Source organism: Protopterus annectens, chromosome 1.part1 (assembly GCF_019279795.1).
Source record: "Protopterus annectens isolate FY-2018-M chromosome 1.part1, PAN1.0, whole genome shotgun sequence".
Taxonomy (NCBI): domain Eukaryota; kingdom Metazoa; phylum Chordata; order Ceratodontiformes; family Protopteridae; genus Protopterus; species Protopterus annectens.
The window spans coordinates 192,367,732-192,511,910 of record NC_056726.1 but is presented as its reverse complement, the minus strand read 5'-3'; positions in this window follow the sequence as shown (position 1 = coordinate 192,511,910).

Sequence of the window (144,179 nt, the reverse complement as noted above, 5' to 3'; positions counted from 1 at the left end):
GTCTATTTATTTTATTTAGTTAATATTTTATTTATTTTATTTAACATGTGTTAACTGGGAAAGTCCAACTTGGAACAAAGCCAATTTTCATCGGCGGCCCATGGAGAAATGCTCCAATTGTATATCTTTGTAATGTGGGAGGAAAAAGGAGCACCCAGAGGAATCCCACACAAATGCAGGAAGGACATGCAGACTCCACACAGAAGGCACATCAGCCGAGAATCAAACCGGGAACCTCTTGCTGTGAGGCAACAACGCTACCACTGCACAACTGTGCCATCCATACTGTTTATCCACTTTTGTTTTAAGAATTGGTCCAATGCATACAATAACCCAATAAAACTTATATAGCTTAGAGTAATGTGAAAAAAACTGTGGTTTTAATCAAAGATTGCCCCAATACTGTTTAAATATTTTGCAGCTGGTTTAGCAACCAAGAAAAAGATGTGACAAAAGGGGCGGAGCCTAGATGGCCAACTGAGAGCAGTGAATTTTGAGAGCTCCATAAACTAATATAATAATATACCACGGTGGTGGTGCTGCAGTAGCGTTGTCGCCTCACAGTAAGACACTGTCCAGTTCGATTCTCAGATAGAGTGTCTTCTGCGTGGAGACATGCATGAATAGGCGTACCTTCGTTGAAGGTTGTGCATCAGGGCTGGCAACTCAGCACGTAAAAATCAAGTGCCGATCATTAGTGGACCAGAGTTCCGCTGTGGTGACCCCTAACCGGGAAAAGCCAAAAGGCACAACAATAAGAACAACAACAGGAAAATTTTAGGTAGTTACGTATTAACGCAACCACAGTCTAAATGACTCACTATGCAGTTCGGCATGGTACAGATAGGCAAACATTATCACAACCACATTCCACCTGAGTGACTGTTGCTATCTTTTCTGGCAGGCCTTCATGCTTTTGTTTTCTCTGGGTAACAAAATCCAACTTTCTTAGGATGTACTCTTTACAAGAGTAATTACATTAGGAGGTGTAACAGAAGATGACAGAAGTAATCAGTTGATTGTTTCTTCTTCTGTGCTGTAAATGTTACTGTGATGGCTGTCAAAAATATTGAACAGTGTTTTCTCTTGCAGCTTGAATGTAATCGAGCAGAATACTTTTTGCATGAACCTGCAAAGGAAAACATATGTTTTAAATGTATTTTCACAGCAATCGCGGTAACACTTCCATGACAGAAGAAGCAGTCAACCATTTTCCAAGCCCTGAGTGCATGCCAGGTTTCTTACCGCAGGCAGCAGGTGAATAACCTCAGCAGCCATGCCACTGCATTGTTACGAGTGGATGGATAGCATAGAAACTGAAATGGTACCAAATATTTAAGTGTTAAGCACTATAGAAGATCCAAGAAAAGTAATTGAAAATCACCGGCACACTACAGTAATGAGGCAAAAGGACGTGTTTTCAACGTGTATGCTACTGTCAAGGATTTTGTGACCTGTACGACCTGAGAAGGGTGAAACCAAAATGCTCTCGGCCTTACATGTTTAAATGTGGTACTTCCACTACTTTCTGCAAACCACACAGCCTGCTGCATAACATCAGCATAACACTGTAGCACTTTTAGTTTCTGTCATGCTGTTTGCCTATCTGTACCATGCCGAATTGCATAGTGAGTCATTTAGACTGTTGTTGCAATAATACATAAGTACCAAATTTTATTATTTTCAAGTTTAAAACATCAGAAATCTATAGATAAACTACTAAACTACATAAATATCAACTTTGTTGGAGATATACAAAAATGTTCCTGTCAAGTAACTTTGAGATATATTGAGTCATATTGAGTCACTGAATATGAACAACTCAAGGAATTCTCATCCAGATGCTGCTTTGAAAAAAGAACTGCAATTGATGACATCTACCTTACAGGAACTATCTTTGAAGATGGATGGCTTTAAAAATGACGTAGAAAACCTCAAATTAAATTCTCAAAAACAGGCTGATACTCTTAAGGAACTATTACAGCAACACCATACAAAAATAACAAATATAGACACTTCTCTAAATAACACTGAAGGGAGACTCAAAGAGGAAGAATTCCAAAAAGAATTTCTGCTCAAACAGAACACTTGGCTGCTTAACAAAATAGATGACTTAGAAAACAGGGAAAGGAGAAACAACATAGGGATCTTTGGTCTGTCTGAAAACACTGAAGGAGAAGACATTATTTCATTCTTAACCTGGATTCCTGAATTTTTAGACTTGAAAGAGGGACTTTCATTTGGAATTGAAAAGGTGCATAGAGCACTGACGAAACTTGCTTCTAACTCAACAAATACTCCACCTAGATCCATAGTTATAACATTTCTTTCATTTCTGGAAAAGGAACTAATATTAAAATCTGCTTGGAGAAAATCACCCTTAAAATACAATCAAAGCCTGATAAGGTTTGACAATGATTATTCTTCCAGAATACTAGAACAAAGGAAAAAGTCTGGTCAATAATAAGAGTGTTCAAACAAAACAACATTAAAGCACAGCTGGTCTTTCCAGCCAAGATAAAAATATTTTTTGCCAATGAGATGAGAACCTTTAATGACTTAGAAGAAGCTACTATATTCAACAGAAACAGCAACATAGTGTCTACCCCAGAAGAAATGGAATGGATGGCCCCTACTCCTAAAAGAATAAAAGAAACAAATCCTTGGACTGATGCTAGAAAGAAGAAACAAAAAACTGATTCCAACTCCAAGATAGCTGTCCCAAAAAAATAAATCTTACAACTACATCTCTCAAAGTATCAACTGATATGGTACATCACTTGTCATCTGTTTTTATTTAAAAAAGGAGGGTTTCTTAAACAACTGAGAAACAGTACTGATTTATTCAGAATGTTCAAAGAGTACAGTAATTCTTCACAAACAAAGGTAGGTGAAGATGGTTTACTATTTACATTATATATAAGCCAAACAAAGCAACATATAATATAAACATAGAAGTTTCTATTCCCCTACTTGAACTCACTGAATAACTTATCTTGTTCATTTTTCATTGTTGTTACTTATAATAATTTAAGTAATTAACTAATTCAACAAGATACCATTCGTCAGAGTTCAGACTCAAATGTAACAAATTAACATCATATATAATAGCAGTAGCAATAGAGTCTTTTGAAAAAAAAAATGCTGTTATGGAGACTAATACCATCTTCAGTTAAAGTATGATTTAGAAATGTCATGTATATCCTGGTTAAATAATAGTAGCAAGCTCTTAGTACAAATGTTATCATTATTCTGTCTAAATATAGTTAATATCAATTATGGCAGGTATCACAGCTATGAGTGCTGTTTGATCAATCCTGATATGGTGTGCGTGGATGCAGCCGTCTCTGGCAGCTAGTACAATTGTCATTATTATTCTGTCTAAATATAGTTAATATCAATTATGGCAGGTATCATAGCTTCAAGTGATTAAGCCTGACATGGTATGTGTGGATGCAGCTGTGTCTGGCAGCTGTTGTATGTTGCCGTTTTCATCTCCTTGAAGCTGTGGGTTGCAGCTTGTAATCGAAGTTTACTGATGCTTGTGTATTAGGAAGAGACATTTGGTGTTTTAGCTTGGATCCAGGGGAAGGGGGTGGATGGAGCTGTGATTTGGGATATTTTGGCAGAGAATAGTTTGTTTATACATCTGCTGAGTGAGAGGTGGGAAAGCTGGAGGAATGTGTTGTCTCTTGTAGTGGTGGCTTGTTGGGAGTTTTTTTTTTTTTTTTATCTGTTTGCTTTCCATTCCTTTCCTGGCTGCTGCCTTGCTGAAAGGGAGGAATTTAAGCTTTAAGTTGCAGTGCAGTAATGCTTTGCTTCAGGTGGATCGCAAGCCTCTGGTATGCAGTACACAGACACACTAACAAAAACAGATGCTCCCAGGTTGCTATGGTAATGGAGACAGAGTGATGATAATGCTTAATGGCTCTGAGGAGCCTCCGAGATGATTCTCGGCAATGTTTTTGGTTTAAAAATATATATATATATATATATATATATATATATATATATATATATATATATATATATATATATATATATAATAAAAGGGCTGTTTTAAACACATATTGATGGTCTCCCAACACTTTGTTTAGCTTATTAAGTTGATTCTTGATAAAAAAAAAAATAAGTGCAATTTTATATTTAAAATGTATTTTGGTACAAACCCATTAAGGACTTACATAAGAGTGGAAGTCTGAGTTATTGTGAAAGACTAAGCATTTGGTCTTGTGCAGAACACTTTCCAGAGGTCTGGGAGGTGAGCTTGCTCGGACGTGTTGGGTATATGGGGATAGCTAAATCTAGGGTTGTTTGGGGTTGCTGGGAAGTGCTAGAGATTCATCAGATTTCCTTCGTGGAAATATCTGTGGGAATGGAAGGTGTGTTGAGTGGTTCACTGGCAGAGTGGCCACTGCATGGAACAGGCTGTTAAAATGGAACAGGACAAATACTGGTTTGGATATTTTAAGAACAGCCTGGAAACATAGCACATGAACTAGTGAATGCTATTCTGGCAAAACTGGATGGGTATTGTTGCCCGTGCTTGAAGTACTGATATGTGTGTATGTAAGGATGGAAATATACTTATAACAAATAAGAAACTAGAAGGGTCTCATAATTTAAAGTCTATGGACTGTATAAACATGTTTGGAAGGAGCTAATAATAAGAATAAGCATTACAGCTTGTGGTCTCTCAAATAACTAAGCAACAGCAAAAAAAAAAAAAACAAAAAAAACAAACAATAGTTATGTAATGCATGATTTTAGTAAATCTAGACATAAAACATATAATCATCATATAAGATGAAGCAGTCTGCTGAATTTAGATATTAAATGAAGGATTTAATAACATGGGTTTGTGTATGACAATACTATTGTCTTAACTTGTCATAAATGACATATACTACATTTAACATCAGGGGGAAGCATGATGATTTTCTTATATAAGTAAATATGCAAAAAAAGTCATGTAATTCCTTTAACTTGAATTGTAGTTTTTGTAACCCATCTTGACCATATATAATACTTAAATGATTACCAAGGTAACTAATGTTTATACATGACATCATACTGACAAAGGTGTTCAACAGAAACAATAGAAACCTGAACTTGAAATGTCACAGAATGTAACAATCATATTCTGAACAAATAGTATTAAATTGACAATAGACAGTTTAATAACATGGGCTTGTGTATAATAACACTACAGTTTTAACTTGTCATAAATGACATACACTATACTGAACATCAAGGAGAAGCATGATGATTTTTTCATATAAGTAAATGTGCATAACAAGTCATATAATTGCTTTAACTTGAATTGTGGTTCTGTAACCCATCTTGACCATACATAATACTTAAGCTGTTACCAAGGTAACTAATGTTTTATACATGACATCAAACTGATAAAGTTGTTCAAGGGAAACAACAGAAGCCTGAACTTGAAATGTCAGAGAATGTAACAATCATATTCTAAACAAATAGTATTAAATTGACAATAGATACTCAGTTTAATAACATGGGCTTGTGTATAATAACACTACTGTTTTAACTTGTCCTAAATGACATACATTATATTGAATATCAAGGAGAAGCATGATGATTTTCTCATATAAGTAAATGTGTATAACAAGTCATATAATTGCTTTTAACTTGAATTGTGGTTTTGTAACCCATCTTGACCATGCATAATACCAAGGTAACTAATGTTTTATACATGACATCAAACTGACAAAGTTGTTCAAGGGAAACTATAGAAGCCTGAACTAAGAATGTCAGAGAATGTAACAATCACATTCTGATCAATTAGTATTAAATTTACAATAATCACTTAGTTTAACCTTTGCTGATTATGCAAAGTAGAATGTTGCCATTTAAATCTATAAATGTTCAGTATATGCCATAAAATGGCAATTTATGAATATGGAAATGGAACTTGTAATCATTAATCACAATAAGTGAATTTGTTGTTTTTAACCTACAATTTCACTCATTTTATAATAAGAAATGACAGATATGAAAATCCTTATGTGTACGAAATGGGGAGAAGAGGGATGCACTGATAATTAAAATGCACTAACTTTCAATGTTCACATAAACTTGATGCTTTAAGTAAGTTAGCAACAAAGTGATTACTTAAATGCTGGCAAACAATGAAATATAACTTCAGCTATATCCAGTAAAATACATTGTATTATAAATATGTATAAATAGTATTACCATATATTTATATTAAGTAATACGTTTTGAAAGACTTCATCAATAAGGGTGAATATATTAAATAACTGTGTGCTATAATCTTTTACTGAGGTTTTATATATGATACATCCTACTTTACTATGATTGAATTGCTTATCATATATCTTTCATGTAAATATTAATTGCTTATACAATAAGTAGATATTTATATTATATTAGAATTCTGTCTAATCTACAATAGTATTATATCTGTTCAAAATAATATAAATATTGCTTATTCCTGTTGCAAATATTCTCCATATGATAATTCAATTTATGGAGCCTAGATGTTCTGGATTGTCAAGGTATGAGTGATAATCTGATGGACTTAGGTTTATCCATCAGATTAGGAATGATTTTCATTCCATGGCTAGTGCAGATCTTAGTTTTGTTAACATTTATTCATTTAAATTGGTTATTTCACAAAAACATTTTTAGGATGCCTGACCAAAACATTACTTTATTACTGGTAAACACTCAAAGTACAAAACTGATAATTTCCTTTAAAAACTCAAACATATACTTCATAGTTATCAGAGGAAAATGTTTAATAGTCACAGTAAAACAAAAAATACATAGTCTAAATAACCTAAGATGGATTTAACTTTTTTATCTTTAAATACCAATGGCTTAAACAATCATAGCAAGAGATCAAATCTACTGAAATATTTAAAATTGAACAAAGCAAAAATTGTCTTCCTACAAGAAACTCATTTAAAAACAAATGACAATTACAAATGGAATCCTAAGGACTATATGATTTTGGCGCTATCCACTTATAAGACAAAGACAAAAGGGATATCAATTTTATGGAAAACAAATGTGATTAACCCAGAAATAATTTATAGGTATGAAGATAAAGAAGGCCTTATGGCATTAGTAATAGTTAAATATAATAACAGATTATGGACCCTAGCCAACCTATACTGGTTCCCAGGCACTGGAAAAGGAACTGTTAAAAAACACTTGGATTTCATTTCCAATAATTATAAAGGCAAATTAATATTAGGAGGAGATTTTAACTGTATATTTGATATTTCTGAAACTACAAATAAAAGACTGCTGCATACATCTGCTGTATCAAAAGCTTTAAATAAGTGGGTAGAATTATTTCATCTTGTAGATACTTTCAAATTTAAAGAAGATAATTCTTTGTTGTTTTCCCATCAAGATCACAGATTTGGTACCCAAACTAGAATAGATAAAATATTTGCTGCCCATGACTTATACTGTAAAATCATTAATTTCTCACTCACTCTATGCCCGTTTAAAGACCACAATTCATTGATACTAAAACTTCAAAATGGGTACAAACTATTATTCTTTAACTCCAGAATTCCAGCATATATAACTAAAATTAAAGAGTTCAAACCCTAGTTATTAGCTGAATTACAGTTTTTCTTAGATATTAATTACACCACAGAGATAAATAAAATAATCATATGTGACTCATTAAAAGCTTACATATATGGTAAAATCCTAACTTGGTTTAAAAAAAAAATCAGAGAATGGGATTCTGAATTATTAGATCTACAATCCAAACTTTTGTCAGTAAAGGCTGAAAAAATTAAAATCGTTTGGAGATGAAAAATAAAGTAGAAGTATTAAACAATAAATACAATGAAATTCTAACACATAAAAGTAGTTTAGCTTTAGAAAAACTAAAAATTAATACCTTGGCCACTTCTCCCAAATATCTACATAATCTATCCACAAGAATCAAAATATAATCAAAAGCTAATAACATTAAAAGTATCTTCCGTGAAAAGAAAGGGAAAAAATATCTCAGATATAGGTGACATTCTTGATGCCTATAGATATCACTATATGGAACATTTCCAAAAAGTAAATATACATATCAATCAATTAAATCTAGATGAAAAATGTTCTAATAAAGAAAAATACCAGAAAAATTAAAACTAGACCTGCAAACACCCATATCCTACAAAGAAATTACAGATACAATAAAAGAGGGTAAAATAATAAATCTCCAGGTATAGATGGCATAATTATGGAAATATATAAACTTTTTCCTTCAAAGATACTATCCCTCTTCCATAAAACTATATTAGAAATTCAGTCACAAGCTTTAATACCACCCTCTTGGAGATATTCCTTAATCACACCAACCCTAAAGGAAAACAAATCCCCAAACCTCTGTACCTCATATAGACCCATATCATAATTAAATAATAACTATAAGATATATATGACAATATTAACTAACAGAATGAAAACACCACTATCCAAAACAATAAATAATGATCAAACTGGATTTATATATCATAGACACACACATGACAATATTAATAGGATAATTTCTCTTATATATTATGTTAATAAAGAAATAAAGAAACACTCATAATTGGCTTAGATATATAGAAAGCATTTGATTCCCTAAATTGGGACTATTTATTCAAAATCCTAATACTATCTGAATTTCCTGCATCCTTTGTTCATCTTCTAAAGACTATATATATATACAAATAATTTACAGTATGTCAAGTTAGGTCATTTTACCTCTGAATCTATACATATAACAAAAGGCACTAAACAAGGATGTCCCATGTCATCAATTCTATTTGCTCTGGCTATTGAAATATTGGCAGATTCAATTCATAACAATATAAAAATCAAAGGAATAGATGTTTATGAACAATACAATTCTAAAGTAATGCTATTTGCTGATGACATATTACTAATATTATCTAATACAAAAGCAACATTAGAAGAATTAGACATATTAAATGACAAATTTCATATGACTTCAGGACTCCATTTCAATAAATCAAAATCAAAATTTTTATTTTTAAATAAAAAAAACTGCAGACTAAGGGGGAATCACATCATAGGGAAACAAGAATCTACCTTAAATATATAATAATTGAGTTATGCAAAGATAAAAAAAACTACAATAATATCATCAATACATTTAAAATCTCTGAAAAAATGTAACAAAATAATATTAACATTTGAAGATAGACTACAGTTAATAAAAATGGTTTTACTGCCCAATATCCTATATATATAGCCTTGGCAATACAACTGTTACTAGAAAGGAATATACTTAAAGAAATAAATTCATGCCTAATAAAAATTTTCATGGTTTCCCAAAAGAAGCAGAATAGCTTTAATACATCATATCAAACCATGGAAACAGGAAGGAATAAACTTTCCTGATAGAGAAACTTATATAAAAGCATCAGTATCTAAAACAATCTCAGATTGGATAAGTCCAAATTACTCTGCAAATTGGAAAGAATTACTAACTGTAATATCAATAAAAGAATTTGATTTACAAAAAAAATTTCAAATAGATAAAAACAATTTTCCATGGCACATATTATGTATCCGTTCGATTCTCGGCTGGAGTGCGGGGAGTGCCTTCTATGTGGAGTCTGCATGTCCTCCCCGCGGTTGGGTGGGCATTCGAAAGACATGCGTAAATGGGCGTGCCTTCGTTGAAGGTTGAACGTCGAGCTGGCACCTCAGCGTTCATGAAAATCTACTGCCAATCATTAGCGGACCGGAGTTCAGCTGTGGCGACCCCTAACCGGGAAAAGCCGAAAGACAACAACAACAACAACATATTATGTATTAGTATGCAATATAACATAACTAAACCCACTAAAACTTGTATGGTTAATTATTATATTGACTCATTTAGGAAAATTATTAATGCAAATATAGATTTAAAAATCTGGTTTGAACTTTTAATACCATTTATAGTCACAAAGAACTTTCCATATAAAATATATAGAGAAATTATTCATTCTTGGGAACAGAAAGGATTTGTTTGTTGGCTCCAGTGTATCAAAGAGCTAAAAGTTTTAGATATGCAAGTAATAAAAACAACATACAAAATTCCACAACAAGAATGGCTAACTTTGCAGAGTCTTCTGTCATATTTGCAAGATTTAAGTAGAATAATTAACAATTCTTAATTTAAATAAATACCTAAATTTATGATATACTTATATGAAATTGTATATGATGACTTTGACATGAGAAACAGTATTTCAAAATTTTACAAAATATTGATAAACTATAAAACAACACCCAAAACCTCATATTGGAAATATATAACCAAAGGACACAATACAGTTAACTGAAGATAGTAAAACAAATATCTTATTATCGTTAAAATATACATCCTTTACACAATAGTGGAAAGTTTTTAATTGGAAATGCTTGCACAGAGCATTCTTAACCCCAGACAGAATCAGTAAAATAAGTTCTTCCATAAAAATAATATGTTAGAGATGTGAGCAAGTACACAATGCAGATTGAAATCATATTTTCTTTGATTGTGTTAAAATTAAGCCATTTTGAAATGGTATTAATACCTTTCTACAAGCTTTATTTAATGAATCATTTTATTTATGTATTATTAAATGTGAACAAAGGTCCTCATTTGAATAGGTTAAACGTATGTAGTATGTACTATACTTGCATTTTCAAGGAAGTGGATAACAAGAAGATGGAATACAAACACAATACCAACTTTGGAAGACATCTACAGTCTACTGAAGATCACAGCATTATTGGAAATTAAAATCAAAGAACTAAGAATTTATCCAAAGCCATTTATCAACAACCCTTGGGGAAAAGTGTTATCGTTGATTAACACTATACAATAATTGATCAGACACTCTGATAAGGGATTAGACATACTTATAAAGTAACGGCATACATTAAGATCTGTTATAGTGTCAGGCTAATGTAAATAGTGTACATAGTTATTTAAGATGTTATGTATAAATACTATGGAATTCATTCAAATGTATTTGAAAAATAAAAAAAAAACTTTGAGAAAAAAAAATATGTGACAAAGTTTGATTGCATGCTCTATTCTAGCATGTGCTGCAAATGCAAATACTTCAAAAAACAGCAGAGACTGTTTTCAGTGTGGATTTTGTCCATCAGTACTTGTTTTTTCCATATGGCATCTAGCTTATGTAACGTCTTCCATGCAAAATGTAAAATAACGACCCATGAATTCTCAAAAGGTTCCCCTGTCAGAAATGTTTGTATACAATGTGATGCAAAAGCTAATGAAATGAGAAAAAAAGTATTTGGTGTTTACCAAGGAGTTTGCTGTTTGCACTGCTTCTCCAGCAAATAAAATATCCAGCACTCATATATGGTGCATGGTCTGTATTCCTACAAATTTCCTTTCATCAGATGCATTGTTGTCTTGGGGCTGTACTCTGAACTAAAATGATTCAGTATAGCTTACAACATGATACAGATTTCCATTCAGAATGAGCTAAAGTTTGCTATTTTCTTAGGATATACATGAAGGAGGATGATCTATAAATTTTAGTGTTTGTGGCTTGCAGGACAATCCTGTTCAGACAGCCTGGGAATTCATGCCAGCTAGTAAATACTTCAGTGGATGCCTATGGCTATTAAAATAATTCTTCCAGTGCAAATCCTGGCCAGATGAACGATGGGACACAGGCCAAACATATGCCAAAAACTATACATTTCATACAAGTGCATAACTGTTGCTCTGAAAGTTTTATTTTAATAATAAATATTACATATAACACTACATGAATGATGTTTCAAGCAGTAAAATAACAGGGCCTGGCAAAAACAGCTTGCATGTGGAAAAACTGTTTGTCACTTTCCCTTATAAAATATAAGTTGAAATATGAAATCTATTCCTTTAATTCAATTGTTCCATTCTTGTTAGCAGGTGAAACAGAATAAAGCAATCTGCCTTCCCAGCAGTGACAGATCCAGGTTCCTTACTTCTCCAGGACACATTATAGACTCAGTAGCTAGCTGGTTGGGCACTTTCATGAAAAACAAAAAAAAAGAAAGAAAGAAAGAAAAAGAAAAACAATAGTTGCAGAAGATAGGTATATACTGTCCACTTCTGTACTAAGTTAAGTGCAGTGGTGCCTTTCTTCATAGAAATACAGCCCTGCAATACAATTAAATATTACAGTAACTTTGTCAGAATAATATATCATGACCTTCAGCTACTACAAAATGTGCTTAACCAGTGATCTTTCTGTTTATTTTATTTTAGTCTGTTAACTGGGTAAACCCACTGGACAAAGTATCCCTTTTCAAGGGTGACCTGGGAGGACTATTTGGTTAAATAACTTGCAAGAAGTCACGCAGTAGGCAAATAGAAGCAGAAAAAGTTAAACCATGCAATCTTAACTACAGGAAGCACTCTCTAACAGCTCAGAGCCTTAAATATTAGTTGTAGCTACTAGAGGGATTCCAGGTATAATGAGTCAAACATTTGAACGTACTAGAATGTCTAGCAAGCCCTTTATTATGTTACACTTTACTTCTTTTCATCTAGATCTGTGCATACAGATAACCTTCATCCTTATTTTCTAAAACTCTATTACCCCTTCATAACTGGACTACTGATGCCTATAATAAATTCTTCCGGGTTTCATTCATAACATGTCCTGAATGGAAAGCTCTATGTGGAATGTATGAGACAAAATGAAGTAGGCCAAAGAAGACCTGTCACTGTGAAGCCATGAGAAAGCAAACTGATGCATAGAACTGCATACTGGCACGTAAAAGAAGCAACAGGAACTGACAAAAGGTATTTTAGATAGACACTAACAAAAACATTATTTTAGACTATGTGAAAGATACAGCAAGACTATGATTCACTAGACAGAAAATTATCATAGAAAAATACACTGAATGTAAGTGATGAAATTTGCTCAAATAAACAGAGAGGCAACACACACACACACACACACACACACACACACACGAAAAGAAAACATGCAATGATATCTTACTTTATGAAAATTGAGGAATACTCCTTGATGTTTGAACAACTTAAGCTGAAATCATGCAAAACTTAATACTGAAAGTGTAAACAAAGATGCTATCATAGTTGTGGGTGCAACAGGAGCTATTGATTGCACATTCAACCCCTTAACTGCTGAACATTTTCAGAGTTTCCTGAGTACTGTTTGTTTTGGGTCTTTTTACTATTCGATTTAAATGCATTTGTCACCAAAATGCTTCAGTATTTATTCATGAAATTCACATGAAATGTTATTGGCTTAATTGTCAATGGACTGGGTTCCTGTCCTCAGAGAATACAAAGGAACAGCTGCACCTTGAATTGTAATTAAAAACAATTTAATGTCATTTTATGCCTCAACATATACAAAAATGAAAAGACCACAGGACAATAACTTTCTTGGGTGGCGTAAGCTATGGAACCTTGCTGGCTAGGCTTACGTAGGCCCTTAGGCTGATAGCCTAGTACCTACCTATGAACCACTTTTATACAGAAATATTCCAGGTCTGAAATCACTCCAACATAAAAGATGTATGTTTTTGGTAAGTGTTGTTTATTGTATTCTGAAGAGAACTGAAAGCTACTCATTTGTTTTCAGCTGAATGTTTTGTAAAAGTCTCACTTTTGTCAATTTTCAAAGGCCATTCTGGCATGAATTCTGACATAATTTTAAATGAAGAACCAAAGAAACACAAATCTTGGTTTTGGCATAATTTTAAATGAGAATGTCTCTGTAATACTTCAATATATTCTTACCAAATTTTCTGGATAATACCTCACCCAAACAAATGTCTGGTGCCAGAAACATGGCCTCAAACTGAATGCCAAAAAAATGCATCATCATCTCTTTTGGGGAGAATGATGTTCCTACAAATTATCACATTGATAATAAGGCACTAAGCATGCAATCAGTCGTAAGGGACTTGAGAATCCAGGTTGATAGCAAACTGACTTTTGACCACCATATTGCCTCCATTGTACAGAAAGCTTTCTACATGGCCCACCTCATTAGTAAGGGTATCTCATCCAGGGACAAAGTGGTCATAACATCTTTGTATTCTTCCCTTATAAGACCGATTATTGAATACAATGTCCCTTTCGGCATGTACTTCACAAAGCACATGCAGCAGCTGGAGAGACCACAGAGATTCCTCACCCAGAGAATCTAGGGCATCAAACATCTACCCTACACAGATAGGCTAAAAGCCCTGTCCCTCTACTCAGTCTCGTACAGACTCCTCGGAGGTGACCTCTGTCTGACATACAAAGCAATCTCAGAGCCCACCCTGATGGGACTGCTGCATATCCGCAAGTCAAGCTCCACTCAAGTAACCCACATGTGAGACCTCAACCTGGCTTGTGATATCAATAGGACTTGTTGGCGGGACAGATTTGTGTCCCCCTTTTGTGGAATAGACTCCCTTTCCACATAAAGAAAAGTACCTCATTAACCTTGTTAAACACAACCTGGATAACTGGATGGGGAACAGAAAATACACTCCTGGGATTCCACCTATGTCCCTGCTGGACAGTGGCATAGGGTGCTGACTTGTTGGGACATGGGCTAAATTCTTGCTAGGCTTGTAAGGGCCTCAGGGCCAATAGCCTAGTAACTTCCTATGATCCTATTAATAATCACAGTTTCATTTTTTTTTGCACAGTATAACCTAAGCAAAAAGCAGGTGAGAAAATTTCAAATATGGGCATGCCTATAAAATAAGTGCATTCTGCTGTAACATACAGAAATGACAGAAAATATTACTTTTCCATGGAAAGAAGTATTATTTTTAGTTTGTTTAATAAGAAAATACCAATAATTCTGATAAACACAGAGTGTGTCAGCTTGAAAACATGCAAACTATACTTTTTTGTGTTTGAAACAAATTGTGAATTCAGAATATCCAAATAGCTTCATAAGACTATTGGTGGTAACTGGTAATAAAGGACAATTTCTCTAAAACTGTACAAGTCAAAGTATTATACCAAATTTATCAGAATAATACATCATGGCCCTCGGAAACAAAATGTTTTTCCACATGTAAAAACACATTCACAGTTTTATCTTCTTGTAATGCAGTTTTCTGCAGTTAATATAAAGGGGGGTCATATGTCCAGTTATAGAATAACTTCCATTTTCAACAGAAATGAAAAGTATTTTTATTTTTGACATAATGACAGCTTAGTAAAGAAGTACGGTAGGTCATTACTGTAATCAGCATACTGAGCATACAGTTTACTACAGAGTCCATATTAAAAAAAACGAAAGAAAAGAAAAAAGAAACTATCACACAGAATGTCAAATAGGCAGTAAAGGTATATGAACTGAAGCCACAGGGCCCTGTCTTTGAAAAGCTATGTATCTGTTAAACTCAAATATTTCATTGCAAAACATTCAGTTAAAAACAGCAGGGTTTACAGCTACAAAGTACACCTAAGACTGCAATTCATACCGTATAGTTTCATGTGCAGCAAACCTCTGAATTTATCTTCATAGCTTTAGTTGTTTGAAAGCGTTGCACTACACCCATGGTATTTTTTGTATTATTTTTTTCTGGTGAATTATATATAGGATTTTTACTTCTGAAATAATGAGGACTTAGCATATATATTCTGGAGATTACTCTTTCCAGGCCTTTGTTGAAGAGGTCATAGTCCCCCAGGTGGAAACCAAGCATAGTGACAGACTGTAAAAACAAAGGCTCCCTGAAAAGCTGGATTTTCTAGCTGACTATATGTAAAATAGGCCATATGTCAGTTTCCAAATGTCAGTTCACAATGTAAAAAACACAGAGACTTCTAATTGGATACTTAGGTACAAATCACATACGTAGTGACCCAGTAAAATGTACCCCTTCAGAGATGGTACACTAGCTTTGACTGTGAAGTAGCCACATAAATATAATGGCCATGTTATTCTCCGTGTTACAGCCATTCTTATTCATACATCACCTGCCACCAAAAAGCATGTCCACATTCTCTGTACACCTCAAGTCTCATTGAGAAAATGAAAAACATAATAATAATAATAATAATACATTTCCACTTGCTGATATATGACACAACATATTGCATCCACTGCCATAAAGATTAAATAAAAAAAATACAAGTGTATTGCATTGTGGGTAGTCTGTATTGCTGCCACAACCAACTGACCTATCTGGTTTTCTGCCAGAAAAAGTGAATGAGCATCAATTTACAGCAATGACCTTCACCTAGGAGCTTTCAGGCACTAAGCTCTAGCCCATCCTCCCACCCCAAAGCCACAGCAATGATCACTTTAATGTGGCCAGCCCCAAGCTGCAGTTTGTTGTCTTCCACTGACTGCCTCTGACACCTTTCACCCTTCAATCCCCAAAATGTGGAACAGTACCTCTCATAGATGGAGCAAACTGACAAAATATGGAACGGAGGAACACTTACTAACAACCTTTGCTAGGGAAATTCACAGTAGTTAATAGTTTTTTCTTCTTCTTGTTTTAATGGGGTACTATCGTTCAGTATTATTTACCACAGCTAATGGGGTACTATCGTTCAGTATTATTTACCACAGCTATTTGTTAAAAAAAAAATCGCAATAAAGAAAATATGACACATCACTGCAATGTGAAATGGTTAAGCATTCTAAATGAGAAACATTCCTTGTAATAAGGTACAGTTGAGTTATGCTTCCTCTCCTCCTAAAAGAGAGTTATTTCTGACGATCGGCTGTGGTGTTCAAAAGTGGCTAAAGAATAGCCTAGAAGTGTATGTTACTGCAAAGTGCTACTACAGGGAACCATGTCACACAGCTGTCTCTGATTTTGCAGAACATTCCTGATTTTACCAAATATTTTTAATCTGCCCCTAATTTTCTGGTAAATACTAGAGAATCAAAGACAAGTCAATAATGTCAGAAATTAGTGTTTCATACTTCTTATAGTTCAAAAAATGCATATTAACATAAAATATGCTGTTCTATTAACTTTTAAGCGAATTGCAGTATTATTTAACAATTATCCCTGATTTTGGATCTCTGAACCCCCATTATTTTTGGTTACATCTAGAATTCATGAGCAAATAAGTTGAGAGTTATGTAGGGAGCCATATATCTAAATTGTCCCTGATTTTGCAATAGAATGGAAAAACGTGGAACAGGTTAACAGCTTCAAGTATCTGAGAGGGGTGGCTGAGGTGAAGGGAAATATGATTGAGATGGTCAAAGCTAGAATCAGAGGGACTGCAGCCAAATGGCACAGAGTGTCAGGAGCAGTATATGACAGAACAATGCAAAAAAAAAGTAAGGTATACAAAACAGTGGGTGTAACCAGTACTACTGTATGGTATAGAAATATGGGCAGATTAGTCAAGGAAGCTAGAGGTGATAGAAATGAAGTCAATGAGATGGGTTGTAGGATACACACTACGGGACAAGTGATGAAATGAGGACTTAAGAACAGAAGTCAAAGTAGCTCCAATTGCAGAAAAGGTCAAAAAGAACAGATTATGGTGGTTTGGGCACATGTGCAGAAAAACAGAAGACAATCTGATGAAGAAGATTTGAGACAGATAGGAAGAAGAGGATCAAGGGGAATCCAGCAAAGAACTGGAGGGATTGTGTGAGAGAAGACCTGAGACAGTCAAGCATGAGTTTCGAAGAAGGTAGGAAAATGGCTCTGAATATTAAGAGATGAAGTAAAACGACACCCCAACTCCATGTAGAAAATGGGAAAAAGGGATTGATGAACAGAGCCTCATACTTCTCACTGCTCAAAAAATCCATCTTAAAGCAAAATATGATTTTCTATTAGCCTTTACAGTAAATTAAAGTAATATTTAAAACTGTTCTTGATTTTGGGCCTCTCCTTCTCCATTATTTTTGGTTTTATCCATAATTCTTAAGCAAAAAGTTGAGAGGTATGCAGGGAACCATGCCTCTCCGTTGTCCCTGAGTTTACTGAACATTTCTGACTTTGTCTCATCTTTCTTGCCCTGTGGCAAATTAAAGAGGATTGCAGACAAGTCAGTGATGCCTGACTAATCAGAATGCCATACTTCGTATTGTTAAAAAAATGCATACTGGTGCAAAACTTGTTCCTCTATTATCTTTTTAAGCGGACTGCAGTAATGTTTGAAAATCGCCCTCTATTTTGTAGTGTCTACTGTTACAACTGCCCACTGTTTTTGTTGGCTTCCTTCCACAATGTAAAATAAAATGCATGCCTGCAAAGGGGAAAACATCCCTGAAGATCCACAGCTCTACAATTCCCAGCAGTCTCTAACCATATATTATTTGACTAGAAATTGTCGAGAAAGCACTGCAGGTAATTGCTAAGCGCAACCAATCAAAGGCAGTTACACTGCAGAGTTTCTGGTAGTCTCTAGTCTTATTAATACATGACAGAGACTGCCAATTCAGAGAGCATTGCAACTGGTTGCTAAGGGCGACCAACTGCAAGCTCTTACACCATGTTCTTTTACTGTGATCAGAAAAAAATAAATCTTTGTATTTTTATTGGGGCATTGAACAGTGTGGAGCTGCCTCTGCTTCCCAAAATCCTCCTGGCATACATATTTCAAGGATTGTACAGAGCCATAACACTATAACTAGTTTTTATAACAAACACGGAACTGCCCTGCCTTGACTGATGAAAGGATATGGACCACGGTTGTATACCAAATGGCTTAGTGTAACTATATGACATCTCTCTCAATATTATTTGGAACTTATAGAGACAAATCCCCAGCTATTTCTAGTGTATAAATCATGAGACAATCTTATTGTTTAAACTTATTTATTAACATTTGCTTATCGGGAAAGAAAGATTGGGTAGGGGTCCATTTAGGTGTAGGCCTGGGTAGAAAAGGTCAAAAGTATTATAAAAACATTTTAAGAGCAATAATTTTGCACTCTTCAAAAATAATGCAAAGACATCTACAGTTAAAATAATTATACCAAATTAGACATAATTTAGCAACATTGGTTAAAAATAGATACATTGTATATAACAATTTAATATTTAGAGAAATTGTAGCCAGTTTAGAGAAATTAAAGGTAAGTTGGTATAAGACAAACAGGAATTGTAATATGAAGTGAGAGAAAAAAGGGTTATGGCACATTCAGACAGATAGTCAGGGCTGAGAAATTATTTGAAGTTAGAATGTGAGTGAAGAAGGAGGAGTAAGAGGTATGAGGTATGCACCTGTTCATTTATTTAGGGATTTAGTTTATGCTGTGGCTGAGCAAAAACAGAGCCAGAATTTGCTTGGGATATCTTTCAGAATGGTTTTAAAGGACTGGATGGATGGTACTGACCTGATGGATACAGCTAAAGAGTTCCAGGCCTCAGCAATGTGGTATGAGTACAGACCATGCCCAGTAGGTTTGGTAGGCTTTTGGAAAGAGAAACAAGTTTTTGGTCATTTGATCATAATGACAGATTATGAACATAGTTGTGCAGAATGTCATTTACTGTTGGACAAGCAGGTAGATGCTGGTTAATTTTATATGTGGCAAGAAGCTGTGCAGAAGTTAGTTGATGGGGTATTTCTAACTAATTTAGGCTTTTTAGTGTCATACTGTAAATTGAGCCAGTTTATTATAACATTGTTAAAGTTTTGCTTTTTATGATGCTTGGAGGTTAATAAGGATAGAAGCACTATAGGTAATAAGGGGAGGAGGTAAGTAATGGCAAGCGTAATTGTAGTTCCATTGGTTAGAAAGTTTTTGGCTCTATAAAGCATCCCTAGTTTTTGGTGATTTTTTATTTTTTTTATGCAGGTCTTAAGATTATCATCCACCATCATCGCTATGAATTTGCTATGAAAAGTGACTTAGATGGCTGTATTACTAATAGGGAGTATTTTCATATTTTTATTTTTATTTTTATTTATTTATTTATTTATTTATTTATTTATTTATGTATTTTATGCGAGAGGGATTTGGGGAAAGGAACGATTTTTTTAGCATTAGTTGTGAGTTACAAAGCCATGTTTTGGTGGCTGTTAAAGCTTCCTGAGTTATTTTTTGGAGCCATGCCAGGTTGTCTGATGTGCATATGAGTATTTAGTCATCTGCGTATTATATTAGGAAAGCCTGTTGTGTGAATGAATGGAGGATGTTGGTGAGAATGTTAAAGAGGAGGGTCAATGACAGAGCCTTGTGGTACACCACTGGTGACTGGAAGATATGGAGAAAGGCTGAAGTGCTTTTGTCTCTCATTTTTATCTTTTTTTTTTTGTTTGTTTCTCCTATCAGTTCTCTCTGATTTTTTTATATATATATATATATATATATATATATATATATATATATATTTTCTTTATACATCAACCACCACTATGATATATTCCTGTAATATGGTTTTATCGCTGGATGTTCCTTCCACAGTTCTCTCACTTCCTATGTTTAATATTCCATGTTTAACTTATGAACTGATAACTTTTTATCCATTTTCTCCTGTAACTGCCCATTTTGCTCCATGATCAGAAAAACCTGCTTTTCTTCCTCCTTTAAATTCTCTCATATCTTCTGAACATTTTACACAATCTATTTCTGTCTTTAGATTCCATCCATTGTATATAAATTATTTTTTCTTTTCCTAACCTTAATCTGTCATTTCCATTACTTCTGTCATTATTTTAATATCCTGCGTTACTTTGTCTTTCTGTTCTTTACTTTACAATTAGAGTTGCCTAATATAATAACAGATAAGTTCATGTTTACATAGTTTTTATCTCTTCAAACATCTTTTTTCTTTCACCCACATATGTATATGCATATCATACAATTAATCTCACTGGCGTCATGTATTTCTTAAGTCATCTACTAACACCATGCAAGCTAATATTACTATCACATCCATTATTTTCACAGCTTCATTTCCAACAAGAAGTACAATCCCAGAACATACATCCTTCTCTATTGTCCACACAGCTCTTTTTTCCAACATCAGTTTAAAAACACTTCTCTTTTACTTTTCGCTGCACACCTTATGTCTTGTAAACAGATTATACCCACAAAGAGTTGTAACTAGCTATTCTTACTTCCGGTGCCAGTCCCTAATCTGGTCCTCCTTCAACTCCAAGTAAAGGAGCAAAAAGAAAAAGGTCAACTGCTCCTCTGGAATTGAGCAGAGAAAAAAAACTCTTTTCCTTTTAAATTGTAGCAAAATACATTTGCAGCAAGCAGATGCTAGAGTTTATACCAAACATGGAGTGCTAAGTGCTACAGTTCTGACCACAAATGCACTATCAGCATTCATGTCTGAATGTCAATGCAATGCACCACATTGAAGACTGCATTTGCCATTCACACCTAATAGCACTTTACACCCAGGGCAGCTGCCCCCTTCACTGCATTCTTGCTCTGCTATTGTATCTGCATTAGCTTGCTTACATCATTCAAACACTGCCATTCTTTACACTGTTTACATTTATCAACACCATATTAATGCTGTTTCCTTTATTTGCACCTTTTTGTCCCATCCTTTATTTTTATTTTTATTCTCCTTAACCTGTCCCCAATAGACTTCATCACCTGAATTTCTGACTCACCAATAATTAGGTTCATAGGTTCATAGGTTCATACTAGGCTATCTGCCCTAGGGCATTTATAAGCCTAGCCAGAGTGTGTTTGGCTTTCGCCCCCCATTTTAAATTAATTTTGCTATGCCCTTTTTCGAGGTTAGTATACTGTGCCTCTGTCTAACAGTGACACAGAAGTGATACCCGGGGTAAACCTACGATCTCCCATCCACTCATCAAGATTCCTCTTGAAGAGAGTCAATGAGGGACTCTGCCTAACCTGGACTGGGATTTTATTCCAGAGTGAAGGAAGCCTCTGGGTTATGAATCTGTCCCTCCAGCATGTCCTATTTATTTCAGAGCTGAGGTTCAAGTCTCTCGAGCGCGTAGCTCAATCGGATTTGGATTTTCTGAGGTGCAGCATTTCCATTAATTCCGGGTTGGACATGGGTTTATACGTCAGGCACAGATGGCCTCTGAGCAGGTGGTATGCCACTGAGTAGAGCTGGAGTTTCTTTAACCGGGCAGCATATGGCATTTGTTTGAGCCCTTTGATCCTCTTGGTGAGGTAATTTTGGGGTCTTTCCAGTTGCTGCAGGTGTCTGGTAAGGTACATCCCAATAGGGGCATTGTACTCAATTATGGGCCTGATGAGGGATGAGTAAAGAGGCACGATGACCTCCCCTGATCTACATATGAATCCCTTCATGATTAGGTGGGTTATATAAAATGTTTTTCTAACCACATTGGCCACGTGGTTGTCAAATGAGAGATTGCTATCAACTTGGGTCCCCAGGTCCCTAATTACTTCTTCTGTACTTAATGGATTACCACCTATGTGGTAATTTGTGGGCACTTTGTTTTTGCCAAAGGGGATGATTATACACTTTTTGGCATTTAGCTTGAGGCCATGGCTCTGGCACCAGTTGTCTGTTTCTATGAGGCCCTTTTGGAGGATGCTTGTGCCGGCTGGAGAGTCGATTATGGCGCCCAGTTTGCAGTCATCTGTGAACTTGGTCAGCCACAGTCCTTCCGTGTTGGCCTGTACCTCCGAGAAATATATACCGAACAAGAGATGTCCCAGGACTGAGCCTTGTGGGACGCCACTTGTAACTGGTTTGGAGTCTGACATGGCTCAAGCAATTCTAACCATGTGGGTTCTGTCCTTCAGCCAGTTTGCAACCCATCTAGTGACATAGGGGTTTATATTTAAGCTGGTGAGCTTATCTATAATGCCCAAGTGGGGTATTGTATCGAAGGCTTTTGCGAGGTCCAGGTAGGCTGTGTGGACCACCTTCCCCTCGTCAATGGCCTTGGTGACTGTTTCAAAGAAATTGACCAGGTTTAAGAGGCAGGATCTGCCCTTAACAAAGCCGAACTGGGTAGGATCTAGTGTCTGTAGGTCCCCAATATCTTTATTTATGAGGTCCATGATGATCCTTTCCATAGCTTTGCAGACCAAGCTAGTCAGGCTTATCGGGCGATAGTTTCCAGGATCCGTTGAGGCACCACCTTTGTGGAGAGGGACCGCTGTTGCTGTACGCCACTCTTTGGGTACATATCCTTTAGTAAGGCTAAGATTGAACAGTAGTTTTATGTTTGGGTTTAGCTCTTCTTGGAGTTCATGTAGGATGCAGCCCGGGACACCATCTGGTCCCATTGATGCTGTGTTTTTTGCTTTGGAGTGGGCAGCGATTACCTGAGCATCTCAGATGTCAGGGGGGCAGCACTCTGATGGGAAAGATATTTGCCCTTTTGGTGGGAGAGTTTGCGCTGAACCTGTCAGCTAGGATGTTGGCAATGTCTGTGGGTTCGTGTATTTTTGTCATTTTGGACTAATTCTGAGCATATCTGGGAATTACCACCCAGGTTCCTAACATAACTAAAGAAAGCCTTATGATTATCCTTAGTGTCCTGTGCAATTTTTCTCTCGAAGCTGGCCTTAGATGATTTTATGAGTGCCTGTAGTTTTTTGCTAATACTGATCAGAGATGCCTTCCCTTTTTGGGATTTTGCTCTATCATGTAGTAGCTTCCTCCTTCCTCCTTGAGGCACCACCTTTGTGGAGAGGGACCGCTGTTGCTGTACGCCACTCTTTGGGTACATATCCTTTAGTAAGGCTAAGATTGAACAGTAGTTTTATGTTTGGGTTTAGCTCTTCTTGGAGTTCATGTAGGATGCAGCCCGGGACACCATCTGGTCCCATTGATGCTGTGTTTTTTGCTTTGGAGTGGGCAGCTATTACCTGAGCATCTCAGATGTCAGGGGGGCAGCACTCTGATGGGAAAGATATTTGCCCTTTTGGTGGGGGGGGGGGAGAGGTTTGCGCTGAACCTGTCAGCTAGGATGTTGGCAATGTCTGTGGGTTCGGTGTATTTTTTGTCATTTTGGACTAATTCTGAGCATATCTGGGAATTACCACCCAGGTTCCTAACATAACTAAAGAAAGCCTTATGATTATCCTTAGTGTCCTGTGCAATTTTTCTCTCGAAGCTGGCCTTAGATGATTTTATGAGTGCCTGTAGTTTTTTGCTAATACTGATCAGAGATGCCTTCCCTTTTTGGGATTTTGCTCTATCATGTAGTAGCTTCCTCCTTCTATTGTTTAGTTTGTTTATGGCTGGGGTCCACCAGACAGGATGTCTGCCTTTGGAGGATTGGGTCTTGGTTTTATTTGGGATTGCATGATCCATGCATTCCTGAAGGTGTTCATAGAATGCGTTTATAAAGGATTCTGCGGTCTGGGCTATATTTTCCACAGGCCCGGGGGCTTTGAAGGATTCCACCTTGGTTTTGAGGAGTGTGAAGTTTGCTTTAGAGAAGTTTTTCACTGTGGTTTTCTGGGAAGGGGGTGGGGTCGGGATGTGAATATCCAGTGAGATTAGTTTATGGTCTGATCTTACCAGTGAGGGATACACTTCTGGTCTGAAGCATAGAGTCCCCATGTTGGTGATGATCAGGTCCAGTATGTTTTCCCTCTTGTGGGAGTGGTAACAAGTTGTTCCATAGCATTTAAGTTTATAAATTCTAGGAACCTTTGGGCTAGGATGTTGGAGCTAGAGTAATGCTCCCAGTCTATGTTTGGGTAGTTGAAGTCACCCAATATAATGGTGTTTGGAGAGACCTTTATATTTTCCAGTGTTCTCAGGAAGGCTGAGTGGGGTTCCTGGGTTTGGGAGGGTGGTCTGTAGCAGGCTATAAACTGGAAGGCAGTTTTACCCACTGTTAGTTGCACATGGATAGTCTCTGATGCTTCGTGCTGTGCCACCAACCTGGAGGTGTGGGTATCTTTGACGAATATTGATACTCCCCCTCCATTTGTGGTTCAGTCCAAGTTTTGGGGCCAAAAAGCATGGTATGAGGTATAACCTGGTAGTGCTGGGGTGCTCTCGGGAGCCTTGAACCAGGTTTCTGTTACTTCACAGATATCGTTGTTCTCCATGCTAAGGAGAGTTTTGAGTGCGTGCATCTTGAGGTTTAGACTTCTGGCGTTGAGTAGCATTACTCTTAGTTTCTTATCCCTTGTGATATCTATGGAGGTGGGTTTATCTTTTGAGCCTTGCCTAAAAAAGGCACTATGGGGGTAGCAAGAGCCTTTGCCAATATCCAAAAGCCAAGGGGTGACAGGTGCAAGCCGTCCCTAGTGAAGCATCGTGGCTTGTCGAGCATGTCATCCCAGGCTGACAGGCAATGGATCCCCTTTGAATGACACCAATACTTAAGCCAATTGTTGAAATTGATCATCTTGTCTTCATATTGTGGCATCATTCTTGGTGAGGGTAAGATGCTATTCAAGGTCAGGGTCATACCGGCCTGGGCTACATGCTCAGAGAGCTCCTCTATGTCTCTTTTCATGTAGTCCAGGGAGGTATGTCTCAGGTCATTCACACCAGCATGGACAATGACTGAGTCATATTTGTACTTGCCTTGGAGTGACCTGAGTGCTTGTGTTATGTGGCGGATCCTAGCGCCCAACAGGCAGCTCACCGTGACCTTCTCCTTGTTCAGCCTGGTGAGCGGGACGTCAGTGTGCCTGATGATAGAGTCACCTATTACAAGTGTATCAGGTGTGTTGTTTAGCCTTAAGGGCTGTGACTGTTTGGCACACTGGCTTTGTGAGCTATGTGTTGCACGTGTTTTGTTTTGGGGTAGCGGTTGCTTGGGTGTCTGCTTTGGAGGTCTCTGCTGCTTAGGCAGATTTTTATTTAGAGCCTCCGAGTATGTTTTTCTGTGTTTATGTGTTTGGTTTGCTATCGTGGTAGGTCTATGTAAGACTGGAATTGTAGTGAGTGTGGTTTCCTTCTCCTCCTGACTGGTTACGCTAGTACTGAGCTGAGAGAGCTTAGCCTCCAGTTTGGCAATATGGTTGCATCCCTCACATGTGTTGGAATTTGTTGGGAGGAGGAAAGGGTTGTAACATTGCCTCAAGATTCCCAGATTCACCAGCTGGACCGGAGAGGAGATTGACAACTGACCTTTGGACATGCTAGAATAGTATTGGGAATTCCTTTATAACTGAAAAAAGGGTTAATGGGGAACAAGGTACTCAAGGGGAGTTTGTGAGGGTGTAGTGCTTTTAATTTTTTAGTGCTGACTTATATAATTGCTTTAGTGAGCAAGTGCCAGGTAACTTAAATGCAATGTGTTACAGGTAACTTAAATGCAAAAATGACAAACAGTAACTTTCTTTCAAGTGAAACAAGGAAATAAGTACAGTAAGCAATGCAGATATCACTAGGGATCCACAGAAGCGCTCAAAAGCAGCGCTTTAGGTGGAATTAGCTTTTCAGGGAAATAACAAGCAAACAACAAGCATACAAACAAAGCTAGATTCAGCAGGCCTGGATCTAGTCTATGCTACAGCAAACAAGGTGTACCAATTTCAGTAAGAAGCAGTTCAAATATGCAGGCACTATAAGCCTTTAACCAGAAATTCCCAGCTCAGAAGGTCAGAGTCCAGCCTCTCCTCCCACAAGAGTGCAGACCACGAACCCTTTTAATGTAAAATAACTGGCCTGAAGCCCAAGTGCTTAAACCAGAATTAATACACTTTTAGAATAACAGACACTGAGCCCTCAATCAGCAGTTCCCAACTTAGAAGGATGTAAGCTACCTGTCCTGCCACCACAGTGCAGACCACAGACCTTCCTAATGTAAAACAACTGGTCTGAAGCCCAAGTGCTTAAACTAAAAGGCTTAGAATGAGTTACACCAAGCAGTAATAAAAACAATTGAGTACTTTTAAGATGACGCAAAAGCAAAATAAAGTAGGAAGAAACACAAATACAGTAAAAGCAAATAAAATGTTTTTTCCCCTCTTTCCTTTTTTTTTAAATTCCCTTCTTTTCACAGTGTCAAGTGCATCATATTTATTTTCTGTAAAAACCCAGTTTTCTTTTTGTTCCTTATGTTTTCTTCTACATTAAAATTTCCTTCTTATTACAGCCCTGTTTTGCATTATTTTCCCAATCCCATTTCCACTATATTAATTATTTCTTGCACTTTATCAGACAGTTCTTCACCTTGCTCTCTTATTTTGTATGCTCCCTTTTACTTTGTTTTCTATTCCCCTTTTCATCTATTATTTGAGGACTATCAAACCAAAAATGGTTATCACCCCCCACATTTTTTATAATTGGATTTATAATTTTACTCAAATAACCATATTCTTTACATTTCCCATACCATCTTATCTTACAATGATGTATAAGATATGACATATAATTGCAAAAAAAATGCTTTAGGTTGTCCCAAGTATTTTACATTCCCCTTCTTGCCTTTCACCATTATCATATTTGATATAGTCTACATTTTACTCTCTTCTACATTCTAAGCTGTCCATACCTTCTAAGCACCCTTCCACAATTTTTTGGGTCTGCATCACTTTGTCAAAGCCCATATTAGTGATACCTCTTCATCAAATACCTTTTTATTGAAGCTCCTAATCAGCAAATAGACTTTTCAGTGAAAATTTTTCCTAGGGCAAAACAATAGTTGGCCACCATCTGGAATCACGCTTTTCCCCACTATACTGTGATCTCAAAGTTGGTATATTTAGTTAGGGGGGATATGGAGGGTAGGTGTTAAGTTTTATGATTTTGTTTTTGATCGCTAGGGTGGCTTACTGTTGGTTTGCCCTAGAAAAAATTTCGGTGAAAGGTCTGTTCGTCTGTTAGGAACTTTGATTGATAGGTGTTGAACGAAGAGGTATTCACTGATGTGGGATTCAACAAAATGATATAGACCCCCATTTTTTTTCATCCAACACTTTTTTTTTTTTGCCTCGTGCACTTTCTGACATACATTTTTATTTATGTCTGTGCTTCTAAACTGCATCAAATTTATTTCTTTTAAATTGCATATCTAAGCTCTGGTAAATAAAATCATTCCAAGAACTTATAAAACATTTTTCACATACATTTACAAATTGCTCTTCTACCACAAATTTTCAAAAGTCACTCCATACAATGATTCAAATCTTAAATGTATTACGGCTATAATGCCTGTTACTTTAAATCCCAGAGGTAAAATAATATTATCAAAAATAAAGTACCAGTCAATCTATATGTCTTCATTGTTTACTTTAATTCTTACAACTACATCCATATCTAAGCAGTATATTACTCTCACTCTCAACAATACATCACAGAACACATCTATAGCAATGCAGCATCGGCTATGTGTAATATAGAGGGTACTGTTTGCTCAAGCTGTTCTAAGCTGCAGAGAGACTGGCCTACTGTGATACTGGAAAAAGATAAATGTTTATTTTCAATTGTCTTCTGCACTTCTGATTTAATACATATCTCTATAATCTGTATAACTGTTTTTATTCTTTTTGTTGTGTGATATAGCTGAATATCTGTTACTGTTGTGACCCTCAGTTTGCAGTGAAATATTTTGTCTACAGGCCCAGCTGTTTTCTTTGTGGCAGAAAGTAAATCAGACTGGCTTAATCTAGCTTGGGGTATTCCTGCAAGACTGTTATTGTTGATTGGATAATTGGGCTGGTTTCTGTTTCTCTGCCTTTCATATCCAGTGTTTTAAATCAGATATACCTGTTTGCTCAAGCTGTTATAAGTTGCAGAGAGACTGGCCTACTGCCTGCTGTGATATTGGAAAAAAATAAGTGTTTATTTTCAATTGTCTTCTGCACTTCTGATTTAATACATATCTCTGTAATCTGTACAACTGTTTTTTCTCACCCACCCACCCGCACAGTTCTTGTGGTGGTCTTAAGTCTTAGTGGCTTGGAGTTGCCCGCCTCTGATATAAAGTTGAAACTGGACACTCCCCCCAGTCACATTACATCAGCTCATTCTACTGTTTATAGTGAGAACTTAGCAAAGGTCCACCCCTTTAGCTTCTGAACCTTGAATTATCTCATTATCATCTCTCTCTTCACTTTCTACAAAAAAAAACCTGCTTCCTGCCTTTCCTGTAACTAGTCTAGTCCAGATACAGATTTGCTGTATACAGGACTGTTTGTAAGCTTCTGAGCAGTGCCAACAAGTCTGCTCTTCAATTTTTCCCTTAGATCTGCTAGTTCTCTCATCTCCTGCACTTTTAATATCTTATTAGTCTAACAATTTACCAGACTGCTAGTAGCAATTATTGTAGCACACAAAAGTGCTACCAGCACTAAAATGTTCTACAAGGAAACAGCTCCAGTACTTATTATTGATGCCCACCCCTCCAGGCATGTCTAAAGGTCAGTTCCCTGTGCTTTTTGCTATTAACCTGGTGATCCTGGCCATCCTGAGGCAATGTAGCATCTGCCTCATGTACACTGACAACCCTCTGTTCTTACCTCCCAACACTCGGACTTGTGAGAGATGTACTTATATATCCAAATTGGAAGCCACACACGCTCCAGCCAAGACTGGAATACCTGGTCAAGAGGAGAAGGTCAGCACTAGCACCACAGCACATGGAACACATAGCCCTCCAAAACACATACCAGCACTGCCTTCACATAAAAACATAAACCACACACCCACCTTTGCAGCAGCTCTCAATAAAATTATACCCAAGCAGCAGAGACCTCTAAGACAGAAACACACTTGACCGCCACAAAACAACACTAATCATGAGGCACATAACTCTCCTAAACAGTGTGCCACTCAAACAAAGCCCCTAAGGCTAAACAGCATGCCCAACACACTAGTCATAGGTGACTCGATAGTGAGGCACACTGATGTCCCACTGACTAGGCTGAATAAGGAGAAAGTAACAGTCAGCTGCCTGACAGGTGCCAGGATCTGCAATATAATGCACACACTCAGGTCCCTCAACAACAGGTACAAATATGACTCTGTCATTGTACATGTGGGTATGAATGACCTGAGACGTACCTCCCTGGACTACACGAAAAGGGACATGGAGGAGCTCTTGGATTATGTAGCCCAGGTGGGTATGATGCTAGCCCTGAGCAGACTCCTACTATCATGCAGAATGATACCACAGTACAAGCAGAAAATGATTGATTTCAACAATTAGCTAAGTTTCTGGTGTCATTCATAGGGGATCCAGTATCTGTCTGCCTGGGATGACATGATTGACAGACCTCGAAGCTTTGCCAGAGATGGCCTGCATCTGTCACCCCTGGGCTTCCAGATACTGGCCAAGGCTCTTGCCACCCCTACAGTGCCTTTTTTAGGCGGTGTTCCAAAGACCAAATTAACACCGTAATAGCTACAAACAAATACAATCTGAGGGTCATGCTGCTCAATGCTAGAAGTCTAAATCTTAAAATGCACTCGCTCAAAGCACTCCTTACAATGGAGAACATCGACATTTGTGCTGTAACAGAGACCTGGTTCAAGGCAGCAGAAAGCACCCCTGCACTACCAGGCTTTAACTCATTCCACACCTTTCGGCCCCAGAACTTGGGCCAAAGCTCCAAAGGCGGTGGTGTTTCCATATTCATACACATTCACGCACCTCCAGACTGGTAGACCAACATAATGCATCAGATGTAGCTAACATTGAGTAAGACAGTGATTCAGTTCATAGCCTGCTATAGGTCCCCAACCATGTCCCAAGACTCACACTCCACGTTCCTAAGCACCCTGGAGAATATTACCTAATATTCTCTTACTGGGCAACATCAACTACCCCTCCATTAACTGGGAAAACTACTCATGTACCAATACACTTTACCAACGTTTCCTGGAATTCATTAATTCCAATGCCCTGGACCAGCTCGTTCTTACCTCCTCTAGAGGTAGCAACATCCCTGACCTGGTCATTACTACCATGGGCGACCATTGCACTACACCAATAGATCCAACCACAAACTTATCATCTTGGAAATCCACATCCCTCCCACCCCACCCAGCAGAGGTATCCATCATGAAAAACAACTCCAAAGCTAACTTTGGGCTCCTAAAAACAGAGATGGGTAACTTCATGACACCCATGCAAATGGAAAACAGTTGCATGACTGCCGAATCATACACTAATGCCCTGTATGAATACATAAACAAATGCATGGATCTCGCCATACCCAATAGAACCAAGACCCTCTCCTCCAAAAAAAAGAAGCCAATCTAGTGTTCCCCTGCCATAAATAAACTCTACAACAGAAGGAGGAAACCAATGCGGAGTAAGGTGAAGTCCCAAGACTGGAAAAACTCCCTTATCAGCCTCAACAAAAAGTTGAGATCCTTCATCAAATACTCTAAAGCTAGCTATGAAAACAGAATTGCAACAAATAATAAAGGCAACCACATGGCCTTCTATAGTTGTGTAAAGAATCTCCACGGCAATACCTAGATTTGCTCAGAGCTACTACACAATGGTACCTCCTATGCCAAGTCAACAGATATTGCCAATAAACTGGCCGACAGATTCAGTGCCAACTTTACCCCTCTCTTCCCCACCAAAGGACCAATCACAATACCAGTAGATTGCCAGGCACCCAGTATTACTGCTGCACAGGTTAAAACAGCACTGTCCAAGGCCAAGAATACAGCTTCTTTGGGACCTGAAAATATCCCTGGCTGTGTTCTTCATGAACTACAGAGTGAACTGGCACCTCATCTATGTGACCTGTTCAATCACAGCCATGCCTCAGGCTTTGTCCCTACCGAATGGTGCACTGCTGCAGTCATCCCTCACCACAAAGGAGGAGAGACTACAGACCCTGGGAACTATCACTCCATTAGCCTGTCGAGTCTGATATGCAAATTTATGGAACGCATCATCATGGACCTAATAAACAAGGATACAGGGAATCTCCAAACTCAGGATCCCACACAGTTTGGTTTTGTGTAGGGTAGATCATGCCTGCTCAACCTGGTCGATTTTTTTGAGTCAGTCACCAGAGCTGTGGATGAAGGCAAGGTGGTTCATACAGCCTACCTTGATCTGGCCAAGACCTTTGATACCATTCCCTGCTCAGGAATCATAGAAAAACTCACTAAGCTAGGTATCAACTCCTATATCACTAGGTGGGTTGCAAACTGGCTCACAGATAGAACCCACAGTGTGAAAGTAGCTGACTTCAAGTCAGACTGCCGACCAGTTACGAATGGAGTCCCATAGTGTTCGTTCCTGGGTCTTCTCCTGCTTGGTATCTACTTCTCTGAAGTCCAGGCCAACATGAATGACTCTGACTGACAAAGTTCGCAGATGATTGCAAGTTGGGAGCTATTATTATCTCCCCAACTGATGCTGACATCCTACAGAAAGGCTTCAATGAGACCAATGACTGGTGTCAGAACCATGGCCTTAAGCTCAATGCTAAAAAGTGTGTTGTCATCCCCTTTGGGAAAAAACCTGGTTCCCATGAACTATCACATGAATGGTAGCCCACTGAACACAGAAGGCATTATAAGAGATGTTGGAACACAGGGTGACAGAAACCTCTCTTTTGACCACCACATTGTCACTGTGGTCAGAAAGTCCTTCTATGTGGCACATCTCATTACTAAGGGTTTTGCATCCAGGAAGAAGGAGGTTGTTGTCTCCCTCTTCTCTCCCCTCATTAGACCAATCATTGAGTATAGTGCCCCATTTGGCATGTACCTCACTAGACACCTGCAACAACTGGAGAGGCCGCAAAATTACCTCACAAAGAGGATCCTAGGCCTTAAACACTTGCCCTATTTGGACAGACTCAAAAAACTCCAACTATTCTCTGTCTCATATCGCCTACTTAGAGGCAATCACTGCTTGACTTACAAAGCCATGTCTAACCCAGCTCTGTTACAAATGTTACATCTAAAGAAATCCCAATCTCTCTGCACCACATGCTCCAGAGACCTCAACCTCATTACCACAATCAACAGAACAAGCTGGAGGGAGAGATTCATAACCCAGAGACTGCCCATGCTATGGAATAGACTTCCCATACATGTCAAACAGAGCACCTCATTGGCCCTCTTCAAGAGAAATCTTGATGAGTGGATGAGAAATAGAAAATTCACCCCAGGGAGTAATCCAGTGGCTCTACTCAACAGAGGCACTGGGAATTAAGGTCGGGTGGCACAATGCCAGGGTAATCCTATGGGCTAGGCTTGCAAAGGCTCCAGGGCCATTAGCCTAGTACACACCTATGAACCTATGAACCTATAAGGGATATCTGTAAGCCTCTGAAAAATAGTAAGGTTAGATTTTATTCCTTACACATGTATAAGTTGAATCATATCCAGAAATAACTATGGCGTACTTACTCTGCTGTCAATATTTGCTAGAATCATCTGTTGATCATCTGTATGGTTGATCATTGTGTTGACATTTGTCAGTGTTAATACTGGCACTTTTGCTGTTCTGTACTGTTGACATTATGCCGTGCTGCTCTACTTTTGAAGATCATTTGAATGTTGACCATATATAGTTTAGACTATATTAAGAGTACCCGCATAGATATGGCAAGGTGACTTTGTATTTTGATTTGTATATCCACTATATAGGTGATGACTTCCGTACTGTTTGGCATAAATGAATTATAACTCTTTATAGATGTTAATGATTACAGTTCTTGCGTGTGTGGGGTACTTACATTGTTGTTGATACTTCACAGAGTCATCTGTCGCTCATCTGTGTGGTTGATCATTGTGTCTACATTTGTCAATGTTAGTACTGGAAGCGATTTCCTACTATCGTCCTGCTATTGCCAGGACTTCATCTGATGAAGTCTTGACAATAGCAGGATGAAAGCACTCAATAATTAAATATTTCTGAATTTTATTTCTTGCTGGCTCCCTTTGTTTCGTACTTAGAACTGTGCACATTGATTCAGCTCACTGTTTATCATTGTATTTGGCTTTATTGGTGACTATTTATCTGATGGAATGTCAGTGTAGATCAATGAGTGTGTATATACATTTAAGAAGCTATCCAAGGGCATGTACAAGTGTAAAAATACTGAGCACATGCAAGCCTGACTGCCATTTTGTAGTTAGCTGTTGCGATGTGAACATGTATGTATGTAAGCTCTGTCTGTTAGTTTGTTTGTTCGTATTTAAAAATGCTGCTATCCATCCTAAACTAATGTGTTTTTCATATAACAATAATTTGGGCTAGGCTTATAAATGCCTTAGGGCAGACAGCCTAGTATAAACCTATGAACCTATGAACCTATATATTAAAGCATCTGAATGAAACCCCAAGCCTTCTTATTATTTGTGTTAGAGACAAACAAGCAACATGGTGTCAGAAGCGGCATGACTAAAGGACATGAAGTCAGACCGAGCATATCTAAAAGGGCCTGAGGTCAGAACTGGCATACCAAAGGGGGATGAAGTTTAAAATGGCTTGGCAAAAATTATTTAAGGCAATTGTGAAGATGGTGGTGGAATATAGAGCAGTGGACCATCCCAAAATGTGCATACTTCTTAAAACAGGTCAAAAACTAATTTCAAGTATTAAACTTGCTCAGCACTATTTCTTTTTTGTATAATATGAAACAAGGCTTACAGAACAATCTAAATAACACTCACATAAATAGATATGTATGATATTGATACAAATATTCAAATTACTATAGAAAATGTTTGAAATAAAGTCTGTATTGCATAAAATAAATAAAATAAAGGGAAACGAACACATTTTCACAAAGCATATGCATTTTCGTATTAAGTAAAGATATCCAAGTTTTCAGAAGTTCATAAAGTGTTTGCATGTTTGTGCAGTGTTACAGTAAAGTTGTTTTGCAAAGTACAGCCATTACAAGGTATATTTTCAGAGTACAGCCATTAAAGAGCATATTTCGCAAAGTAACGTATTTCAAAGAGTTTATTGGCCATTTGAATGCTTTTACAAGTTCACAGAACAGTTTGTTCATACATAATTACAAGGGCCATATTTTCAGTGTGTTTGTGTACACTTTGTGGGCATGGCAAATGGATTTCGAAAACCCAGTGCACTTGTGTTTGACAGTAATATTGCTGAGAACTGGAGAGTGTTTGAGCAAGAGTACAACATTTTCATACAGGCAACATTTTCTGATAAAGATGACCATACAAAGGCATTCATTCTACTTAATTTAGCTGGGTCAGAAGCCATAGAAAGGGAACGTTAATTTGTGTATGCACCTGCTATCTATACTGGAAAGGGGAAAACCGTCATATTGTTGTACAGGCTGAGTCAAGGGAGGACCCAGAGTAATTAAAATGTAAATTTTGAGAAATGTGTAACCCCCAAACAAATGTCACACTGGAAAGGCACTTATTTTACACAAGGGATCAAAAGCTTGGTAAAATGTTTGCAGCATATTTAACTGACCTGAGAAATAAAGATAGCATATGCAGATTTGGTGACTTAAGGGATGAGTTGATAAAGGACAGACGTGTGTGGTATAAAAGATGATGCTGTGAGAAAGATTTTGCTTTGTGACAGTGATTTATCTTTAAATAAGGTCGTTGAAACTTGTCAGATATACTAGCTTACAGAAAAGCACACAAATATGCTTGCAAATGAGAACAGCTCTAGAAGGCACAGTGATAAACCTCATGTTGATAGTATGCAGCATGTGTTTAAAAGAAACAGGCCCAAGCACATGGCAGATGTAATCCCTGCAGCACTCACTGGTAAACCCCAGAACTTTCTAGCACATTCCAGAATTCACACAGTCTAAGTGAAGCACAAGAGTAAGTCAGCAAATTCAAAGCATGGGCCCCAACCAAGTTTCATTGCCAACTGTCATAATTGCAGCAGTAATGATGAATCTAAAAGGGAGAAATGTTTAGCTTTTGCTCAACAATGCCACAAGTGCAATAAATGGAATCACTTCAAAAGATTTTGTAAATGAAAAGACCCACATTCTGTCATTAAAAGGGAACATTTTAAGAAATGAGTTGATCAGTTAGTCTATGACAAGCCTACTCTTTATGTTGATGGTGTGTCAGTGCTTCATGAAATGGTTAATACAGTAGATTTAAGGGCAAATAATGCAGTATTTTTGTACTGGTTGAGATAAATGGCAAACCCACAGAGCTCAAAGCTGACACAGGTTCCAAGTAGAATGTTATGTTTGCAGAAACATTTGCTTAAGTGTGTAAAAGTGAAAGGCTTGATTTGGCAAGGTGTGTGAAACTTGTTGGTTATGGAGGTGAAGAATTACAAACTGAAGGCTCAGTAGTGCTTCCATGCTACTTCCAGCAGATATGAAGCAACTTGGACAGGAACATTGTATTTTGTTCCTGATGTACATAGTAATGCATGCCTAGCTCTGCTACTGTTTTGCATAAAGGGCAATCTTTTTAAGAGGGAGGATGTAGATCAATGAGTGTATATATACCTTTTAGAAGCTTTCCAAGGGCTTGCACAAGTGTATAAATACTGAGCATGTGGAAGCCTGACTGCCATTTTGTAGTTAGCTGTTAAGATGTGAGCATGTATATATGTAAGTTCTGTCTGTTAGTTCGTTCATTCATATTTAAAGATGCTGCTATCCATACTGATGTGTCTGTATGTATTAATGTATCTAAACAAAACCCCAAGCCTTCTTTTTATTTGTGTTAGACCTTAACGAGCAACAATTAGTAGTACCATTTTTGATGTTCTGCACTGTCAGCATAATGCTATGTTGATCTACTTTTGATGATATATATATATATATATATATATATATATATATATATATATATATATAGTTTCATAGGTTCATAAGTAAGTACTAGGCTATCTGTCCGAAGGCATTTATAAGCCTAGCCAGAATGTGTTAGCTTTTGCCACCCCCTTAGATTAGTTCTCTGTGCCTCTTTCCAGCAGAGCCACTGAAGTGATCCCCGGGGTAAACTTTCTGTTTCCCATCCACTCATGAAGGTTTCTCGTGAAGAGGGTTAGCGAGGTGCTCTGCCTAATGTAGATTGGAATCTTGTTCCAGAGCATGGAAAGTCTCTGGGACAGGAATCTATCCCTCCAGCACGTCCTATTTATTGTTGTGGTGAGGTTTAGATCCCTGGAGCATGTGGCTCGAGGAGATATGGTTTTCTTTAGGTGGAGCATGTCCATCAATTCTGGGTTGGGCATGGCCTTGTATGTCAGGCAGAGATCACCTCTGAGTAGGCGGTATGCAACTGAGTACAGCTAGAGTTTCTTCAGTCGAGCTGCATAGGGCATCTGCTTGAGGCCAGTGTTCCTCTTGGTGAGGTACTTCTGTGGTCTTTCCAGTTGTTGCAGGTGTCTTGTAAGGTACATCCCAAATGGGGCATTGTACTTTATGATGGGTCTGATGAGTGATGCATAGAGGGGCCCAATGACCTCTTTCGATCTGGATGCAAACCCTTTTGTGATTAGGTGGGCCACATAGAAGGATTTTCTAACCACTTTGGCAATGTGATTATCAAAGGAGAGGTTACTATCTACTTGGGTCCCCAGATTCCTTATTATGTCTTCTGTATTTAGGGGGCTACCACCTATGTGGTAGTTTGTGGGTACTTTGTTTTTCCCAAAAGGGATGACTATGCACTTTTTGGCGTTTAGCTTGAGGTCATGGTTTTGACACTAGGTATCTGTCTCAGTGAGACCCTTTCGGAGGATGTCTGTGTCATTCGGAGAGTCAATTATAGCCTCTAGTTTGCAGTCGTTGGCAAAAATTATTTAAGGCAATTGTGAAGATGGTGGTGTGGATATATAGCAGGACCATCTGCGAACTTGGTCATCCGTAATCCTCCTGTGCTTGCCTGTACCTCTGAGAAGTATATGCCGAACAGGAGGGGTCCTAGGACTGAACCCTGGGGAATGCCACTTATAACTGGTTTAGAGTCAGACCTAGCTCCCGCAACTCTTACCATGTGGGTTCTGTCCGTGAGCCAGTTGGCAACCCATCTCATGATGTAGGGGTTTATGTTCAGGCTTGTGAGCTTGTCTATAATACCTGAGTGGGGAATGGTGTCAAAGGCCTTTGCGAGGTCTAGGTAAGCTGTGTGGACCACCTTTCCCTCATCTAAAGCCTTGGTAACTGTCTCGAAGAAGTCCACCAGGTTTAGAAGGCATGATCTGCCCTTAACAAAGCCAGACTGGGTAGGGTCCAGTGTTTGGAGGTTTCAAATGTCTCTGTTAATGAGATCCATGATGATGCGCTCCATAGCTTTGCAGACCAAACTAGTCAGACTTATAGGGCAATAGTTCCCAGGGTCTGTTGTGGCTCCACCTTTGTGGACTGGAATACCGCTGCTGTGCACCCCTCTGTGGGCACATAGCCTGTGGAGAGGCTGAGTTTAAACAGTGTGTTTAGATGAGGGGTTAGTTCATCTTTGAGCTCGTGTAGGATGCAGCCTGAGACACCATCCAGTCCCATTGATGCTGTGTTTTTGGCATTGGAGAAGGCTGTTTTAAGCTGAGTGTCTGTGATTTCAGGGGCACTACATTCTTCTGGTATAGTTATGGGCCCTGGTATAGTTATGGGTCTTGGACTATTCACTGAAAGCACATTTCACTGAAAGTCAAATGACTGTGCACAAATATATATGGTTCTAGGACTATTCACTGAAAACACCTTTCCCCCATGGTTGTGCGACCCTGGAATTAGTATATATAGTAAGGGGGGGCACCGCCCTCCACATCAGGGGGTGTGGGGGGGGCGTAGCCCCCACATAGTTTGGATATATATTAAGTTCAGAAAAGAGTAATTTATTGGAATTGCAAGTATGCATGTATATAGTTTAAAATATTTAAAAAAGGTGCCACCCACACACCCCCTTACTATATATACTAACTCCAGGGTCGCACAACAGTGGGGAAAAAGCCATATATAACTTTCAGTGAAATGTGTTTTCAGTGAATTGAGCTTTCAGTGAATTGTGCACAGTCAAATGTGTTTCAGTGAAATGTGCTTTCAATGAATAGACCCACATATATGTAAAAGATTTTGTAAAGTAAACCTCTCTGTTACCTGGTCTCTAAGGATACTAACTCAGAAAGAAGCAAGCAGAGACAGCTGCAAACAGGCCTACTAATAAGAGTCCATTGCCCTGCTACTGAGATGTTTTGTGACTCTTGGGTATGAATAGGATCCCAGGTAGACTAAAAAACAATCTTGGAATGTTTCTGTGAAGCAAAGGAGCGGAAGCCTTTAACAGGAGAAACCATTTAGTTTCATCCTTCTTGTGAGGAAGGATAAGCAAAGCGCACTGCAGGTTATCCATATCTGTGCAGAAATGCAGGAGCATGTTTTAATTCATCCTGGTCTGTGTGGAAGTATAAACAAACCTGCTCTTAATGGTCTCTTTAAATACTCTTGCACTTGCAAGCTTTTTAATATGCTGCTGGCATAAAATTTTCCTAAAAAAATATACATGAAACCATTTCACTGGGTCAGTCTGATATACGGAATAAAACTGCAGAGTGTGAACATTTGCTTGTTTGAAACTAAAACTGAAGGAATATTTCAAAACTTAAGTTTCCTGTGTAAGTAACATTTTCTTTTGTGTTAAACTTTCTTTTAAATATTTATTACTTTCAGATTGAAAACTGGCTGGTTACTCATTTAATTATTATAAGCAAAATCATAACAGAACCAAGATGCTATCCTCCAAAAAAAGGAAGCCAATCTGGTGGTCCCCTGTCATAAACAAACTCTACAACAGAAGAAAGAAACTGTTGCAAAAAAGAGTAAAATCCCATGATTGGAGAAAGTCCCTGGTCAGCCTCAGTAAGAAACTGAGATCCCTCATAAAATCCTCCAAAGCTAGTTATGAAAACAAAATCGCCACTGACTCAAAAGACAACCACAAAGCATTCTATAGCTATGTCAAGAATCTCAATGGCAACACTCAGATCTGCTCTGAGTTACAGCACAATGGCACTAAATATACAGAACCAACTGATATTGCCAACATCCTGGCAGATAGGTTCAGTGCTAAATTTACCTCCCTGTCATCCCCTAAAGGGCCCATCTCTATACCAGAAGAATGCAAAGTTCCTGTAATCACGGCTGCACAGGTAAAAAACACACTATCCAAAGCCAATAACACAGCATCCATGGGACCTGACGACATCCCAGGCTGTGTTCTACATGAACTACAGAACGAACTGGCACCCCACCTAAGTACATGTTCAATCATAGCCTCACCTCAGGCTATGTGCCCACTGAATGGTGCACAGCAACAGTTATCCCACTCCACAAAGGGGGAGCCACCACAGACCCAGGAAACTACCGCCCCATTAGCCTAATGAGCCTGGTCTGCAAGGCTATGGAACGTATCATAATGGAACTTATAAACAATGACATTGGTAATCTCCAAACTCAGGACCCCACCCAGTTGGGTTTGTAAAAGGCAGATTATGTCTCCTAAACCTGATAGACTTCTTTGAAGCAGTCACCAAAGCCGTAGATGAGGGTAAGGTGGTTCACACAGCCTATCTAGATCTCGCCAAGGCTTTTAACACCATCACCCACTCTGGAATTATAGATAAACTCACTAAACTAGGTATAAATCCCTATGTCACAAGATGGGTTGCCAACTGGCTCACTGACAAAACCCACACTGTGAAAGTAGCAGACTCCAAATCCAACTTCAGACCAGTGACAAGTGGAGTACCACAGGGTTCAGTCCTGGGTCCTCTCCTGTTTGGTATCTACTTCTCTGAAGTACAGGCCAACACAGAAGGTCTTTGGCTAATGAAGTTCGCAGATGACTGCAAAATAGGAGCTATAATCAAAACTCCAAAAGATGTGGACATCCTACAAAAGGACCTCGCTGAGACAGATGCCTGGTGTCAAAGCCATGGCCTCAAGTTCAATGCCAAAAAGTGCATTGTCATCCCTTTTGGTAAAAACTCAGTACCCATGAACTACCACATAGGTGATAGTCTACTTAACACTGAAAGTGTGATAAGAGACCTTGGGACACAGGTGGACCGTAGTCTCTCCTTTGATAATCACATCGCCACAGTAGTCAGGAAATCTTTCTACGTGGCACACCTCATCACAAAAGGTTTCTCATCCAGGAAAAAAGAGGTCATTGTTCCCCTCTACTCGTCACTCATTAGACCCATTATAGAGTACAATGCCCCTTTTGGTATGTACCTCACAAGACATCTACAACAACTGGAAAGGCCACAGAAATACCTCACAAAGGGGATTACCAGCCTCAAAGAGATGCCCTATGCAGACCGTCTCAAAAAACTGCAGCTTTACTCCGTTGCATATCGCCTACTCAGAGGTGATCTCTGCCTAACACACAAAGCTATGTCAAACCCAGAACTTTTAGACATGCACCACTTAAAGAAATCCCAATCCCTACGAGCTGCACGCTCTAGGGACTTAAACATTATCACCACACTAAACTGAACATGCTGGAGGGATAGAGTCCTGTCCCAGAGACTTCCCATACTCTGGAACAAACTACCTATCTATATCAAACAAAGCTCCTCATTAGCACTCTTCAATTAAAATCTTGATGATTGGATGGGAGATAGGAAATTCACACCGGGGATCACTTCTGTGGCTCTGCTCGACAGTGGCACAGCAAAATAATTTTCTGGGGTGGGGAAAGCCAGGGTACCTTTGGCTAGGTTTATATAGGCCCTAGGGCCAATAGCCTAGTACCTACCTATGAACCTATGAACCTATATACTAATTGGTATTTTCAGTGTGAGTAAGAAACACATTCTTCTTTATACTCTGACTTTTCCCAAAGCTGCCTGCTCTATGTAATATCCCCCCAAGAATCAATCAAACTACTAGCTGAAAAAAGAACCTGTGCAGTGTGAGGAACTTACTGAGTACTCTGAATGTAGCTAAATCATATGGTGATGCGACCAATTCTGCAAATATTGTGGATTCTGAATTCTGGTAGAAAATGGAAAAACTGATCGATGTTGTGGCAGTTTTCAAGTCTTCAGGAGAGTTTTCTCTAAAATTGCTCTGCAATGCATCAACATCTGTTAGACCTCCAGAAACAAATGTCCACCCTATTAAACAGCCTATCCATCTCACAAGGATCCACAGTTCCAGTTTAACCCTGAAAAAGCTTAGACCAGTTGACAGTGTGGAGCTAAACCTAGTTGCGTTTGAAAAATATAGAGGTAGTGATAAGTGAGCCCAGACAAAATGGGTCAGAATTCTGTTGTCCCACCTAACTAGAGAGGCACGGAAAACTTACAAGGACCTGGAGAACTTCGATGCACATGACTGCCAGAAGTCAGTCAACAAAGGATAAATAAATTAACAAACTGAAACAAGAGATTTCAGGAAGAACTGGAATTCTGCCTGAAGCACAATCCCCTCTGTTCCATAATTGGACATTTTATTTGGACTGACTGGTAAGTTCACAAATGGATGATTTAAAATACATCTTGAAAATGCGGCTATAGCATAATTCAAACAATGTAAGTAAATGTCTAGAAATGTTGGCTGTAAATACATTTAAAAGGAAATTCTTAGTAATTTAAGAAAGCAGGTAGTGAAGAGTGGTCTAAGTCTTATGAATAGCTAGTTACTGCAGTACAGGGGTAGGATACAAAATGAAGTTGTAGATTCTAACACAAACTTCCATGCACAAAGGGCTAATAATAAACCATCATCTAAGTATGCTTCATTACCCTGTAACCAAGAAAAAAAGTTATTATCATTTGTACCAATTTGTTTTAAATACTCTAGAAAACGACACATAGACAAGTACTACACAGTTAACGACAGGAATACTAAGCCTGTAGAAAACTACTAATACTAAAAAAGTGAGCATTATAGTATACCAGTGGAGTGTAATAATGCTGAGCTGATGTAAATCAGGATTCTGTCATGGTACTACCAGAAGTGATAGAATACTTAGCACTGTTGAATTCAGAATGCATGATTACACTGTTTAAGGCACCATATGATGTTTATCATTCTCACTGCTGTAGCAGCCTATGTGTATTTAGGTTATACTGCCCAGGATATAGTAGTTGGCAGTCTTTAAAAGTCTCTGAGTCCCTTACAGTCATGTGCTCAGGCTGCTGTGTCTTGAGATCTACAGGGAGAAAACAGTAGCCATAGTGTGCCAATTTCTTCAGTACTTTTATGCCACCCTCGAGAGAGCACCTCTGGTCTTTACTGGATCAACGATCAGCTTCAGTCTTGCTTTGCTTGTAGATAAGTCTCCTTTGAGGAACGCTTCCACACAGAAATCATATTTTTTTCTATTTTTTAACAGGAGTTTGGATGGAGTCTCTTTAAGAATACCACAAATTGACTGTGTTGATAGTTTTGAGGAAACATCTTATCAGATGAGTTATTTTTACTAGCTGGAGCTAACAAACTAGGTCTGGGACATTTTCTAGTGAGACGGGTGAACTGCTTTTGTATGTTTTTATGATTGAAATGAAGGAATTATATGTTCAATGGGTTGTAAGCATATTTTAATGCTTGTGTATACTTTCTGACAACTCACCTTCATTTTTACTTAATTCACTGAACAATAGAGTGAGAACTTACCTTTCAACAGACTTCTTGCAGCACTTACCAGCAAACATGCTTCTCCTCAGCAGGAACATAGATATCTTTACCAGTTCTGCAGTTCCTCCTCCCTCTGTTCCTAAAACACAATAAATCAATAAATAAAGAGCTCTTGCCTGCACCATTGTTGGACTGATTCTTCAAGCTGCATATGACTGAAGAGTATTTACTGACTGTCATAAAAGATAATCTCACATTGACAATGAACTGGTTGAATATGTATATAGCTATCAGTACTTACTTCAATATATTTAAGAAATAGAGGGTCAAGTTGAGAGTGACCATAAGCCAGAGTATTTTCTTAATATCACTTTACAAAGCCCCATCAAGGTTGCAAAGCATGTTGTTATAGTTGTTATATTTGCAGAAATATTCCTAGAGACTGAATTATAAATTCAGAGTATAGATGCACATAGCAGTTTTGCTAAGTTATTTATATTTACAGGAGAAGAAAAAGACATCTTGGGATATGAAAGGGAAATTAACTCCATTTATATCACAATTACTCATGACTGAAGTCAAGAGTAAAGAATTTTAGAGCTGTACTGAGGAAAATCCAGATATAAGAAAGTTCAAAAAATTTACCATGAATTCTGGTCAAAACAAAAGATTCATATCTAAAGAAATCCAACCTTGGTTTTCCTTTAAATTTACAGAAGGTTTGTTTTCCAAAGTAGATAAATTGACAGTTCTGAGTCATCTGAGAAAGAAATGTTGATGAAAATGCAACAGTTGCACTTCAACATAGTCAAGTATAAAGGGAAGTGACATGGTAGTGCAGACACTAGCTTTTCTGTCCACAAATCCTAGTTCTCTAGTTTGGTTCCTCACTGAGATGCCTTCTGTGGAGAGTCAGGAAGTCCCTGCTGTGTCCATGTGAATTTTCACTGAGACCAATTTCTAGAAACATACTGAAATATAGTGATGAACACTGACTGGCAAGACATCAAAATGCTATTAATAAGACAGATCATGGTGCAGAGGGGTAGAGCCCTGACTGTGACCAAGGAGACCTGGGTATGACTACCAGGCTTGGACACTACAGGGGGTAGGAAATAGCATCTTAAAAGCTGGATTATCAATACTGAGGATATTCTGTCTGTTTACAATCCCCAGGGGATGCGAGGAGCTCTTGCTCTTCGAGACCAACTTAAAGGGAGAAGGTGAGGGGCACATGGAGCAGGATTCTCCTTGAAGGCTTTGGCCGAGACGTCAGAGAGCTATTTCAGTTTTTAATAAAGTCTGGTGGTGGATATTGCATTCATTGTGGTTTTGTTTGGTTGTGCTTTGTTTGTGCACAGAAACTGCACTGATACCACTGTATGCTCTACAAACAGGGAGGATGGGAGTCAAGTCGGGGAAAAGCCTCCACTATTATCAAGTCAGTGTCATCATGCCAAGACACTTCTATCTCTCTCTTCTGCCTTCCCATGAAGATTGCTAGCAGGCACTGGGACATAGCAAACACAGATAGTAGGGGATGGTACCAAAATAGATGTGAAAAAAGCATCAGTGTTATAAAGGACACACTACGGACTGGCCCTGCAGGAACACATTTGAGGAACAGTACAGAATAAATTATGCCAGCACATAAATGACAGGCCACTCTGAAGATTTTCTACAAGACGGTATGTGCTGGCATGTGATTACAGAACTGAGGCATGCAAATGACAAGAGAGGTAAAGCATAGCTTCATCTGGCAGAATAGAACCTAAACTCCCCCACAGAAAGTAAAAGAACACCCCTAAAGATGACTGAGTTTTGGCTTGTGGGCAGATGACCACAACCACGGACAAAGTTAGTTGGATGACCAGTACTAGTCACAAACATGAATAGATCACCACACTCAACATCCAAAATGGTTGAATGGCCTCACCATAGTCTATCTCAATGATGAGTGAATCACCAGAACCATACTCCGAGAAGAATGGATGAGCACAGCTGTATCCAACGAAATACTGGTGACCAAAGCCACAACATAAAAAAGAGAAAAGAGCAAGTCCATATACCCAGAAGGATGACTGACCAATGTCAACCATCCCAAGAATGGCAACCTATCGATACTAAATGCTGTAATGAAAATATATCCATTCAGGTCCTCCCAAGATCCTGAACTGAAGGGCAGAATCAGAAGAGCCCCAGTCTAAGAATCCCGTTGCAAAAGAAGACTTGAAGTTGTTAACTAGTGCACATAAGGAAACACCCAATGAAGGCCATAAAGGAGGAAGTGCCATAAATAATAATGAAAAATCATTATTATAATTGAGCAGAATATAGCAGTGATCCACATGGAGCAATTTCAGACTCAGCCCAGGGGCAAAAGCACATTACAGTGATACAAGTACAAATACAATGAAAACAAAGAATATTGCACTTTACAGGAAACAGTGATAGAAAAAAAGATGGAAATATATATTTTATTAGTGAAGGCAGAGTACAAAAAAAAAACAAACACAGCAAAGAATCAATAATTAAATTGTACATGCATGGTAAAATCACAATTGTTATAGAGAATATGACAAAGACATCACATGTAGGAGACATTGGGTCAGTTATGTTGCATCTGGGAGGCAAAGGCATTCTGCTAATTTAATGAGTTAGTGCTTGAGAGCTTTTCTGAATTCAGGCAGGTTAGTTAAGGCCCTAAAGCTTGGGGTATAGGTTCCCAGAGACTAGGAATTTGGGGTCTTGTTATGGAGAATCTGTGACTGCTGCATTTTTCAGTAAAAATGTAGTATGAATAAAATAGACAGGATAAGGTTGGGACCAGAGGTTGCAAGTTCTTTTTTATATTGTGAATCTTGCAAAGTAGCAGAAGGTGTTTTGTTTAAGCAGGTTGAGTAAAAGGTTACACAGTAGTAAATCTGCTCTTTGTTTACTTGGGTTCCTATTAAATCAGTGAATGCTTAAAATAGCGAACGCTGTTTAATCGACCCTGTTTAATTGAAATGGTGAAATCTCAAAAGCACAGTGCAGCAATTTGTTTCCCAGGGGGAAAAAAATCACTGGGCCATTTTCGGGACTTTGCTATTTCCTCCACTGTGGTGCAATTTCTGAGTTGGTATATTTAAGTAGGGGGTGTGGGGGGTCAAAGCCCCCCACTTTATTTTGTGTTTGTGCATTTTTTTATGGAGCAGCGATTTTTTTCCCTGGGGAAAAAAAATCGCTGTTCCGTGTCTTCGGCATTTTGGTGTTTCGACATATTAGGGTCGATTATACAGCGTTCGCTTTCACTATGTTAAGCGGTCGCTGATATAATATAGACCCGTTTAATTGGGAGATAGTTTGCTTTTTCAGAGTACTCAGCAGTGGATTCTGTTCTTAATGCAAGAGAGAGGTGAAACAACATATCTTGCTGGACATTGATTGTAGTGACATAAGTTTGTTTCTTTGATTTTGAGGTGATTATTGGCACTGCATATTTGTTTGGGCCATGAGGATATCTTTCCGTATGGCATTTCTACCTGATGGCAACAAAAAGTGAAAAATCCCCCATGCCCAAAAAAGGGTTTGGTGTACCTTATCTTTGAGTTTGAGAGTGTGAAACAGGAAATGTAGCATTTGATCCATTAAGATAATAATGGTTATGTTGAAAGGGCAACTCAGTGAAGCATTTTTTATAGACCTAAGCAAAGCATTTAGTACAGCAAGACCACCCACTCTTTCATGCTGCCCTAGGTATTTGAAATAGCTGTTGCTTTCTAGAGGGTTTAGCAGATGGTCAAGGATGGTGAAGTTACATGTGCAGGACTTGAGACTTTGGGATGCTCTAAGCTGGATGACTTTTTGTTTTGTTTGGTTTTAACAGTATGTTTCTTGAGCTTAGCCAACTGTTGAGGGAAAGGGGGTCCTGTTGAAGTTGATTTTGAATAATTTGGGAGGACTGGTGTGACCTGTAGATGACTATGCCATCGACATACAGAAGCATTTGTGGTTGAGGAGGTATACTGGGAGGTTGTTAACGTCAATGCAGAAAAGCAAGGACAAAAGAACACATGCTTGTGGGACTTCATTGAGTGGGGGGGGGGGCTTTGGCTGATGAGCAAGATCAGTCTAGTGTTCACTCTACTTAATACAGAGAAAATTTGAGAAGCCAACCAACCCACTTAGGTTCTTAACCTTGAATCTTCTTCTCCTCCCTCCTCCTCTCTTTGCACTTCACTAACAAAAAAAATTGCATTTTATCCATCTGCTTTTTTTTGTATTGTTACTTCTTCCTACTTTATTTGCTTTTGCCTTTGCCTCTTCTTAAAAGTACTCAGTTGTTGTATTCTGCTGCTGGCATTGTTACTGGTTGTTAAATTGCAACTGAAATTGCAGCTGTTATTCTTTTAGTTTACTTGGGCTTCACTTGGGCTTGTGACCATTTGTTTTACATTAAGAAGGTTCTGTCTCTGCACCTTATGAGAGCTGAGGCTGTTCTTCTGAGCTGAGCTGAGCTGGGAATTTTGACAAAGCTTTTATGTTGAGCTGCTTATTTGAACTGTTTCTTTGCTTTATTGGTGCACCTGCTTGTTGCAGCCTGACTAGATTCAGGCCTGTTGAATCTACGAGCACTAATCTAATCCATCTTTTTTTTCCAGCCATTCTTTTTGGAGAAGGTTCCCTGCACCCTAGCGGACATGAGTCTGATTGAAGACTGCTGGAACAGGAAGAGAATTTGAGTTTTTTCAGGTGGTTACTGGTACTGGTTGTAATTTGTTTTTGTTTAATTTCTCTTGTTATAAAAATGCACTTTATTCATCTGCTTTTACTGTATTTGTGTTTTTTTCTCGTGTGTACGTTTTAGCTTTGCTTGTACTTTATTTAGCTTTTCTAATTGCATCTTAAAACGCACTTAATTGCATTTATTCTTGCTGCATTTATTACTGCTTGTTAGTAGCCTGATTTCAGCCTTTTGTTATTCTAAGCCTTTTGGTATAAGCACTTGGCCAGACCAAGAAGGAGGTTTTAAGAAGGCTGTGGCATTCGGACAGGTAGCTTACATCAGGTAGCTTACATCCTTCTAAGTTGGGAGCTGCTGGATTGAAGGCTCAGTGTATTCTAATTGTAAAGTGTATTAGGTTTGGGTTAAGCACTTGGGGCCAGGCCAGTTATTTTAAGAAGGTGTGGTCTGGTCTGAGGTCTTGTGGGGGCTTAGGGCAGCTTCTGCCTTTGAGTAAAAGGCTTAGGGTTAAAGGCTTATTGTGCCTGATTATTTGAACTGTTTTCTGAAATTGGCTGTATGTTGTTGTAGATTCAGATTCATTCCTACTAGCTGAAGCTTTCTTTGTTTGTATAAATTAAGCACTAATCCAGGCCCTCTTTGAGAAGGTTCTCTGCTCTCCTAGTGGTGCAGTTAGGAATGTGGAACTTGTCTGTGTCTGGACTGGGCTCTGTGGCTCAATTTTTTATTTTTTTGTTTAATTTGGTTAAATCAGTTTTCTCTCATGTGTTAAATATAATAAAAAAATACACTTTATGCATCGCCGCTAGCTATGGGTTAAACTATTCCCGCAATAAATAAAAATCTGCTAGAATTTTCTCAGAACTAGCCATTTTAGTTTTAGCCTGTTTCTTTGAATCTGTTTTGAGCTCAACACTTTGTCAGAACTTAGGCTTTAAATAAAAACCACAAATTACTACAGCACTCAACTTTCTCACTTGTCTAGAGGAAACAGTTTTAGTACTTAATAAATAAGCAGGTATCCATAAGGTGTAAGGGCCAGCTCTCAGTGTTTTCTTCACTACCTGATGAAATCTGGGCATCTTGAGGCAACAGCAAATTACCTCATGCACACAGATAACCCTCTCCCTCCCACTCCCAACACTACAAGCTGTGAGAGCTGCACTTATATAGCCAAACTGAAGTAAAGCTAGACTATCCCACGACTGGATCTAATAGACTATCAAGAGGGAATTCATCTCATTGCACCTCACCTATCACATAGACCCCCACCACACACCTACACACACAAAACACACTAATAGAAACAAGGCTCTCACACAAATTGCACAAGCAACAGAGACCTCAAAGCAGAGTTGCAGAAGCCTCCACCCCCAATAGAGCAGCAATGCAAGCAACCTCCACCCCCCAATAGAACTCCAAAGCCACAGCCCATTACAAACTCAGTGTACCACCCAACCACAGCCCATAAGGAATAACTTCTATGACCAGAGCTCTAGGCATATCCTCACACTGCTAAACAAGGACACTGATGCCCCACTCACCAAGCTAGGATCCACCAAAGTTACTGTCAGCTCACCCCACTCCCAAACCACACAATGCATGCACTCACTTACAAATACATGAAGTACAAATAACCTGAGACATGTCATTGTCCAGTTATAAAGAGAGACCTGAGACATAACCTCCCCTGACTACATCCAAGAGACATGAGTGAGCTCTCCAATCTTGTATTCCTGTAGGTATGACCCTAGCTCTGTGTAATGGTATTGACTTTCTCAAAGGATTACCAATTTGACTTCACAAAATGATTGACTCTACTGTCTGTCTAGCTTGAATGCCTATTGCAACGGACCACGATGTTTTGTCAGATTGAATGACATGTTCTAATAGACCACACCCAGATACTGCCAATATCTGGCTAAGTCACTTGCCTGGATTCCTTGCTTTGGCTAAGGCAATTGCCAATTCCTCTATTCACCCTAAATAGGCAATGTTCAAATTACAAATTCAATGCTCGTAACAGGTATAAGCAAAAAAAATCTGAGGGTAATGCTCAAAAAATGGAGAACATCAACATCTGTGCAGCACTCACTCAAGGCACTCCTTATTGACAGAGACCTGCACATCTGTGCAGTGACAGAGACCTGTCTGCTTTCAGAGAGCACCCTGCATTATCAGCTATAATTCGGAGAACACCTTGGCCACCTAACCTGACCGAACATTCAAAGGTGGAGGCTCAGCATATTCATTATGCATCCCACACTCCAAGCTGCAACTAGTGCATAATGCATCCAAGATTATCTCAAGTGCAACTAACTCTGGGCAAGAACACAATCCACTTCTCCCAGGAGATACACTGGAGAATATTATTCCACAGGATTCCCACTCCTCATTGAACGATTTCAACTACCACCATTAACTGGGAAAAATACACCCATGCAACCCTTTTTTTAACTACTTTTCCATTAACTGGGAAAATACTCATGTACCACATCCTTTTGCTCAACGCTTGAATTCATAAATTCCAAATGCCACCACTCTAACTTATCCACTGGCCCACCAATTGCTTGAATATCAGAGGACTTCATCATAGGTAAGATAAGTAAAATCCAAGCACACAGAAGTTTAATTCACTCCCATCACATAAAGATCCACCATAATCACCCTAGAAATCCACATCCCACTCTACCGGAAAAGGGAAACCACCCTTCAAGATTTCTCCAAATAGAACTTCGACGTTCATATCTACATGCTGGCAAACTATACGACACCCATGCAGATGGACAATAGAGGCACGACTGCTGAATCCAGATGCTATACACTTATAAGATGCTATCTGAGTGCATGGATCGCTATCCCTAATAGAACAAAGAAACTCTGGTCCAAAAAGAAGCCAATCTGGTGGTCCCTGCCTGGTCAAAATCCCAGGAACAGAAAAAAGAAACTGCTGCAAGAGTAACATCCCATGATTGAAGCCACTCCCTGGTCAAGACAAACACAGAAGCTAAACATTCATAAACCCTTTCCAAAGCTAGTTACTAAAACAAAATCACCACTAATTCTAAAAGATTTATACAATCTTTTGCCTTATATCCTTTAGTAACTTGATGCTATATACACATTATGGGTCTTAATATGCCTGCATGCTGGTTATATCTTTACCCGGATATGTACTTGATTTGCCACTATAATTTACTTAGGCTTATCTTATTCTGTTTTTCACTAATATATTTTAAAATATTCCTTTAAGTTACGATTTTGCAGCTTATTTTTTGACACATCAGTATGTATATTTTTCATCCTGTCATCGACAATAATATCTTCTGTTTATTAACTATATCATTCTTGTACATTTAAAATCAAGAGTAAAAAGTAAAATTTATCCACAACTTACATATTTTTCCTCCATTCCCTTATTAACCTAATCTCCAGTCCCTTTTGATACAATAGTTCTATCTTTTCCTTTCCTTCATGGAACTAACCTTTTTGATGAATCAAAAACTTCCTACTTTTTAAACTAAGACAAAACAAATTATTCTCTAAAAAAATCATATGATGTAAAAATCACTTTCCTTACTACAAAGCATGAAGTTCCTCTCATAAGCTGATTATCCAGACTTGGTTCTTAATGCTGTGTGTATTTGCTACCTCTATCCAATTATAAATTTTCTAAGCGTGGACTTACATGGTTGCACACAAAGTGCTTATTTTACCCTTCAATGTCGCTAATAAAATATCTGCAATTATATAAAATCTTAAAATGAATACACAGTAAATCTTAAAATGTATAAGTTGTCCAAAAATGTGTAACAAAAGCATCCATCCAAAAAAAGTATCCCCTTTCCAATAAAAACAAGTAATTTCCATGGTATCCCTAGTTCATCCAAACCCACTAAAGTGTCAGACAATAAAAGCAGACAGTGTAAGAAACTTCTCTGTGTGGAAGAAAACAAGTCCATATATTTCTAAGTTATATAGTGTATATTAATCAAAAAAGAATAATAGTAGCAAAGTAGCTAACTTTGAACTCGTCTTTAATATAAAACAAAACAAAAATAATAATAAAAATATATCCAGTCAAGGCAGGCTAAGTATTCATGTGAAATCCATAAAGGTAGGCAGTCTGTTTCCTAGCTCCAAAAACTCTGTCACTCCACACAGACATAAATAACAGTAGAATGTTTAGAAAAAATAACAGGATGTGAATTTTAACATGTGTGTTTATAACACTTTTGCAGGACTTATATATAAAACCAAAATGTCCCTGATAAAACGATATATACTTAATTCAGAAAGCCAGAGAAAATTATTACCTATTTTGTTTCTTTACATGGATTGCTTGTCTGCAGCAGATTATCCCTCCAAAAGAACGAACTGGCACCCCACCTAAGTACCATGTTCAATCATAGCAACAGCCAGGCTTTGTGCCCACTGAAATGGCACACACACAGCAGCAGCAGTTATCCCACTCCACTCCAAACTAGGGACACCACAGTTCGGCGTTTGTAAAAAGCATTAGCCCATTCCACCTAAGCTGATAGACTGGTAAAAAGTCATGAGCTTATCATGGAACTTATAAACAATGTAACATTGGTAAATCTCCAAACTCTGACCCTACCCAGTTCGGTTTGTGTTACAGATCATATAGACTTACTTTCTATAGACTTTTAGCCTGGTCACCAAAGCACAAAATGAGTTGCACTGGTTAAAAGTGGCCCAATTAGTAGCTGTGATTGTGCCAAGGTCTAAATCCAACATCAGTGAGTACTGGGATCACTTCTGTGGCTCTTGACAAGGCACAGGAAAATAATTTTCTTATGTGGCAAAAGCCAGGGTACTGTTTGGCTAAGTTTATATAGGCCCTAGGGCCAGTAACCTAGTACCTACCTATGAACCTATGAACCTATGAACCTATGATCTATGCCTGGACATAAGAAGTGTATTGATTTCATTCTCACAAACTTTCAAAAATGTATCCATCACTGGTTGAGAAACAGGCATAAATGTACTAGCTTTTTATACTTATTATATTCAGCAGCAGCAGTGTTTAAAAACATATAATGCAAATTTACATTCTTAGCAAACTGCCTTAAATCTAATATCATTTCATGTAACTTGCTAGTAACAGGTGGTACAAAATACAAGCCTTTGTTTAAAACATCAATTTGCACATCAGTTAAACATTTATGAGAAAGATTAAATACAAGTTTAAATGTCTCTATATTGGACTGTCCACAGAAAGCTTCCTTCTCTTGCGGTTGTTGCTGAACAGCCTTCTTCTGTTGTTCTCTGGTGTCCTCACTTGTAAAGGTAGACGAGTGAGCAGGGGTAAAAAAGTTGCATTAGACTTTGGTCTGGCTCTCATCTCAATGTTCTTAGTGGTTAGTACAGAAAAATTAAACATGGTGGGTGGAATTTCATCAGTGTTTGTTGTAGCCCTGTTCTCTGACTCCTGAATTACTTCAGTGGCCTCAATTTCAAATTTTGATGTAATAATATTGAGACATTTATCACTTGATACATTCTGACCAATCACTGACTGGATGGCACATTGCTAACCTCCAACATCCCATTCTTACTGTTCTTGGAAGTGTTTGAACCTTTAGGGACTATGTTAAAAGTCTTAGGTACAGCTTTAACACCCTGAATATTAGAATCTGAGTCAAAAGCATTTGTATTCTTTTTTCGCCACATAAGTATATGACCTTTAACAAAATCAGCATAATCTCTTTCCAACTTTTTAGTTTTTTTGTGTTGTAACTTAGAGTCATAAAGAGATATATTGCAAAACAGTACATCAAGTTTTTCAGCATACCTGATTTCAGGGTAGTCCCTGGCAATTGCAGTTTGTATCTCTTCCAAACGCTGTATCAGGGCTGTCTCTTTAGGTTTAAAATAATCAATAAGTAGCTCCATATATTTAAAGCTACTTTCTATGTTAATGGCCTGCCATTTGGCAAGTAAATCTGGATATCTGGTGCCATAGGTAGGCATGCAAAAAATACGTAGCCCCCTTGGAATGACTTTAAAACGCAGGCATGCCTCTAAATGCATACATTACCATTGAAAACGTTTCAGTTTATATAATGCATCTTCCAACTCTTTAAAAAGATGTATAAATTCTTCTTTAATTACCTGAGCAGTCACATCTTGCGTCTCATGGTTAAAGTTCAAGGAATACGTGTTTGAGCATCCTGTTACTAAAAGAATATATAAGTGTTCACAATATGTGTGCTGTTCTACTAAAAATGTGATTTATATAGCAACCTGTTCAGAATGCACTTCTTTTTATGTTGGTAAAACCAACAGAATGTTAAAGGAACATATTTTACAGCATATAGGTGATATACGGAGAAATGTGCAAAGAAGTGCAGTAGCTCAACACATTAATGAATTTCCGCAGCATGTTTTTACATTTATGGCTTTGGATATTTACACTCCTGTACCTAGAGGTGGTGATATAAAGAATGCCACAGAAGTCAAAGAAACCCACTGGATAGCTGTTTTGAGAGCTGATGTTCCACCAGGCTTAAATGTTTTTATACTTTTAAAACCTATTTTATAGGCCAGAAAATGTTAATTGGTTAAATGTTTTAATTAATGTAATTGTTTTTTCAGGTGTATTTATATGCCGACTGACTTTATATTTTTGTATTGATCTGATGAAGGAGGCATCTCCGAAAGCGCTTATCTGTTTACTGCTTATTGTTTATTAAATATATGTGCTTTGCCATGGTTGCCCCATTGTTGTTTCTCAAGTATTTTAACCTGCTTTTTTCTACATTGGGACTGGATTTCTCCTTGTTGCTGTTTGCCCACTTTATACACTACAAAACATGGGGGATTAAGGCATTGCGGGAGAAAAAGTTTAAAACTACAATAACTCCCTAGTACCCAAAGAAACAGTTCAGTCCCCAAATGCCGGTGAGGGGAGCTTCTCATGAAGCACCATGTCCTTGCAGTGACTACCATGATCATTAACAGCTACCAGGGCTACAGTATGTTTAGCAGAGATTGCAGGGTACCATGGAGGGACACAGATAATGACTAGAAGCAAGTTAATGATAATGTGAGAAGATGGAATAAAGTGGCACGTTACTGACAACTACTAAAAGAAATGAGGCAGAGTAGGGTAAGTAAGTACTGCATATCTGTCAGGATAATCACCACATAAATTAGTCACTTAAAATAAGTAAAAACAGCTGTTAATCAGTGTACAGTAAATGAAAACAGCAAACAAGAGAACACATTTTTAAATATCAAAGCAAAAGATGAAAAATATTTTTTTCTTCAAGCTGTCTCCATTCTTACCATTTAAAATTCAGTGCTGGTCGCTGCTTAACTGACTGTTCTGTATTTGCAATTTAATTTAACAGATAAAATAACAAATGATCTGTGATGACGTTTCAGACCTTGGAGTATTAGTTTATGAAAGATTACAGGTAAACAATGCTTTTAGTAGCAGTCTGAAATGTTGCTTCCTTCCTGCAGCTGTTTGTCTGTGGTTGGTTTATTTATCTTAAAAACAAGAATACAGTCTTGCTTTTTATATCTTGTTTTTACACAGATGGTTTCTTTTAGCTCTTCTTCACAGGTATTTTTCTTGCTGTGTAGGAGTTGATAGTTATGTTTTTTTTAGTGCAAAACTCATATAGAAAGTATGCAGTCAAAAGTATCTCTTGGCAGGAAACATAACAGACGTATTTACCTAAGAACCTTATTGCACTTGCTGAAAAGTATCACTATAGGAAATTATCACAGCAGTAGTTATAAGGAAAAGGCATAATCTGTCAATATCCTCCAAACAATTACTGTGTAATTGAGACATATGATGTATAACTGCTGAGGACCCCATGGAAATAAAATAACTCTATTTTTTTGTGCATCTTTAACATTTTGATGTAAAGTTAAAGGGAATCACTAGCTATCACAGGCAGCAGTCATGGGCTTTCCGCAGATCCTACAATTAGGCAAATGTTTTCTGAACCAAACTGTCTGCAAGATGAGCCTCATGACCAGAAGGTTTTTGCATTCATGACATACATATCATGCTGGTGACACAGGTTATGGGACAAATCTGAGCCATCAGCAGAGTATTAAGGGATGAAACATTGACAAGTTGGATTCTTTGAAAAGTATGTTTAATCTTTTTTCTTATTAGCAAACTCCATTAAATGCTGGAGACCTTGCAATAGAGAGATGCATGTCATGTATTAAGATGACACAGACTTCCCGAAAACATACATAAAATGTATTTATTTTATTTTGACATTTGTTAACCAGGTATGTCCGACTGGACAGAAGCCCTTTTTCAGTGGAGATCTGGGGAGAAAAGCTCCAAGCAGAATGCTTTATAGTAAGTTACATAAGATACTAGGTAACTAAAACTAACAGTTAAACTGAGATGTCTAGCTACAGTTATCTATTTATGCATACAAAACAATTGTAGAGTACAGCAACAACTACCAAGTCTACAGATAGTGAGGTAGTAAAATAGAGAGGAAAAGGGAAATTAGAGTAGAGGGTAGAAGCAGCAGGTAGGCATCTGTAAGAATATTTTAGAAAGAAAGAGTAAATTACCCAGTAGAGTAGTTATGGGCAGTTCATAGAAAGAGCAGAGAGTAAGAGGATGTGTAATGTGAGAGCTCAGTGTAAAGTGAGAGCCAAGTGTAATGTGAGAGCTGAGTGTAAAGTGAGAGAAGAGTTGCCTTCGGCTAAGGCAGGGGCAGATCCAAGAGCTAAGAATTATTTAGTTACATTTGTTAAGCAGGTAGTGTCCGACTGGGTTGAAAAAAAACTTTTTCAGCGGAGACCCGGGGAGAAAAGCTCCACAACAAAAAGAACATTATTAAGGTACAAGCAGTAAACTTAGTACATTGCTAACAATATGTAAGTGAGCTTAACAAAATATATTAGTAAAATATAATAACAGAATACAATATAAACACAGGAATACTATTTTTTTTACAATATATATGAGGTTCATAACTCATGTAGCTTTACAAGGTGAGTCACATCTGAAAGACCAAAATTGGTCATGCAGTTTTACAAGTTAGTTTTTCTTTTAGAAGGTTTTCTTTTTAGGCTTTTGTGAATTCCTAAGTATAAGATATAGTTCTGTAGGCCAAAGGTAGTTTTGTTCCATGCTAAGGCTATTGAGTAGCTATATAGATGCTGGCCAATTGATTTCTTTGGCTTATAGATTTCTAAGAGGGCCTGGTCAGAGCTGTGAAGCGTCCAAGGAGGAATGTAGAAAGAGATGACAGAGGAGATGGCAGAGCAGGAGATGGGTTTGTTGAGGATGGAGTGTATGACAAGTAGTTGAGGTAGTAAGAGCTGGTGAGAGAATTTGAGACAGTTTATAGATTTGAAGGAGATGCAGTGGTAGAAGTTATAGGGTTGGTTGGTTTGTAAGTGAGCTCAAGTTTGGTCTTTGGGAGGAGTATAGGCTTGTTAAGATCTGTGAGCCAAAAAGAAGACTAGGAAGAGGTAGGAGTGGGCTAGGGTGAGTCTAGAGTCATTTGTGAGAAATTTTCCATTTCCATACAGGAAGCCAAGTTTTGGTGGGTCTTTTTTATCCAAGGGAGGACATGTAGGTCAAATTTAAGTTGATCATCAATGATGACACCCAGGAGCTTGGTATGTGTTTCTACATCAGTGTTGTTTTGAGATGTGACAGAGAAAATAGGTTTTTACGATGTGTGAGGGATTTTGGTAAAAATAAGAGAAGTTTTTTTTTTTTTGGGGGGGGGGGTGAGGATGAATTGATTGTCCATAAGCCAAGTTTCAACAGAGTTGAACAAGTTTTGAGTTGAAGAGTGAAGGTCTGAGATTATCTGAAATGGAGATGATTGTGGAATCGTCGGCATACTGTTTGAGGGCGAAATGAAGCCTGGAGGTATGGAGACAGTTTGTGAATATGTTAAATAGTAGTCGACCAAGTATGGAGCCTTGAGGAACTCTCATCTTGATGGGGAGAAAGGGGGAGAAGGAGGAGAGCTATTTGACAGACTGCTGTCTGTTAATGAGGTAACTTGAGAACCATGAAATAGTAGGATTAGAGAGACTAACATCAGACAATTTGGCAAGAAGCTTAGGGTGTGAGACAGTGTCAAATGCTTTAGGGAGATCTAACAATAGACATGAAATAATTAGTTAATGTCTCTTGCTAGAGTGATAGTTTGTGTGAAGGAAATTAGGACAGAAGTGGTGCTGTGGAATGGAAGGAAGCAAATATATGCTTCAACAGTATCACCACACATATATTACATCACATGGGTGTGAAAATGGAATGTGCTGTTCAGTTGTATGATAACACCAGTCTGTAGTATCTTGTAATTCTGCATAGTCAGATATTTCACCAAGAGGCTAGAGGAGAATCCCGTAGATGCTAAGATGTTGAGCTCAAAGACAAAATGCCTCAGGATATTCCTGTTTAGGCTGATGATCTCCACGATAGTTTATCTGTTTTGTTTTAAATATATTTCCTACCCACTTACACAGATATACAACCTTTGTCTAACTAACAGCTGTATGACTCCTCAATAGAATATAGACATTGTTAAACCCATACCCAAAACCCCCTAAGCCATTTCAGCCAATGATTTTCACCGTATTTCTATTCTTCCATCCCTTGGCAAAATATCTGAAAGACTTATATACTCATTGAGTATCAATAAACCTAGAAAGTGCGCTCACCACACTATCATGGCTTCTGGTCAGGTGTAATTGCTATGACTGCCCAGTTGATCATATGAAATATCAGAACTTGAAATGCCAAGTCCTGTAATGTGCAGTCCAAATGACCAAAAATCCAGACTTACATATACTAAGCCTGAAACTTACATTTCTTGAAAAATTCCCTTTTCACCAAGGTATGGTGATCTTGGAGTTGCTATTTATAAGTTTGGGGGTGGGGACTTGCCTCCCACACTGGAAGTGCAGTGAAGCTTGTCACCTTGCACAAAACAAGTTTAAAGGAAAAGAGCAATGTTCAATATTTACTCTTCTCCTGCAATTACTGTCTTTTTTTCTGTGCCTGTCAGGACTCAGCATTGCAAATCCAGACATTTGGATAGGGAACTGACAGTCCTTTATACTTTTATGAATGGCATACTTCTAAGCATGAGCAAATGGAGACTCACAGGCTGTATACCTGTTTACTTTCAAGTACTTTTGATATGGCAAACCACAACCTGTTATTAAGGCCTTTATTGTCAGCATGCATCATCCCCACAGCTGCAAAGTGGGACAAAGCACTTCTTACAAACAGGCAGTTTAGAATTCACCTAGGCTCAACCTCATTCCTTTTGGTTCTCCTTCACAAAGACATACCTCAGAGATCAGAGCTATTATTTGAATATCTCTGTTAATACACTGCCAACAGACCTCCCCAACATGCCCATCTATCATTTAAATATCTCTGTTAATACACTGCCAGCAAACCTCACCAACATTCCCATCTACCATTTAAATATCTCTCTTAATACACTGTCAGCAAACCTCCCCAACATGCCCATCTATCATTTAAATATCTCTGTTAATACACTGCCAGTAGACTTCTCCAACATGCCCATCTATCATTTAAATATCTATCATAATACACTGCCAGCAAACCTCCCCAACATGCCCATCTATCATTTAAATATCTCTGTTAATACACTGCCAGCAAACCTCCCCAACATGCCCAGCTATTATTTAAATATCTCTGTTAATACACTGCCAGCAAACCTCCCCAACATGCCCATCTATCATTTAAATATCTCTGTTAATACACTGCCAGCAAACCTCCCCAACATGTCCCTCTATCATTTAAATATCTCTGTTAATACACTGCCAGCAAACCTCCCCAAAATGCCCAGCTATCATTTAAGTATCTCTTTTAATACACTGCCAGCAAACCTCCCCAACATGCCCATCTGTCATTTAAATATCTCTGTTAATACACTGCCAGCAAATCTCCTCAACATGCCCTTCATCCTTTATGCAGATGATATCATGGTCTACAGATTCAGCCCTTCTCCAGTAGCAATTCAAAGCCAACTACAGAAAGACCTGCAACCTTTCACTTTAGGTAATGATCACAAAAGATCATATTCGTCACGAAAAAACTAAATCCATGCATTTTGGACCACCACAAAAAAAGGACACAGTCACAGAAGAACCAACAGAAATGATACTACACTACCTGTGCCACCAAATCTATAGGTTTTCTTCCACCTACTCAGCTTTCTTAACTATTATTCTACTCTCCTACATAGCCTTACTTCCATCCATTACCTATTTAAGTTACTTACTCTCCCACCCTCGAGTGCTTCCTCACTCCTCCACTCCTCATCCCCATCCTTTTTTCTACTCCCCCCTTTTCCCACTCTCACATAACTCAAACCAATTTCCACAGCTCCCTCTAAGTGTAAATAACTCAATTTTCTTCCCCTAATGGCACCTCCATGTTGTTGATAATGTAGATTATTTTATTTTTTACTAAAACCTGTACAAAACAACTTTAATTGTACTATTATCTTTGTTGTATTAACTCATTTTGAGATGTAATTCCTTTTTTATATGACTGAATTGTTTTTTATATTGACTGAATTACTTTTGTATGACTGTAAAGTGTAATTGGAGCTTTTCTCCTTGGGTCTGCACTGAAAATGGGCCTTTGGCTCAGTTGGACCAACCCGGTTAACAAATGACAATAAATAAATGAATGAATAAATAAATAAAATGTCCCTCTTCCCCCTGTTCTACCCTTACAACCTTCCTCACATTTCTACTCAGATATTCTCTGTGTGTATTGCAAATAAATGTAGAGGGGGTCTAGGGACCACTTTAGAACAGCCTCTGTAACACTTACTGTGTCATATTCATATATACCCTACCTACTCTATGTTTTGTACTTAGAGATTTTTTTTGTAACTCCTAGCTCAGCATTTTACTGGTCTACATGGATGTGTTCTACCTGCTCAACAAATACAAATAAATAAATACATGCATGCATTCATAAATGAATACCATGATCTGGTCAATTAGTCAAAAGAAACCTGCGGAGAAAGGAGAAAGCTATAACCTGTTTCTGTACAATGTACAACTGTGGGGAGAGATTCAGAAAGATTACGGCAAGGGATAAGATTGGTTTACCAGTTTTACCCATTTCTGATTGAGACAACCCTACTACAGTGGTCAACCTGAAGAAGTGCAGCACCATGATGGACTGTCTCTGTGGCCTACCACATATACTAATGATGCATTCTGGGGAGAGTGACCTATGCTAATTATCCAGAAATGTTTGCGGTAAGGCATTTACTCTGACCATGTTAATGAACATGGCAAAAGTTCACATTCACTCATTAAATTCAATGGGTGAGATTGCATTAGACGCAAGTGCCAGAGAGAGTGTGTGTGTGTGTGTGTGTGTATAATGTGTATATATATATATATATATATATATATATATATATATATAGATATATATATATATATATATATATATATATATATATATATATATATATGTGTTTGTGTGTGTGTGTGTGTGTGTGTGTGTGTGTGTGTGTGTGTGTGTGTGTGTGTGTGTGTGTGTGTGTGTGTGTGTGTGTGTGTGTGTATGTATGCACTTATGAAAGAGTGAATGTATTTTGTTTTGCAGGTAATTTATTCAAAGACATTCGACATATGGAATCATTCCAATCATGTATTTCTTTATACATCCTTGCATTTTTATTCCCTCTGTTTATTCCTATACCTCAGGAATTTCCCTGGTGTCCTGACCAAACTCTGCCTAATCAGTAAGAATTCTACTTTAGCTATCCCCTGGAAATAAGATATGGGACAACCTAGGCCTGGGTCACTGAGTGAGATTAAGTGGGAGATGTAATAACTTAACTCCAATAGACTAACAAGCATATCCTGCAATACTTGGAGGGCACTAGACACAAAAATTACTTAAAAAAATAATAGAACAACAGTTTGACTGCATGAAAGATGTATGGGGGCACTAGAGACCAAAGATATACATTTTACAGTAATGCAAAATATGAACAGAGAAAAAGCTTTGAACCCTACATGCCTGGCACACAAAAAAGCTCCGTAGCCAAGTTTTAGTTCTTTGTGCTGCCACTACACACCAGGAACACTCTTAACATAGTACTTTAAGTCATATGAAGAATGATGTAAAATGCAGGAAAACTCTCAACTCTGAACCGTGCACACAAAAAGCAGCTTGTTGTTAAAACAGAGCCTTAGTCCTCCATACTAAATAATGAAGACTTGTATTATGGTGTATTTCTTAAACTATAAGGCATTATTGAGTGACTGCAATGGTCTGTGAATTATGAAGGACAAGGCACATATAAGAGGTAAGATCAGGAGCACTCTGTAAAATCAGTGGTAGATGAAAGGGATGGATATGTGTCCATGTGAAGGGCTGCAATACTTGTAAGTGGCAGTGCTGAAGATTTCAGGACACACCCAGGAGGAGCACTAGATTATACAGGAAGAAGTTTTAAATTAGTACTTCAGATTGGTTAAAAGGGTAATAGAGCAACATTTCTTGCCATATGATGCACTTTCTGAGCAAAAAGAATGAAATTCTAATGTCTACCATTACCGATTGGCTTTAAGGGTCTCTGATTCATGAGAGCTGGGGCAAATCTAAGAGGATACATTATAGATATTCTGTCAACTCATAGACAAGTAAGATGTGTGCTAATGGAATGCATAAGCCACCAAAGCTGCTTAACACAACAAAGTGCTGATTTGCCCTAGTGATAATGATATATTTCCTCTTTGTGACTAATATGTCTCTGAATCTCATTTTCCAAGATCATGGAAACAATCTCCTTTTGGCCACAGCTTTTACCACATGCCATGGGATTCTTTCTAAATGCTAAACCATGATGTTTACTCAAACATCTAGCTAATCAGGTAAGCGCAGCAGGTAGCATACAGTCATAGAATCATAATTACCTTTCAATTTTTTTTTATTTCTCTGTTATCTACGGATTTTGTGGTATATTGATAATCACATATGACTTGATAAGTGGTATGTTATAGCTGTATGACTAATTCTGGTGAGCAGAGCAGTGCAAAAGTTTCCATCATCTTCAGCATTTGCTTTGTGTTGTCACTATCCAAAGATGCACAGTTGTACCTACACACACACACACACACACACACACACACACACACACACACACACACACACACACACACACACACACACACACACACACAACACACACAAATACAGGCACGCACACCGATAAACATGCAAACACAGATGCACAAAAACACGAGCGGACTCACACACACAGACAGAAACAAAATACAGGTGCTGTGCTTTAAATCCAGCTTGGCATGATGCTCTTTGACATGTTTCCACAAGTCTTTCTCCTAACCACTCAAAATTGAAAACTGGAAGCCAAGCAAAACCGATTCTTCCCTGCCTTTCTCAATCAGCCCATCAATCCTTACTCGTATGGAACTATTTCTTACATCATTCTTCTCATCTTAACAAATAGTTTCATAAAGTAGCAGCAAAAGAATTTTCTCCCAACAGACTATGATTAACATTTCTGAACACCTTTCACTTGGTACAACAACCTTGACCATGTTTGGAAAAGGTAACGTTTTATCATGGAGAATCACAATCCTTATGATCCCCCTGACTGAGCAGTGTGCTCTCCAATCAACTGCCTATGCTTAGGGCACCTAGGTCCACAATACATCTCCCTGTGTACCATAGCAGTGACTGGTGTCCATGCCTCCCCCCCAAAGCAGCAGTGGTCTGTGCACCCTCCTAGGGCTGTCAAGCAGTGGAACCATCCAAATACCTAGCATCATGGCAGTAACTGGAGTTGTCTGTCTACCACTTGCCTCCTCAGATTGATCCTCAGAATCTTCCTTCCTAGTAGCAATTGGTCCCCAACCCAATAGCATGTTGGAGTCTAGAAACAACTATTCCAATGGAATGACATATTTATTTATATTTATTTATTTCAGTTTGATGACTGGAGAGGTCCACTGGGAGTCTGTTTTCAGTGGAGGCCCGGGGAGAAAAGCACCACATTACATAGTAAACACTAAGATACAACAGATTAAAATTAAGATTCAAAGATACAGATACATTAAGATACAACAGATTAAAATTAAGGTTCAAAGATACAGATACATTATAAATCAGAGACATGATGTAGTACATTGGTTACATAGCATGTGAGTCATATGTTTACATAAGTGTTTCACTGGTTACATAGAATCTGAGTCTTGTTATGGCAGTATGGCAGAACAAGTACAAATGTTAGGGAGGGGAGAAAAGGGAAAGCAAACTATTTACAATATTTACATTATGTACACAAGATAACACTGAAGAATGAGTAATATCCACGGGGAGCTAAGCTGTTAGAAATAGGAGTAGTATGGAAATACAACTTATAGTAGAGAGAAAAGAAGGCTAGGTGGGGAAAGTGAAATTGCACTTCCAATTAGAGAAAAAGTATGAACTGAGTTGGGTTTTGAAGTTGTCAAAGTTCTCTGTGGTTCGTAATGAAGGAGGGAGGGAATTCCATTTTTTGGTGAAGGAAAAGGACAGGAGGTGCTGTCCTGCAGGGCTGTTTGGTTTGTAGACAGTGATTAGGTTTAGGTGAGCAGATCTAAGTGGCCCGTTAGGGGTGTATGGTTGTAGGATGTTGGATAGTGCAGGACATTTAATAGGGTTAAATAATAGCCTATGGGCAGTAGTAAGTTGGAGGTAATCTAGATGGTTGGGAAGTTCTAGCCAGTTTAGTAAGTGGAGGACAGAGCAACGGTGGGAGGAGTATTTGGCTTTGATGGTGAATGTTGAAATTTTATTATAACAACTTTCCATTTTGGAAGAGAAGGAGGCAGATAAGTTAGTTAGTAGAGGAGCACCATACATTAGGGAAGGAAGACGGTAGGTAGTGGCGTGGTTTTGTCTAGTAGAAAGATAGAGATAATGGATGTTTCTATATAGCAGGCCAAGTTTTTGATGTGTTTTTTTGATTTTTAGTTGAATATGGGTGTCAAATTTTAGGTGTTCATCTATAGTAGCCCCAAGAAGTTTGGCATGGGGAACAATTTCTATTGTTGTATTGTTATGGCTTCTAATTTGGAAAGAATTTTTATCAAGAGGGGAGGATTTTGAGGGAGGGAAAAGTAGTATTTTGGATTTATTAGCGTTTAGAGATAGGTGGTTTTGTAGCATCCAGTTCTCAGTGGTGGAGAAGGCAGTTTGAGTGTATGATTGAAGTTCAGGGAGGTTGGTGGCACAGCAGATTAAAGTGGCGTCATCTGCATATTGTACGATTTTAGTATTTGGGATGGCAGAATGGAAATCTTTGATAAAGATGTTAAACAGCATTGGGCCAGAAATGGATCCTTGGGGAACTCCAGTAGGTGTGGAAAGGAAGTTTGAGGTGCCTTTCCTCCATTTTGAGATCTGTCAGATAGTTAACTTGAGAACCAGGATAGGGTATTGTAAGAGAGGTTAAGGTTAGCAAGGTGGCTTAGGAGGTGAGTATGGGAGATTGTATCAAAAGCCTTGGAGAGATCTAATAGAACATAATAGACATAATTTGTCTGCAATATTTTAAAGTCATTAATCCATGTGAAAGACAAAAAACTGAATTGGGTTGGCCTGGGGATATATTCTGGAACTCAGAAATGTCCAGAGATGAGGAACATTATTATAAGATATTGCAAAGTAAAGCTGCTAGATGTTATTTCATAGAACAGGAGGGCAGGGATTTATGAGTGGACGGGAACATTTACGGTTATGGGACAACCACACTTCAATAAAAGAGATAGAAAAGGGCAAATTATTTAAAAATTGAACAGTATCTAAGATAACTAACCTAGTGTACTGAAGTGCTGAATATGCAATTTTAATCATCACCTTCCAAATATAAAAAAGAAAAAGATAACAAAAGAGCCTGTTGATGTAAAACATTTAACGAAGCTCCTAAGATCTACAGAGATGTTCAAAGCTGCTGTAATAGGATACGTTTCCAATAGAGAGGACATAAGGACTATAACAGATTACTTTCAGCTGCATATTATTTTCCATTATACTGTTGGATCATGGAAACTACATATCTGATCGCCAGGTGCTGTTTGTTGTTAATTAATAAGCAAGTGCAAAAGGGAAACATTTTAGGAAGGATTAAAAAGTGTTTATGATTTATTAGAGGGATGGAAATAAAGAGGATGATGGATTTTTTGAAGGGGAATCGCAGTAAAATGATATTTTATATAACTTGGTCAAACTGATAGGAAGCATATAAAGAAAATGTGAAATTAGAATACAGGATTAAGAGAAGGGAGTTTAGAATTTTGAACAGAAAGACATATGATACCCTGATATCACAGTTTCATAAAGGGAGTAGATGTATATTTAGTTTATAGACCAATGTTTGTTTGTTTGCTTGCCGGGATTGTCAGACTGGGCATAAGTTGTCTCTTTTCAGTGGAGGCCCAAGAAGAAAAGCACCAAGTATAAATACAAGGGAAAGGGTACAAAAGGAAGACAAGAAAAGTTACAAAGACTTCAAGTGATTTAACAAGACAAATTTAAATAGTACAAGCAGAGTTTTACAAAATGCAACAGAACGTATAAATAGATAAAAAAGATTTTGTAAGTCATCAATAAAATCTAATATATGAGTACAACAATGGTTCAAAACAAAATGGAAAAAAAAGAAAAGAAAAAGTAATTTGTAAGAGAAGTTTTTAAAAAGTGAGGTTTGAGGAAAAAAGTATTGAAATAACGTGTTGCTAGAAGTGATCGTTATACAAGGAAGACAAGTCTGAGAGGCAACATCACAGAAATTGGTGGAGGTGCCATTACAGAGAGTGGTTAAATCATGCATTGGATGTGGTAATGGATGAAACAGATGATAAGCTGAGTGTGAGGAAGGTTGAGTAATAGGATGTAGGATTATCGTCATGAAGAGAGACTGTAAGTTGACGGTCTATGGTTTGTGCCTGCATACGGGGAGAAACATAAGTGATGCAAAGTGAAAGGGGATGAAAGAAGAAGTAGAGAAAAGTCAAGGTAGTGAGCCCTGAGATGTCAAAGGAAATAGGGTGTAAGATGGGTAGGAATTTTTATCTAGCCAGGATATGAGCAGGAACACAGTCATGTGTTCATTAGGTGTTATTTTAATCCAGACTTGAAAGATTTCACCTGAGGTATTTGTTTAAGGGTAAGGGGGGATGGAGACATGAATGATTTTACCTAAGGTGTTTATTTAAGGGTAAGGCATTACACATTTTAGAGCTGTAGGACAAATAGAGAGAACTGACAGCATAGTTGCTTGATTTTATTGCTAGGAGTAGCTTTTTATCTGCCGAGCAAAGAGGCTTGCTTGATAAGTAGTGTTGAAAGATGTGAATTAGACGAGGATATTCTTCAGATTTGTGGATAAGGTTATGTCTGATAAGTAGTTGAAGTAGTGTCAGGGAGTGAGGCAGTTCAAACCAGTGAAGCTGCTTCAAAACTATACAGTAGTGAGATTTGTAAGTCATTTTAGCAGCAAAGGCCTCCACTTTGCTGTAGCATTGCTCAAGGAGATCGGTTAATGAGTATAGTGGCTGCATACAGGAGAGTTTGAAGGAGGAAAGTTGAAGCAATGTTATTTTCTAACACTGTATGTTAGGTAAAGTTTTATCCAGTACAGGGAGCCAATTTTTGATGATTTTTTTTTTTTGGTTACATCTTTTACATGGTAGTCAGATTTCAAGTTGTCTTCAATTATCACACCTCATAACTTAGTATGGCTTACTAATTCAATTTTATGTTGTTTGTGCTGCTTGTATAGTTGTTTGGGGGTGAATAGAATCAGCTTGGATTTTTGGGAGTTTAGAAGAAGTTGAGAATCAGATATCTGTTGTCCACAGGACAGGCAGCTGCTAAGTCAAGCAGGTGGGTTGCATCTATATCTAGGGATGACACTTTTTCTTGCAGTTTTGTATGTGAAACAATGTCAAAAGCCTTCAATAGGCCAAGTCAGACTATAGAGACTAGGTTTTGTTCATTTTTGCTTTGATTTATAGTAGTTATTAAGTTAAGGAGGGATGTAGTATTCCTTTGATTAGAGCAGAAAACATGTGCTAGAGATAGCATGTTATTGTCTGAAATTAAGGAGAATAATTATGTATGAATACATTTCTCCAGGACTTTTAAAAGTGGAACTAGAATGGCTATTGATCTATAATTGGTAAGATTTGTGGAAGTGTCTCCCTTTTGTAAAGATAAAATGTAAGATTTTTTTCCATTAGTTGGGAACATATCTTTCTTTAATGGATCACTTAAACAGTATAGAAACTGGGTAGGCCAGAGCATCTGCTGCCAGTTTAATGTGTTCTCCTTATCTGGGGCAGTGGTGGTAGGTTTCAGTTTTAGAAGTAGTTTTAATGACAGAGGTAGAGATGGGTTCCAGGGAGAAAGTTTTGTGGTGGAGTGCTGGTTTAGAGAAAGATTGTGGGGCAGTGGAGGTTGAGAGATTTAGGAAAGAAGTTACCAAGTTGATAAAGTGTATATTAAACTGGGAGGCCAAGTCAATTGAGTTGACTGAGGGACACCAAGGGGAGCTAGGTTGGATGACTTTGCCAGGATTTAGTAGTTGGTAAGATCTGGAGATTATTGTAATATGAGTTCTTGTCAGATTTAATCTTTTACTTGGTGCTATTTCTGCGGTATTTACATTTTTTGCAGGTGTGTCTTATTTTCCCCCATGTTTCCCATACTTTATCATGCTGGTTCATAAGTTTTATTTTTTTTTTTGGTTTGGCTGGAGAGCCAAGGTGCTGGATTTGCTTAGATTCTTTTGGGTCTTGTAGGGGCATGTATATTTAGAATATTGAGGAAAGTGGCATTGAATAGGGAGACAGTGTTTTCAAGTTGAAGGGTTAATAACTGGTCACAGTCTATTAATTTTAAATTTGAGGCAAAGGGATTTTTTGGAAGGAGGACAGATTGCAAATGTGATTGTAGCTGTGAAGTTTATGGATACTGTAGTGGTCCCTTATTGCGAAGATAAGGAGGTGATTACTTAGGGCATCAGTGAGATCACCAGAGGAGATAATTTTGTTTGTGGAGTTAGTGAGGATCCAGACTAAGGTGGATTTCCTGTCAGACTGGCTGTGGATGTACTAAGCTGGGTTAGCCCATATAGAATTTATTGTATCATTAGAAGTGACATTGCTTATGGTCTACCAGTCAATATTTTAATTCCCCATTATGATAGTTTTCTGTGGAATATTTGAGAAAGCCCAGATGAAGAATTGTTCTGTTGCATTTTTATTGTTGCCTGGAGGATCAGAATTCACCAGAATTGTAGAGAATAAAGAATCAAAGCTATGTATTAAAGAGCTGCTTAACAGAAAGGTGAAAAGGGATAAGGACTGTATGAAAACAAATCAGGAAGAAAGATATTTATTTACTAGAAGGAATTAAATGGGTTGTAGAACAATATCTGATGACAGTATATGGAAGGAAGGTTATGGTTAAAAAGATGCAGTGGGAGTTGAACGTACTTTTTAAAGAAGAGAGATAGGGAGAACACAGGAAACAGGAAGGGAAGAAATTAATAGCTGGTTTCCTACGAGTGTTTGAAGCACTCTAATTTGACTGAGCAGTTTCCAAAAAGTAAATAGCAAAACCAGTGAGTTGAAAACAGTATAAAAACAACAACCAAAAAAACTTTTTGCTGTGGGTGTAAGCTCTGCCCCCACATCCCCCTAAATTATATATACTAACTCCTTGGTCACACCACTGTAGAGAAAAGGGGAAAAATCCCCCCAAAAAAACTCTGCTTGATCATACAATTCAACACAATGTGGGGAAATTGACAATATTACATTTTTGCACTAAAGTCGCTCATCCACCAATGCATCAGTCACTTGTAATTATACCATAATAAAGTGTTGAAGTATATTAAAACAGATGCATCTATGGGTTTATATGGGCTAAACTTCAGTAAGTAGAAATTTTAACTGAATCATTATATGAGTGGTATGAAGAAGGGAATGCAAAGCCAGGAATTTGGGGAAAATGTAGACAGATTTCTTTGGAAAATGGGGTTATAAATGTTACTATAGATTGGACACTTTCTGGCCATTCTTAATACAGATTATAAAATGTTAGCAATGATATTTCAGGAAGAAAAAAAAACAAACAAAGAAGAAACTTCGCAGTGTGGAGGGTGTGATGTTCACTTTCTAAATTATGTTATGCACTTAGTTCACTGCACTTAATAAAAATCGAACTGTAAAATTATAACTGTAAAATACGTGCTACAAAATAATCAAATAGAAAATAGTAGGTAGCCCACAGCTGAGTTAAACATGGAATATCCATTACTGAAACACACAAACAAGCGATCCTAGCTGAATATAATGAAAAGCATCAAAAACATTCCTTATTTATATATAATCAGGGTGTTTGGAGCAAGGGAGTAGTTAGAGGATTTCAGGCAAAGTTAAAGAAGACTTTGCAAAAGGGGAAAGAACCAGATGCCTCTGGTTTGGTTAAAGAACAAAACATTAACGAAGTGTTAAGTTTATGACACATAAGTAAATACTATGGGAAATTGATGCAGTTAGATTATTTGCATTATAGTTAAAGACTGTAACAATGCTGATCAAAAGAAAATGTCAGAAATATTTGCATGACATAAGTTTGTGAGTAAGTCAGAATCTTTTGTTAGAAAAGTATATAAAAGAGCATGGATTCTTCCACAGGTCAATGAAATTGTAAGAAATGAGGTTATGGCTGGAAACTGATCCCATTAAATTATCTTCTCAGACTTTTCATTCCAGTTGTTTTTTTTTGTTTTTTTTAACTGGTGCTAACATTGCAATCACTAGGATATAAGAACTAGTAAAGATATAAAGTATGAAGCTGAGAATGAAATAACTCAAGGAGTAATGAGCTATGCTTATGGATTGGTTTTAATAATGAAGGTAGAGAAGAGAAGAGTGTGAAGTCTGTTATATTGGTAACAGAGGGAGAATTAAATGATGTAACATAAGATTTGAAAAAGGAAAACTGAAAGTATGCAGGACAGGGAAAATGCCAAGGAAATGTATATATTTATGAAAGACAGCATAAATAATTTAAATATGAAGACAGGATGGAAAGAGATAGTTCAAGGGAAGATAATTTAAAGAAAATCAGTAAGCTATGGAAATTTTTTAAGTTATTATCGAAGAAAAATATCCATTTAATCAAAAGTACTATTGTCAGACATGAGACTTTATTATGGAAGAATGTGCCCTTTTCAGAAGGTTCCCTATTACGAGATCGCAGACACAGTTTGGGGAATGCGTCTTGATCGAACTGAGAAGAGCGAAAAGACAAAATAGCGCAGTGGCTTTTAAGCAAATTCTTTCCCTGGGAAAGAATTTGCTTGGCCGCTTTCATTACTTTGCCGTTTTCTACACTGTACTGCAGTCTCGGAGTTGGTATATTTAAGTAGGGTGGGTGTGGGTGGCACAGCCCCCCATGTCAGGGGCATGGGGGGTGTAGCCCCCTGCATTATGTAATGTTTTAAAGTTTGTTTTAATTTGTTTTTTTTGTTTATTTTTTATTTTGGAACAGCGATTTTTTTTCCTTGGAAAAAAATTGCTGTTCTGAAGTTTCAACATTGTAAAATTTCGCTTACATAGGATCAATTAATTATTGTTCGCTTTTGTAAGCATGCGATAATATAATATAGACCCTTTTCAGAATGTACAGTTGTACTAGAAACTTACCAGAATTGTAAATATTCAAGTAGTTTCACTTTTGGGATATCCTACCATGCAAGCAGCCTGCAGCTGTCCAGTCTACAAAAGCTCTTACCCTACCCAGTGCTTTAGCCAATACCCAGCTTCCAGCATTGGTGCATTACTTATCAATGCCATGGGTCCTTCTTATCCTGGAAACCAGATGAGGAACCCACTGAGCTCAGAGCACTGTGGACAAGATGGCAGCTTTGTATTAGCCAGATCCAGCCCAATGCAACAAATCTGGATGGTCCCAGGAAAAGGACTCACAAAACAGTGATGTCCAGCTGGTTCTAAGAGAAGTAAAGGGAGGGTGAACACACAGGATTGCCACCCCAACCTCAGAAAAAGGAAACCAAAAAACAGGGTGAAAAGTGTGAGGAATAAGGACAGTGAAGCTACTCAAACATCTGCAATTATGAGAAGTTCCTAACACAACCATGCTATGTCATCGTAGTATTTACTGTTGCAGTATTCCCTTTTTGGGAGGTTTCCCAAAGCAATAAAAGTAATAGAAGGGATGGAGGCAACATTATCTACGGATTATTCCTTGCTTTGAGAATGTGTAGACAGAGGAATAAGTACCTGCTTCCAAAATTGCTTGGCTAGACACTCCCCTATGAAAGGCTATAACAGAGTGGGATTTAATGTGGTCTGGCACCAGCTTCCTGATGATATTGGTAAAAAATGACAATACAATTCCCCAGGCACTTGTAGAGGGTTCGTTAGTACACAGAGCTGGACAGGATTTCTGATTTTTTTTCTCCTATGCAAATAAAATCTCAGCTGTTTGTGCACACCTAGAGAATGTAGTTTTATCTCTCCTGTGTTCTGTGGTTTAGGGAAAAAGACAGGTAACTGGATAGTCTGGTTCAGAGTCATTTTGATAACCACTTTAGGCATAAAAGAGGTATTTGTATGGGTTCTCTGTCCTGATGAAAAAACAAGAAAGATCCTCAGCACATCAGTGCCTTGAGTTTTGAAACACCTGGCAGAGGTGACTTCCACTAAAAACAGTATTTTCCATGGAAGGAATTTAATAGGACATGAAGCTGCTGACTCAAAGGGGGATAATATTAGCATCTCTAGTATATAACTCAAATCCCATGGCCATTTGTTTCCTAGGGGTTTAAAATGAATGACACCCTCTTAAGAACTGTTTAATTGAAGGTCTATAATAAAAAGATGGATCCACAGGTAAGCATACTGAAACAGACGATGCATGGACCTTTACTGAAATGTATCACAGGTATTCCAGGACTAGTGCCACCTTAACCTTTCTGGAGTCTAGGTCCCTGGAATGGAATGAGAAAATGAATTGTTTCCATTTTGCTGAGCACAATTTTTTGGACTAGGTTTCCTAGCCTACCTCATAATTTATTTATTTTTATTTAACATTTGTTAACCAGGAAAGTCTGACTTGGAACAAGCCAATTTTCGGCGGAGGCCTGGGGAGAAACACTCCAGACGCATGTCTTTGTAATGTGGGAGGAAACCGGATCACCCAGAGGAAACCCACACGAATGCAGGGAGGACATGCAGACTCCACACAGAAGGCATGCCAGCCGAGAATCGAACCAGAAAACCTCTTTCTGTGAGGTGAAAATGCTACCGCTGCACCACTGCACCATCCGAAAATTAGCATATCCTCAGAGAATTTGTGACTGCCTCAGATTAGGGAGAGATCATTCAGGCTTTTACTCTAGACTGGGGTGTAGCAGGGACCCCATATTCCAATTTAACACATCCACTTATTGCATCAGTGCCTCATGTAGTCCTCTTGCCATTTCAAAATAGGACAGGGAACCTGCATTGTCTTGGCCATCTAAGGGTATGAAGATCATTTTTTTCCTCTCCTCGTGAGTGTTTGTCAATATACCGGAACTGGAAAATATGAAGAAAAGCGACAATAATTCCAATCCTCAGGGAAAGCTTCTGTCATCCAAACTTTTGGAGTTACTACCTTTACACAGAGCTGTCTCAGCTGCCTATTTAAATGAGAAGCAAACATGTCTCTCTCTGGTACACCCCACTTGTTTCTGAGATCTAGAAATGTGCCTTTCTGAAGCTTCCATTCATGTGGGTCTGTGTATGTGTATGCCCTGCTGAGTCTGTCTGCTATCACACCATCATCAGAGAAATTTCTGTCTCCAGTACCATTTCCGAGGCTTTCATTGCTAACCTGCATAGCTGGTATGAGTGAGTTGCCCTAAGCTTATGTACTACATCACTGTGCTGTTGGCTATTTGGATTCAGAGGATTCTTGCTGGCAAGGCTGGAAGAAATGTTTTGACATCTAGGATGAGAACCATCATCTTGCTGATGTTGATAAGCTTAACCCTCATACTTTATTACCAAAGTTCTTGAACCTGGAAACCCTTTGTATAGACTCCCTGGCTTAACCTGGAAACCCTTCATATAGACTCCCTGGCTATTTCTGAAGAGTCCATCACTGTAGTCATTGTGTCCCTCCTTTCCCTGTAGGACACATCTTTGTTCAAGAGGCAATGTTGGCTCTACCATCTGATTTTTTTTTCAGATTCATGGCAGCAAGGGATAAGGGATTCCAAAGAATAGAGATTCTGTCTCTGTCTGCTCTTGAGATATGATTGAAGTGTTCTCATATGGAGATGTGCCTAGTTACATAAGTATGCATGCTGTCCTGTGCCCTGACAATCAGAGGAATTCTCTTGCAGTGATCTTTTCCTTTTCTGAGGTTAGGGTAAATGGTTCTGATAGCACAAGTTATTTGTGTCCAGGGGAGGAAGGCCCTGCAGTGAGCTAAGTCTAAGGTTGCACTCAAAAGGGTCACCATCTGAGAAGGGATGCAGGAGGATTTTTCCATACTGACAGTGAGCGAATTTTTATAAGTGAAGTTCATGGTATCCAAAGATCCCTAGTTGGACCTTGCTAGGGTCAGGCAGTCATGTACATAAGAATAGATTGAATGCCCTTTCTCCTGCAAAACTGCTGTCTCTGGAGACAGACATTCTGTGAATACTCTCGGCACAACAGACAAACCAAAGGACAAGGCTCTGAACTGAGAGTGATGTCTCTCTGCTACAAATATTAGGAATGTTTTTAAGGCATGTGAAGGTTTGCATCCTTGAGATCCAGAATTGCCATGAATTCTCCTTGAGAATTAAGGCAGCAGTCCTTTCAAGGTGAGCATTTTGAACTTTGAAACTTTTGAAAGTAGGGAACAGGTGGAGGAGACCCTGGAGAGGTGGAGATATGCTCTAGAGAGAAGAGGAATAAAGGTTAGCAGGACTAAGACAGAGTATATGTGTGTGAATGTGAGGTATGATAGAGGAATGGTGAGGATGCAGGGAGTAGAGGTGGTGAAGGTGGATGAGTTTAAATACTTGGGATCAACAGTTCAGAGTAATGGTGAGTGTGGAAGAGAGGTGAAGAAGAGAGTACAGGCAGGATGGAGTGGGTGGAGAAGAGTGTCAGGAGTGATTTGTGACAGACGAGTACCAGTACAAGTGAAAGGGAAGGTCTACAAGACGGTAGTGAGACCAGCTATGTTATATGGGTGGGAGACAGTGGCATTGACAAAAAGGCAGGAGTTGAGCTGGATGTGGCAGAGTTAAAGATGTTAAGATTTGCACTGGGTGTGACGAGGGTGGACAGGATTAGGGATAAGATATTAGAGGATCAGCCCAGGTTGGAAGGTTTGGAGACAAAGCCAGAGAGGCAAGATTACATTGGTTTGGACATGTGCTGAGGAGGGATGCAGAGAATATTGGGAAAAAGATGCTAAAGATGAAGCTGCCAGGTAACAGGAAAAGAGGAAGGCCTAAGATAAGGTTTATGGATGTGGTGAGAGAGGACATGTAGGTGGTTGGTGTGACAGAGGAAGATGCAGAGGACAGGAAGAAATGGAAACCGATGCTCCACTGTGGTGACCCCTGATGGGAGCAGCCAAAAGAAGAAGAAGACCTTAGATGTTAAAGATTTAAGATAGGTTTCAAAGTACCCTCTTTTCTTAGTACTTGGAACAGCCTGGAATAGGGTCCTGTGCTTACCTACCACAGGGGTACTCTTTATATGATCCCTGCCTTTAGGTATCTAAGGAATAAAATCAGTTTGATCTGTGGTTACCAGAATAATGACTCTGAGGTGTGGCTTCTTTAGAAACTATAACCAATATCTCTTTTTTAGAATGCTTAATACTTACTTGTCAAGAGTAACAGTCTCTCAGTTGCTTACAAAGGTGGACAAATTTCTTCCAAGTCATGGGAGAGGGAGGTGGGGAGGAGGATGAGGACGAGGTGGACTTAAGGATGGAGTGGAAAACCAACTTGAGTCATGGCTGATCCCCCAGGGCCCTGGCCCTAACACTCCCTCTCTCAGCTTCTTCTTGTGTCTATCTTGCCACTCCTTATTGTACTTATCTTAATTATTTCTTCCAGGTCTGGTAGGTTGCTGTCTGGAGTTGAAGGGCCAGGCCTCAGTAGGAAAGTTTCTACTGTACCTAGGCACACTAGTTTGAAAAATCTGCCTAAAAATATGATAGTTTCCTGCTCCATTTTTGTACACATCATACATAGCATGTCGGAAAAGGAAATGCTTTCACAATGGAGCATTAAGGATCTGGAAGAGGGGGATTCCTTAACAAGACATGCCTCCTAATAACTTCCCTCATACTGGCTACCTGGATGATGTATCTACAGCATCATAACTACACTGTTTGGAATGCTTAGCCACTTGTTGGAAAGATCTCACAGATCTCACAGCTTTATCCTATTCTGCTTTAGCACAGTCTGCTAAGACAGCATTTGGGACTGAAAATTTACTGCCCTAAATGCAAGGGTAGCAGTAGTGTACACCTTTTCAAACAAAGCTATCCAGAACTCTTTTTTTCATTAGGGATGTGATCCTAGTTGGAGGCAACACTGCTCCCTTGCTAGGCTCCAACAACAACACATCTAGATCAGCCAAATAATTTCCATATATGTACCTGTAAGACTCCTTGACCATCAAAAAATGATCAGGTTTCCTAGGAGCAGGAGAAGAAGGTCAGGCTACATTGGTGCATTTTCATAGACATCCTCTTGGATCTCTATCACTGGAGGAACAGACAGGGCTCTAGGTTAAGTGAGCTCCCTCAAAGCTTCATTTATTTTCTATCTCTCTGTGTACTTCTTGGAATCCCATTGAAAAACGTCTTTCATTTTAGACTACCAAGATGGCTACACACTGATCAACAGCTTAATTTAATCTCTCTCAGTGTAAAAAAAGAATCCAAGAGATAACAGCCAGAAACTCTGTTAGATTTAGTAAATTCAGTTACTGTCTTGAGTACACTGTTTTGTATACCAACAAAGAAGAAATATAGAGAGCTTGAAAGAAAATCAACTGAAAAAGGTGAAGAAAAAACACTGACTGGGAAGAATCTTGCAGCTGTTCAACAAAAAGTTGTTCAAGCTCTAGCTTTGGTACAAAAGATGGCTTCCAGTAATCTAGAAGTGCTCAGAGCTGATTAAAATAAATGAAACACTGAAGGAGTATATCAACTCAAATAACAAAAGGCTGGAAAATGGAAGACGCTTTCAGCAACTATGCAGATAAACTGATAAAACTACAAAAATCAGAGGTTGAAATGAAAAAAAGACTGGTTGAGTATGAGACTGCTCAAGAACAGCTATTTCAAAAAAAAAAGATAGTGTTAGAGGACAGAGCACATAGGGAAAACCTGACATTTTCTCCTATACCAGAACAACTGTTGGGAACCGACTATATTACTTTTATTAAAGCACAAATAAGCAACTGGCTGGTATTCTGCAGCAGGATTTTTTTAATTGAAAGGGCACATTGTGTGTATGCTCCAAACCTTCCCATGTGAAAGCAGCCAAAACCTGTATTAGTAAAGATGCAATCATAGAAGCAGAAAAAAATAATTCTGACAAAACTGCAGAGACAGTAGTCTTTATGAAAATGATTATTGACTATACCAGGAAGAAGAGAAGCAAATTTATCCTAGAAATCAAGGAAAGTCAAGAGGTAGGTGTGAGATTCAAGCTGCTGTATCCAGCTGTCTTCAGAATGTTTTTTTTTTTCCTGGAAGATCAAAGTCATTTTTTGATGCAGAACAGGCTAAGGAGGAAATACAAATGTTTGTCCAACAAAAAATGAGCTTCTTCTCATTCATCTGATAATAAAACTCATAGATTCTGCCAGTGAAAACTTTTCCAGTGTTATAAAGAATAATGTTTGAGATACAGAAAAAATGCATAGATGTTGAATAGAAGACCTGTGAGTTCCTTGGACTTGAACCAGTGCCTGGGGTTAGGAGATGGAGATGAACAGGAAGAAGACCAATGAATGCATGTGAAATTATAAAGCATCAATCAAATTTATGAAATATGACTTTACAAGAAAAAATAGAAAAAGTGGATTTTTGCTGACTTTATTAAACTTGTGAGGGGCTGAAAAGTTTATACCCAACTTAATGTCATTAGTGTCTGAAAGGACACTTAAAGGAAAGGAAAAAAAATAACTGTAAGCAAAACCATTTTGTTCTTAACAGTATAAAACATTATATATAATAATAATAATAATATATTATTATATAATATATATTATAATAATAGTATAAAACATTTCATGATATGAAGTGCATGTTATATAGTAAAGCATTTTTACTTACTGATGTATGAGATAAAGATACTAAAGTAAACAAGTGCCTTTTTTCTTTTTCAGTTTTAAGATATGTAGGCATTAAAATATAAAAAGAGAAGAAAGGCTGGACAAAAGCATGTTTAAGTAAATATGCTGTAATCTTGGGTTATTAAGGTGGTTGATATGCTGTAATCTTGGGTTGGTGAGGTGGGGGATGGGGTGTAAAAGTGAATAGTTTATAATATATTGTAGAGTTAGTATGTGTTCCCTTACTTTTCCATAGGTGAATGTTTGGGTTAAAGCCCTTGGCTTAATCGAATAACAAGATTTTTGTGTAAGCAAGTAAATAAAAGGACACTGACTATAATGAAACGTTTTCCTTTAGCAAATAAATGTTTAATGTGAATTGAGAATTTTGCAGCTGAAGGCAGCTGCAGATTTTGGTTGAAGGTTTCCATGCAGACAAGCCAAGTGATATGAAATAAACGCACAAACACTTTTTTAAGACTAAAAGTTAATGTTTTGTGAAAGCATACAAGTTACACATCTGGTGGGAGATAAAGATAAGACAACAATGGAGAACAATTAGTGTACATAATAGCACAGGCTGTGACATGAGTCTTAGCCTGGATAACCATAATTTTAGGTTAGGTTATGCCTGTGTGTGCAACTGTTGATTTGGGATAATCAAACCTATCAGGAGGCTTAAACTCCATTATTTAAATATATACATAGTTTACTGTGTTTGTTTGTTTTAAGTTAATAGGTTATGGGGGTATTCTGAGGATTTTTGAGGGTTTTCATGAAAACATTAATTCTTATAAAATGTGATATAGGTACAAATGAAGATGACAAGAAACAACTATATAAAGATCACAAAAACAATGGAAATTTAAGTATTTTAAAAAGCTGTCATATGTAATAGGTGGGAATAATAACTTCTTATCATAATGAGTACACTATCTATATTATTATCAAACATTAATGGTCTCATGGGTGTAGACAAAAGAAAAGAGTATTGAATTATACTAAGAAATGCAGACTACAAATAGTAATACCACAGGAGGCACATTTGGAAATAAGTGAGCATGTGAATTTGATAAAAAAATATTTCGGGATGGATATTCAACAGAATATCAGGAACAAAGGAAAAGGGGAGCAATTACACTAATTGCTAGCATTGATTAAATGGTGATAGAAAAGGAAAAAGATAATAATGGTAGATTTGTGGTAGTAAGGGGCTACTGGCAAGGGAGAAGGATTAAACTAGCATATATTTATATTCAACCTAAAACTGACATTGTGGAGCTTAAAAAATTGGGAAGAAATAATCAGCTTTCATCAGGGAAAATTCTTATAGGTGTGGACTAGAATTTGATTTGCAACAGTGATGATATACATGGTGGACCTAGAAGGGAAAATATAACAAATGAGGGTAGATTTCTCAAGAAATTTAGGTAAATATTTGATATGGAATACGTGAATTCCGTAGTAGGAACTTGGAGAGTATTTACATATTATTCCCCAAGGTACGATAACTGGGCTATTCTAGACAGAAATTATATTTGACAAGAATATATGCATTTAACTGAATGCTTCCACACACATCCAGTAACTATTTTGTAGTGTAAGAGAATAACAACTAAGATAAAAATGCAGGATAATTAAGTACAAATCAGACACTGGCTCTTCCCCGGCTACCTGTTAAAAAGATAGGGATGTAAGGAATAGGTAGGGGAAATTATTCAAGAGTTATTAGCAAAGATAGAAATATCTTCAGAAGGTATAGCTAGTCAGTGAGCTAAAGAGAAAGTGCAGTTTAAAAATAGGACAGAAATAAAAGAAAAAGAAATATGGTTACGAGTAACAAGAATTACTTAGAGGGACTAACAAAGGTTAAATTATTGCAGAATAAGCAGAATCTCACAGAACAGGAAGAGGCACAACTGCAGCATGCTGAAGAGAAAGTAAGGGAGTATCTGGATAATATGCATGTGCTTAGAAAGATTGTTGTTAAGCAACTGCTTTTTTTTGATAATATCTCCAGATCACAAAAACTTTTAGCACAACAACTTAAGCAACAGAAAGTTGAAGGAGTTGTTGACAAACTTTGGGAGCCTAAAACAAGAAAAATAACCAGAGATCCTGTGGAAGTATTAGAGATATTTCAGAAATTTTATGAAAATTTGTTTAAAGCACAAAAATGTGGAAATCAAGAAAGAGCACAAATGAAAATATTTATGGAAGACTTGAGTTTGCTAAGGTTAGAGGTAGATAAGGCTTAACAATTAGCAGTTAAAAGAAGAGGAGAGGAGATGAGATAAAAATGGTAGTGTACAATTAATCCACAGGAAAATCTCCAGGAATAGATGGTATTCCTGTGGAAGTTTGGAAGCCAGGAGGAAAGAAAGTGTTAAAGATCTAGAAGGTTTTATTTAACAGTGTTTTAAAAAGAGGGAAAGCACTATCATCCTGGAAGGAAGCTGTGGTGACTGTAATACCTAAAGACAGTAAAGACCTATCAGACCCAGTTTTAACAAGTCCATTTAAATTTTAAACCATGATTATAAAGTGATTCTGTCTATAATAGCTAAAAGAATAGCAAAGGTGTTGCCAAAATTGATAAATATGGATCAGTGTGGTTTGTGGAGGTGAGGGAAACGTTTGACATTAGTAGAACAATGATGATCCAGAGGAAAGCAGAGAGTAAGAAAATACCATTATTGTTGGTGGGTCTTGATATAGAAAAAGCATTCAACAGATTAAGCTATGATTTTATGAGTAGGACAATGGAAGCATTTGCATTCCCTGATACATTAATTAGGTTAATTAGGAAGCTATATGAGGGTTCACAGGTAAACCTTAAAGTGGTAGGGTTACTTTCTAGTAACTTCTGTCTAAAGAGAGGAACCAGGCATGGGTGTCCTCTTTTCCCTTTGTTATTTGTTTTGTATTTAGAACCATTGGCAAAGAAAATAAATGACCCAGAAATTCAAGGATATAATTGGTATGGCAATCAAGAAAAGTTGGTTTTGTTTGCATGTGATATTATTTTGTACTTGATAAAACCAGAAAAGAACATCCCAGTGTTGTGGAACATCTTGAGACAGTTTCACGTCTTTTCTGGACATAAAATTAATGTAAATAAAACAAAGGCTATAGCTGTAAACTATGTTTACCAGGTGGAGCTGAAGAAGAATAGCAACACCTCAAAACAGCATGTTTGAGGACTACATAACTGATATGTGGCTGAGCCAGGTATGGAAATAAGGTACATAAGAAAAGCTGGTGGTGGAATGTAGAAGTCCATGAAGTCATCAAAAGAAAGAATGGATACAGGAAAAAGTAGGAGACAGAAAAGACGGACCAGTATAGGAAGGAATACTGGTTGGTTAACAAAGAAGCTAAGAAAGGAGCTTCAGTAGCAAAGAACATAACATCAGAGGCACTCTACCAGTTTCTGGAAAGTGACTCGGTAGGTGGCACAAAGAAACTATATCAGTTTGCAAGACAAATGCAGAAAGATAAAGAAGATAGTCAGACACCCTTCATAAGGGATGCCAGCAACAACTGGCACAGCAGTCCACAGGACATCAAAGGCAAATTGAAGGAGTACTTCCAGCAGCTTCTGAATGAAGAAAACCCCACAGAAGTTGTACTACCCCAGACCCAACCTATAATGAGAGAAGAAGAAGAGCTCACCCTAGACAAAGTAAGAATAGCAGTAAGGAAAATAAAGTCAGGGAAAGCAGCAGGCTCAGATTAGGTTACAGCAGATATAATAAAGATGCTGGGTGAGATAGCGGAGAAATTACTCTGAGTGTACTCATAGCAGTGTGGAGAGAAAGTTGCATCCCAGAAGACTGGAGAATAAGCATAATCATGCCGCTGTGTAAAAGAACAAAGGGGACCTCCACAACATTTGGCAATACAGAGGTATCAGAGGTATTAAACTCCTGTCACACTGCATGAAGGTAACTGATAAATGGATACAGAGAGTTGTAGAAAGTAAGATGGGAAATGTGCAGTTCAGATTCAGTTCAGGATGCAGCACAACTGACCTGCAGTTTGCAGTGAGACAGACAGTTGGGGAAAGAGTCCAACTGGGCATTCCTAGACTTGGAGAAAGCATACAACAAGGTCCCAAGAAAGCTGATTTGGGCAGTACTGTGGTGGTTCACATCTTAGAAACATTGGTAGAATTAGTGCAGGCTACGTAGAAGGACCCAATGACTCAAGTACGAACAGTGTTCAGTCTCACAGAGGGGATACCCACTGAACCCATTGCTGTTCATACTGTTGATGGACTACATTAGCAAGCAGATTGGAACAGACAGATCAACCAAGCTGTTGTATTCAGATGATATCACATCACAGGCAGACTATGAGCAGAAAATTCAGCAAAGGATAAGGGAATAAAAAGCAAAACTTAAGGCACACGGGATGAAACTAAGTACAGATAAGGCAGTGGTAATGGCAACAAATTGGGGAAATCAGAAAATGCTGAGAATTGAGACAGAAGGGAAGAAAGTGGGACAGGTTAATAGCTTCAAGTATCTGGGAGGGGTGGCTGAGGAGAAAGGAAGTCTGAATGAACAGGTCAAATCTGGAATGAGAGGGGCTGCAGCCAACTGGCATAGAGTGTCAGGTGTAGTGTAATGAGAGAAGAATGCCAACAATGCTAAAACGTAAAGTGTACAAAATAGTGCTGCAACCAGTAAACCAGTACTACTGTATGGTACAGAAATCTGGGCAGTAAAGGCAAGGCAGATGAGAAAGCTAGAGGTGATGTAAATGAAGTGCCTCAGAAGGGTGGTAGGATGCATACTGTGGGACAGACGAAGAAATGAGAACATAAGAGTAGAAGCCAAAGTGGCTCCAATTGCAGAAAAGATCAAACAGAACAGATTACAGTGATTTCACATATGTGCAGAAAAGCAGAAGACAGTCTGGTGAAGAAGATTTGGGAAAGAAAGAAGAAGGTAAAAGGAAATGAGGGCATTCAGCAAAGAGGTGGATGGATTGTGTGAGACAAGATCTGCAACAGTCAGGTATGAGTGTTGAAGAAGGCAGGAGTGTGGCACTGAATCAAGAGAGTTAACATGAAACGCTGACCCCATGTAGAAAATGGGAAAAAGGGGTTTTACGATGATGATAATAATGATGATAGCTGTAAACTATGTATCCTCACATGATTGGGTCCAGCAACAGCCATATTTATGGGGACACAATAAAATGAAATACTTTAGAAGTGTGGATTAAAAATGATTAAGTCATGGCAGATAAGGCTATATGGGAAGAGACTAAGCAAAATATAATAAAGAAACTGAGAAATTGGAAACTCTTATTTATGGATACGGATTTCAAGATACAAGCAGTGAACATGTTTTTAGTCCTTTTATTTTTATATGCAGGTCAGATATATTTTTATCAACCAAAGGAGATGTTGTGGATAGTAATCAATAGAGAAATGCAAGATTCTGGGAGGGGAAAGGGTCAAGGGGCAAGCAAGATAAGTTGATCCTTCCAATAAAACAAGGTGATTTCAATTTTTCTGATTTGAAGGGATATCTTAGAGCTACACAGTTAAGGCTCATATACATAACACAAACCGGAAGCTATAATTCAAAGTGGAAAAGGATGATGATGATGATGAAGCATGGAGGAAATTCAAGAAATAAGAGAGTGGAATTTTGTATGCAGATCATTATGGAGAATAACAACAGCCATACAGAATATTATATTCATAAAGTATCATAAAGTATTCTATGAACTAAGGTACCACAAGAATGGAGAAAGGAGATTTTGTTTTGACAGGGATAACTGCAATTAGGGATACAGAAAATAGGAAACGGGGCTGAAATTTGTTGGAGAAAATGGGAAAGGAACCAAGGTATTGGGAGCAAATAATGACAGGAAAATATTACAGAATGGGAAGAGACCAAGAAGACATTAGGACTGCAGGCTAGATACTGCCTTCAACATCAGGGATTGATATCTGAGTACAGGCAAAGAGAAATATAGCAGAATCCTAAGTGAAAGATCTACTCTCATTGTGTTTTTGACTGAATCTAGAACAAAATCTGCTGTTAAAAAAGGGGATAATTAATAGGGCATATAAAATACTGCACGATAACTATACAAATCAGTCAGAGGAGGTTATTAAAGATTGGGAAGAGAGACTGGATAAGCAATTCACAAGGAAACTATGGGAGAAGATATGTATGGCTCACAAATATTCAACAAAGTCTAGAGGATTTAGGATTTTATCTTGGAAATGTTTACATGGGTATTTTTAATACTGCAAGTATACACCAAAGAATTTTTCCTTAGGTAGGTGGCAAATGATGGAGGTGGATGGGAAAGAAAAATTTAACTGGGAACGTATGTTTTGGGAGTGCAATGGTTTGGCAGACTTTAAAACTTCCTTCCAGAGTATACCAGAGTACTTTGTCAGAAATGTTAGAGTCAAAGGAAAAAACTTCAAAGATCAATTCAAAACATGCAAATACAGGATTTTGCCTAACTACTAACAGGAAGTATGCTCTTCTTATACTGTTCTACAAAATGTTGCAATTAAACACAACTTTCTGTATTGTTCTACAGCAGATGTTACTCAGATTTTCTGCTGACATAACTGGATTTATGAAAAACATTTGAGAAAAACAACCTGACCTTGGGGGCTTTAGCCCCGCTACAAAGCTATTGTGTAGTTCTAATACATGTGTTACATTTCAAGGTACTTTTCTAGCTTAGACACAAGTAAATGCTGATTGCAGTTCATATTTTCAAGCAGTCTTTGTTCTTATTATCTGTCTAAATCTCATAACATTAATACAAGTGATACATCTATTTATTATTTTCTTGACACAAGCAGAAATTTCCAGAGCATAAACAAAGATTATAACTGCACATATTTCATGACAATACAAGATTGGAAAGCTTCTGCAGTTTATACAGATCTATGCAGTGTGAAATAGAATAAATGTGTTAACCCTTTTCAAACCTTAACTGCACTAAGCATATTACTAATACATACACTAATACATATTTTTCTAACAGTTAGGTGAACAAATAGGTTTAACTACAGAAATTATTTTTGAACTGGGAAAAAAGTTATGAATTGCCTAGACATAGTAAGGCCTTGTTAAGTTTAATTATATTGGCTGCCAAAAAGCAATTACTAGACAATCCAATCAAAGTCTATACCAGCTGTATTGAAGTATTGATTATTGAAATAGAAATAAAATAACTGAAAGTGGGATCTTTAGAAAAAGTAAGAGAAAATTATATAGAAAAAATAGAAATGATGGGAACAATATGTGTAGAATAATGCTTTGGAGGAGGAGGAGTAAAATTTAAGGAAAGGCAGGAATTGATCAATTTATATAATTTTAGATTGATAATAAATATCCAAAAGAATACATGTGATGCATGTTTGCAACTGGGAATATGTTAATATGGTTTCTTTTCTTTTATATAAATGTATAGTTGCCTGTGTCATAAGTGATAGTTCAATAAAAGTGTTAAAAAAATCTTCTTTCATTTTGTAAGGGATATCACCAAAAACGCGGTCCTCAATTGATGGGAATACGCCAACATCTTCTAACTCATTGACCTAAGAAGCTGATGAAGTGAAATCCACTTCAGGAAGATCAACTTTCTCGTACTGGAAGGAACTCCCAACACTGATGGCATGTCTGGTTCAGGCTTCTTGGATAATAAGGTTTTGGCCATCTGAACCAATGAGTGTGAGGTGAAAGCCCAGGTGGATGGGGGTCCAAGGCACCACCTAACTTAGGGCAATGAAAGCTGGTCTATAACAATTTGAATTTCAGTGTCTTTTGCCTACTGTATTCTGAGGGAGAAGCCTTTGAGGCAAGTCTCTGATGGGTAACCATGACTTCAAAATGGTCCTCAGGAACCTCCTAATGAAAATTCTAGGGATCCAATCTTCCCCCTCAGTAATTGAAGGGTGGCTTTGGTGGTCACGGGATACATGGTCACCAGAGGAATGCCCAAAAATTTAGTCTGGAAGGACATGACAGAAACAAATGTCATGTACTCCTGCTTATTGTTTGTACCAGTTTCTCAGCCATAAAAAAATATGTAGTCAGATGATAAGGTAGTACCTTTCCTAATACAGAATCTCTGACCTCAAAAACCCTGATTAGTCTGTGACCTCTCCAGTTTCCCTCTTCTCCCTTTCTTTGCTGTGATACTTCTTAGAAGGTAGGCTCCTAAAGGCCTTGGACAATGCTATTGCAGCCCTAAACTAGAGTCATGACAATTATTTAACAGCAAACATCTGGAGTGAATCCTGATTGCAGCAGGTTGTCCTCAGGGCAAATCATGCATAGTGGGGATAGCAGACCACTTCATGCTCTGGACTGAGGCAAAAAAAAACACTCTAAATGAAAATCTTTATGCAGAATTTGCTTTCCACAATTCAAACAATTGTTAACTATAATAGAAGTTTCCTCTACACTGGGGTCTGAGTAAGACATTTGTATTAACTGTAATCATACTAGAAGAGAAGGAAGCAAAAATCTCTTATGGGTACTTATCCTTGTAGTCTGCCTTCAGAAGACTGAAAATGCTGACCAACAAACTAAACACAATAACCAAATACAAACCCTATTGCACAGCAAGGATGATCTGAAGGCAGTATCAGCCAATGCACTCTTTATACTACTGATATCCTTATGCCAGAAACCAGGCATTGGCTGAAACACTAGGGAGGGGAATAGCTTTGGAAGACTAGCCAGCTACAGGCCTACTACATAGCAGGATATCCCAAAAGTTAAGACTGCAACAGTGAATACCATAATGAACATCAGTATGAGATAGAACTGTATGGGGAGATCAAATGAATCCCATTAAAATGGGAAACCGCATATAAAGAAGAAGAAAAGGGGGTTAAAGTGGTAAATCCAGTAATGTGTCTGACTTATGCTGAAATGCATTATATGCAAATGTTGTTGAAATGCATTATATGCAAATGTTGATGGTAAAACAGTGGAATTCTGAAAGAATGTTTTTTAAATTATAGTACAATAATTTATCTTATGAACTTGAACAGAAGGGTGGAAGATAAACAAGATATGGGAAATGGTATGAAGTTTATTGAAAGAAGATTCATTGTGGGAGGAAGATATGAGACAAAAGGTACATATAGACAGTAATCAGAGATATAGTAACTAGGAAAGTGGGGATGGGATTGCTATTATGAAGAAGTAAATGTAAAAACTATAATGCATGGCGTTTATGAACATTTGAACAAAAGTGATCAGGAGGATGTTGACAAAAAAATGTTCACAAGTGTGTGGATAATCTTTGGTGGTAGAGGTGAGGATATGTTATTTAATAAGGTATAGGCTGGGAAACCTGTAGACAAATTGTAGAGATGGTAAGGGCATCATGTTGGGGAAAACTCTTAAATTGTTCTTCGATCTTGATCTTACTTTCATTTTCAACTTATTTGAAATTTAAGAAGTTACAGATAGAGGTATATGGTGAATTTGGTTTGTAAAGCAAAATTAGAATTTAATAAATAATACAATTTGTTAGCTGAATGGTATGTTTCCACATGAAGAACTGAGAAGGTGAGTGTGGAGATCAAGCAGGACATTACACTATCTGTATAGTTTCTGAATCTAGTTGATGTCAGCACTGAGGAGTTTGCCAGCAGTGAAGATGTGGTCTTTTCCTTACCAGGCTTGGTAACCTATGGCATTTTACCTATGGCTGAGGAATGGGCGGTAACTGATACCGAGAAGTGCTGGGGTGGTATTATGGGCAAATATGTCAGGGGAATCCTTCCTCCACATTGCAGAGAACTAATGGGCAAGTGCCTTTGAGTGGAGTGACTGATACTGGCACAGGAAGTGAGGCACTGATGTTAAAGAAAGTCTAAAGTAATGTTTTCCACATGAGACTTTAATGGGATTGCCTAGCTAGACCAGTCCTCCAGATCTGTTATGTCACACCACATGAAAAGGTGACAGCAGCACAAAATGGAGGGCTGACAGCATTCACTGAGTATCATGAATCTTACAGCTGGATCCTTTGCAACTCCCCACCTAACACCTCCTCTGCTACTGGCTGCAGTCTTTCCTCTGATGGCAATCCCATACCCTAGCTGTCTGTGTGCCACAATGTTTTGCGGCACTGAACAGGTAACAAGTATCTTGCTGCAGGTGTCTCAAGCATACTGCAGCACACCACTAGAGGAATACAGGCAATGAAGTGGACCTTCAACAAAGTTTTAGGTATGCCACAATGCATTACATGATATCTCAGTCATGCTCTTCGAGTTATGCATTAATGTCTTGAGCTATGGCTCCAAGAAATACCCATCATCAGCAATAATATATTCCTGTGGGAAATAATGCTACATAAGTCACTGGTATAAGTCAAACATGTGCCAGTATGTGGAAACATTAGGAACTGTCTGGATGGTGCATTGAACAGTGTAAATAATACCTGGTGCATTACACATCACCTGGCAGTTGATTGGGTAAAACAGTTCTGGTTGACACACTAGTCTCTATGTAGCCCAGGTGAGGGGGGGGTGTCTTGATGGGGATATCAGTGCAGTCAATGGCCCCAAGAATACCAGAGAAATGGGAGATTTCATAAAAAGACACTCATAATGGTGGTTGTTTCTCTGCTTCAGTCCAAGCGACCCAATATGCTCTTCCACATGCTGCAGTATGACATCAATGAACTGGTGGAGTCTTCATGAGGAAGATGCTTGTGAAACACCCACCATGTCCTCAATAGCTGCTCTGAGGTCCCATTAGCAAAAATGGTGAATATTTTAGTGTTCACAGGAGTTGGTATTCCATGCATCCTTCAGGAATCCAGGAGAAGATAAGCCTAAAAGTTGCCATTATGATGTCTCTATTCACATGGTTGTGGTATATTAGGTGCGGTCGGATCCCTCCACAACACAGAGGGCAATAGCAAGTACTGTTGTGTACACTAGTTCTGAGAATGGTCCTTAGAAAATGCTGTTTAGCTAATGTAGATTTTACACCAAGCATCTTAATGTGATCTGTCTCTCTATTCAACGAGAAATAGTGCTATACATATTCATTGCATAACAAGGGTCATCGTGGTATTTTTATTCTAATGATGCAGCTATGTTGTTTATCCCCATTTAGATTTACAATTGCTTGCATTTCCCATGTTGGCACTCATTTGCATACAATTGATGCAAACCTAACTATTTTTCAGTGTAGTATAATCATACTCTGAATCAGCCCCCAAAATGCCTATCTATGCTCATTTCCCATAATGTACTTCACTAAGTGTTTCTGAATCTCACACTTGGGACTGCGTTTCATTATTTGCTAATTCTGCCTCTTCTGTTCCCCCTTTTATGCATGTGTTTTACTGTTGTTTGATCTCTACCATGCTCTCAGAATTGTTGATTATGCTTTAAGTTTTCGCCTTCAATCCTCATACAACTGTTGTTTTTTTACAATATCACTTGGTGCATCAGTATTAATCTGCCTATATAGCAACTTTTCCTGAACATCTTTGCATGCATGCACTGTCTTGTTTGACAAATCTAAGTTCATATTTTGTGTGACCTTAGCTAGTTTGGCCTGTAACACAGTTGCATAATAACATCTAAGACACTCTATATTACCAACTCGTTTTTCCAACCAAAACATGTAGCACATAGCAAATTTATGTATTCTTTACTGCAATAGTTGCATATGAAGCAATCACTTATCGGATCTATGTATTGCATTGTTTATAAAATCAAAATATATACTAAACCATGTGCAAATATTGAATCTCTAATTGTCCTAACTTCAAATGATAAATTCTGTCAGTCTTGTTAAATTTGCGAATTTCTGAGCACATATACAGACACATACATAATCTCCTTTTTAACAGAAAGGAAACATATCTAGGATACTTGTATTTCTTCTCTCCTTAACATTATATTCAGAGATGCCTTAATTGCAGTTATACATCCTGCACTTATAATGACAAAAAGGAGAAATAAAAAGGATATTAAAATGTAAACCTTAATGTTATAATATAATAACTAATAAAACAGACACCATTTCAAGAAGCAAGAACATGTTTTTTCAAAACAGTCCATAAATAAGCTATGAAATAATAAGGAAAGCAAAATGCAAAAATCATGATTTCAATATTCTGCCTGTCTGTCCAACCCTTCTTCTTTACTAAAAACAATATGTTGTTGTTGTATCTTTCGTCTTTTCCTGGTTAGGGGTCGCCACAGCGGAAATCTGGTCCACTAAAGATTGGCAATAGATTTTTATGATGCCGAGGTGCCAGCTCGACGCCCATCCTTCAACAAAGGCACGTCTAGTCTTTAGAAAAAAAATGAAAAGTATAAAGATGAAATGTTACTGAGGCCACACTTCCAACACTCCATTCTCAAGTAACATAAGTTCCAGAGCTGGGTGTGCTCCATTCTATGTTCTCACAGTAATGATAAGACTATGGCCTTTTTGTTGAAAAAATGTCTCCCATTGAAACTGGTTGCAGCCTCATGCAGTCCAGTCCTGCCCTATCTCATCTACCCACCTCTAACTCAGCATTACTTTCATAAAGTGTTTTCCTGTCCTCTCTTCCTCTACTAAATTCACCTCCAGACTTTACTCCAGCCTACCAGTACTGCCTTGAAAAAAGAACCAAAACATATAGTTAATCTTCTCTTTTCTACCACACTATCCAGACTCATTCAGTCAGCAGTCATGCTATCTCCTACACAAGGTACATGGCTGCTCCATCCATAAATAGCACTCTTATTGCTGTCTTGCATTGGTCAGGTTATATTAGCTACTTTTTCCCCTGTCCTGTCAGTATGTGCATAGTACAAAAGGGAATCCCTTTTGCCTATCAGTTAAACTGTCGTACTTCAACCATAAATGCATCTTGCACTCCATGCAGTGAATATCTTCCATGTCTTCTTCCTCCACATCAAACTTAAAACGCTAATTAAAAAATAAAATAATGTTTAGATAAATACAGATATCTCTGATACAAATTATTAAAAAGTACATTTACTTAAGACATGGAATAGAGAGATAAACACAGAATATGGACCAGAGAACATGTGTTCAATCAGTCGCTTGAGTGTCTGAGGAGCTGGTAGGGAAGGGTTGGAATGTCCATCCTGGAGAGGAGGTTGCCCAAGTATTCTACAAGCTAAATCACTAATGGAGACTAGGAACACAGAGTAAGATGTTGTCCAAGGAGTCAGGACATTGGCTGAGTTGCTGTGGAGGTAACACTCCATCATGACCCCATTGCATGGCCACTCCTTGCACATTACAGGTGAGTGCATGGGGAAATGTAAGGAGTTGAAAAGAGACCCCCCCCCCAGGCAGAAATATGACAGGCAATTCCAGGACTACATTAGCTCTTTGTTGGTCTCAACCCTTAAAGACTAAGTCCAGGGAACGCTAGGCGGGATTGGAAGACTCAATAATGGACAAATCCCCTGGGATACACTAATGGTCAGTTGTGTGGGAGAAAAAAATAAAGTACACATACTTTTCCCAGCCCCCCTCCCCAATTCCAAGAGGGGCTGTGCATGCTAACCCCAGTTCATTCCCACAGGTAGCTACATTATTGGAACCACTCTGTGGCTAACAGAGCATAAACCATTGTATAAAACAACATACTCATGGGAACAACATCTGCAATAAACTGCCTTTTCTGCTAGGGTGCATCTCTCAACATCTCTGATATTAACTACTATGGAAACCTGAATATAAACATATCTTTGGAAGTGAAATACTGCCCTACAACTCAACATGCTTGGACAAAAGAGGAACATGAAAAGGGTAAATGGTGTGGAGATCATTTACATAGATTCTGTCGCATGTCTCTAGTATTCAAATGAGACACTGAGGCACTGTGATGGATTTAAGTTGTTTATTGTACATAAACACACCAGGAGCTGTAACTTGAACATATACTTAAGCTAAAAGACTGACTCATTACTTCAAACGCACTCGAATGTGCATCTCCATTCATGCCTCCATTCACTCTGACTATAAAAAATGGCACTGATCTTGCACGTGCTCAGCAACTTATATGCATGTTATATCTAGCTGCAGTGGCTGACTAGGTACAATACACACAATGATTTACAGATTCTAAACAGTGTACCTCCTGCTTATTCAGCTCCCATTCTCAATATACTTGAAGTATGTCCTTCTCTCCTATAAATAAATATATATATATATATATATATATATATATATATATATATATATATATATATATATATATAGTTAGATAGAGGCAGCAAAAAGAACTAACTGGTCTTGTCTTTATCATCCACCAGACTTACCTAAACTGTTGAAGACTCATGAAATGGTTTACATCCAACCTTAAACATGAGCTGGTGGTCATATGAAATTCCAGCATTGATTAAAACATTGCATTGACCCACATTCATATCCCAGTTAGCACAGCCAATTATGCTACCAACCAGAAAAGACAAAAACTCTGGCAGTGAAGGCACAATTGATTGGATCATTTTATCCGCACCTGTTAATATCACATAAGCTGTCATTCATGTAGATGCCAAAAGTGGCCGCCTGCCTATGCTTGCTGCTTGGCAGCTGGACAAGACCCAGAAAGCACCACATCATTATTCCTCTCCATAAACTTCAAGAGATCCAGCGTCAGTAATCACCAGGTTACAAGGACAACTTATAATATAATAAATATGGGAATTACCCTGGATCACTCCAGAGACTGAGATACAGATGTCCCATGGAGAAAAAAATGTTGGCATCAATATCACAAAGCAGAGCTACAGCTTCTTTTAATCTCTAAAGGACCAGAAATCATACCAAGAGCATGCTACTAACAACAAGAGACAAGACTTTACAGCACAGCAAGACAAAACAAATACAGTTTCTGTTTTGGGTGCAGCACACATATGGCCCAGTTCTCAGAGCTCTGTAGAAACAAAAGAACAACCCAGTGCCCATTTTGGCAATATTATACTTATGACCACACTCAGCACTTCTATCACAGTTATTAACTTTTTGTGCCAAAAACTGTAACCCCCCCCCACACACACATGCACACACACACACACACACACACACACACACACACACACACACACACACACACACACACACACACACACACACACACACACACACACACACACACTGTCTCTCCTCAAATTGTATAATTTTGCCTAATCAGCAAAGCCTTTTATTAAAGTTTAAATCATGCTCCCTGGATGCTTATTTCTTGCCACCCCAGTTTTTTAAAGATGGATTCTTCATGCACGTCCATCTATACCACTGTCCTGATAAACTGAGGTATTATTGAAAAACATATTCCCAAAATGTGGAAGTCAGCAATAATAATCCCACTACATAACGGTGTCCTTCATTTTCAGTCAGAAACCATTAGCCTATTTCTCAGTCAGTCATTCACTCATTCTTTTTCCAATACTCACTGCATTCCACTCAGGATAAAAAAATTAGCCATAACCTGTCCCAAAAGGCAGTGCATGTTCTCTTTAAATTGTATAAAAAAATAATGCAGTCTCTGGTTCACACATTCACAAACAATTATTGGACTCTCACCATGGATTTCATCCTGGTCATGGAACTGGCACAGCTCTCTTTGACATGCTGGAATATTTATGTACTAAACCTAACCATAGCAATGCTATCAGTACTTGAACTGTCAAAGGCATGTAACACCACCACCAGCCACCAACTCCTTATAAGCCATCTGCCTGTGAAAGGACTGTCACTCAAGAATTCACCAGTTACCGTGAAATCAGATATAAGGCAAGTGGGAAGTACTATATTCTCCAACTGCTATTCCCTTTTGGTAGTCCACAGGGATCTTTTGGGACATTTTCACTTTTCATGCTCACGTATCCATCCACAACCCCTTTATCCCATTTTGCACATGGAGTCAGCATGTCACTTCAATAGTGACAATCATCTAAAGCTAAGTTTTAAACCACAGGATAGCTAGCCCTTCCATGTTCATGCATAATTTGCAGAAACACTGCAGTGTTTCAAAGTTAGCCACATATGCTGATGATCTGATGCTACTCTTGTCAGCTTGCACTGTGTCAGCTCCAGAGTTAGTGCTTTTGCAAGGATTTATTTCTGTTCAGATCTGGTACATCAAAACAAAACGCATTTCTTCTGAAAATACATCAGTCTTTTTTCCATTTCATAGGTTCAAAGGTCTTTACTAGGCTAATGACCACCAGAGGGCTTTATAAGCCTAGCCATGTATCCTCAAGTTTTTTTTTTTTTTTTTTTTTTTGAGCCTTAGAGGTTATTTTAAGGAGTAAATGTAACCCAGTGTATGATTTATATAGACTGACTCTGTTCATTTAAGACATATGTTCTAGACCTGGGGTGAGTTTCAAGTTTCCCATCCACTAGTCCTGGTTGTGCTTGAATATGGTTCAGGAAGAACTTTGCTTCACATTGAATGGAAAACGTGTTCCAGAGGAGGGAAATTTTTTGAGAAATATACCTTTTCCTTTAACACATCTTGTTTATGTCACAAGAAAAGTTCAAGTACCTAGATCGGGTACTTGTAATGCTATTAGCTTTGCAAATATATAAAAGGTCCATCAGAGCAGGATCCATGAATGCCTCGTATGACAGGCATAGACTACCTCTCAACAGTCTGTTTGAAACTGAGTATAGAGACAGGGCTTTAAGGTGACCTGCAGAGAATATGTTGTGTGCACTCTGTATTCTTTTTGTGAGGAACCTCTGTGGACATTCCAGTTTCTGCATGTGCCTGGTCAGGTACATACCAAAGGGGGCATTGTACTCCATGATGGGTCAAATGAGGGCTGAATACAGAAGAACAATGACCTACATGAACCTAGATGCCATGCCCTTGCTTATTAGTTGACCAACAAAGAACAATTTCTTTACTACCTTAGACACATGTTGGATGAAAGCCAGGTTACTTCCACATACGTCCCTCAATCCCTGACTACTGGGTTCGCTCAGGGATGAGTTGCCAAAGAGGTAGTTTCCTAGGGTGGTCAACTTCCCAAAGGGTACTATTATGCACTTCTTGGCACTGAGTTCTAAGCTGTGGCTTTGGCACCAGTCATTTGTGTGTGTTAGTCCTCCATGGGGATTCTATGACTGCTCCTAGTTTGCTTTTGTCATTGGCTTTGACTTCCAAGAAGTAAATGCCAAAAAGGAGCTGGCCCAGCACAGAGTCCTGAGGGACTCAACTAGGGCCTCTACTAGTGGCTTGCATCTTTGTGGAGGTGTCCTCCCCTATCCTAAGTTCCTGGGTCCTATTTGAGAGCCAGATGGCTATCCAGGGCATAACACAGGGGTTAATGCCTAATTCCATGAGTCTGTTTACAAAGTCCAAGTGGGGTATTGTATCAAATGCCTTACCCAGTTCAAGGTATGAAGTATGCACCGTTTTGGCCTCATCCATTGTCTTGGTGACTTTTTCCAAAGAAATCCACCAGGTTGAGTTGGCATGATCTGCCTTTTAAGAAGCCAAACTGGGTTAGATCTGGTGTCTGAAGGTTTTTTATCTCATTATTAATAATATACATCCATGATAACTCATTCCATGGCTGTGCATATAAGACTAGTCAGACTTATGGGTCTATAGTTCTCAGGGTCCATTGGTGAACCACCCTTGTGAAGAAGGATAATTCACATGTCACAAAGCCTGTATGGAGGCAATGGTTAAATATTGACTACAGAGGTCCAGATAAGCCATTTTTCAAGCTATTTAGTAGGCATCCATGGATATTATTAGGACCCACTGATGTGGTGCTGTTAGCCTTAGATGACGCATTTAGAACTTTCTCCCTAGTGATAGTTGAGGGAGGTTGTGTTTTGTGGTACTGCTTGGGAGGTGACCGAGGGGAGAGGGGGTTAATATTGGAGCTGAATTTGTCAGCCAGCAGATTTGCTATATCTTCTGGCTCCATTAACAATCAGTTCTGCACACAGTAGTGTACTACCTTTGAGGTTTTGGACATGCCTAAAGAAAACCTTGTGGTTTTTCTTGGCCTGGGAGGCTATCTTTACCACAAAATTGACTTTGGCAGACTTAATTTACCCTCTTAGTTGTTTGTTTAGCCTGATGGGAGAGTTTTTATCCAGCTGGATGTATTACACTTCCTAATTTTAACTAAAATCGTTTTCCTTTTGTTGTACAATCTGTTTCTGTTTGGTTTTAGTTTGTTCCAGGCTTGTTTCTCGTAGGCACAGCTGTCTCTATACATTTATTAACATGATTAACATGAAAACACAGCATCAATGGGACCAGCCGGTGTCCCAGGCTGTGTCCTACATGAACTCCAAGAAGAGCTAAACCCAAACATAAAACTACTGTTCAATCTGAGCCTTACTACAGAATATGTGCCCAAAGAGTGGCATACAGCAACAGTGGTCCCTCTCCATAAAGGTGGTGCCTCAATGGATCCTGGAAACTATCGCCCCATAAGCCTGACTAGCTTGGTCTACAAAGCTATGGAAAGGATCATCATGGACCTCATAAATAAAGATATTGGGGACCTACAGACACTGGATCCTACCCAGTTCAGCTTTGTTAAGGGCAGATCCTGCCTCTTAAACCTGGTTGATTTCTTTGAAACAGTCACCAAGGCCATTGACGAGGGGAAGGTGGTCCACACAGCCTACCTGGACCTCGCAAAAGCCTTCGATACAATACCCCACTCGGACATTATAGATAAGCTCACCAGCTTAAATATAAACCCCTATGTCACTAGATGGATTGCAAACTGGCTCAAGGACAGAACCCACATGGTTAGAATTGCTGGAGCCATGTCAGACTCCAAACCAGTTACAAGTGGTGGCCCACAAGGCTCAGTCCTGGGACCTCTCTTGTTCAGTATATATTTCTTGGAGGTACAGGCCAACACAGAAGGACTGTGGCTGACCAAGTTCACAGATGACTGCAAACTGGGCGCAATAATCATCTCTCCAGCCGACACAAGCATCCTCCAAAAGGGCCTCATAGAAACAGACAACTGGTGCCAGAGCCATGGCCTCAAGCTAAATGCCAAAAAGTGTATAGTCATCCCCTTTGGCAAAAACAAAGTGCCCACAAATTACCACATAGGTGGCAATCCATTAAGTACAGAATAAGTAATTAGGGACCTGGGAACCCAAGTTGATAGCAATCTCTCATTTGACAACCACGTGGCCAAAGTGGTTAGAAAAACATTTTATATAGCCCACCTAATCATGAAGGGATTCACATCTAGATCAGGGGAGGTCATCGTGCCTCTTTACTCATCCCTCATCAGGCCCATAATTGAGTACAATGCCCCTTTTGGGATGTACCTTACCAGACACCTGCAGCAACTGGAAAGACCCCAAAAGTACCTCACCAAGAGGATCAAAGGGCTCAAACAGATGCCATATGCTGCCCGGTTAAAGAAACTCCAGCTCTACTCAGTGGCATACCGCCTGTTCAGAGGCAATCTGTGCCTGACGTATAAAGCCATGTCCAACCCGGAATTAATGGACATGCTGCACCTCAGAAAATCCAAATCCCATCGAGCTATGCACTTGAGAGACTTGAACCTCAGCACTGAATTAAATAGGACATGCTGGAGGGACAGATTCATAACCCAGAGGCTCCCTTCACTCTGGAATAAAATCCCAGTCCAGGTTAGGCAGAGTCCCTCGTTGACTCTCTTCAAGAGGAATCTTGATGAGTGGATGGGAGATCATAGGTTTACCCCGGGTATCACTTCTGTGTCACTGTTAGACAGAGGCACAGTATACTAACCTCGAAAAAGGGCATAGCAAAATAAATTTAAAATGGGTGGCGAAAGCCAAACACATTCTGGCTAGGCTTATAAATGCCCTAGGGCAGATAGCCTAGTATGAACCTATGAACCTATGATTGTACAGGGCTTCTTTGTACAATTCTGCACAGGCAGCTATGTTCTCTAGTTTTGAAGAGGCTTGAAATTCTGTCAGGTAATCACTTAATAATAGGTAATTTACCTTGGAGTCATTCCTGTCACGGGGGGGGGGGTCACATAATTGATTTTTATTTTGAAGGAGACTGCTTTATGGTCTGATCTTAACCAGAGAGGGCACTTCATTGGGGGGGTGTAGCATTCCCATATATTTGTGAGTACCACATTCAATATGTTTGCACTGCTAGTGGGCAAATGGACTAACTGTTTCAGCATGTTTGTGTTTACAAAGTCCAGGAATCTCTTGCCCTGCAAGTCTGGGCTTTTACAAAGTGTTTTTAGGTGGAGGTTTCCTTAAATTCTGTTCATATTGCTTACAAGAAGACTGATTATTATTTGAAGGATTTGTTTCACCAGGCACACATTTCTTTCAAACTCCTTCACTTTCTTAAAGTTACGTTTCTGGTGATGCCCCCTTTGTTTGGCATTCCTAAGATTCATAAAAGCAGCACTGACCACCAATGAGACCTATTGTTAGTGCATGGTGTTCTAAAGCCCATCCTCTGGCCAAGTACATTGATTAAAACCTCAGAAAGTGGCTGGAACCTTTTCCCCACTTGTGCCAACACCCCAGGGAATTTTTGCTCAAACTGAATAAGTTAGGATACTCAAAAGATTTTCTTTTCCTTACAATCGACGTGGTTGAATTATTTATTGTTATACCATATTCTATAAGGCTGGAGTAGTTTCAGGATTTTCTAATGAAATCCACGACCTTGGATAATAATGAAATGAACATTCTTACTTTATTCATGGAATTAGTTCTTAAGACCAATTTTGTGTATCTAGATTGGCAATATTTTCAACAGACCAAAGCAGTCGCTATGGGGGCATCTTGTGCCCCCATTTTTGCAAATGTAGTTCTCATTCAATGGGAGAAGCAATTTGTGTTTAACAACTGTATGTTTTTTTTCCCATTAGGTTGTATATATGTTATTTGGATGACATTTTTATCATTTGGGGGGCCCCCAGCAAAGGCACTGAGCCCTTTATTAATTATTTAAATTCTTCTTTTATCTACAACTTGGCCATTAATTACTTGGATGTCAACATTATCAAAGATATCAGTAACAGTTGTATTGCGAGTATGATATATAGAAAACCCACTTACTCTGACAGTTTATTAAATTATACTAGCAATCAACCCGAATATCAAAAAAGAGGGATTATTAAAGGGAAGTACATTAGAATGGCTAGGATGGTATCGGAAGATATGCTATTTGAAGACGAATGCCTGAAACTAACGGACATGTTTGTGGCACTGGGGTATCCTTCCAACTTGGTTAAGGACGTTAGTTGCAGTGTTGCACTTAATAGAAAAGAGGGGAAGATTTTACCTCTATTAAGGTCCTCCTTTAATAATTTTCAAGAGCTGTTTAATGATTCCCACAAGGAGGTGAAGGACCACACCTCCTCTTTCCTTACTGAATACACCTTTTAGTCCAGGCACATTAGAGATTTAATGGTGTAGCTGAAAAAGTAGGGGTAAAACCTTTGGTGGTATATCATAAGGGGAGATCCCTTAAGAATATATTGGAAGTAGAGAGCCAGGTTGGTGGGTTCTCTAGTAATGAAGAACACGGTACAGCTAAATGCAGTTTTTGACCCCAATATATTTTGGTAGGCGATTCTGTCAAGGTTAATCAGACCTTTATTAAACCCTGTTTTCACTGTAATTGCAACTCTGTTGGAATTGTTTACCTTACTGTACGTCAAAACTGTGATGGCTTTTATGTGGAGAAAACTCAAAGAAAGCTGAAAGAGCATATTTATGAGTACGTTTTAGACATTAGAAAACAAAATGTTAAGAAAGCTTTGTATAAGCATATTTCAAATGACCCTGGTCATCACATTTTGTTTTTTGGTCTGGAACAAATCCTTAGGAATCCAAGGGGTGGGCCTTGGGAAGATTATATTGAAAAAAGGGAATTACACTGGTGACTAAAGTTGAATGCCATTGTTTTACCTTGTCTGAATGAACATATGTCTACTGCCAGTATTCTTAGGCTTAAGTCACTATGTTTAGACTGCATTTGGTATTGTTTGGATCCTGATTTTGACACCTTTTAGGTTTTAATTGCATTCCAATTATATTTAATTGTATTTCAGTTTTTATTAGAGGGGCATGAACATGTGATTATGATGAGGGAGGTATTTAAAAGGTTGCTATGAATGTATATAATCGATTCTGAAGAAGTCCGGTTAGTTTGTAGAAAAAAGCGTTTAATCCTTTTGTATTTTTCTGGGATCATCAAAGTACATTTTTAACATCTGAGGACACTTACGTTCATCTTGGTTCTGGTAATTTTTTGTTTTATGACAAATATTGCACCCTTTTAAATGACACCAGAAGCTAAGTTAATTATTAAAATCAATCATCTGCTGTTTGTAAAGTGGCATCATCCTTGGTGAAGGCAGAATACTGCCCACTGCTAGACTAATACCAGCCTGGGACACATGGTCCAAGAGCTCCATAATGTCTTTCTTCATATAGTCTGTGGATGTATGTTTCAGGTCATTTATACCTACATGGTCTATGACTGAGTCATACTGGTATTTGTGGTTCAATGACCTGAGTGCATGAGTGACTTGGTGGATCATGGCACCAGATAGGCAACTGACTTTGATTTTCTCCTTGTTTGGCCTGGCAAGTGGGGTGCCCATATGTCTCACAATGAAGTCTCCTATGACTGCAGTACTGGGTAGTGGGCTGGCTTGCCTTATGAGCTTTCCAGTTGAGACTCCATGGTGTGTGGTTTAATGTGTGGTGTTGGGTGTTGGTTCAGTATTGTGCTTTTGAGTTTGCTGAAGATAGTTAATGCAGATCGAGTATCTGAGAGGTCTTTGGGATTTAGGAAGATAATTTTTTAGTTTCTCAGCATATATTAGTCTATTAGTTAGGTGCATAGTATGCATGGTGCTTGTAGAGTGTGTGTGTGTGTGTGTGTGTGTGTGTGTGTGTGTGTGTGTGTGTGTGTGTGTGTGTGTGTGTGCGTGTGTGTGTGTGTGTGTGTGTGTGTGTGTGTGTGTGTGTGTGTGTGTGTGTGTGTGTGTGTGTTTTACTGGCTACCTGATTGTTATTTTGATGGTTTGTATGTAAATGTGTTCCCCTCTAGTGACATTGTGTAATTAAAATTTTTCTAAGTATTAGTTGTTTGTCAGTGAACATGAGTTGGTTGTCAGTGAACATTTGCACCAGACTATTTATTATTTCTTTGTATCACTCATTGATTTAAGCTGTACCATATGAAAAAGCTCAATATGCACATCTACAGGAATGATCCTTGGTTTAACCTAAATCTGTCATTAAAACTGACACTCAACTGCTTGGCATGCTATGGAGGGCCATAGCTTTTATGTACAACTGTACAAAAATAGCTGAAACCATCCTTTCTCATGTAGTTGCCATGTCCTAACTGTTTCACACAACAACAACCACACATAAAGTTGAGCTGTCTTGTAACAGGAATGTAGGCTTTGATGCTCATTGCATTCTATCTCTTACTACTGTGAAACAATCAGGAAGCCCACCTGGTACAAAATACTTCCTAAGATTCAACAAACTAAAAAATGGATGTAGGCTATACTACCCACAAAATGCCCAGCACTATCTAATGTTCTGATCTCACATGTCCTATCAAGACTACTTTTCTCCATAGATGCATTCTTAGTACAAATCAAGCCATCTATCAAAAGACAAAAATATTTAGCCTATGGTGTTTACACAACAAAATAAGGAATATACTTATTTTTAACATACAATGACTTGTTGTCAGGCAAGTTTTTTTGCACTGTGAAGTCTTCCCTAGACAGTACTTTTTATTTTGCCTGTTGTATTACTTGACATAGATAAATAATCACAGTCCTGCATCTACTTTTCTTTTCTAGATATCTCAGTTTCTGTTAAACTATCAACCCTTCACCTATCAGCTCACCACACACACACAGGGACAGATAATTTCTACTTTATTACACTGGCACTTCCCCTATATTCACTCATTTCTTATCTCCTCGTGGTCACTATAGCCTCCTCTACTATTATCACAGGTCTTACAATTCCTAGGTGCTGCTGCACTTCCCACCTAGTTTTTTCTTACACTCACTTCCTTTCTTCTCTCCTCTGCCTGTTTGTTCTGTAAAGTTTATTACAGATCTCCTTAAATGATCTAGTGTTCTATCTTGCTTTTGGCATATCAATGCCCCTCTGTCGACCAGTTACTCTATATTTATAACTGTTAATGTTTACTACAGTACTATGCACCCTATACCCCTACTCCACTGCCACCAGGTATGTTTTGTTTATTTCTATTTTGCTTGCATTAATCAAGGCCAACAACACATTTTCTGATAATACGCTTGCTATTTTCTGTATCTGAATGTCAATAACTTACACCTGTATTCAGTGTACAATACGTAAATTTCATCAGTGCTATTGTTTTTGTGCAGATCATAGATCATTAGTAGGGTTGCCAGCTTTCTTTGTGGCTAAAACCGGACTAAGTTCATGCCCCTCGCATCACCCATAACTCCACCCATTCCCACCCCCTTTCCCATCCATGCTCCACCCATTTTGTGACATCAGCTGATGGGAACACCCTCTTTTTTGTTCCGGATGCCTGCTTTCAACCGATTTCTCCCCAGTTGCCACAAACACTTTTCAAAACTCTCAGTGTGCATACTGTCTTCTGCTTTACTTCTATGGTGATTACAGATATTTGGATTTAATTTAAAACATTTATTTCAAATTTTATAGCACAAACCACTGATACACATTTGCTAAACAAAGCAAAGTGAACAACGAGACACTGTGCAAGCAACATATTTACTAGTCACACTGTTTGAAGCATCATGATTAGGGCATGCCTAACATGGATCCCCTTCCTCAAAAAAAGATGAAAAAACCCAGAAGAAGATTATATTAGTTAGGGGTTGACGACACACAAGGCAGAATTGAGAAGATCCTTTGGGAAATAGTAAAGCCATTCACAAAGACTATTTATGCCTGGGTACCACAAGTAAGCAGCACCTATAGTGGAACTCACTTAACTTTCACTTACACACTTTACTTATAAAATGCCTACCCCCTGTAAACCAGTACCCTGTATCACCGCAGGTCAATCAAGTCAGGTATTATTTGTTATCAAGTTTATTGCCAGTCTTTTTCAACCATGACACTGTGAACCACCATGCCAGTATGCCAACTCCAGTTTTTCAAAAGGAGAGCTTTGCATTATGCATGTATGTAGCTATGGTAGTAGTACTGCTGCTGCATACAAGGATATAGGCTGGCATTCTCCTTGTACTCAACTTGCATGCTCTCTGTACTCAACTGTGTCCATTATATTTCTGAATATCACTCATAAAAATATGTACTACTGATGCAAGAATATGTCAAAACTATTTGTGCATAACCTTTTCAGAAATACAAATATTACTCTAAAGACAAACTTTGTTATAGTTGTAGAATGCTTCTACCAGAAAATGATGTACCCACACTGAGGAAGATCTGACGAAATGCGTATATTTTAAATGCAAAAAAAGTAATGGGGACACTATGAGATTATAAGTACAAAATGGAAAATTCTGAATAGACCCTTGTCCACACATCAAAATGAAAAGCTGTATTTTCTGGTGTACTCTTTCATGATTTAGTCTACATTTATTTTTTTTTTGTTTGCAAAAACAAACAAAATTAAGTACCTCCTCTTTCATCCTCAAAACTCAGCAAGCCCACTTCTAAATGTATTTTCTCATCAGAGGGTGCTGTCTCATTGCCAACACCTGAACCATGGTCTTCCTCCTCTCTCTCCTTCACATAGTCACCTCCGCTAACTGGTGCAACATGCTCTTACTTAGGTTTGGAACTGCATGACAGTCCTCTTCGCTGATGCAGCTGGCTATATCCAGCAGGCCCTACCTCACTTTCTTCCACTGTATCTTCTTCCCTTGGCTGACATGTCTTGTGATCATCCTCTTCATCTCTAGAGTCCAGTCTCCTCTGTCGGAACACTCTGTTCCTCTTTTTGAACATAATCCACCTTTAAAATCCTGACTAGAGCACAGTACTCCAAGTTTCATAATGATCTTTTTGTAAGCATTTTTACTAGTGTTATTAATAAGGAATGAGCTTATCCTCCACTGTATAACCATCCAATCCCACCACACTACCGTCTAATCCCAAATATTCATTTAGTTCATGGCAAATTTCATACACAAGCAGTACCACATCGGAATAATGACAAAATGATTGAGAAACTCTACAGACTTAACTCAAAAGATATAAATGCCAAGATGTGACAAATTGTACAAAACCATGTGTAGTCATACTTTCCTTGCAGCTACAAAGAGAAAATACCGCACATGTGAACTGTTCAGTTTTATCTTCCTTAGTACTATGAAATTTCAAACAGCTGATTGACTTACTCTTGGAAAATAAAACTGGTGTTAACTATCACTCACCCGCAATACTGCCCAACTTTCTAACACAGCCTGTATACCTTCCTGGATCTGGAAGAGTCCCCCAGAAATGCTGGTCGATCGAGTGGTTACTGCAACAGCAGTTGCTATGCTGAATGCAATAAGACTCAACCAATAGATTACCAAATTGACAAGAGCAATGAGCCATGAGCAATCAAAAATCTCTTACAGCAGTCAACCAACAGTTAAGATAATTTTCACAGGCAATATTATGTACACTTCTGTTACCCTCTTGCTTTTGAAATCCCATAGTATTAATTACATTTGATACATATATATAATTTCGTACACGCCGCTAAACCGCAAAAACATTATGTGGATTGGGGTTCATTGTTTCAAAATTAATTATGATAAGTAATGTGATTTCTTTTTAATTACAGTACTTTGATTTTAAGTGTAATTTTAATTTTGTCACAGGAGTTTACAGTGGCACAAAACCTGGACTACATCTGTCTGGTTCTGAATGAAATTTGTAACCGGACAATTTGTCAGAAAAACGGACAGTCCGGTCAAAAAATGGACAGCTGGCAACCCTAATCATCAGTGATATACCAAATATCAAACTACATTTGTCACTGTGTGACTATTATGTAGTGCATGAAACACTGTGATTCCACACCAAAATTAGGAAAAAGATAAGCTTGCTAAGGAATTCCTTATCTTAAGAGAGTTTAGGGGTGCTTAATAGACTATTGCTGAAGACAGACACTAAGTGAGAAGAAGGTAAAATAGTTTATAAAAGCTAACAGATGGCCTTCCACACTTAAAAGTATTTAACAGCTTTTAATGCCATTTGTACTGAAGGCTCCACAAAGGGGGAGCCACCACTGATCCCAGGAACTATCGAACTATTAGCCTGATGAGCCTGGTCTGCAAGGCCATGGAACATATCATCATGGAACTCATAAACAAAGATATTGGTAACCTCCAAACTCTGGATCCCATCCAGTTCTGGTTTGTGAAAGGCAGATCATGCCTCCTGAACCTGATCGACGTCTTTGAGGCAGTCAGCAAAGCTGTAGATGAGGGTAAGGTGGTTCACACAGCCTATCTTGACCTCGCCAAGGCTTTCGACACCTCCCCCATTCTGGAATTATAGCTAAACTCACTAAACTAGGTATAAATCCCTACATCACAAGATGGGTTGCCAACTGGCTCACTGACAGAATCCACACTGTAAAAGTTGCAGACTCCAAATCTGACCTCAAAGCAGTAACAAGTGGCGTACCACAGTGTTCCACACTGGGACATCTCCTGTTTGGTATCTACTTCTCTGAAGTACAGGCTAACACAGAAAGCCTCTGGCTAACAAAGTTCACAGATGACTGCAAACTAGGAGCCATAGTCAAGTCCCCAAATGATGTGGACATGCTACAGAAGGGCCTCACTGAGACAGATGCCTGGTGTCAGAGCCATGGCCTCAAGCTCAATGCCAAAAAGTGTAGTGTCATCCCCTTTGGTAAAAACTCTGTACTCATGAACAACCACATAGGCAGCAATCTACTTAACACCGAATGTGTGATAAGAGACCCTGGGACCCAGGTGGACAGTAGTCTCTCCTTTGATAGTCACATTGCCATAGTAGTCAGGAAGTCCTTCTACGTGGCACACCTCATCACAAAAGGTTTTTCATCCAGGAAAAAAAGAGGTTATTGTTCCCCTCTACTCGACACTCATTAGAGCCATTATAGAGTACAATGCCCCTTTTGGAATGTACCTCATAAGACATCTGCAGCAGCTGGAAAGGCCACAGAAGTACCTCACAAAGAGGATTACTGGCCTCAAACAAATGCCCTACACTGATCGCCTCAAAAAACTCCAGCTTTACTCCGTAGCATATCGCCTACTCTGAGGTGATCTCTGCCTAACATATAAAGCTATGTCAAACCCAGAGCTGTTGGACATGCTACAACTAAAGAAACCCCAATCCTTCCGAGCTACACGGTCTAGGGACCTAAACCTTGTCACCATAATAAACAGGACATGCTGGAGGGATAGATTCCTGTCCCAGAGACTTCCCATACTCTGGAACAGGCTACCCATCTATGTCAAGCAAAGTTCTTCATTAGCACTCTTCAAGAAAAATCTTGATGAGTGGATGGCAAATAGGAAATACACCCTGGGGATCACTTCTGTGTCTCTGCTCAATAGTGGCACAGGAAAATAATTTTCTTGGGTGGCGTAAGCCAGGGAACCTTGTTGGCTAGTCTTACTTAGGCCCTTGGGTCAATAGCCTAGTACCTATGAACCTATAAGGCATTTTTGTACTGAAGGGCATTTTGTTTCTGTCTGCTATCTGTCTGACAATGTTATGGGAGAGGGTGAGGAGATTGGAGATGGTGGAATGGAATCCTCTGTTAACATTGAATTTGTCATCTACAGCAACAGTGTCCACAGCACACAAGGAGGATGAAGGCAACAGTTTACAGTTTTACAAACATTAACAGCACTGGAGAATGACTTATATAGATTAAAATGGCTGCAGTGGCAAAGGCTTCACTTGAAAGCCTGTATTCATCATAAGATTGCTCCTCAGGGATTATGGGTATTATTTTATTTTTTATTTTTATTTTATTTTACATTTGTTGACCGGGCTAGTCCAGCTGGATTAATGTCCATTTTCAGTGGAGGCCCTCAGTTTAGATACAATATTGGAAATACATAAGAAGACATAGTACAAGTGTGATTATACAAAGGAAAAATGAACTTACAAATATTCTAGAATTTAATTAAAACAGAACAATCCTAGTAAGAACAATATAATAAGGTATGAGATCATAAATTTTTAGGATATGTAATATTTACAATAAATAGCGTAATATATCAGTTGCAGAAGAAGATAACATCCAAGTGGTTAAGAAAAGTTTATGATAGAGTTAAGGATGCCAGCAGGCTAGTCTGGGTTGGTACAAGAGCAGTTGCAGAAGAAGATAACATCCAAGTGGTTAAGAAAAGTTTATGATAGAGTTAAGGATGCCAACAGGCTAGTCTGGGTTGGTACAAGAGCAAAGCCAGAATTTGTTAAGATGTATTAAAAGTTGTTTTAAAGAGTGGAAGAGTATGTAAAGAGGACAGATCAGATGGAAGATTATTCCATACTTTACCTACTGAGTTAGAAAAAAGGCAGTTGCCTGCCGAGTTGAAAGTCTTGGTAATATTAACAAGTAATTTGTCAGAGGAACGTAGTTGTTTCAGGTTGATATAGGGAGTCAAGAGTTTGGAAAGAGCTGGTGTTTTAGAAGGTTGGTATAGAATTTTGTGAGCAATTAGGAGTTGTTGAAAAATAAGTTTATTAGGAATTCCAGCCAGTGTAGTTGTTGTAGGTTTAGACAGTGGTGTGTTCTGAATTGTGATGTGGTGGCAAAGCGGGCAATATTATGGTAAGATGTAGTGAGTTTCTTAAGGTTGCTTTTAGATAGATTAGTGTAAATAGGAGATGCATACAAAAGGGTAGAAATAAGATGTGTTTGGGCTAGGGTTATCTTAGTTTCAGGTGTGAGGAAGGACTTTATTCTGTATAGGGATCCAATCTTTTTGTTAAGGGCTTTTATTGTGTTGTTGATGTGACAATCAAAGTTAAGATAATTATCAATAGTGACACCAAGAAGTTTAGTTGAGGAGTCAGGAGAAATAATGGTGTTATCAGTTGCAGTAATACAGAAGTTTAACAAAGTCGAGGTAGGTGAGAAGAGTAGTAATTTAGTTTTGGCGTGAAGGAGTAGACAGCGATTGGAGAACCACTGCTCCACAGTTGAGAAGGCTGATTGAGTTTGAGACTGGAGTTCTGTTTGAGAAGAAGCAGTGCAAATTATAGTGGAATCATCTGCATATTGTATGCAGGTAGTATTAGGAATAGATGATTGAAGGTCATTAATAAAGATGGAAAATAAGAGTGGGCCTAGAATAGACCCTTGTGGAACTCCTAATGAGATAGGGAGGAGAGCAGAGAGAGCTTTTCCAGAGTTGTCAAGATAGGAAGAAAACCAGGTGAGGGAAGAGGGCTCAAGGGAAATAGATTTTAGTGTGTGCAGAAGAAGTGTATGATTTACCATATCAAAGGCTTTTGATAGGTCTATGAAGAGAGAAGATGTAAGATTATTGTTATTACGGTTTAGGTTTATTGTGTTGGTGAAGGAAAGAAGAGCTGTGGTAGTACTGTGTGCGGGTCTGAAACCATGTTGAGTGTCTGCTAGAAGGCTATTATTGAGGAGGTGGTTGAGTAGTTGTTTATGTATGCATTTTTCCATGATTTTAGCTAAGGGGGATAGAAGTGCTATGGGACGATAGTTGGAGAAGTCGTAAGATTTGCCTCCTTTATGGAGGGGAATGATATGTGATACTTTCCAGATTGCTGGGACATTACTTTCTTTTATTGATCTGTTTATTAAGATAGAGACAGGGTAAGCAATGGCTTTTGCTGCTAGTTGCAGGAATTCAGCAGGAAGTTTATCGGAAGGGGTGGTGGGTTTAAGTTTTTGGATAAGAGATTGTATATAGGAGGTAGATACAGGTTGTAGTTGAAGGGAGGAATGGTATTTATTAAGGTATTTGGAGGTAGTTGAGAAGTATCAGGAGATAGTTGGTTGGCTAGAATTTGTATAGAATTGGTGAAGAAGGAATTAAAGTTATTGGCTGTTAGTGTGGGATTATCAGGGTCAGAATCCTGAGGGTTGGGTGTAATAATTTGCCCAGGGGTCATCAGACTGTTGATGCTGGACCAGAATTTTTTGGGTTCATTTTGGTAGTTTTGAAGTTGAAAGTAATAATTCTTTTGTCTGTAAGAATAGCTTTCTTTGTATTGTTTCTAAGCTCTCTAAACTTTTGGTGGTCTATTTGACTTTTGGTGGAGCGCCATTTATGCCAAGATTTATTTCTGAGGGTGATTTTATGCTTAGTATTTGTGGTTAGCCAAGGAGCAGTTTTAGTTTTAGTTCTAATGGTTCGACTTGGGGCATGTTGATTAAGAATTGCTAAGAATGTTGAGTTGAAATGTTCCACTGCTTTGTTGAGTGGGAGGTGTTTTAGTGGGGCCCAATGACATTGGGAAAGTTCAGCCTGAAACTGATCAGGGTTAAAATGTTTCTTTGAATGAAGAGTTCTAAAGGTTGTGGGTAAGGTTAAGTTGGTTTTACTTCTAATTATATAGGTTAGTGAGTGGTCACTAAGGTCATCAGGAAGAATACCTGTTTGGTAGGTTTGCAGGGGGGTATTAGTGAGGATCCAGTCTAAGGTAGAAGCTTTATTGTTTATTTTATTGGTTCTAGTGGGAGTATTGATAAGTTGTTTGAAGCCAAAGAGGTTTATATGTGAGGTAGGATAAGCATTGTTACAGGAATGCCAATCTATATTAAAGTCACCAAGGACTAGTGTTTCTTGTGGAAGTTCGATAGAGAGTTGGTAGAGTATATTTTCAAGGGTATTGATGTTATTTCCAGGAGATATGCACAGATGATGTTAATGGCTTTATTGGTATTAATTTGTATTTTAGAGCTAATTACTGAGTTATTTTGAGTAAGAGTTAGGTCTAGAGGAATCAGTTTAAGTTTTGCTTTATGCAGGATGGCCTTTCCTAGTAGTTAATGCTATAACCAGGTGGGGTAATTTCGATGTCTTTAATTGAGGGTTTTAACCAAGTTTCTGATAGGCATAAAATATCAAATTTTCAGTTTCAAGAAGGGCATGGAGTTGAGTAATTTTGTTACAGATACTCATTAAGATGGGCAATAGACAGAGAGTTTGAAGGTTTAGAGTAAGAGAGGGATAAAGGTTGAGTTTGGTTTTGTTCTGTGATGGTTGTAGTATGATGTGGACCAGGATTGGGGTGAATATCACCATCTTGTAGTAAGTGGAGAAGAGTAGGATATATCTTAGGTATAAGATTATAGTGAATGTCATCTGTTTTTGGTATAGGTTTTTCTGAATTTGCAGTGTACTAATCTGTGATATTTGGCTAGAAGGTAGATGGACTGAGAGGGTGAATGGAAATAGGATGAAGATGAAGATGTTGTCAATGTGGAGGTACCTTTAGAGGGCAGTGGTGTAGAGAGAGTTTGTGAGTAGTTATGATGTAGGAAGTTACAAGAGATGATAATAATAGTAAAAGGATGAGTAGTCTTAGTGAAGTAGGTATAGTTAGTGTGGGCATAGTGATATCAAAGTAGTTATGCAGATAAGAAGAGAGATGAAGTAAAGTAAAGAGAGAAATAAAGAAGTTAAAGAGGGTGGGGAAGGAGGTAGGGATATAATGTGGTATAAGTAGTGTTTGAGAGAGGGAGGTGGAGTAATAATGAGAAGAGAAGGTGTAGTGAATTGAGAGACTTATGTAGTGATTTGATTGGATAGGAGGTTTAAAGGGGTGTGTCCTTATTACAGATAAAGGTAGGACCCCTGGGGTGGGTGGGAATTGGGGTAGGGAGGGAGCGGAGACCAAGAGGCAGAAGGCGGGGAGGGAGAGAAAAGGTCCAGGAGAAAAACAATCAGTGAAGTGCTCAGAAAGAAGGTAAGTAAGGCAAGGGAAGTAAATGTATTTGGTGTCAAAGGTAGGAGCAAGTAGAAGTTAGAAATGTTAGTGCAAGTGGGTAAAGAAAAGTGGAACAGAAAGGAGATGCCAGAAGGTAAGATAGAGAGGTAGAGGAGGTTTCCAGAGGAAAAACCCTAGAAGTAGGGGCCACCTTATGACCACAGGGGATATGTCAATACTTGCTGCTTACAAGGCTTATGGTTTAAAGCAAGGCAAGTAGCTAGGGATATTAATGGCAAATATGTGATCAGTTGTTTGAGAGGAGGAGGGGGGGGGTTAGTTGTTGGCTGCTGGTAGTTCTGACCTTGGGTTTTACAACTTAACTGGGAAAAATACAAAAGATTAAGAAGAGCAGGAGCTCCACAGGGTGGGATAACTTGAGTTCCTTTAATTAGGTGAGGAGAGTAGCAGGTTTGGATGGGATGCAAAGAAGGAGAGAAAGGAGATACTTTAGATTTGGATCAAGCACAGTCAACAGAAGGCACTACATTGAAATACACATGTCATATACCTGATTAAAAAACTCATAGTTCAGCAACAACAGTTATAGTTGAAGTTCATACAGGCAGTATCACATCAGTGAAATACATTTAAGTTTGAAAACTCAGAGATCCACAACACTTCAAGTAAAAGTTAGTTCAGGCAGAAGCAGAGTAAAACATTTATCCTGTCTAAAGCAGCAGTATAGAAATGATATGACATATCTGAGCAGACCAGAGTGTGTCAGTCAAACATAAATATAACATCAAAAGCAAGGCTAAATTCCACTGATTTCACTAAAATACTAGGTATTGAGTCAGTTAGACTATTATAATATGCTTCACAATTTATAATAGGACCTAAAAGCAGTGACTAAGAGTTCAGTTGAGCTAAGGTGTTATTGTTAAAATCATATAAAACTAACAATCAGTACACCAAGGATATATAGATCCCTAGGTGCTTTTATTTTAAACAGGATGCCCACTTATGGTGAAATTTATCCTGAGCTGCTGGCACGCTGGCAACAAATCAATCTGGATACAAGTTTTTTATACGTGCTGCTATTGATAGATTTCTTTCTGCCTGAAGAACATGAATTGACTAAAATGGTTGAGAAATGGCAAAAGGAAATGGAGAGACATTTTAGTACTGAACAGTATCTTACCAAATTGGATAGTTTACTTTGTGCAGTTATGGCATATGACACTAAACTACAACAGCTGAAAGCCAAAAAGCTATTGAGAGATTATTGTGATTTTACTAGCGTCAACATTTTTGTTTGGCCTAGAAAAAAAGAAAAAAGTTAGTCAATAGAAACCTGCGAGTACAACAGAGGGAGAGAATAATTCCATAATTAATACCAATGTTAATGAAGTTTCCAAGGGGAAGGTAGTTATAACAGCAACTACTCCTTCTCCAGAAATGATACTTCCCATTGGTTCATCATCAGCTTTGACAGGGGCAGACTCTACCTCGATGGCTAGTACATTCAATGAACATGGTGCCTCCATGGCAACAGCAACAACTTCCTCAGATGCTCTGAAAATGGGGGCCAGGCCCAAGACTGCCAATTCACAATCGGCTTTTCTGAAGCTTTCAGTTCCTGTGAAGAAGAAGAATGGTGAACAGAGAGGCCATTCGATGAGCAGAACAGTGAAAAGATGGAAAACATCAGTCTGACTGGTTATAACAATATTGTTTATAATTTATCCAGTTTTCCTCTATCCTACGAGCAACTATGTGTTTTAAACAGAGGTTTAACATTTGTGCCCAGTAAGGGCTCTAGACTCAGTGATGTTGTACTGGATCTACATCTTTTTAGGAGAGGTATACAGCAAAAGTATTTATTTTACAATGGAAATGTGAATGATGGCATTGTTTTAAGAAAACCTAGTTTATATGTACCCCCTGCAAACTCGATAATAGAGGTGTTTTTAAAAACTTGTGAGGATGAGATTGTGAATTATTTGAGTTCTAGACAGTGCCATATTTATTGGAATTTAACTAGTGATGAAAGGAAGGCTTTGCAATCATTGATAGACAACAGGAATATTGTGATTAGGCCCACCAATAAAGGCGGGGCCATTGTGGTACATGATTCCAAGTATTATCATGATAAAGTAATGGCGATGTTGGCTGATGATTCTACTTATTCCCGTATCACTCCACTGGAGGTGAGGATGGCTATGAGCAATATTAAATGAGATTTATTGGATTTAAGCACAGTGGTTTGATAAATGAGGAAGTATTTAATTTTGTTTCTGTTGATTTTCCAACTATTCCCATATTTAAAGTGCAACCCAAGATACATAAAGATTTGTTTCATCCACCCTTCAGGCTGATAGTGTCCGGGACGGGGTGGATTACAGAGAATGCTTTGATTTGGGTAGAATCCAAGTTGAAATTGGCATTAACATCTATTCCAAGGATGGTGAGGGATACGGCACATTTTTATATGATTTTACTTCAGTGAAAGATTAGAGTAATGACTGTTTATTTGTAACAATGGACATAAACAATCTTTTTATGGTCATAACTAATGTTTATGGCCTAGGAATGGTTGATTGTTTTCTTAAACAGGTTAACATCTTACAGGTCAATGCAATGCAAAAAGTACAATAATTAATATGTTGAGATTAATTTTAGATAATAATATCTTTTTATACAGTGGCCAACATTATTGGCAGTCTAGGGGTGCTGCCATGGGGACCCCCTGTGTGAATTCGTATGCGAATGTAGTACTGGCTCATTGGGAAGACAAAGTTATTTTTAGAACACATCAATAGTGGTCAAAATATCTGACATATTATGCAAGATTTGTAGATGACGTGTTTCTATTATGGGAGGGAACACAAGAAGATTTATTTGATTTTGTCACATATTTTGAATCGACCATGGGTTTTTTTTACATTTTAGTGTCTCCTTTTCCAGACAAGAAATACATTTTTTGGATGTACAATTGAGAAGGGCACAGGATGGGCAAATACAGATTTCCATGTTTAGGAAAGGCTGTTGGAGGAATAGTCTTTTATCCTATGACAGTATGCACCCTTGACATGTTTTAATAACATTATGAAAGGACAGATGTATAGAAACTCCAGACTATGTACAGAGGAAGTAGTATCTGATGAACAAGTAGAATCTTTAGCCATGTGCTTAAGACCCAGAGGTTATGAGGGTAATAAAGTCAACAAACTCATCAGCAGTAGTAGAATGGATAGGGCAACTAGAGCTTCCCCTTGGTATTCGAATACTAATAAGGAGGCTACCCAGATTAGATATCATAGAAGCAATAACAAACCACATGTAGTTTTAAAATATAGTAATAATGTAGGAGGCATTTGTGACATAGTTAGACATAACTGGACGACAAATTAAAAGATATTGTAGGGGCGTCCCTTTCATTTAGTTTCAAACGGAATAGAAATTTGAAGGATCTGTTATGTAATGATGTGATCAAAGGGGTCAATAATAACTTTAGTTCAAGGCAGGGAACATTTGCATGCAGACATTGCAAGGCTTGTTTAAGTATAGTGCACAATACCGAATTCATTCGTCCTATAACAAGCAAATGTTATTCATTCACACATTATGCGGACTGTCAAACGAAGAATGTGATATACCTTGCTAAGTGTAATGACTGTAGTTCATTTTATGTAGATAAAACTAATTCTCATTTCAAAGACAGAATTTTACATTTATCTGCTATAAGATGCAAGAACATTCACAATGCTTTGTATCAACATGTCATGGGTAACCACGGCCATAATTTTAGGTTTTGGTACTGCAAGTTGTGAAAATGAATTTGAAGGGAGGGGATTTAGTTAATTTAATTTGAAGTGAAAGAAATAAGGTAGATAGTTGAGCTGAGAGCTGATAGGGCTCCAGGTTTGAATGATGCTTTGCCTTTAAAACCTGTCTTGCAGGGGTGGAGCCCCCACCCTTGAAATGCTATTGGTGTCATTTTATTTAAATGTAATAATTTCTTTCAGTATTTTGTCTGATGAAGGGAATTTGCCCCAAAAGTGCTTACGTGTTTTTATCCATTATTTAATTAAATCTGCTTTCATTCGGCCTGGTGGTCTGGCATTTTTGTTTTTCAATGGTGTTATTTTTGTTTTACGCCTGACCTTTGGTGTACATTTTCCTTCTTTTATTCTACAATGTTATGTGCTTTACCAGCTTTCAAAGGTTTCGAAAGCCGGTAAAACACATTGTGCTCTTATACCTTTTTTTCTTTTTTGTGTAACTAGTAGTACAAGGAACAGATAAACGCTCCATGTACTATGAAGAATTATGAATGGATCGGCAATTTTTGACATGGATGCCAGCATTCACTTTTTGAGCTTCGCTCTCAGAGTGAGTTTTTTGGCATCTATATCTCAGATAAGCTGGTTATTATTAGAGACCTGACCAAAATCCTTTCTATATATGAATTTGTACAGCTGTTACTTACATAATGTTAGCAAGTTTACCTTTTTTTTTCATTATCATAGTATTGCCTGTACATCACTACACACATTCTCATTTGTTTGTCTTCAGTATTATGCCTTTATAGTTAGTATAACTGTAGCATTTCTTCTTGGGCATTCACTGTAAATAAGTTCCCAGTCAACTAACAAAAATAATCAGCAAACAAATATATATTTATTGCTGTAGACTGAATGACAGGAAATACTTGCACTTCTGTAAACTGTATGAATATTTATGTCAGCCAACAAATAATTGCAATACAGAATGAGTGTCGGATTCATGATAACTTTACAGAATTTCAGCTGCATGGTATAAAGCTTTGTTAATGCAGCACTTAAACTGATGTAGATAGGCTATAAAAGCCCAGGACAGAGCATACCTAGGTGGACTGGAGGGCTGTCATCCTAATAATACAAAGACCTGTTGCCTGTCTGTAGCATAAGTGACACAGATACAGGAAGACACTCAGCCAAAGGAACACTGACTATAGGGTGGGCTGGAGATTGGGCACTCAGCATCGATTCTGCTTTATTGGGGGTTGAAAATGTTGATGGTACAATAGAGATGACTGATACTGATGTCACTCACTGTTGTCAAGTCCTTCTTCAGAAATATAGAAGCCAGGAGCAATGGCAGGACAACAAACAGCACCATTGTGCATCTGGTCTCCAATCTAGAAGGAGAAAACTTGTTCTGCCTTCTCTTGGATTGCTTCAAAATAATTCTTCAATGCATCATCTCATTTCTTTGCTCTGTCATACACCATTATTGTAGTACAAGGTGGTTGCTATCATTGCCTGCCCACATGTTATGACCACACTGCTTAAACCAGGCAGCTGGCCGATTGACTGTTTGGAGCCATAATCAACATAACATGACAGGACACAGTGGTCTGACTAATCTCTAATAAGTATAATGACTTAAAACAATAAGGGTAATAAAACAGAATTACGGTGCTAAGATAAATGATAATGGGTCTACGTCACTTTATCAAAATATAATTCTCAGTACTTGATCTGATGTTCATACATGTTCCCATTGTCCTTCTGATCAGTATACAAGAAATGTCATTCTAAGGGGGATCCAGTATCTGTCTGCCTGGGACAACATGATCGACAAACCACGATACCTTGCCAGAGATGGCCTACACCTGTCGCCCTTGGGATTCCGGATACTGGCTAAGAGTCTTGCCACCCCTATAGTGTCTTTTTTAGGCAAAGTACAAATGACAAACTCACCACCATAAGAGGTACAAGCAAGCAAAATCTGAGGGTAATGCTACTCAATGCTAGCAGTCTAAACCTCAAAATGCATTCACTCAAGGTACTCCTTAAAATGGAGAATATCGACATCTGTGCAGTGTCAGAGACCTGCTTGAAGGCTCCAGAGAGCACCCCTGCATTAAAATACCAACCAAAAAAAGAATAAAATCAATGATAAACAACAGACGAAGAATCCACTCAATTTATTGTACCTCTAGTGCTTCGGCAAATGCCTTCAAGGAGTATAAAACATCACAAAATCAGCTCAGTTTAAATACCATAGCAAACAAGACAATTAACCAATAAACATTAGTTAATTATCCAATAAACATTAAAAAATCATTAAGAAATCAAATTAGAAGCCTCCAGTTACATTCTACATTAAGACCCTGAGGAGATAAAGTATCATATTTCAAAATTAAAATGCTTTCCTTATACAAACTTTTTCTTATACAATTGATCAGCAAATACACCTTTATAAACTTGCTCCAAAATCGTAGCTTGTAAACCCTTAGGGTTAGAATTATGAACTATCATAAAATGCTTGGCCACAGGGCTATCTTCTTTTTTATTTATAATGCTCCTGATGTGCTCATGAAGTCTGATTTTAAATTTCCTTTTACTTTCCCCTATATATATATACAAGTCTACAGGGGCACCACAGTGCATAAATAATACCTTCATTATTACAATTATATATATTATTAACATAAAATGCATAACCGTTAATATAGTCAAAAGTTCGAACAACAAAATGACATACATTTCAATGGCCACAAGACATGGTAGTCTTTATATAAGTAGTCCTGATTTTCTGCACACTAGTGGGATATCTAAATCTATTGTGTACTAAAATATCTTTTAGATTTTTACCTCTCCTAAATGAAATGCCTATAGAGGTCGAAATTAACTTAGCCAAATCAATAGATTTAAACAGAAAATTCCAGTAGTGTTTCATTAACTCAATCAAAACACTACTAAATACACCATAAGTAGAGACAAAATAAACTAATCTTTTCTCCTTATCAATGGTGTTTTTCTTATTTTCACCCACTATATTACTACAGGTACCAACTCTACACTGTTCATTAACAACCTTATCAATTGGTGTTTGAATCATATAACCCCTTAATCTGAACATATTACTTACAACATTAATTTCTTTATAAAAATCTATATCATTGTTGCATAACCGTCTTAGCCTCAAACACTCACCATAAGGTAGAGAAGCTATAGTGTGGACTGGATGACAGCTAGTACCCATCAAATACTGATTGCCATCAGAAAATTTTCTATATACAGAAGTCCGTAAGGTATTATTGTCCTCCAAAAATAGATGTAAATCCAAGAAAGTAATATGTCTACCCACCTGTATACCATCAAAAGACAGTCCAAATCTATTGTTTTGCATTACTTAAATAAACTGACCTTCATTAGATATCCCACTTTTACAAATAAAAATAAGATCATCAATAAAACGAAAATACTTAATAACATACTTACTAAAAAATTTATATGATATAAATATTCCAACTCATACAATCCCAAGATACTTTGCCAGAGATGGCCTGCACCTGTCACCCTTGGGATTCCGGATACTGGCTAAGGCTCTTGCCACCCCTATAGTGCCTTTTTTAAGCAAAGTACAAATGACAAATTCACCACCATAGTAGGTACAAGCAAGCAAAATCTGAGGGTAATGCTACTAAATGCTAGAAGCCTAAACCTCAAAATGCATTCACTCGAGGTACTCCTTAAAATGGATAATATCAACATCTGTGCAGTGACAGAGACCTGCTTCAAGGCTCCAGAGAGCACTCCTGCATTACCAGGCTATAATTCATACCAGACCTTTTGGCCACCTAACCTGGACCGAAACACTAAAGGTGGAGGCATGTCCATATTCATTAAGGATATCCACACCTCCAGGCTAGTTGCTCAGCATAATGCATCCAAGATTATCCAAGTGCAACTAACTTTGAGCAAGACTGCAATCCAAATTGTAACCTCCTAGGGTTAGGAGGGTGGCCTAATGGGTAAGGTGTTTGCCTTACAAACAGAAGGTGTAGGGTTTGAGTCTCACAAGGGATAACTGGCTAGGCTTAAAATTGCTTGCAAGGCAGTTAACCTAGTGCTAATCTACGATATTTATGAACTTGCTACGGTTCCCCCAAGATTCCCACTCCTCATTTCTTGATACACTGGAAAATATTAGGGTACAACCCAACACCCTAATAATGGGCAATTTCAACTATCCCACCATTAACTGGGAAAACTACTCATGTACCAACTCTTTTGCTGAACGTTTTCTGGAATTCATAAATTCCAACGCCTTGGATCAACTTATCTACACCCTCAACAGGGGTAGCAATATCCTAGACCTGATCATTACCAACATGGGCGACCGGTGTTCCACACCAGAGGTCAATTCCTCGTTGGTCAGATCCAACCACAAGTTAATCACCCTAGACATCCACATCCTTCCCCCCACCCCCCATTAGGGAAGCCACCGCAATAAATTTCTCCAAAGCCAACTTCACACTTCTTAAGACAGAAGTGGCAAACTTCATGACACCCATGCAGACAGACAGTAGAGGTATGACTGCTGAATCCTACACAAATGCACTTTATAAGCACTTACACGAGTGCATGGATCGTGCTATTCCTAACAGAACCAAGATGCTATCCTCCAAAAAAAGGAAGCCAATCTGGTGGTCCCCTGCCATAAACAAACTAAACAACAGAAGAAAGCAATTGTTGCAAAAAAGAGTAAACTCCCATGATTGGAGGAACTCCCTGGTCAGCCTCAGTAAGAAGCTGAGATCCCTCATAAAATCCTCCAAAGCTAGTTAAGAAAATGAAATCGCCACTGATTCTAAAGACAACCACAAAGCATTCTATAGCTATGTCAAGAATCTCAATGACAACACTCAGATTTGATCTGAGTTACAGCACAATGGCACTAAATATACAGAGCCAACTGATATTGCCAACATCCTGGCAGATAGGTTCAGTGCGAACTTTTCCCCCCTCTCACCCCCTAAAGGAACCATTTCTATACCGGAAGATTGCAAAGTTCCTGTAATCACAGCTGCATAGGTAAAAAAAAAAAAAAAAAAAACTCTCCAAAGCCAAGAACACAGCATCTATGGGACCTGACAACATCCCAGGCTGCATTCTACACGAACTACAGAAACTGGCACCCCACCTAAGCACAATGTTCAATCATAACTTCACCTCAGGCTTTGTGCCAGCTGAATGGCGAACAGTGACGGTTATCCCACTCCACAAAGGGGGAGCCACCACGGACCCCGGGAACTACCGCCCCATTAGCCTAATAAGCCTGGTCTGCAAGGCCATGGAACGTATCTTTCATGGAACTCATAAACAAAGACATTGGTAATCTCCAAACTCTGGACCCCACCCAGTTTGGGTTTGTAAAAGGCAGATCATGTCTCCTAAATCTGATAGACTTCTTTGAAGCAGTCACCAAAGCCGTAGACGAGGGTAAGGTGGTTCACACAGCCTATCTAGATCTCTCCAAGGCTTGTGACACCATCCCCTACTCTGGAATTATAGATAAACTCACTAAACTAGGTATAAATCTCTATGTCACAAGATGGGTTGACAACTGGCTCACTGACAGAACCCACACTGTGAAAGTAGCAGACTCCAAATCCGACTTCAGACCAGTGACAATTGGAGTACCACAGGGTTCAGTCCTGGGTCCTTTCCTGTTTGGTATCTACTTTTCTGAAGTACAGGCTAACACAGAAGGTCTTTGGTTAATGAAGTTCACAGATGACTGCAAATTAGGAGCCATAATCGAAACTCCTAACGATGTGGACATCCTACAAAAGGGCCTCACTGAGACAGATGCCTGGTGTCAAAGCCATGGCCTCAAGCTCAATGCCAAAAAGTACATTGTCATCCCCTTTGGTAAAAATTCTGCACCCATGAGCTACCACATAGGTGGTAGTCTACTTAACACTGAAAGTGTGATAAGAGACCTTGGGACACAGGTGGACAGTAGTTTCTCCTTTGATAATCACATCGCCATAGTAGTCAGGAAATCCTTCTACATGACACACCTCATCACAAAAGGTTTCTCATCCAGAAATAAGAGGTCATTGTTCCCCTCTACTCATCACCCATTAGACCCATTATAGCATACAACACCCCTTTTGGTATGTACCTCACAAGACATCTACAACAACTGGAAAGGCCACAGAAATACCTCACAAAGAGGATTACTGGCCTAAAACAGATGTCCTATGCAGACAGTCTAAAAAAACTCCAGCTTTACTCCATCACATATCGCCTCAGAGGTGGTCTCTGCCTAACATACAAAGCTTTGTCAAACCCAGAGTTGTTGGACATGCTCCACTTAAAAAATCCCAATCCCTTCGAGCTACATGCTCTAGAGACTTAAACCTTGTCACAACCACAGAACATGCTGGAGGGATAGATTCATGTCCCAGAGACTTCTCATACTCTGGAACAAACTACCTATCTATCTTAAACAAAGCTTCTCATTAGCACACTTCAAGAAAAATCTTGATAACTGGATGGGAAATAGGAAATTTACCCCAGGGATCACCTCTGTGGCTCTGCTCAACAGGGGGACAGGAAAATAATTTTATTGGGTGGCAAAAGCCAGGGTACCTTTTTGGCTAGGCTTATATAGGCACTAGGGCCAATAGCCTAGTACCTACCTATGAACCTATGAAGAAATATTCAGCTATAACACATTATTACGGGGGGGGGCTGTACTCCTGCACCCCCGGTGTGAAGCACTGCCTCCACACCTTCAGTCTCTAAAAATTTGACTTCTGAGGTTGTATCAAGTTGGCTATAGGTAATATATCTGGCGACTAGGGATGTAGATGCACAGCTCTCATATTGGGGGTGAGGTGGGGCTAGCTATTTCTTTTTACCTTACATTTCTTAATATTCTCAGCACAATCTCCTAGGTGGAGGTAAGATTGTCTTATGTTAATTGGGAACAGGAAGCATAATGTCAGTATTAAGAAGACCCAGAATAATGGATCTGAACATGTCCTGTAGTACAAGAAAGCAGTGGGAAGGGATGCCGACATGTAAGGTTGCAGGGAGTAGGATACAACCAGAAAAAAGGGAAATATGCAGTTGCAGCTGTGTTGCTGCCTGAAAGGATACTACCTATGGGTCTGATTCATAAAGATCTGCACTACAGCAATGTACAGTGTGGCCAACATGCCACTGCACTAAGGCTAAGTGCCTCCAATCAATACAGGAAAGATACAGACCAATATAATGTGTCCCTGTAGTTTGCAGTCGACATAACAAAATAAATGGAGAATCTAGAGTGGAATATAAAGAATAGGCACACAAAAGCAGATGTCCACATACAAAACAAGTGAAAATGTCACATGAGAGACTACAGGAAACATGCCATTGTATAATGCTGCAAAGGAGAAAAAATCAAAACAAACAATATGACACACACCTATTATACTCTATGCAGTATTGATCACTGTAGCCTGTGCTAGCACTGAATTTGTGATTCATAAATGTAACCTCTTGACACAGCCTCATCAGTAAGCTGGGACCATTTCTCTAAGACACCTTTTGATATAGACAGTGCTACACAGGGTACTTTGGCATATACTGCATTTCCTGATTGCGGATACTTGGCAAGTGAGACTACTTAACAGATAATGTTAGACAAAGGGCTACTTGCATTCATATCAAGCAAATGTTTAATATTACTGCTGTCTGACTGCTCTTTTAAATGATGCCACTTTCCTATTTTCTTCATGGGGTCAGAGTGTCATGTCAACTGTCGCCATCTCCCTTTATTCAATTCCACTCTCCTACCTTCTTCAGCACTCATACCTGACTGTTGCAGGTCTTCTCTCACACAATCCCACCATCACTTTGCCAGATGCCCTTGTTTCCTCTTGCCTTATTCCTGTCTGTCTCAAATCAACACCATATTGTCTTCTGCTTTCCTGCACATGTGCCTGAACCACCGTAATTTGTTCTCTTGACCGTGTCTGTAATTAGAGGTACTTGTGTTTCTGCTCTGATGTCTTTATTTCTTCATCTATCCCACAGTGTGCATCATACTACCTGTCTCAGGTACTTCATCTCCATCACCTCTAGCTTTCTCAACTACTCTGTCTTTACTGCCCAGGTTTCTGTACCACACAGTAGTACTGGTCGCACCACAGTTATGTACACCTTACTTTTAAGCCTCTTTGGCATTCGTCTGTCATATGCGACTCTTGACACTCTGTGCCAGCTAGTTGCAGCCCCTCTGACTGTGGCCTTGACCTTGTCATTCAGACTTCCCGTCTTCTCAACCCCTCTCCCATTATACTTGAAGCTGTTAACCTGTCCCACTATTTCCTCTTCTGTCTCAATTTTCAGCTTCTTCTGATTTCTCTCATTTACTGCCAAAACAACTCTCTCATCTGGATTTGGTTTTATCCCATGTGTTTTTAGTTTTGCATTCCATTCCCCTATCATTTCCTGAAGCTCTTGTTCAGAGTCTGCCTGTAATGCCACTTCATCTGCATATAGCAACTTTGTTGATCTTTCTCCTCTGACCTGTTTGCTAATGTAGTCCATCACCAGTATGAACAACAGTGGGCTCACAACTGAACTCTGATGCACACCCACTCCCACTGGGAACCTCTCTGTGAGTCCAAACAGTGTTCATCGGTGTGCCATTAGGTCTTTGTACATAACCAGCACTAATGTTTCTAGGACATCAAACACAACTGCCCAAATCTGCTTTCTTGAAACCTTGTCATATGCTTTCTCCAAATCTAAGAATGCCCACCTGGTTTCTTAACTAATCTTCAGCTTTTTCTCAGCTATCTATCTCACTGCAAACTTCAGGTCAGTTGTGATGCATCCTGTCCTGAATCTAAACTCATCTCCCATCTTATTTTCTACTATTCTGTGGATTCATTTAGTAATCACCCTCTCCAGAACTGTCATGTGGTGTGAAACAAGTTAGATACCTCTATACTGCCCATAGTTGTGAATGCCTCCTTTGTTCTTGTATATTGGCACCAACATGCTTACTCTCCAGTCATCTGGCATATGCCTTTCTCTCCATACTGCTGAGTTTCCGCTGGAACCATTTCTCCCTTAACTCACCCAACATCTTGATCATATCTGCAGTGACCTCAGTTGACCCTGTTGCTTCCCTGACTTCATTTTCCTTAATGCTTTTCTTTCTTCTTATGGGGTGGGCTGGGACAGTACATGTTCTTTGGAGTTTTCCTCATTTTGAAACTGCTGGAAGTACTTCTTCCATCTGCCTTTGATGTCCTGTGGAATGGTGAGAAGGTTGTTGCTGGTATCCCTTATGAAGGGTGTCTGACAGCCATCTTCTTTATCCTTCTGTCTTTGCCTTTCAAACTGGCAGCGTTTCTTTGAGCCAGCTGCTGAATCACTTTCCAGAAGCTGGTAGAGTGCCTGCTGCCTAGTTCTTTGCCATTGTTACTGCTCTCTCTGCCTCTTTGTTAGCCAACCAGTATTCCTTCTTAGCCTGGTCCATCTGCTCTGTCTTCCACTTTTTCCTGGACTCCTTCTTTCTTTTTATGACTTCTTGGACTTCTGCATTCCACCACCAGCTTTTTTTATGTGGCTTATTTCCCAGTGGCCCTTCCTTCCTAAGAGCGAGTCAACCTGAGTTTTATGTTGGCCACCCTTGTATGTAATTTTAAAATGGTCTGTCTCTGTCAGAACCATTTGTTGGCCACTATTAAGCCATTTGCCAGAGAGAAGTCTAGAATGGCATCTCCTTTTTTAGTCCAGTTCCCCCATCTATGTGGACCTAGGCAGTCCTCATATTCTGTTCTGACCTGATATGTGCATTCAGGTCCCCCAGTATTAGTACCATTTTATGCTGTCCCGTTTTATCTAGTAGGCCCTGCAACTTCTGTCTGAATGCTCACTTTTCCTTGCTATCACATCCCTGTTGCACAGTATAGGCTGAGAGTATGAATTCTGTTCTATCCTTACACTGGAGCCTGATTCCGATGACTCTATCACTAATTCTGACTGCATCCCTCACTGTCTTCTGAAGTATCTCCCTCACTACAATTTCCACACCAGTTCTAGTCTGTTGTCCCCCTAAGTATTGGACTCTGGATCTCAAGCCAACTGCCCGACTTTCTTGTCTCCTGGATACAGAGGATGGCCAGCCTATTCCATCTCATCTACTTCCAAGCTATGTCTTGTCATTGAATCTATATTGCGTGTAGCAATCCTTAGTTCACATTCAGCAGGTCGATTGGCTTTACATCCAATTGTTTTTCTACAGAGCTATCCCACTTAACCAAAACTAGGTAACTGGACACTGGCTGACTAGTAGCTTAAAGATTCAGGGCTGCTGGACTTTATGGTAGGCACACACTGGCCAAGAGTGCTACATACACCCCTCCCATGGTTAGCACAAGACTCAGGCATAGGACTGAGTAGACCAGGTCCTCAACCCTCTTATTCCCTGCAAATATAGCCATGCTCATTTTTGGCAACATTAGTCAATTTGACCAAATCACCTAGAACCAGTTTTTCACATCTTAGAGTGGCTAACTCTGACATGGCATTGTTTGTAACTTGTAATCCATGTTCTATTATATAGACGATACTGAACCACAGTAGATTACCAAAGTGGTTGGTCTATACAGCTCTTCCACTGATAGGCACCATCTATAATGTCTATGCTGCTGCTCACAGCTCCATTCATGGGTGAGTATGAGGTAAAAACACCTCCTGTTTTTAGGAGGTGGGAGGAACTCCACAGAGACTCAGGAAGAACATGCAAACTCCACACAGGAGTTGGCTAGAAATCAGAACTGAATCTTGTACCTTGTGCATGGAAGGCAAAGACCTTAACCACTATGCCAACGGCAATATTGTCAGTCTATACACAAATGCTTTCTTGTGTTTTACAGACCTATCTTCTGTGACCCATGATCATAGATATATGTCATTTACCTCTATAAATTATAATATTCTCTGCACTAGGTCATCAGTCATATGCACACTGTGAATATGAAACTGTTGAACTAAGATGTATGTTGTACTGTTTGTCAATGTGCAGTCTCTGCAGAACAGCCATAGTATCTGCTGTGCATTATATATTCACTCGTACAATGCAGCTCCTAGACAAGTTATCACAGCTTTATGGCCTGTATTGGTGTGATGTGAGCAGTGTTGGACATACCTAAGGTTTGTACATGTGTTGTCAGGCATGTACTTCACCATGTATTTCAGAACAGTGTTTGTACTGCTGCTAGTCCATATGACCTAATGTACCACAGCTTTTGTGTCTCCTTTTGAGATCGGTATGGCTAGCACTGGTATCGGAACTGATTTGGACAGCTATTATCTGACAGTTTTCACAGTACCGGCCAATGACTCTGCATAACAAGAGTGCCCCAATTTTATACACGACTATTAACAAGCAGTGAGGTATGCACCCAAGTATTAGTAAAACTCATTGCTCTCTATCTACTAGTCTTGTCAGTCACAGATCAAATGTCTGCTGTTCCTCTGCTCACTGTGTGGATTTTTCACTGTGTATATTAACATATCCATAATACTACACAACGTTAGTGCACTTTTATTTTCCATACTTGTTATTGACTTACCCTTGTTTTCATTAATTAGAATACTGTTATGCATATGTACGGTAAGTAACTAGACATAATGCTTGGCATCAGATCTTTCAGAATCTGGCCCAATGTCTCTGAAAAAGTAAGAATGGAGGCCAGTAGAAAACAACTAGAATTAAGAAGAATTTGTGTCAAATGCTTCAGGAGTAGAGACAACTGACCTCTAAGAAACAGAAAGGTAGCATAAGATGCAGACCTTAAATTACATACCAGGTAAGTAATATGCTGGATGGATATATTTTCATAAGAAAGAATACTCAAAGATAATGAGATTAATCAGGAGCAAGGATATGCAGTATTTATTTATTCATATGTATTTGTTTACCAGGGTAGTACCCTGATCACTGCACAAAAAATACAGAAATGTAAGCAAAGAACAGAATAGTTCAAAACCAAAAATTCCTGTAGAACCATTGAATGATACTTGAGTTTTGTATCAAAAGGACACTCTAAATTGGCCCTAGGCATGAGTGCGTGCATGTGTGTACCTTCCGTGGAAGGTTGGGTGCCAGGCTGGCAACTTGACACTGTAAAGCTCCACTGCCAATCATGAGTGGACAGGTGATCTGCTGTGGCGACCCCTAACCGGGAAAAGCTGAAAGAAGAAGAAGAAGACTAATAAATGGAATTTTTATACGAAAATCTCAAGAGTCATTCAGTGGTACTACAGGATTCTTTTGTTTTTGTTTGTGATTGTTCCTGTGAGAGTCTTAGTTTGAACAGAATAGTTCAGACTAATTACATAGAAACAATTAGTGTACATATACAGTCCAGTGAACAAGCACAGTACTAGAAAGCCACAGATTTTATGAGGAAAAGACTAAACATATAAGACAAAAATCTCCATGGTGTGCAAAATTCTCTCCAGTTGAGAGGTATGTAATTATTTCTTCAAAGTCAAATTGGTAAATTCTTGTAATGCATTTCACTTGACATAACAGAGAAAAATATTAATGTGTACAATTATGACTAAACTCCAATGATGTACAGCTTTAAAAAGAAGAAATCATAATGGAGAGGAAACTGGAGGGAAGGTTGAAGGAAGGAAGGGAGGGAGGAAAGGAGGCAAATGAAATATGTAGATTGCACAGTTACATTGCCATTAAAGAAATGGGAAAATTTTATGGGACACACCTCACAAACTACCATAACTGATTATGCTCCTTTATTAAACCAAGACTTTATTAGCACTTTAATTCAATATTGAAAAAATGCAAATGAATAAGTTGGACAGAAATTACGGCAATCAATACAGACAAGTAGTCAGGTAGTTCTTAAATTCAGTTAGATGTTTTTCCTAAATTCTTGTTTCTTAGTAACCATAACTATGTGCTCCTGTACTGTGTCCCACATATTCAGTCAGATTGGCTATGAAAGCATTAGGTATCTAAAGTAATGTTCCTGCCACTGTGTGTCTTCTTGCTAATTAAGCAGTAAGCCTTAAAATTAATATATTACACTTTGTAGAACAGCTGTTGCTGGAAATTTTTTTCTGTAATTTATGCCTTAATAAGCCCCATGAACCCATTATAATTAGTAACAGAAACAATGGGAGTGTTATTTCTTCTGATTTTATTTACAGTGCAGAACAGTGTCTGAATTCAGTTCGCATTGGCAGGCCCATTTGGATAGGCTGCTCTATAGAAACAAAGAGAAGCAACAAAAAACAGACTAAATGTTAGCATTCTACATGCTATAATGAAATCAGACTCATTTTTTTTTTCTGTGATAGCGGCTGAACGCCACTTATGTCAGCTTGTTTTCCCTGCAGTAGAAAACAATTTAGCCCTCAAATTGCTTAAAGATGTGCAGTATCATTTGCTGAATCCCAAAGACAGTATTTTATATTGATGATGGTTTCTTAACTTGACCAAACCAGAAAACTAAAACTGCCATTCAGTGTACTGCTCAAAACCTTAATGGCAACTTTATGCATATAGTGAAATAGAACTAAATAAAAAAAAATGGTCACAAAGACTGCTGTTACACAAAAGACTGCATTTGAAGGGGCTGAAAAGGAACAACAACTGCTTTCAGGCATTTGAAAGGAAGTTCTAATTATGGTATAAGAAGAACATATGTGAATGTCGCCACTTGGATTTTACCAGAACTTCAAAGCTTTTAAGTTAAAACCACATATATTTTATAATGATTTATAGTCTGGCAAAAAGTTAACATTTCTAAAAAAATGATAAGTAAGCAACAAACTCTGTAAGTAATTTGTGTATACAGAATTATGAATTTCAAGGTTTAACATCTGCTTATAGGGAAGGGTAAACTTGTTGCTTATCTCTAAACCAGGAAACAGCTGTTAAAAGTAAGAGAGAGAGAATAAAGATACCTTTTTAGCTAGAACTTTTTGTAGTTTTAATATACCTCCATTTCCAGTGACTGCCTCTCCATTTGTTAAGGTGACCTGCCCTGACTTTCAAAAATCAGAAAGCTCAACAGTCAAAGGTCATGATCATTGTTTCCACTGTAGTCAGCTTACCATGTGATTCCTAATAACAGCATTATAAGTAACGGAATAATTACAGCCAACCAAACCTAACTACAATACCACTAGGAAATTGCAGCTGTCTGATGACCTCACCTGTAGTTACTAAGTTATTCTTAATAGTAGCATTAGAAGTATAGGAATAAGTGCAGCACAACTAAACCTGACTACAGTACCACCAGGAAATTGCAGCTCTCTGATGACTTTACTTGTAGTTACTTAACCCTCTGCTGCTCCCTTGTGTCATTTACTGATAAATCTTGCTACCATCTTAACTTCTGAGATACATTCCTGACATCCATGAAAAAGTGGAAGACACAAATGTGATTTATGCAGTACAGAACTAGAAACAGTTGTGCACCGTGTTGCTGGCTGTGATGAAGGAATGGCTGAGGGTCTGTATATTAAAAGGCACAATAATGTGGAAAGACTTTTGCAGTGGCGAATGGACAAATATTACAATATACAAATAGCTGAGTAACACTAACTTAGGTCCAAATAAAAACATGAAATCAGCAAAGAAAGGAGAGTAGGTTTGCTGAAAATGAACTCATTCTCAAGTACTGGTGAGTACCTTCATATGATGGACCCTGTTTTTACAAAATCTCACCAAAAGAACACTGATACACAAACTATTTTATATAGTATAAAACATGGAGAAATGTAGGTTAAAAAATAAAAAAGATAGCTGGGATCACAGGTCCCAGGATAAAAAAAGTGCCCAATCCTGGTGCATGCACGGGGGACAGTAATGGAAAAAAAGATAGTGTAGAATCCCCAAGACATGGAACATTGCTACAATGAGGTTAGGCCAGGTTCAGGGGGAAAATGGCCCCCTTGTTATGGAAGGAAGTTGTAGTCCACAAAAAACACAAAAACTGGTAGGTCAAAAAAGAGCCAGAAAGATGAAAATGTGGACTATTGAGGATAAGAAAGAAATTATATATTGTTACCACTACCACTGACTTCTAGGAGTTGCACCAGATCCTAACAAGGCTCTCTGTGTTTATTATTGACACACAGATGCTAAATCCTGACAGTTTCTAGCAATGGGGGGGTGCATGGGAACCTGAAGTCAGATGAACAGATGCATGTGATGTCATTTTAGAATCCATCACTAAAGTGATGGATTCTAAAATGACATCACATGCATCTGTTCATCTGACTTCTGGTTCCCATGCAACCCCCCCCATTTAATACTAGGTGAGACTGAAGTAAGCCACGATGGTGCAGAGGTAGCATTGTCGCCTCACAGCAAAAGGTTCTCCCATTCAATTCTCGGCTGGAACGCCTTCTGTGTGGAGACTGCATGTCATCCCCGTGGTTGAGTGGCGTTCGAAAGACATGCGTGAATGGGTGTCCCTTCACTGAAGGTTGGGCATTGGGATGGCACCTCAGCACCATAAAAATCGACTGCCAATCATTAGCAGACCGGAGTTCTGCTGTGGCGACCCCTAACCGGGAAAAGCTGAAAGAAAAACAAACAAACTAGGTGAGACTGAAGTCTCAGGCCACTCTGTTTTTGGAACCTGACAAAGAAGGACCCCCCTTACCTACTTGATCTTGCCTTGCTTTAGTAAGTGACCAGGGAATAGTAATTCTTTAGATCAGTGAGGAAAATATAGCAAAATGTAAGTACTGATTTTCTGTATCTGTGTGAATCTATTCATTAGTGTTATTTTAATATTTCCTGTGCATGAAACTCTGGTGTTTATTGTAAATAGATATTTAGTATTTTCATGTTCTTTTATTATGTATTATTAAACATGTTTAAACTTTTCTTTGTGGCTGGCCCTTTAGAGAATATTTTAAACTTTGAGAGGACTTACACCTATTTGGTGACACTTTGGCCACACCTGAAATCCTTACTGCATTGGCCAAACAGTATCATTTGCATCAATATTACTTTCACTCAGTATAATTGGGTACACTTGCAAGAACCTTAAAGTATCTAGCTTTGGACTGTCTGGTGGCAGTGTAACTACCTTATAGTCTGGGCAGAAGGGGGCATAGCTAGTAAATCTTTGCCAGATTTTTCCCAGGTGTGTGTGTGTGTGTGTGTGTGTGTGTGTGTGTGTGTGTGTGTGTGTGTGTGTGTGTGTGTGTGTGTGTGTGTGTGTGAAAATCTGAAAGAGTGAGTGTATGTCAGCGGCTTGGAACAGGGACATGAAGCACTGCTTTCACACAGAGAGAATCTCACACTGACACAGATGTTCTCCAGGAAGGGCTGACACAGACAAACAACTGAAGTCAGAGCCATGGACTAATACTAAAGGCCAAGAAATGCATAATAGTATCCTTTCGGAAGTCATCCACCTCTGGTAACTATCATATTGACAACACACCCCTTAGAGTTGACCCAGTAGTCAGGAACCTAGGGACACAAACAGAGAATAATCTAACCTTTGACCATCATGTGTCTACAGTAGTGAGGAAATCATTCTATGCTGCACAACTTATAAACAAAAGTATGGAATTTAGGTACAAGAAAGGCATTGTTCCACTGTGTTTGACATTCATCAGACCTATCATTGAGTACAATGTCCCCTTTGGTAAGTACCTAACTAGGCATTTCCAATGAATAGAACATCCACACAGGTTACTCACTGACCTATACAGGGCTTAAGTAAAATCTCCAATGCAGATTGACTCAAGGTGCTGTCCCTGAATTCTGTCTCTTACAGACTGCTTAGAGGAGATCTATATCTGGCATAGAGGGCATTGTCAGACCCCACTCTGATGGACCTCCTGTATATCCACCAAAAAACAGTACCAGAATTACCCATTCTAAAGACTTAAATCTTATCTGTGATATAAATAGGGCCTGCTAGAGAGACAGATATGTATCCTAGAGACTACCCTTTCTCCGAAACAGGCTCCCCACCCATGTGAAGCAGAGTGTTTCCCTAACTCAATTCAAGTGTAACTTGGACAATTGTAGGGGGGACAGGAAATTCTTTCCTGGCTTGGCACCTATGTCTCTAATGGTCACAGGCAACCTATAAATGGTTCATCTCTCAGTCCCCTGCTTGTAAATGTTTCATCTCCAAAGCCCCTGCTTACACTTTTTTAGAGATTTGGGGTGCTTAGCTAGGTGTAAAAACACTCTTGCGATCATTAGCCTAGTAAACACCTATGAACCTATAAACAAAGATATGGCATCTAGGTCCAAGAAAGTCATTGTTCCACTGTATTTGGCATTCATCAGACCAATCAAGTACAATGCCCCCTTTGCTAATTACCTAACCAGGCATATCCAACAAATGGAATGTCTGTAGATCAGAGTGTGTGTTGTGACTTTAAGCAGCATTTCAAAGTGAGGGTATGTGCGTATAAATAAAGAGTATATGCAGGCAGCAATGCCATTTTCAGTGAACAGCCAGAGTGTTAATATGTAACAGTGCAGTAGTCAGTCTGTTTATAAGCTTATTTAAGTTTCATTTTCTAAGCCTCAACCCTGATGTGTAATGCTGTTTGAACCAAATCTACAATGGTTCGTCTGTTTTATCCTGACTGGACGAGCAACATGGTGTCAAAGTGCCATGTCTGAATGACATGGTAAGACATTGAGGGACCTGATACCAGCGGTATTTTTTTTTTTTTTTTTTTTTTTTTTTTTTTTTTTTTTTTTTTTTTTTTTTTTTTTTTTTTTTTTTTTTTTTTTTTTTTTTTTTTTTTTTTTTTTTTTTTTTTTGGGGGGCGTTTCCCCCCCCCCCCCCCCCCCCGCCCCCCCCCCCCCCCCCCCCCCCCCCCCCCCCCCCCCCCCCCCCCACCCCCCACCCCCCCCCCCCCCGCCCCCCCCCCCCCCCCCCCCCCCCCCCCCCCCCCCCCCCCCCCCCCCCCCCCAACTAATCTCGCTGGAGGTCCTCATCCCACCCCCACCTGAAATAAAAAGACCACAGTAAAGAACTTCTCAAAAGCCGACTTCACACTTCTAAAGACTAGTGTGGTCTCCTTTAAGGCCCCCGAGCGGAAAACAGTACTCAAGCCGCTGAATCACTTACAAATGCCTCTACCAGTGCTAACTCGCAGGACCGTAATGGATACAAGGCACGGGCAAAACAAAGACTTTACCAAAGGTAAGCCGCCCAGTCTGGTGGACCCCAGCCATAAAACAAACTCTACAACAAAGGAGTGGTAGAAGCTACCGCTACAAGATAGAGCAAAAAACCTTAAAAGGTAAGCATATATCAATCTTTGATCACTATAAGTAAAACTAAGAGCTCCTCATAAAAAATCATCCAAAAGCAAATTTCGAGAGAGCATTGAAGCAAAGACCTCAAAAGACAATCAATATATAAGGTCTCTTTAGCTATAAAGAAACCCGGGGAGGAAACCTGTGATTCTCAGAACTAGCTTCCAGCTGAAAGGGAAGATTACTGGATCCTACAGACATTGCCACCAATATACTGGCTGACAGGTTCCATCTTCATAGCGTGCAGATATATATACCAAACCATTGCAGCCCCCTCAAACATCTCCGCTGTTCCGCGAGAACTGCTCTCCAAACCAAAACATACAGCAATCATCCATGGACCTGATGTGAAAGTCCGGCTGTGCTCCACCTTAACTCAATAATACTGAGAATTAAACCCACAGCTGGACAGCCGTTTAATCAAAATCTTACCTTCGGATATCGCATCTAGGGAGTGGCGACTGCAACTGGTCCCACTTCTCACAAAAAGTGCCCAATCGGACCTGGAAATTACCGCCCATTGAGGATAAAAGTCTTTATCTGTAAAGCCATGGAGTAGAGGATCATATAATGGACCTCATAATAAAAGACATTGGGAATTTTGTAGACTTTGGATCCAACCCAGTTTGGTTTTTGTCAAAGGCAGATCATGCCTTCTAAACTTCTTGGTTGGACTTTTGGAAACAGTCACCAAAGCCATTGATGAGGGAAAAGGCAGTCCATGCAGCCTTACCTTCATCTGGCTATTAAGGCCTTCGATACACCCCACCATACCCCACGGTGGTATCATTGAAAACTCATCAGCTTAAATGTTAACCCATACATCACAAGATGGGTTGTAAACTGGCTGAGTGACAGAACCCACATAGGGTCAGAGTTGCTGGCGCTTTTCATGTCAGACTCCAAAGCCTGTCACAAGTGGTGTCCCATTACAGGGCTCAGTCCTTGGGCCCACTCTTTGTTCTCGGGATCTAATACTCTTCCTGAAGTACAAGCAAACACAGAGGGTTATGAGCTGACAAAGTTTGCGGTGATGACTGCAAACTGGCCTTACATAGAAAACACATCTGACAACACAGAGATATCCTTCGAAGGGTCTCGGTGAAACGGATAACTGGAAAGCTGCAGAGCCAACGCCCAAAAGTTAAAGCCGCATAGTCATACCTTCAACAAGCTACCCTAAGTAGCTACCATATATAGGTGGCAAATCCAATGTGGAGTTATCACTGCGAAGATATCGTGAATCTGGGGACCCAGGTTGATAGTGGTAGTCTCGTCATTCACACCATGTAGCCACGGTAAGATCTCTACATTACCCACCCGCATTATCATGAAGGGATTCTCATCTAGGACGATCAAGGGAGGTCATAATCTCCCCCTCATCATCACCTCATCGCATCCTCAATGATTGAGTACAATGCCCCATCTCTGAATGTATCTGACCAGACATTCAGGCAGCTGGAGAGGCCGGCCGTTCACCAAAAGGGGATAAAAGGGTCTCAAAATCGGTCTTATGCTGCCCCGACTGAAAGAACTCCAGCGCTCTTATTCAGTCGCTTATCGGGCTGTTTCTCCAGAGGACCCTCTGCCTAACACATACAAGGGCCAGCGTTGTCACCAACCCAGATTTGATGAATATGTTTCCACCTCAAAAAATCTAGATCCATCAGATTACCAAGGGCTTTATTAGACTCTAAACCCCATAACGCTATTAATAGATCGCTGAGGGATAGATTCATCAAATCTCAAAGACTCCATGCCGTGCGCAACAAAATCCGGGTAATACGTGGAGGCAGAGTATTCCTCGGTCTCTTTTTCTTGTTCAAGCAGAAATCTTGGACTTCAATGGATGGGAGATCGCAGATATACCCCAGGAATTACCTCAGTGTCACTGCTCAACAGAGGCACAGCAAAATAATGGGTATAGTTCCCCATACTAAAGGGGTGGCGTAAGCCACAGAACGATGGGCTAGGCTTATAAATGCCCTCGGCAGAATCATTCTATGCTGCACAACTTATAAACAAAAGTATGGAATTTAGGTACAAGAAAGGCATTGTTCCACTGTGTTTGACATTCATCAGACCTATCATTGAGTACAATGTCCCCTTTGGTAAGTACCTAACTAGGCATTTCCAATGAATAGAACATCCACACAGGTTACTCACTGACCTATACAGGGCTTAAGTAAAATCTCCAATGCAGATTGACTCAAGACGCTGTCCCTGAATTCTGTCTCTTACAGACTGCTTAGAGGAGATCTATATCTGGCATAGAGGGCATTGTCAGACCCCACTCTGATGGACCTCCTGTATATCCACCAAAAAACAGTACCAGAATTACCCATTCTAAAGACTTAAATCTTATCTGTGATATAAATAGGGCCTGCTAGAGAGACAGATATGTATCCTAGAGACTACCCTTTCTCCGAAACAGGCTCCCCACCCATGTGAAGCAGAGTGTTTCCCTAACTCAATTCAAGTGTAACTTGGACAATTGGAGGGGGGACAGGAAATTCTTTCCTGGCTTGGCACCTATGTCTCTAATGGTCACAGGCAACCTATAAATGGTTCATCTCTCAGTCCCCTGCTTGTAAATGTTTCATCTCCAAAGCCCCTGCTTACACTTTTTTAGAGATTTGGGGTGCTTGGCTAGGTGTAAAAACACTCTTGCGATCATTAGCCTAGTAAACACCTATGAACCTATAAACAAAGATATGGCATCTAGGTCCAAGAAAGTCATTGTTCCACTGTATTTGGCATTCATCAGACCAATCAAGTACAATGCCCCCTTTGCTAATTACCTAACCAGGCATATCCAACAAATGGAATGTCTGTAGATCAGAGTGTGTGTTGTGACTTTAAGCAGCATTTCAAAGTGAGGATATGTGCGTATAAATAAAGAGTATATGCAGGCAGCAATGCCATTTTCAGTGAACAGCCAGAGTGTTAATATGTATGAGTGCAGTAGTCAGTCTGTTTATAAGCTTATTTAAGTTTCATTTTATAAGCCTCAACCCTGATGTGTAATGCTATTTGAACCAAATCTACAATGGTTCGTCTGTTTTATCCTGACTGGACGAGCAACATGGTGTCAAAAGTGCCATGTCTGAATGACATGGTGTTAGAAGTGACGTATCTGAATGACATGATATCGGAACCGGGATGTCTGAGCAACAAGAAGCCAGAAAGAAGTCAGAAGTCAAGCCATAAAGTGTGCAGTAAGAAATGGAGGTTTATAGAGGAATGGCTCATCCCAACCTACTCAAACAATTGAAAAAAGGTCACAAACAAATTTCTGATAATTAAAACTCACATAAATGATTTCTTTCATAAAGAAAACGATACAAAGCATTCTCAAAGCACAAAACGCATTATTAATCAACAAAATTTACAAAACGTATTATTGATTAAACAAAATGTTTGAAACCATGATATTTGATAGAATTATTCGAAATACTTATGAGAGCATTCAGAATTACTTCTGATGTGCATAACAAGCATGTTAAAACTAAAACAACAACAAGAAAAGTATAACTAGCATGATAAAAGTCAAATGATCATAACAACTACAATAAAAGGGCAAAATGAGCAACGAAAAGCAAAATGAATGCATTTTTTACCAAACAACCACATTTTTTTAACATGAGCTGCTATTTCTCATTGACTAAAGCTATTCAAAGTATAACTAGAGTTGTTCAAAGTATCTCAGAGTGTGCAAAGTGTTTGCAGTGTGTGCTTTATTACAGTACAATTATTTCAAAGAGTTTACTGTGTGCAAAGTACAGTTATTTCGCAAAGTGCAGTCAGAATACAGTGCTGTGTACAGTTCATTTGTAAAGTGCAGTCATTTCAAAGTGATTCTTACACTGTATAGAGTTATTTCTCAAAGTACAGTCATTTCAAGAAGTTTCTTGTGCTGTGTATAGTTTATTCACAAAGTGCAGTCATTTTGAAGTGTTTCTTACACTGATAAGAGTAGTTTCAGAAAGTACAGTGATTTCAAAGTGTTCTTGTGTTATGGAATTTCACAAAGTGCAGTTATTTCAAAGAGACTAGTGTACTGTTGAGCATAATTACAAGTTTCTGGCATAAATTTTGGATGTATATGTGTGTATGTTTGTACATAATTCCAAGGGTCTTTATTACTGTGTGCTGGCATGGCAGAAGTATTTTGCAGACCCAGTCCATTTGTGTTTGATCATAATATTGCAGAGAACTGGAGAGTATTTGAGCAGGAATATATTTTCATACAAGCAGTTTTTTTCGGACAAAGATGCATGTATGAGGGCATTTATTCTGCTTAATCTATCGAGGTGAGAAGCCATTGAAAGAGAGCATTCATTTGTGTATGCACCAGCAGTATATGCAGGAAAAGGGGAACACCATCATATTGTTGTACAAGCTGAGTCAAGGGAGGACCCTGAGTGCTTGAAACTTATATTTAGAGAAATGTGTAACCCGAGACAAATGTTCCATTGCAGAGGCACTTATTTTATACAAGAGACCAAAAGCCAGGAGAAAGTTTTGCTGCTTATATTACTGACTTGAGAAACAAAGCTAAAATGTGCAGATTTGGTGATTTGAAAGATGTGTTGATAAATGACAGGCTTGTGTGTGGTGTTAATAATGCTGCAGTGAGAAAGATTTTGCCTTGAGATGGTGATTTAACATTGAGCAAAGCCACAGAGATTTACAGCAAACATAGAAAGGATGCAGCACATGGCTAACAGAAACAGGCCTAAGCACATGGCAGCTGCAGCCTCTGTGGGATTTCCAGGGAAAGACCGTACCTTTCCAGCAAGTTCTAAGACTAGCTCAGTAAACGGACATGCTCAGTGCAGCACTAGGGTGAGTCAGCAAAACCCATGTTCAGTCTCATTGTTAACTGTCATAATTGTGGTGCCAATCACAAGTCCAAAAGAAAAAAGTGCTTAGCATTTGGTCAGCAATGCCACAAGGGTAAAAAATGGAACCACTTTCAAAAGCTTTGTAAATCAAGCAAGCCTCATTCAATTATTAAGAAAGGTTACTCAAAAAATAAAATTGATCATATAGAAAGCTACAACTCTACTTTCTTTGTAGCTGGTGTATCAGTGGTTGGTGAAAAAGGTAATGCAGTAGTTAGCAAAGAACAAAGTGTACTGTCCTGATTAGTGGTAAGCCCACAGAGCTCAAAATGGACACTGGTTCAAAGTGCAATGTTATGTCAGCAGAAACATTTGCTAGAGTAAAAGCTGGTTAACAACTTAATTTGGCCAACTGCGTGAAGTTGTTGCTTATGGAGGTGAAGAGATTCAGACAGGCTCAGTAGTGCTTTTGTGCTATTCAGTTGGGAACAGTTACAGCTTGCTGTTTTATGTAGTCAAAAGACCTGTACAGTGATTATTAGGTGTCAGAGACAGTTTAAAATGAAACTGCTTTCTTTTACCAAAGAAGTCCATCATGTAAGCACATATCCTAGCTCCAGTTTCACAGATGATATTTTGACAGCGTATGCTGATATTTTTGAAGACAAGCTAGGCAAACTTCCAGTTGTGTACTCCATGAAATTAGACCCAGAGGTTAGTCCAGTGGTCAGACCAGTGAGAAGAGATCTGATAGCTATGCAGGACAGAGTCAAAGTCCCGTTAGATAAAATGGTGCAGCAAGGTATGATTTAACCAGTTACAGAACCAATTGAATGGGTGTCTTCCATGGTAATTGCTCATAAGAAAAGCTCAGATAAAATCAGAATATGTATTTACCCAAGAGATTTAAACAAAGCATTAAAGAGACCCCACCATCCTATGCATACAGTCGAGAAAGTTGCTACCATCATGCCAAATGCCACTGTTTTTTATGTCTTAGATGCGAAGAGTTCATTTTGGCAAGTATTGCTTGATCACAAATCTTCACTACTGACTACATTCAGTATGCCATTTGGTAGATACAGATTTCTCAGAATGCCTTTTGGAATACATTTTGCCAATGAAGTCTTTCAGCATGCAATGGAGCAAATTTTTTCAGGCTATCTGTGTGCTATAATAGTAGATGATTTACTACTTGGAGGCAATGGTGAAGCAGAGCGTGACAAAAACCACAGGAAAGTTCTGGAAAGAGCATGTGAAGTGAATCTAAAGATTAATCCTCTGAAATGTAAATTTAGGCTACCAGAAGTTACTTATGTCAGTCATTTATTTACCGGTTCAGGCTTACAACCAGATCCTTCCAAAAAACAGCTATTCTTGAGATGCCAGCTCCAGACAATGTCCAAGCCTTACAGCATTTTCTTAGCATGGTTAACTATTTGGGCAAGTTTATACCAGACATCAGTGAATTATCAGCCCCATTAAGAAAGCTGACATGCAAAAATGTTACCTGGTCCTGGTTGGAGCAACACCAAAGAGCATTTGATGACCTGAAACAGAAAATTGTGAGTCCATCAATGTTAAGATACTATGGGGTCTATATTAGAACACCAAACGTTCAAAATTTTGAGTGTTCTAATATCGAACCCTATTAATCAAAAATGTAAAACATCGAACATACAAAACAGTAAATTTTTTCCTAGGGAAAACATTTGCTGTTCCAAACATACACACAACACAAGCACACCAAACAAACAGCAATCCACACACATATACCTAAACTCATACACCTAACCCTACACTAAACTATACATACACCACTAACTATCCACTTACCTTAACCCAAACCCTAACCCTAACGTCTGTCACTATCGCACAGTCACCTCACCCGCGCCCTAACCCTAATTCACCTACCCTGCCCTAACCCTCACATCCACACAATCGCACACTTAACTGACCCGCACCCTAACCCTAACTCACCTAACCTGCCCTAACCCTCATGTCCACACAATCGCACACTTACCTGAACTCGACCTGTAACTTTCCACCACAGTGCTGAAAATACCAAAGCAACAGAAACAGACAACTGAATTTTTTCCCTAGGAAAAAATTTGTTTTTCTGTTTCTTCGATATTTTCAGCGTTCGCTGAAAATGAGTCGATATTAGAACACTCGAAATTTTGAATGTTCGGTATTCTAATATAGACCCGATACTATGATGTCCACAAACCAGTAATGTTTTCCTGTGATGCTTCAAAGTTTGGTCTTGGTGCAGTTATTCTTCAAGAGGGCAGACCTGTAGCCTATGCTTCTAGAACTCTTACTCAAAATGAGATGAAGTATGCTCAAACAGAGAAGCAACTTTTGGCAATTGTGTTCACAGGTTCCATGGTTATATTTATGGCCGAGCTATCCAGACTGAGACTGATTATCAGCCTCTAGTCACTATTTTAAAGAAACCTATGCATACAGCTTCTGCAAGACTACAAAGAATGATGCTCATATTACAAAAGTACAACTTCAAAATTGTCTAGACAAAAGGCAAACTTCTTTATCTAGCTGATACCTTATCCAGATTGCTCAGACAGAGAAGTTTGACTTTGATGTCATGGAAGTGCTTAATTTTTCTACCACAAGACTTGATGAGCTAAGAGATCATACAAAGACTGATCCGATTTTACAGAAGCTCATCCACTTCATCAGTGTTGGATGCTGTCAAAGCAATCCTGTGTACCAACAGAAGTGCAACCTTATTTTCCTTACAGAGATGAGATGTTGATGGAAGATGGTATCATTTTCAAAGATCCTAAAATTGTCATTCCTACTTCCTTACAACATGAGTATATCCAGAATTTGCATTGAGGCCACCCAGGTTTTGAAGCTACCAAAAGAAGGGTGAGAGGACTAGTATTTTGGCCTTCTCTGTCAAAAGATATCCACAAAGTACTTTCATCCTAATCAGTATGCAATAGTACTCATTTGCAAAAAGAGCCACTTCAGCTAAACCAGATTCCTGAACTACCTTGGTCAACAGTAGCCACTGACATATTTGAATAGAATAGTCAAGATTACTTAGTGTTGGTAGACTCTTATTTAAATTGGTTCAAGATTGATCTGCTACGTAACTTAACATCTAGTACTGTCATTACTAAGTTGAAACGTCATTTCTCAGTCCATGGTAGTCCACACAACATTATTTCTGACAACGGTGCCCAGTTTACCAGTCAGCTATTTCAGAAATTTGCAAAAGACTGGGACTTCATCCATGTTACCAGTAGTCCTGAGTACCCACAGTCAAATGGCCTAGCTGAACATGCAGGACAAAGTGCAAAGCAATTACTAGAGAGGTCAAAGTGTGACAATACCAATATTTTCTTGAATTTGCTTAATCTCAGAAATATACCCCATGACAATTTATTTCACTCAACTGCTCAGAGACTTCTATCTAAGCAAACCAGAACAACCTTGCCTATCAGTTCCAGTTTGTTAGTGTCTAATGCAAAAATACCAGAGCAAAGGCCAACTATTCAAAAAGTTTTCATTCCAGAAGTCCAGCTATGATAAAATGAGCAGATTTCTTCATCCATTGAAAGAAGGAGAGATAGTGAGTATGCAAATGGTGAGAGGTTTTGATCAAATTGGTCAAGTGAGAGGTATATGTGCCAAGCAGAGATCTTACTTACTAGAATCTGAGGGTACAGAATACAGAAGAAATCGCAGGCATCTTCTTCTGGTGTCTGAATCGATATTACAGCATTGTATCTGTGATACATACCCTAGCTCTCAGAGCAATCCAGACGATGTCCCTGTTGAAGGACATGTTTCGATACCTATTCCTGCTCCTGATGATGTCCCAGATGTTCCTGAAGTTAAATATTCATTATAGACAGTCCCTGTTGCTAAACCCAGTCCTAATTTTTATGTCACACAATCAGGTCATATTTCCAGAGCTAGTGTAAAATACACAGCAACCTGGACATGATTGGTCCTCACTAAAAGAATACAGGGCATATGTAATATGTCCTATACAGACCGCCTCAAGGCCCTATCCCTGCATTCTATCTCCTACATGTTTTTGAGGGGAGGTCTATGCTTGGCATACAGGGCATTGTCAGACCCCACTTTGATGGACCTCCTGCATATCCACAAAACAAACAGTATCAGAATTACCCGTTTTATGTCACACAATCAGTTCATATTTCCAGAGTTAGAGTAAAATATACAGCAACTTGGACATGATTGGTCCTCACTAAAAGAATACAGGGCATAAGTAATATGTCCTATGCAGACCACCTCAAGGACCTATCCCTGTATTCTGTCTCCTACAGGCATTTGAGGGGAGATCTATGATTGGCATACAGGGCATTGTCAGACCCCTCTTTGATGGACCTCCTGCATATCCACAAAGCAAACGGCATCGGAATTACCCATTCTAAAGACTTAAACCTTGCCTGTGGTATAAATAGGACCTGCTGGAGAGATAGGTATATATTCCAGAGACTAACCCATCTATAGAACAGGGTCCACATCCATGTGAAGCAGAATTCCTCCCTAACCCAATTCAAGTGCAACTTGGACAACTGGAGGAGAAAACGGAAATTCATCCCTTGTTTGGCACCTATGTCTCTAATAGACACAGGTAACCTGTAAACAGTTCATCTCCCAGGCCCATGCTTACACTTACCAAGGGTAGCAGAACTTGTCAGAGATTTGGGATGCATGGCCAGGCTTAAAAAGGCTCTTGTAGTTATTAGCCTAGTAAACACCTATGAACCTATTGTTTCACTTATAATTAGTTCTGTATAATTGCATGTTAAAGGATTATTTCTGTACAATTGCATGTCAATGATTATTGTCATTATTACTGTGTATAACTTATTTCTCAAAGAGGGAGGATGTAGATCAGAGTGTGTGTTGTGGCTTTAAGAAGCATTTCAATGTGAGGGCATGTGGGTATAAACAGAGAAAACATGCAGGCAGCAGCGCCATTTTTAGTGAACAGCCAGAGTGTTAACATGTATGAGTGTGGTAGTCAATCTGTTTATAGATTTATTTAAGTTTAAGTTACTAAGCCTCAATCCTGATGTGTTTGTATGTTTGAAACAAACCCACAACTGTTTGTCTGTTTTATCCTGACTGGACAAGCGACAATGTCCACAGAGGGTACTCACTAAACACATGATGGTATGCATCATGTGACCTATTTCTCTCAAATAATTTCAGTTACACCTTGTACTACACAGAAAATTACATGACAGGTGTACTTCATTCACTGACTACTATCTAGAGTGCTACCAGCCACACCATGCTGCCAGGCTGGTTTGCGCTACATAAGGCAACTAAAACTAATCTTTTCATTTTTTTTCCTTAGGTAGTGAACTGCATTTGCTTGCTACAAAATGGAGAGCAAATGCAGATTTAAAAAATTAAAAAAATGACACTACATACATAGAGACTAAGTGCAATATGATCTTGACACTAAATTCGATCAATGCCTCCTGTGCCTTATTTCACTGAATTCACTTCATTTATACCTTGTGCCACAAAACTGAACATCTGTCAGTTTAATTTTATGCAGTAAGTACTTTCCATGTGAGGAGGGTCATCCACAGAGCCTAAACTAAATATTTTACTTTTTTTATTAAGCAGTGGACCATTTTTTTGATGCTGCCAAGTAAAGAGCAAATGCAGATTAAAAACATTTTTTTAAAAGGTACATTAC